General features: G+C 43.3%; 1 protein-coding gene across 4 annotated transcripts; it reads right to left on the bottom strand.

Moving 5' to 3' along the window:
* Window positions 1-15,003: 15,003 nt before the first annotated feature.
* On the bottom strand, window positions 15,004-103,988 carry AGPAT3 (1-acylglycerol-3-phosphate O-acyltransferase 3). 4 transcript variants are annotated; one of them, XR_011679669.1, is made up of 11 exons: window positions 103,242-103,626; window positions 64,939-65,059; window positions 32,729-32,955; window positions 26,707-26,876; window positions 25,732-25,893; window positions 24,125-24,278; window positions 23,623-23,725; window positions 21,172-21,247; window positions 18,800-18,998; window positions 17,237-18,139; window positions 15,004-17,183 (listed from the first exon to the last, which is right to left on the bottom strand). XR_011679669.1 is itself a non-coding variant. In XM_071430240.1 (10 exons), the coding sequence occupies exons 3-10, from the start codon at window positions 32,904-32,906 to the stop codon at window positions 18,051-18,053; spliced, it is 1,131 nt and encodes a 376-aa protein (XP_071286341.1). In that variant the 5' UTR covers window positions 32,907-32,955; window positions 64,939-65,059; window positions 103,859-103,988; the 3' UTR covers window positions 15,004-18,050. The 4 variants fall into 4 exon arrangements, 3 of the variants coding, with proteins under 3 accessions (XP_071286341.1, XP_071286340.1, XP_071286343.1); XM_071430240.1 differs by lacking the exon at window positions 103,242-103,626 and adding an exon at window positions 103,859-103,988 and having other exon boundaries at window positions 15,004-18,139; XM_071430239.1 differs by having other exon boundaries at window positions 15,004-18,139.
* Between the last annotated feature and the right edge of the window lie 1,327 nt (window positions 103,989-105,315).

Below are 105,315 nucleotides of genomic sequence, written 5' to 3'. Positions count from 1 at the left end.
ACTTTTCATTGTGTCTCAGGTGTGTAATTGCCAAAAATACTTGAAAGTCAGTTTGACAGGGAATGAAATAGACTGGTCTCTGATGGGAAAAGTAGATCTTTTATAGCAAACTACACAGAGGAAAAAAATCAAGCATTTGGAAATTGGGACTTCAACAATTTTCTGGTTCTACCTAGCATTTTGAAATGAATGGATGGAATTTTCCTTCTGGGGAAAAGAGGAAAAGGGACCACTTGAAGGGTAACTAGAATTTTGCTTTTCCTTTTACCTTTACACCAGCTAAAATACTCTCTGTCCCTACTAGAAATCATTACATGTCCTAAGTGAATATTAGCCTTGTATCCACAAAACATAATCATTACAGACACCAGGCCACTGTGGTGCTACAGTTCACTCCAATTTTTCAACCTCTCATGTATGGCAAGATAAAATTTAATTCTTTCCTACCAATCAGTCTCTTCAGCCAAGCAAATTCCCTTTACCATTTCAGATTGCTGGGTATCAGGTGCCTAAAACTTTTCTGTTGCCACATTAGCAGGGCAGAATGATGCCTGCACTTTGAATGAGGAGTCAGGAAGAGAGGAGGAGCTGAATTGGAGGTAGTTGATGGCCAGGCAGAGCCTGTACAAGTGCTTTTACGTATCAGCATTACCATTTCTATTCCAGCCACAGGCTTAGTGCCCAAGTAGGTCACCTCTGGCATGATCTTGACTTTGAGGCACAGTATAAAGGAGCAGATTAATCTAAGAGGCATTTGTATGACTGGATGGAAGGACTTGCATGTATATTACTAAACCATGAAGGGTTTCCTGGTTTCCAAGTCCGTGCATCTCATTTTCCTGTGGATTTCAGGTTGGTGTGGAACAGAAGTGCACAACAGCCTTTCTGTTCATCCCTACTCCCCAGCCTGTGCTGATGGAGCAGGGCCATAGCACACACCATCAACACTCTGGGAACAGGGCTCTAGCAGGAAAAACAGCCTCAGAAAAATGAACTCTCTCCCAAAACAAGGCACATAAACTCCTTATATTTCCACAGCCAGGCTCTGTACATCACACTCACTGGTTTAAATGCACTTCATTAACTGTTTCATTAGCAGGAGCTGTGTCTCCTCTTCTAACTTTCACTTTGTCTGTGCACACTGACAAAGTGTGGTTGTGCAGCCTCAACACTTCTCCCTCAGTTCACAGCTTCTCTCTGCAATAGCATTTTTACAGAATTCAAGATTTTCTCCCATCAAAATTTTGCACAGTTGTTCTTCTGTGATGTTTCTTCTTATTGATGACCTAGAGATTTATACACCCAGTAGCCACTGCCACAGGCAGTCCCATCAGTACCTGGCTGGGTTTGGGTTAGGCTAGCTTCATGGGCAGTTTCTGTGGCTTTTGGGAACTCTCCCTCCTAGAGGAGGAATGAAGTCTGACTTGAAAGGTGGGAATTGTTTCAGAGGAAAAAACTGGTTTCAGAGGTGCTGTTTGTGTATATTGTGTGGTGGTTAATGTAAACCAAGAGTTAAATTTCTCATTGTCCTGTTCTATCATATTTCATATGCACAAACCCAGGGGCACAGGTGTCAGGCAAACAGAGGAAGTCACCTTTTCTGCTCCTGAATTTCCACTTCTTTCTTTTTTCCCTTGCTCCTCTTCTGTTACTGGTTTGTTTAAATGATGTGCTCTGCACAGCAGGACAAGGAATTGCACTGTAAAATATTTGGCACTTGATCAAAATGGAACATAGCTGTACCCTTAAGAACCATATCACAGAGATTAATGAGCTCAGTAACTGCAAGAGAAGCTGCAGTGGTTTTCAGAGGAACTGGATCTTGTGTCTCAGGTCTCCCAAAGAGCAAGAAGGTTAATTAAATCATGGCTCTTTGTTATAACATTAAATCCTAAAATATGATGTCAGTCTTCAGGTCTCTACTGGGAGAACTCTTGGTGAATTTCTTTCAAATATTTAAGCAGCAGGAAAATGAAAGCACTTTAAGTGTATCCCTAATTGCCTTATGTTTTGATGCAATGTCCATTACAGGGGAAAATCCACATTTGAAAATGCTCCTGCTGAGTTTAAAAATTATGACAACCATCCTATTTTGGAGAGGCAGAGAGAGAAAAGATAAACAGAAAGAATGGTGTTGATGAAAGGAAATTATTACCAGCAGGCAAAGGTTTGATAGGAGGAAAATAAAATTCTTATGCCAGGTTTCAGTCAGGATGAAGACAAAACCAGCAGTGTCTACAGGACAATTTGATTCCCCCTCTCCAGTGTTACCTGACTGTCTGTAAGATAACCAGGGCCCAGAGGTATCATGGTAGATCCTAGGATCCCAGGATTTGCTAGTAATAGCAGTCATGAGTTTCTTGTATCCTCTCATTCATATAAAATCCAAGTAAGATTTGCCATGAAAAATTTTATCTTTATTCTCCATGTCTGACCACACTCTAACATTTCTGCTGGATGTAGTGGGTTGAGCCTGGCCAGCAGCCACACAAACACTCACTGAAAAACAGGAATGGGAGAGCACATGGTTTGAGATAAAAACAGTTTATTAGGTGAAGGAAAGAGACAGCAATGAAGCAAAGGAAATAACTCACCACCTCCCACATGCAGAGCAGCCATTCTCCAAGCAGGAGCCACCTTGGAAGGCAGAAGTTTCCCTTTCTCTGTCCCAGTTTTACTGGTGACCATGACCTTGTGGCACTGTATTGGATGTAAGGAAAAGCCCTTTGGCCAGTTGGGGTCAGCTGGCCCAGCAAAGTCCCCTCACAATCTCTTGCCTATCCCAACTTACTTGCTGGAGGAGAAGAGTGTTCAAGTCTGCTTGTATTTACAATAATCTCATTTAACAGATTTTGTTGGTTTCCCTGCAATGATGTGGTGTAGGATTATGCCAGAGATATTAATGAAATACTATCCAGACTTTGACATATTGCCACCTCTTCTTAAAACTGAGCCTGTAGATGGACAGTCCTGGGTGGAATGGTAGCAAAGAACTTACACATGTGCTTTTTTACCAAAGTTGTAAGTTCTGTCTGACCTGAAAATGATTACAGATGAGAAACTTTATTATAGAATATTTGAATGTTCAACAGTAGCAAGGTTTGGAATGAAAAACTGAAGGAATTTCTAGGGAAAGCCTCTCTTTTCAGGTGGAGCATCAACTTCACCTCTGGGGAAACTTCAAACAAATTTTTTTCAGTGAGGTTAAAGGATAAATCTTTGCTTGTAGGGATTTCTTACATTTTCCTTTGATAGTTTTGGTAATTAATATTTAGGGGAAAATTGATATGGAAGTCCATGGGTTTCCACTGAGATGACCATCACTCTAAACAGTGTTTGGGATTAAAAATTAATCAACATAATTACTGTAACTAAGTTTTACAGAATTAGTGAAGGAAACTTTACCCCAAAGGAAGAATTATTCAAGGAGTCAGGAGAGAAGCACATGCATAGTTTCACGTTTTCACTTTGACTTGTGGCAGCAGTCAGAAAACTGTCACCAAAAAGCACAGAAAGTTTAACTGAGGGAATTCTGGTTTTAATTAACTCATTTCATGAAATCACAGCCACCTGCAGAAACAGAAAAAAAAAGAGTTTTTATATTTGGGAAAATAATTTTATAAGATTATAAATTCCTTTTTTAAAAATGAGTACTTTAAAAGCCACCTTTTTGAATTAGTATGTCAGTCACAAATCATTAGTAGTATATAACAATCAGAATTCTGGCTTTTTGTTTAATATTGTTGGGAATTAATCATTGACAGAAATGTATTTAATAGCAACAAAACTAGCATGGAGAACCTATTTCCATAGAAGCTCTATTCAAGAGTATTTTCATTCCATCCTTAGATTTCTGCACCAGAATCTGCTGTGTATTGTGAACTGTTGCCAATCACCAGAGTTAGGAAAATATGGGAATACAGAGAAGGTAACAGTAACTGTGGAAGAGCTGCTGTGTGTCCCTGTTCTGACACCTGTAAATGACCACAGACAAACCAGAGGGAAAAACCATTTCAAAATTGAAATGTGCAATCAAAGACCTTCAAGAAGAGTCAGGAAAAGTAGTGAACAGCCTTTAGAAGGGGAGAGAAAAAGAGAGAAATCATAGAAATGCTGAAAATATTTAAGAAAGGAGTCCACAGAAATACTGGCCAGCAAGCCAGGACAGAGCAGCTGCAGCAAGGAGGAGGAAGAGATGCTGGCCTGGAAGGGAGAATCAGTGCCTTGCTATTTCTCCAGCATAATCTTCACAATCTTCACAATCTTTTCAACACCAGTCTGTGCCTTCTGGGACTCCAAGAAACCTCCTTTCCTGGCAGTGCCTCTCTTCTAGCATCCCTTGAGACAGACTTTCCTCCTCCTCCAAACAGTTTGCTTTGAATAGTTCTCTAAAATCCTACTCATCCAGGGAGGATGCCACAAAGAGGCAGCACATCCGAGTTATCAGAGCAGCTCTACCTTGCAGACATGAGAAAGGCATTTGGACTCAGATCAAGTGCTGAGTGTGTTACAAGCACACCAACCCACCTCAGTAAAGAGAAACAAGTTCAAAGAGTGAAATTTTGAGTAGGAAAGTATAAACATCATTACCAGGATGTTAATGTTACATGTCTAATGGTGTCAGCAACTGCTCTTGCTCCCCCTGTACCACATGAATCACATAAAAGAAAGAAGAGGAAAAAGCAGATGTGACAGCTCTCACTCCAAGCTAATTCTGAAGACCAGAGGAATTCAATCTGCACCTGAGCTACCACTGCCCTTGCCTCCTTTTCTTCTCCCCCAACATGTCATTTAGATCCATTTCCCAAGCCACTCAAACGTGTTTAGTAACTAACTAGAAGTAGTGCAGTGATCTTGGAGCCTTTCACAGCTCCCTGAAATCCAAACAACTTTTTAACCAGTATGGGCAGAAACAGGGTCAGGTGCCAGCAGGCAGAGAAGGGCCTCAAGCCCCAGGAGTTCCTGCAGCTCTGGACTATTTTCAGGATAGACCTGAGCTGCAAAACAGAAACATTTCATCTGCCAGCAGGGAGGCACAGGGCTAATTAGCAGGCCTTGAACAGCAAGATTCAAACTGAGAGCATCCAGCACTGTCCCTGGTTTTTAGAGAAATGGATGGTATTTCTCTGTATCACCTGCCTCTGCTCCCTGAGCACCCACCTTTTCCTGCTATCCAGCCCTGCTGAGCACAGAGCTGTAGTAGCTGTCATGAGAACATCAGCTCAAACTGTGTGAAAATGGAAATAATTCTCCTCACTCATGAGAGAGGTTTGCATCAGGAGTTTCATTCTCATTTATGCCACGAGTATGAGTGGCAGAGAGCCCAAGGTAGAGTCCCAGGACAGTCACACACCAACATAATTCTGAACTTCCTCTTGAGTCTGGAGACCTTAGAAGAAAAGGGTTATTTGTCTGGAAAGTTACCCTACCCTGGGGGGAGTTAGAAGCACAGGAAGATAAACATTTGAACACTGGCTGTTCTTTGGAAAAGGGGGAGGTAAAGGAACACCCCCATGGGATGTTTCCATGCACAACTCACCTGCAGGGGCTTTGGTACCACCTCCAGCAAGGTGATTTCATCACCAGACACAGGAAACCTGTCATGGCCTGCCATGAGGGCCTGGAGAGAGCACGGGGTATTTAATCTGTGCACAGCCAGAGAGCTCCCTGCTCCCAGCTCACCAGGTAATTCACTGTTCTTTTATCAGCTGTACTCTGCAGTCTGCACCTGGACTCTCTCAGCTGGGGACTGACAACCCTTTCCTCCAGAATATATTCATTTCTATTCATTTTTACTTACTACACAATTAAAAACATAGATGTGTGGTCACTTTAAAAAAACACAGGAAACATTATTAAAATACACGATTACTAATAATATCTTTGTGCAAACCTATGATAGTAGTTCTGGGTTGTTACTTCATTTATCATCCTTCTTAGGAGTAGCTTCTGAAGAGTACTGAAGTTGGTGAGAATGAGACCATAAAATTTCTAATTCAATTTTCTAGACAATAAGGATCTATTCTAAGGACCATCTAAGGATGATTGTTTAATCTCTGCCCATCACACCCCTGAGGAAAGCTCACACATGTCCAAAGGATAATGTAAAACTGATGGGAATAAGGAAGGAGGGAATCTTAGAGTGAATTACACCATTATTTAAATACTCTTCTCTACATTCATCAAGGGAAAGCTCAATTCCAAATTAGAATGTAAAATTATTAGTTGTTAAATTAAAATGCATTATTAATTAGAAATTAGATTCCCTTGCAATCTTATCTTAGGCAGGTCCTCCCTGGGTGGCAAAATTGAAGTACTACAAGAATAATGAAGTCTGAATAAGAGGCCCAGAAAGCCATTCATAATAAGCATAGAAGTAAATATTCTGATGAGAATCCTCCCCTTCAGAATGCTTATTTTTATTTTTGTGTCCTGCCATGACAGCAGGACCCTCTCAGAGGGTTAAATTGACAGGGTATGTGTGATTTTATGGAGAAAGAGGAGAGTTAAACAACCAGAGACTCAGCAGTAAGTTTTGAGATCATGAAGACATCCAGGCCACAAAGGATATTTCCACTACAGGTTTCTATTCCAGGCTTTGATCCTATTAGACCCTTAGGAATAAAGCTACTGAGACAGCTGTAAAACAAAATATATCATTGATGGGAGCGAAAGGACAATGAAATCTGTCATCAATTCTTGCTCTGACCCCCCAAATAATAGAGCAGCAAATATTTCAAACAGATGATGCTGCTCAGATCCAGGTCCTGTAGCAGCACTGCAAACAAACCTTCACTACTTTTAACACCCTCTTAGTCCTTTTCAGCTGTGCCTGAAGACACAAAGGTACCAAGAGCCTCGCCCTGAGCACCAAGCTGAAGCTGAGTAAAACTAAACTTGAACCCTCCTCAGTGAGCTGTTGAGAAATGAGGTTTCCTCTTGCAAGTGGAACAACAAAATTCTGATATTTCATTTTTGTAAAGGTGCTATATAGTTATGATGTTTTGCTTTGTATCTTGAGTAGGAGTGAGTACTGTTTTGTCACAGATTGCACACCAAGTACAATGCCCTTTACCCTTCTGCTGGGTGGAATAGCAAATCTCCTTGTCTGGGGGACACAGAAGGGAAAATCTGGGTGTACTGATTGTTTGGGTGACACTTCTGAACCTGTGCTGAGATCTGTGGGAAGCCCAAGGGAATTAAACTCTGACTCCCATCAGACTGAAAAGGAAGTCATATGCCTAATCCTATTAGTGCCTGTAAAACTCCCAGACCTAACATTAGCTCCAGAGGTTACTCCACTGAGATCCCTTTGAGAGTAAGCAAACCCCCCCCAGATTGCTTCTGGGCAATTTGTTCTCCCTAACCATGTTATTGCTTTGGAGTTAACAGCAATAATTTATGTTCCATTATGTGCACTACTTAATTTAGATAGGCCAGCTGCCTTCCTGCATGGCTGCCAGCAAAAGAGTGCACATTCTCAGGAAATAACAAATTTGCAGGCTTCCCTTGCCTGCCTTTCTAATCTTACTGGAGTTCTGGGCCAGGGGTGCTGGGGGGTTTTTGTGGTTTCTTTGTTCCCATCTAGCAGGGAACTAACCCTGAGCAAGTGTGAGCAAGTTTCCCTCCCCAAAAATACAGAGTTCCAGTCTGCAGCACAAGGTTGTGTCTCACAGCTGAAGAATATTCAAAAGCCTTTTCATAAATGCATTTCTTAACAGTTTGAGGTCTTCTCCATCCTTAAATTAATCAGAAAAGAAATATGGGATTTGCCACGTAAACTCTTTTGTTGTGTTCTGTTAGAGTTTTGCTCTGAACCTACCTGCTGACAGAGATGAAGCAGTGCATCCTTCTGACAAATTATGCCACTGTAATGCTCTGTATTGAAAACATTCACATTTTTAAATAACGGAAAATAATTAAATTTCAGAAAAAATCAGAATTTTGCCATAAAACTTTGTACATGATGGGAATTACATTATTATGTGCTAGGTGGAACATGAGAAGAAAATAGCAAAACAGAAAAGAGTTTTGCCTGCCCATTCAGCATGTATTTTCCCTATACTTCAGTTTTGTGCAATTGCTTAAGTAAAGCCTTACACAGCTGGGAGAAAGAAGTGCCTAAAAGAAGTCATCCTTGTTTGGTCAAACATAACACTTGCAGCAGTTGTGTGAAGAGAGGATAACCTCAGAGAGAAGGATTTTCTCCCAGGGAGCTTCAGGGGATCAGCTCAGCTCTGTGGCAGGGTGGACCCTTCTTTTATCACCTACAAAGCAGCTTTGATGCAGAGACAAATGGCAGCAATCTCCTACCTTTGACAAGGAGCTTTGACCTGATGGGAAGCAAAGAAGAATTAGCATTTTCCTGAAAATACTTGTGGAATTCATATTTCATTGTGGCAAAGGTGGGAGGAGATTTGTATGGGTTCCTAAACTGATAAACTTAGTTTCTTTCTTCTACTGACCTTCCTTATAAATGGAGCAACCACTAGCACTTAACTACTTGTAACTTCATTGGAAAAGTGAACAAAAAGAGATGTCACAACTAGGCCAGTGCTGAATTTGGCTTTTGCACATGTTGCCCGACGTCAGCAAGATGAGAAACAAAGGCAGTTCATTTTCACACCACAAGCCACAGCAAAGTAAAAGAGCCTGTCCTCAGAGTGAGCTCTCTATCCCATCAGTCATGTGCCATGTCTGCACAGAGGCAGTGACCACAGGTGGCATGGGGACACCTGTTTTTTGGCACTCTGCTTTCTAGCAAATACCTTGGGAAGCATTTGCTTTGTCTTTCCAGTGGAGAGCAGAAATGCCTACTCCAGCCCCATCAGCTCAGATGTCACAACTCCAGCTCCAGCCCCAGCAGCCTCATCATAGCAGTGCTGTCCCTTTGGCACAAACCTTAATTACAGCAGGACATGGTGATGTTGGCAGTATAGAGGACTTCTATATGTGCACAGATCTTATATAATGTGTTGATATCATATATGTTATTTTTGTAACCCCTTGCAGGAGAGAAGGGTCAGTGGAGACCAGTGGGGGTGAGCGTGTTGGGGATGAATAATGGAATCATAGAATTTTAGGAGGTTGGAATGGACCTTAAAGATCATCTACTTCTGATGATGAACATTCCACTAGACCAGGTTGTTCAAGGCCTTATCCAAACTTGCTTGGAGCACTGCCGGGGATGGGGCATCCAGAACCTTCCTGGACAACTGGTGCCAGGGCCTCCCCACCCTCACAGTAAAGAATTTCTTTCTACTGCTAACCTAAATTTCTCCTCTTTCAGTTTTTACCTATCTCTTCTTGTCACTGCAGTGCACCTGTCACTGCAGTTCCTGACAAAAAGTTCTTCTCCAGCTTCCCTGCAGCCCCTTCAGACTCTGGAAGGTGCTCTGAGGTCTCCACACAACCTTCTCTTCTTCTGGCTGAACAGCCACAACTTTCCCAGCCTGTCTTCAAAGGCAGTTCCAGTCCTCTTATCAATGTTGTGCCTCTTCTGGACTTGCTCCAACAATTCCACATCCTCCTTTTGTTGGGGACACAAGAACTGGACACAGCACTGCAGGTGGGGTCTCACCAGAGCAGAGTAGAAGTGGAGAATCTCCTCCTTGGACCTGCTGCCCATGTTCCTTTTGATGGAAGCCAGGACAGGGTTGGTTTCTGGGCTGTGGGTGCTCACTGCCAGTTCATATTGAGTTTTTCCTCTGCTATCACCCCCAGGTCTTTCTCTGCAGGGCTGCTCTCAATCCCTTCCCCACCCAACCCACAGGTGTGTCTGGGATTGCCCCAGTGCAGGTGCAGGACTTTGTACTTCACTTTGTTGAACTTCATGAAGTTCCCACCAGCCCCACCTCTCAGGCCTGCCAAGGTCCATTGCTGTGGGGTGTGACACACCACAGCTGTGGCACTGCAAGCTGACTTCAGCTCTGCACAACAGGGACCAGGGGTGGCCTTTGGTTCACATCAACAGCTGCCAACAGCTGAGTGGATCAACTGGTGGTCTGAATACTTCCCCCAGTCACACACACAGAGGGGGAATTAAATATTATCCCCTCCACGTGTGGGATGGCTAAAAGAACCTGGGCAGAGAGCACTGGACTCTGATATACAATATAGATTGTGATGAAATCCAGGAGAGCATTTCATTAACCCACACCACAGCTATTAACATTTATCTACCTACAAAATCCTGTTACACAAAGTTTTGTGTCACAGAGGAACTCTGTCAAGCCTCTCAGGAATGGATTCCAGTTTTAGAAGTGTGTAGAAAGTGCATCAGCCTGTTCCTCACCCCAAAAGCCCTCAGCCCAACACAGCACTCAGGAGGGTGGCACATCTGAACTCTGAACTTGCTCCCAGTGCAGCAGCTGATTGTATCTGGTGTTGAGAACACAGCATTGCTTTTACGGAATTCCAGGCTGTTTTCCCAAATACATTAATGCAGTGTTGGAAGAAAAAGAATTAGAGATGAAAGTACATACAGAAAATGCCACCACCACAAGCAGCCTCCAACAGTGTTTGCAACTTAAAGAGAGGGTGTGTAAGAAGCTCCCAGGGCCTGAAGGTCACTGTGATGTGGACTGCTTAGCACTGAAAGAAACCACCTAACAACATTCCCTGTGCCTTCATCCACGGGGCAAACATTTTCTTCCATTTCCACAGCTCCCTTACACAGTGCTGGCTGTCAAACATTGCAGTGCCACACTGCCCCACTGACCTCCCCTTGCCCATAAACCCCACTGCTGAGTGCTTCTTACAGGTGTAGTTGTGGTGTCTGACACTGGTTGGTTCCAGATCATAATCATCATCCTCTAAAAATGAATTATGGATGCAAGGAGATCCAACAGAGGCACTGAGGTAAGAAAAGCTGTATTCATGAGAACTCAAAAGGAAGACAAAAAAGTTTCTGCTTGCATACTCTTAGAATGGAAGCCCATCCTCTCCACAAAAAATAGGTCCTCCCACACAGTGACACATGACACCACTCATCTGTCATTTTAAGGCAGCCCAGCCCAACCTAGACTGTTCAAAGGGGAACAGATCAGGGAAGAGAAAACCTACAGGAGAAACCAAGAACCCAGTGCTTGTAGGGTAGCCAAAAAGATGACCCATGAATGTAATATTGTGACACAAATATCCTTTGCTAAAGGATCACATAGGCTAAAGGAGAGCTGATGGTCCAGGGGGCAGAGCATGGTACAGTGTATGATGTTGGAGCACACAGGAGGAAGTGCTTTATCTTCTAGTGAAAAATAAAAACTTTAAAGATGTCAGATTTGAAAAATTGGTTTAATCTACAGCATCTCTGTGTACCTTGCTGCAGTCTCAACTTAGATTATACAGCTTTGGGGTTACTTTGGAGGATTCTTCAGGAAAGGAAGATACCTCCCTCCCTATTCTGATCTTTTGGAGGAGCCATGCAAAATGTTATACATTGCTGCTATAAATACCTCAGCAGTGAACCATCCCTCTGCAGTTCTCAAGGACTGGCTTTGTGCAGGGAATGCCCATAGGGTTAATCTTGTTCTTGCCTCCCATCCCAACAAAATGATCCATCCAGGTAATTACTGCAGACATGTGGCAGTCACATGGGTCAGTTTTCAGGACTGAGACCAAAAAGCATAGATGGAAATGAAACCAACCAAAGCAAAAAGAAAATAGCCCTTAGTACATGTTTAGTTACAAAAACCAGAGTGGTAAGTAGGAAAAGGATGCAGATCTCCCAGTTACATTATGGTCTGATCAATAAACACTTGAAAAAAAGCCAGATGCTGGGCAGTCACCATTTCATTCAAGCACAATTAAACCCCCTGTATTCCATCATAGTTTGTCCAAAATCACATACAGTTAAATAAACAACTGAAAGCGTGAATGAGATTAATATACAGTACTTTCACACAGCCAAAGCTATTTTATTTTACAAGACGAGGCTTTTGCGTTCATCTTTTTTCTGAAAGCCCAGTAAAAACAGCGTAAACTACTTAAGCAAAATTTAAGAGACAACTTACAAAGTAAAATTTGCATAGCACTGTAAATCTGCGTGTTTGTTTGGGCACAGTTCTCTGTAAAAACTACAGTAGGTGACAGGGTTGGGTTTTCTTAATAGCTTGTTTTTCACCAGATTCAGACAGACTTCTTCTGAACATCATAAAATCAAGTGTAGGAAACAACTGTAAAAATGTACAAAAATATATACACATGCACAGTAAATGCATACCCTGTATACAGTTTTATTACTCGTTAGATTTGGCTAATAATGATCATCTGGTGACTTACACTTCCCTCCAGGAATGACAGGTTTGCAACACATCAATCAGCTCCAGGAGGGTGATTTTCCTCGGAGAGAAGGTTTGGATTAAAGCTACAGTACTTGCTGGTGATCTGAGGAGTGAGCGAGGCACCAGCGGCAGCGGCCGCCGGGCGTTCAGGCGAGTTCAGCATTCAGATGTCACAAGGGACAGCTCGGACACAGCTGAAGCAAAGGGACACGAAGGGACACAGCTTGGCTCTCTGCACAGATGCACATGCACGGAATAAAGGAGGTACACAGAACCTGCTCATGCCTTGGGGTGTAAAACTTAATTCCTGATTAGGCTCTGCTACCCGCTCTTCCTTCCTTCGCAAATTGTATTTTAGTAATTTGTAACTCAGCGTGTTTTCCTTAAGAATGCACACTGGCCAAAATGAAAAAAGTTGTGTAAGACTGAAAATTGGTAGTGGTAGCCCCCCCATTAAGGAATACTTCTAATTTAAAATTTAAAAGTACTATTATATTCTGATTGCTGTTGAAGTGTCTAATTTTAAAATTCACTTTTCTCCTAAAAAGATAAAATGCTGCTTCTGCTAGTGGTTTATAGAAATAGACTATCTGCACTCAAGTTCTCTCAACAGTGAAAGTGCACAAATAATCTTTCTTTAGTTTCAAAAATTGAACAGTGGCTGGTAACTACAGGTATAACATTTTAAGAAACACAGGCAGCTTTCTAAAAGCCTAGAGAGGCCAAGGATCAGAGAAACACATTTGTCTTAGATGCCAATCCCATGTCTTCCCAATTCTGAGGTATGAAATATTTTCATGCCTTTTTCTGGTGGCTAACACACATGGCACTGACTTCCAGAATGTTCTCACTCCAAACCACAGCAGGTAAATAACACACAACCAACAGCCTGCAAGCATCTTCTGCAGAGACAGTCAGATAAACCAGCCTTAAACAGGGCAGAATGAGAGTCCCCATCTGAAACAAGCCCTCAGGAGGAATTCTGACCCAAATCACATGAACATGGCAAGGGTTATTCTGTAAGTTGTTACACGGAGGTCTCACATCCACATCAGTCAGAGCCTGCCTCCCACACAGTTGTCTCTGCTTTGCAAAGCTCCTGGTGATCACTCAGTTTTCTCAGAACAATAATTTGGCCGGACCTATCAGTGTTCCTTCTCCCTCACAGCTCCCAGCAGGGCTTTCACCTGCTTCAAATCCCAGCTTCACTCAGCACCAGCAGCCCTGGAGCTGCCTGTTATGATTAGAAGGCTCAGGAATACAGGAACAAGTGGCTGTGACACACTGGGTGGGAGTACAGATTCAGCATTCCCATCACAGGGACGAGTTTCTTTGTGCAGGCACACAGCAGAACTTGCAGCAATCATCTGCTGGGAATCAGAACCTTAACACCAGGGGACAGAAGCACATGGCATCCAGGAGATGCTGTGAGCTATCCTGCTGTATCCCATCTTCAAAGGAGATCAAGGAATGGATTCTTCACTTTGATCTGTGTTGGCCTCCAGCATCTGCATGAAACACTTGGGTGAAGTCTGCCCAAGTCTGGGTTTAGATTCTTAGCAAATACTTCTCCAAGATGCCAAAATACATCAGATTGTGTCTTCAATCTGAAACACTCTGTGTAGCATCAAGTCAGCATTATTCAAAGACTCCAACCCCACATTTTTTCAAAAGGTACATGATGCAAAACCAGGTTTTGGGGTAGTCCCAAGACAGAAACAGTACTTTCAGCAAATATCCCATGGACTCCCTTGCTTTCTCATTATTCCAACTCTTAGTAAAAACCATGTCCCAACTCCCTTTCACCAGAGGGACCTGTTGCCAGGTAGGGAGGGCCTGTGTGAGGGAGGCCTCTTCTCATCCCTGCTAAAAGTTTTGCTTTGAAGCAGCAAAGTTGCACTATCATATAACACAAACACCACCCTGTCACTTCAGCCCTAGAGCTGTCAACCAGTGCCAAAATTCAGGAAGAGAAAACCCCAGCCATGTGAGACAGCTGCTGTAAGACTGGTTGAACTGGAGAGCTCTGAGTTCCTGCTAAGAGGTTGTAACCAAACCATCAGCAGAAGATACAGGTGAGCAAATATACAGACATCAGTGATGGAGACAAGAGGTACCACGTGGAAGTGAGCAGTCACACCCACTTTTCCTGTGAATACCAGGCAATTAGGACACAGGCAGCAGTCAGATTCATTGGTCAGCAATTAAATGTAGAGCCCTTCAAGATAAGTTAAAGCAGAACAAAGGAACATTGCCCATGCTCTTTGTGCCAGGGACAGATATTTTGCTCAGTGGTGCAAAGTCAATTGCAAGAGCACATTCAGCCCACAATGAGCAAGAGAGAACTGTAATCCTACCAAGCCAAGGCCTCTGGATACCACATCCTTCTTCAGCATCAGCTCTTTGTGCCTTCCTAACTCAGAGATGCCACGTGGCCAGCAGTGCCCAAGCTCTCTCACCAGGTTCTCAGCTGTAGGTCAACCTGATGCTCCTTTGGAACTGTAAATCCCACTTAGAGAGCAGCACCATTGCTGTTGGTGACAATGACAAGTGCTGCCAAGGCCAAGAGCACACATCTATCATCTGTCCATGTTAGTCTGAGAACCATTCCTCTTCAGAGTCAGTGCTGAACTCCATGGCAGTCAGCTTGCAAGTCCATACTGGCAAACTCTATTTACTCCAAACAAATAAGCAATAAATGAAAATTCTGAAAGGTGGAGAAAAAAACCACTCCCATAGCTGTAAGTTTATTAAACCTAGCATGGTTGAAAAGCAAAAGACAAAAAACATGATATATTTTTGTTTATTATTGCTCTTAAAGGGCTTGGTAGTCAAATATACAAGCTATGCTCTATTAAACCAGAAGAAAATAAGATATAAAATCTATGCTCACTTTTCCAATCCAATCCACCTGCTAATCTTCATTAGTGACATTAACTTCAGCTAATTCCAGTCATTTTAATTGATACATACTCTGTGTATGTGTGCGCGCGCGAGTATAAAAACCCCTATTTGAGAGATAAAATTCAAAATGAAGAGATTCATGTTGGTTTTGTACTGTTTTGTGCACTGCTGTAGTTTCAGTTTTTCAAGTGTTACTGATATGTCTGTTTAGAAGAGCAAAATTTAAGTATCTGATGATGTATTTATTATATTTTCAAAAAGAAAGCATGACCAATAAGTTATGATAAGAAAATATGAAATGTTGATTATTCTCCCCTTGATGTACATGCACTAATCCCATGATCCTGAATAGGGAGTTACATGCACTAAGAGGAGAAAAGGATCCTGTAAAGAGAAAGGCTATTAATTCCTTTCTCCTCTAAGCAGCTCCCCTCTTCTCAGCATTAAGAAGGGATTTATTTTGTGAGATTCTCATCATGCCCATTAATATACTGCTCAAAATGTAAGTATAAAACATAGTCAATGGTCAGCCTGCTTAGCAAGCCTCTTCTGCTAAGCCAGTACAATTTATATATACTCAATATCATCTTCAGGAAGCAAGTATACAGCATTTGTAACATCTTTCTAGGAAGCAAGAACTATACCCATTACTGAATTACTTAAGGAAAAAAAAAAAAAAAAAAAAAGAAAAAAAAAAGAACCCCCCCACTGTTCTCAGTCCTCTGGTTAAAAACAGGGAAAAGCCAGAGTTAACTTTATCATCAGCATTTGGATGTCTGACAGTATTTGAAGACAAATTACAAAAACATCCAGCAAGGAAAACATAGTTATGGCTAGGCTCTGCTCTCCTCAGTTCCCAAAGCATATTTCAAATCCCACTAACATTTGCAACAGATTTGCAGCCCCTCTCTTAGGGAAGATTTATTGAGGGGACAATGACACACTAACACTGGGGGTCTGGGTACAAGGATTCAGCAAGGTGGAGTCTAACAGGAGACAGACAGAACTCAGGTCAGCCTTCAAATGCTCTTGTTGAAAAGACCACAAATAAAAATCAAGTGCATGACAGAACAAGTGATTAATGACCCCAAGTAAAATATTTTTCTAAGTTACAAAATTGCTCTTCCAGTGTTTGAAAACAGAAAAACCTGTGGGAGAAGAGGTTACATTCCAACAGTTAAGAGCAAATTCGGAAAGAAGGTAAATTATTACTTTCTTATCTTGGTTACTGGAGCAAAGATGAAAACAACAACCAGTGCTTTGATAAAATCTGCTCTTTACAAAAGTGAGATAAATATTCTAGTGGCAGCTGGGTTAAAGATACAGACCCTGAGGGTTAGCTTCTGCCCTCATTTGTAGGTCTGCAACTCATTTCACCTACTTCTGTGAGCAGCCAAATGCAGATTGTGACCTTCAGACTTGAACATACAAGTATAGTTACCACCTGTTTGCAAATAATTCCCCAGCTATGCATACAGCAGCAACCTATAGAAACCTCCAAATGTGCGTTTGTAAAAAAAGGAAAAGAAGGAAGGAAAAAGGGAGACAGGTACAGACATGATTCTGAGCTCTAATTTTCAGTGAAAAAGACCAACAGGTCAACAAGCAAAACTAAAGATAAGTAAAATCCCTGAAGAGACCTTATACTCTTTCTAATGCTTCAACAGCACAGCTCACCTTGCAAAAAACTTCACATGAACATCTAAAGCATGATCAAGTCAAAAGAGCAGCACACCGTATCCTGACACACATAAGGTAAAAGTCCTGGCCCCATCTCAATCCATGCTGAAACTCTCATTAGAAGTTCAAGAGATACCAGCATTCAAAATTGGACTGCTACAGACCTTTCCTTTTCACATTTTTTACAAAAGAAGACATTTTGAAAACTATTGTGCTGATTTCTAGTGCTGCCTCCCAGTTTACTGAGAGAAGTTGGCTGAACTGGACTTTGGTAATGAGAGATGCAAACAGAAATAAAAGGAGAATCGAAAAAATTTCCTTCTTTACACAACTCTAAATCCCATGGCCAACCACTAATTAAAAAAAAAAACCGAACCAAATGAGTCCAAACAGATTCAAAATTATGGAACATGTTTGATGTGGAACAGGGCAAACAGCACTCAAGACTGAAGTAATATTTAGAAATTAAAGAGCCTTGAGCAGTTAGCAGGAGATAGGATGGGAGTGTTCTCCTATTGGATCTGTTCTATGGGATGTGCTGATGGATAACACGCTGCTTCCAAACTCCACTATCCCTTCTCCTGCGTTACAGAGGTCTTAAGATGTTGCCTGAAAATAAAAAGTGTCAGTGTAACATACAAACAGGATTTCATCTGTAGCCATGACAACACAGCCAAAAAGACTCTAACCCAATGAACACCTATCAATTCATTTAAGGAGGGTGTTTTTTCCTGGCTCATTAGTAAGAGAAGTTGGAAATCAATAAATGTTACGTTGGCTTTAGCAAGAGGAAACATTCAATGGCTCCTGTTGTAAAAGTGAGTGTAGTGCTCTTGACAGAAACCAGTTTTCAGTCATCTGAAGATACACGTGGCCATGGCCAATGCCCTCTTTTCTCCCCCACCCCAAGTCCCCCAACAAAGCAAGAAAAATTAGTTTCTTCTTCCACCCCACCCCAGATTTTCTCCCACAGCTTGACTACAGTAATCCTTGAACAGGCAGAAGGTTGGTGCATTCTCTTCAGTCGATGCCTCCAACTTCTTCATTCTTGGCTCAAGTTTTATTCATTAATATTAGTCATCAGTTATTAAGAAAAAGATAGTTTCTAAGTGTTTGTTGTTGTTTTTTAACTGAAGTTAATCGGATACCATAGTCTGGTTATATGTGCTGATCTGCAGCCGTCAGTTATTCCTTTTTCTTGAATTCCTGGTTGCCATAGCTGGAGCCTTTTTCTATTTCAGTTACTCCTATCAGTCTACGAACTCCAAAGGAAGCTTTAAAATATAACAGAGAAATGAGAGGCACATTAAAACCAGTCCAAGCATCCAGGAAGTTACATGTAAGCACATGAGCAGAACCCAATCCCCAGGTCAGCAGTGACCAACAGTGTGCTGTACGAGGCTGCACAGGGATCACAGGTCAAGTGACACTCAAAGAGAGGGACAATCCAGATTAAAAAATATAATTATTGCTTCTCTTGGTTAACAGGACACGTGGCATGAACACTGAAGCATATCCCCTCCCTCTACTTCCCTTCTTTTATTGTTAGGGTTTTTTTGTTGGGAATGGGGGGGAAAGGGAAGATTTGGTGGCATTTATGTATTTTTTGTTTGTGGTGGTGGTTTTGTTTGGTTTTTTTTTTAAATTCACAGACAAGTTGTCCAGTGAAATATTTTTTCCTTCAGGCACCATAATAATGGGCTACACGACTCATCTACTACCACTACAGTTTTTGCTTAAGATATGAAGGCAAATTTGGCCAGATTAAAGCTTTTGAAACAATAAAAATGCTGTACAACAGAAAGACTAATGAGTGAGCTCCAAATATTTTTCCTGCAAGTTCCATTCTCATTAATTAATACACGGAACTTATTGGAGGTAAAGGATCCTGTTATGTGTCACACTGGGCTTAGCATCTTCTCTGCTTTTATTACCTGCTCCTACAAGTCCCAGGAAGGCAAGGATAAGGAGAGGTGATCCACTTGCAAAAACTCCAAAGCCAAATGTGAAGAGAGGAGAGAGGAGAACTGTGGCCCAAAAAAGAAAGTTTAGGAGAGTCCATGGTCTCCTAGGAGGTTTAAACTGCTTCCCAGGAAATACACCTTCCTGATTATACATCTCTTGCAAAGCATCCTGGGGGAAAGAGAAAAGAAAATGAGTTCACAATGCTTGCATCAAGCAGCCCAAGATTAGTCAGCTCCAGGACAACATCCAGGACAGTGTCTGTGCTACAAACTCATCCAGAGTGCACAGCATCCAATTCCACCTGCTGTCACTCATTTGGGCATTTCTGTTGATCATCCAAGTGACCTTTAAGCCTTTTGAAGGCAATTTTGGCACCATCAAAAACTGAAACCTTATCATCCTCTGCACTATTAAATACCTTCATCTTGCCTGTCAATTGCTTAAGAATTTAGGGCAGCTTCAGGCCAGAGACCAGTTCAGACACTACCAACCCTCTTAGCTGGGTGCTTTTCCTTCCTGTTTTCACTCCCAGAAAGGTCAGCATGATTCAGCAAAGCAGAAAAATTCTGTATGGAGAGCCAGGAGGGGAGGGCAAGGAATGAGCTGAGAGCAGAGACAGCACCACACCAGCCCCAGTCCCAGCCCTGCAACAGAGCCACTGCAGCCCAAGCTGAGCCTGCAGAGGTGCAGTCCTGGAACACATCACTCAAAGGAACAAGGTGCCCACCACCTTCCCTCACTCTGTAAGATTGCTCTTTAAGGTTTCCAAGCCATTACCAAGGATGGCTCAAGTCCAGCTATTTCTTGTTTTTATTTCTTTTTTTTTTTTTTTTAATTTCCCTTACAAAGGACTGAGAAGTGCAAGGCATTCCTTGCCAAAACCAGCCTTTGGGAGGACACATCCTCTGTGCAGGAAGAGGATTCCAGTTACAAAGTCATTGCAATAAATGGAATGAGAGGATTCCAGTTACAAAGTATTGCTAACACTAAGATCAATATGTGCAATACCCATGTCCATAAGCAATACCTCCCTGTCAACACCTCACAACAAAGGTGAACAGAGGCACAGCCAACATCAGGAAGGATGAGAGGAAATGGTGCCACATTGCACCAGGGGAGGGTTACATTGGACATTAGGAAAAAAAAAAACTTTCATGGAAAGGGTTGTAAAGCAGTAAGACTGTCCAGGGAACTGGTGGAGTCATCATCCCTGGAAGTGTTCAAAAACACCCTATGGATTTTATGGATTTGTCCCTTGATGACATGGTTTAGTGGTGAACATGGTGTTGGGTTGACAGTGGACTCTGTTCTTAGAAGCCTTTCTCAACTTCAAAGACTCTTTGGTTCTGTAGACCTGCTAAGGGGAGGTGGGTGGGGGAAAAGATGATGAGCTACTGCTCTTTGTAAGATAACCTCTCTCCTTAACTGAATGAGAGTTCAGATATTCAAACAAATTAGGTTGAAATAAATATAATGAAATTCAGAACAATTTGCTGCCTACCTAGAGACTGAGCATAGGCCTGGCAATGCTGCAGCACAGGTCATCATAGCTGGGGAAAGCCCAGGATACTTAAACTTTCTGTCCTCTGCTGTCTTCCCACAAAGATCGGCAATACAGAAATCAAGATGCACTTTTCAAGTTCAATAATCCACCACTTAGGGCTGGACAACAATTACAGCTCTCCCCTACTCCCCACAGAAGTGTTAAATCTGGTCGAGAAGTGTTAAAGTGGTTGACAAAAATGGATTTTTCTAACCATCTAAGGTTAGAAAAAGAAATGACGCAAGGAAAAGCTCTGAGCCATCTGAAGGCATGCTGGGCATGTTTTATCAGTCCCTGGCAGGAGCTCCCAGGGATTGTCTGTCCCATGTCACACACCACTGCAGAAGTATTAGCAAGAGGCAGAAGGAAAGTGACAGAGGAGGAAAAATGAAAGCAAAGAACAATTGCAGCTGAAAGCTGGGACCTGCTGTCCCTGACCGACAGTTATCCCTCTTCTCAAGTGCCTAAAAACACCCACAGGGAAAATGGAGCCTTTAGAAATGCATGACAGAGATCCAAGTGCTGAAAAATGAAAAAGACACTGGATTGCTGTTAGTCTTCCACAGCTCAGGCATATCTCTGAATTCTATTGTGCTTCCTGGCAATTTGAGACCTCACTACCCAGCCCTCTGCTGCCAAGGGCCTCCTTGGTCCTGCTCCTTCCAGCACTTTGAGGGATGGCTGCCTAGTTATGCATAATATCCTCTCCATCCAGTGCAGGAGTGTGTATTACTCACTGCCTTAATACACTCCCCTGTGCAAGTCCCAAAAGGCAGAAAAGAATGTAAAGCTATTTACCTTTTCCTGGTAAAGCTTATGAAGCCAGTTTGCAGCTTCCTTTTCATCTTGAGGGATCTCTTCCAGAGGAAATCTCCTAGTTTAGTAGAAAGATTAAAAAATGGAAAGAAGGAAAAAAAAAAAAAGAATTAAGGGAACAATTAAGGGAAAATCCAGATATTTGGTTTTATGCCTCTCCTAGGGAAGATCTTCCATTCACTAAAGGGCAGAAATCTTTGCCAATAGTGTCACTGATGGCAGAGGTCTTAAACACAGAGAACTGGGACTTAAAATCTGAGGTTTTAAGTTGGGAATTGGGTGCTATTTTAGACAAAAGAAACTGTACAAGCTCCTGTCAGTGTCAGCACATCAGTGAAATCATAATTTCCCATTCAAACACTGTTCCTCCTTCACCAGATCCACCCCTGGCTGATTTCCAGTGAGCTCAGACTGAGGCACTCAGAGCTGGGAAAAGAAAAGCAAGTGGAAAACCCAAGGGTAATTGCTGGTTACATTTTGGTAGTGAAAACCAAATTTTGGAAGCAATGGGAGGGCAACTAAACATTCACTTTATGCCATCTCTGAGGCAAACATCTGCAGTGACTGCACTTGTCCCTCTTTGCCTCTGCAGCCCCACAGACTGAGGCACACAGTTCTGGGGGTGTGTGACAATTGTGCCCAGTGCCAGCCCTGACCTGACCTCACTGAGAACAGGTGCCTTGCCAGAGCCCCTCTGCAGTGCTGAAGAGCCAACCATTCCCCTGCATTCTTCTGTGTTCTAGACCCCTCCAAGCCAAGCCCCTCTATGATTCTGTGAATTTGTTCCAAGACATTTCTAATGATTTCTGCACCTCATAAGCCAAATGAACACCAGATCTGGCAGATTTACTTACATGAGCCCTAACAAGAGAAACTGCTCAATTCATATCAAAATGCTCAATAAAAGCTCAGTGAAAAGTCATTTGCTGAAAGCTTTCTGGTGAAGTTGCTGTGGTGTTGCTGTCACCACTAGAGGGGACTCACAGCAATCACATTTGGTGATTTCCTGATTATTTCCTCTGGAGGCAGTCGGGATAAAGACTGGATCCAGTGCAGAGCTAAGCTGCTTACCTGTGCTCAGGTAACTACGTCTGCACATACCAAGAACAGGAGCTTATGTGCTTCCCTTCTCTGAGCTACACTAAGTCTGTTGGCACAACAAGGATATGCTCCATTTTCAGCAAAACATCTGTAAAATCAGTCTCCTTACTCTCACAGCTTCTTCCCCAAAACAGAGAAAAAGTGTAGAAAAGCAGCTTGAGAATATTCATTCCATCCACAAACATATTTTTAATCGAATTATCTAACACAGCCATTTGTAGGGTACAATTAGTGATTTTACCTGGCAACAGACTTTTACAAACCCAAACCTCTTCTAACTCTATTGAAAACTATATTTCTCTTCTTTCTTCCCATTACCCCTCCAAGAAATGAAAGAAAATTGCACCTCCATTAGCAAAAAAGGACATTTAAGTGAAGGCTGCCACTATTCAGTGTACAATTGATAATTATACAGATGTACATCCATGCATGGGCACCTCAGATCCTGCTAGATATCCTACATGCACTTGCCATCAGTGTGGAATTACACGTGGAGCTGCCTGACCAGCTGTTTTGCTGGCTGGCAAATTGTCTGCTCACTTTCCTCATCAGGAATATGTTTGGCAAGTGTAAATAGTGAAAATGAAACCCCTTGCAAATGAGCAACTCCACCTCTCCATGGACAGCTTCACAGTCATCTTTTCAGCTGAGAGACTAAAATGTTGTGGATGTTGCAGCAACACACAGACCCAAGGCAAGAGGGGAAAGGTGTGGGGGGAAGGGAAAATGGCTCTTTTTTTTTTTTTTAACTTTTAAAAACCAAGCATCAGCCTCATCACCAGAATACAGCAATATCTTCCAAAAGGTGGATGAATCCTACAGAGAAGCAGAAGCAAACTGACTAAAGAACTGTGGAAAGAATAACCAGGTCATGTCTCAGGTACAAACACAAAAGGGAAAATAAGAAATTCAACAGGATTGGTCGTTTTTATGATCACAAGGAAGCCCTTGAAGCAGAAGGCAGCAAGGAGAAAGCAAGAAAGAGAAGAGGTGTGTGTGCATGCAAATGTGTATGTGCTGCATGGGGTTAGGTGTTAACAGCTACTCTTTGAGGCAAAGGAACAGTGAGGAATGTGACCAATGTCCCACCTCATTCACAGGATGTCTGAATTTCAGCATTTTGAAATTTTTAATCTGCAGATCAAACCATGTGAGTGAGGGAGAGAAACTGGCATGTAAAGGAGCTTTAGACTATTTACTACGAGGGACCACTGAAGCTGAAGGACAAGGAGAAGTGGACTACAGGAAAGGAAATTACCCTGTAAAATCTGAATACACTTCAACATGCTAAACTATGCATCTTAGGGCTCACCTCCATCAGTAAATGCTCACCTTACACACATATCTGCTTCATATTTCTTTCCATAAAGAATTCCTAATAAAGACGGGTTCTTGTTTCCTCTGAAATTTAGTGTTACATCATACACTGCTGAAACTGTTAGAAAAAAAAATAAAACAGGGCTGTTACAGCAGCAATTCTAGCAAGCTCCTTTTGGCATCCTTGCTTGAGACAGCAAGAGAGCCTTGTGCAAGCCTTGCATTAATGATGTGTCAGAGTCCTCCACTATTCTGTGTTTACACCCCACATTTATCTGCACCAGCCCCCTGACACTCCCAGCACTGTAAAACACCAGATGACTTGATGAACTAAGCAACATAAAAAGGTTTTCAGTATTTCTTAAGACTGGTGTCTGCCAGTTCTGTGGCAATTTACAAGTTACCAGCTGACATGCTGGATCCTCATGACTGCCAGCTCGCTAACTGTAATGAACAACCCAGCAGAATATGCTGGTGCTAAACAACACATTACAAGTGCTGCAAAGCTTGGCAGTACCTGTTCCCCTGAGACACTGGACAGCAGTGGTGAAACCTTTGGTTCTGGGCAACAGGTGGTATTTCAGTTTAGGCAACCCCTTAGATTCAGCTACTTCCATGCTGATGCGGTGCTTGGTCTCTGTGAAACGAGTTCCTTCACAGTACAGCAGAAACTGTGCAAGACAAAAGCAAAAGAAACCCAGGGATATCTTGAGATTTCAAAAGAAATCCAGCAGTATACTGAAAATTTGTCCAAGATAAACAGACATGTGCACACCCTTCAGTTGTGTCAGCTCTTCACCAAGTATGAGGCATAAACACCAACTCTCAGCTCATTTACCATTACCTTTACATTTAACAACACTTGTACCAAATTTAAGGTGACAAAAAGACAGCCCTAGTTGTGGCATTTAGAATGCACAGAAATTAGGAAATTGATCCACTCAAGTCAATTTTAATCATGATTTCAATTACCAAGCAGGAAGTCTTGATTTAAATAATCAATGCTAACTACATTTTGCACTTATATTTTCTAGTTGTTTTCCCTAGAGACTCGTCCTTGGTTCTCAGTTGTAGAATCATTAAATTGTATAGATTTGAAGCTCAAGTTCAGTCTTGAGATTTTCTAATTGGTAGGGTTTATTCTGTATTTTCTTTTCTATCCCTTACTTATCAGAAAGATATAGTCAATATAATTCATATCTATATATTCAAGCAATTAAGTAGCTTAAAATACATTCTCCAGATTCTTACTTTTTTCTGTCTTTGTAATGGTAGAAAATTACAATGCATTCACAATGTTCTAGTTAGGGCTTAATGTTTCACTATTAATTTTAACAAGCTGTACTAGATAATACTGAAAACTCACTTAAAATGCATAAAAAGCCTCTTAATGTTTTATAAGCCAAATAATTGTACATTACATGTGCTGCTATAAAAGCAAAATTGAGAATTTATCAAAACCTTTGCATTCAAAGCTCTAAGAAGGTTAATGGGTTGATTACACCACTGTGATGCTGCAGTGAAGTTTAACAGCATTGCACACAATGAAACAGAGATGTTTTACCCTTGATTTTAAATAATGTCAAAATAAAAAGGAAAAAGTGTAACTGCAGAAGCAGATATAAGCTTGCCATATGTTCTCACAGAGACTTTTTGGGAAACCTGCAATTTCACAGATCAATGAACACACTAACAGGAACTTTCCATCAAAATCCATGGCCTGTGCAGTCAAATTCACTCACTTCTCCAAACAAGATTTTTTTTGTTGATGTGTCTTTTCAGCCTACCTGAGAAAATGTTATGCAGATGTAGCAATCAAATGTAAGGGGTTTTTTTAATAGGCACAAAATAAGTTTGGACAAAATCATTAGTATCACACAAGCCTGATTTATAAATGATTCTCAAGCTTCTGAACTGTTTCCCAAATGGTTTCCCTTACCAACAGACAAAAAAGCACTACCAGCATATCCCAAAAGACCTCCTGAAACAGAGCATGACAGCTTTTCCATGACAGCTCTTGGGAGTGAGCACACCTTTTCCCGACACACAAAGCCACAGGCACCAGTGAATCTGTCACTGATTCACTTCCAGCAGCCAACACCAGATGAGAGACTCAACACTTACCCACATATATTCAGGATAATCAGACAAACGTTTCAATCCCTCAATGACTGTATCTCTGTCCTCTTCCCATTTCCTTTTGCAGAAAACAATCTCAAGGAAGTACCACGTCCAGCCGATTAGGGGCACATAGAGCAGCTCTCTCTTAGCAAGAACTTTGGAACTCTTGGAGAGAAAACAAAAGTGACAATCCAAAAATGTCATTTGCTCATTTGTGCAACGAGGTCAAACACATTAAAGCTAAGATGATGGAGTTGGATCTGGGAACTTAAATGCAAAGAAACTGTTTATAGGTGGGTTTTAAGCAGTGTCGGGATCATTAGCTGGTCAGAGTGACCCTGAGAAAAGTTCCAAAGTCTCTTTTCCCAGCCTGGCACTTGAAGGAGGAGTCAGAGCTCTTAATTTCTTGGTCTCAAGGTTGTTTATTGTATCTTATCTATAAAAAATTTTCTCCTGTCCTGCTGAGATCCATCCAGCAGGACAGTTCCAGGCACTCTGCCTGCCCCCAGGGCAGTGTTATGTCTCTATACTAAAAACATGTACAATGTTTACAATTGCTTTCCAATGCCTATCACCTATGTTAGACAGTGAGCTTCTACTCTAAACCAATCTAAAAGTGCCAGCATCACAGCAGGAGATGGAGACCAAGAAGAAGAAGGAGAAAGGCTGGACACGCCCAGATCCCTCCATCTTGCCCCCTGAACCCCCATACCAGAAACCCCAAAATCTACTTTTCCACCCCGTGATAACTTCACTATTATTCTACCTAAACTGTCATGGCTTGCAGATCTTCATCTAAGGTTGGTAATTTGCTCCACGGGTCATAATCAAACCCACAGGTGTTTTGGGCTCTGTGCCAGGGTCCCTGAGCCCCCTGGCAGGGTCTTGGCTGCTCAGGACAGCCAGAGGGATGTTCTGGGTCCTGACAAAGCAGACCTGCCACCCTGCAGAGGAAGGGGAAGCTCATGGCGCACATACCCCCAGCACTCCAAAGCGCTCTGTCATCGTCCAGCCGCACAGGAAGTCGATCTCAAAGTTGTGGTTCAGGATGATGATGACGTGTTCCTTCCCAAAGGTTTTCACCGTGGCCTCGTCTGAGAACAGGGTGCACTCTGTGCCTGACCACCATTCCAGCAGCATTACCAACTCTAGCAAACACGATGGAGGTGGAGAGAGGAGTTAGGGGTACCCCTTACAGAAAGCATTTAGAGTTTCCTCCTCAGCCCCATTCACTGCCCAGCCTCTCCTGCCTCCCAACACCATCACTTCACCAAACTCATCCAGCAGAGCTGAAACAGAAGCTTGGAAGGGTACAGACCACACCATATTACCATCCCTAAGCAGTATTTAAGGCACCAGACATATGCATTATGGATAATTCAGCAAGTTTTTAACAGTGACAAGTTTGGGCATTGCATTTCAAATGCAAAATTTGATGACCACTGAAAAAAAAAGCCCCAAGACTTTTATGCCTGAAAACAGACAGTGGAGCCGTTGATTGCTCCACTAAATGAGCACAGTTCCTCCCAGGTGGAATAGAAATTATGCATAGATGCAGCCTAATGTTTTTACTCCACATGAAACAAGCCTTATGGAGGTAAACAGACCAATAAAGGTCTTTTAAAGGGATGCAGTGACATAGATCTTCTGTGATAGATTTTAATATTAAAACACAGGGCTCTAATTGTTCTGCATTATGATCATCAACACAGAGTTAAAAACAGAAAATTGAGCTAATTTATCAAAATACCTGGGCAAATACAAGAATGGTAAATTTTGTCTTTCTTTTAGTGCAAAAGAATGAGCCCTTTTCCCTCCATTTACTCCAATTTTAAAGTATCACAGCAACTCTTATTCCACCCTGAACATTTGTTACCCTTTTTTATTTTCCACCTCCCCTTTTTCATCATAAAACCCCCTTCCACTTAAATTCAGCATGCACTGACTGTAGTTGCTATGGTTAGCTTATTTCCCTCATTTCAGTACATGGAGGCAGATGGAAGGCATTGCTTGCATCATGGGACAACTATAAAAAGTATGAGAATAGTTCATCCTCCCAGTAGGAAGATTTGCTTCCCTGCAAACTGTAGTCATTGGGGTTTTTTTCATTTCAATGAGATGTGGTTGAAATAAAAATGTGATTGCACAAATATAGCAGTTAAAAAGAGTTCAACTCCTCCCACATGACTACACCTGCAGGTTCCCCCTCTGTTCCCTCTATCAGGCTCTGCCAGGAGGGTTTTCAGCTTCCCATTGGGAGTTTCTGGTTTTGCCAAACAGGGCAGCACCTACCCAAACAAGGGTTTCTGATCAGTGGGATCAGACAAGGTCACCTATCCATACTGCTAAACAGGAGTTTGGGATCCATCTTGCACCACTCCAGAGAGAAGGCAAACACAGGATTTGGGTGAATAATGAGGAAAACCAGTCCTGGTCTGCTCAGGGTCCAGAGCTCACCTAGCACTGTATTTTTTCACTCATGACCACTCACTCACCCACCAGGTTATTCCCCTGTATCACTTCCAGCACTTGCTCATTTGGAGGGATGACAAAGTTATGCACCTTGCTGGCCAAGAGAGCTTAACCCCAGTCAACTGGAAATATGGCAGAGGAAAGACAGAATTGTCTTGTTCCTTCACACCAGGTACAGGTTTCTATCACTGCTTCCCAGCTTTGCATGCTTTCTGTTCACTCACCTTCCTTTCTCTGGTTATTCTGGCTCAGTAAAAGGGGAAAGAGGACAGCAAGAGTGTCCTCAGGTCACCTTCCAAGCAGGTGGCCAGGAGAATGGAGCAGTGGTACCAAACACATCGTGGTACTCTGAGCAATTTTCCCTTCCCATTGCTGACTGTGTACCAAGGAGGAACACCTCCAGTACCTGCTACATTTTCCTATAAAATTATAATCACCTGGGTGTGTTTCTTCTTCAAAATCAGGGGAAAAAATCTGCAGAGGCCAGTGTGGATGTGACTTTCTGCAGAACCTTTTTCCCTAAAACAGTGAAGGATTTGCCAGAGTTCATACTGAGAGAGAAGGGCTGATGAGCCAAAGGATTAACACGAGGAAACAGATTGTCCTTTACAAGTGTGCTGACAAATGATGTAATTATAACCAGGAGTGGGCTCATTTCCTTTTTTCAGTGTGTGGGTTACAGCTCCTTTGCGTGGCACTGATCCTATCAATGCTACACAAGAAATCCTTCTGAATGAAGGAATGGCAACACTTGCACTGCCCAGGACAGTTCCTGTAGGGAATAAGCAACACCTGGCATCAACCACCCCAGCAGCTGGGGGTCCCACAAACCAAAGCATTTACAGCCTCACAAGCCCCCTAAAAATAAAGCAAAGAAGGGGCACAGCATATCCCTCAGCTGGAAGGACCAACATTTGAGAGGTTATTTTTGCAACAGGACGAACCCAAACACGCTGCACTCTCCAAGGGTGTGATTCATCTGCAAGGAGCTGACGTGGGAGAGCTGCAAGTACAGACTACCTGTCATGAATTTATGGGTTTATGTTGGGGCCAGAGCCTGAGAGGCTTCCTTCCCCAAATGTCTGTCAGGAACATTGGATAGAGTCTCTCTCCCTCCCCTTTGGAAGCTGGCCTTTATGTATTTGAGAGGAGAGGCAGTAAGAACAGAGCCTGGTTTTCAGTACAGAGCCTGTGTTCCACCTGTGTATCCCTCCCTGCACTGATCCTCTGCCAGCTGGGCAGAGCAGCTTCTCTGACAGACCCTCAGCCTAAAACCACAAACAGCTTGGAGAAAGTGAGCAAAATGTAGCATCCAGAGCAGAACACCAACCTACAGGTTCCTTCCCAAAAGGCTTCTCCATACTGAAATATATTTCATTATGGATGGCAACACTGGGGTTACTGCATTTACACAGCTTACCTAAATTGCTATAAATCACAATTGAAGAGCATATTCTGGCAGCTCTTCCTTTACAGGCCATCAGCTCTCTGCAATCCCACATAACATTTACATTGATTTTCAAAGTTTAATTTCCCAAGATGTTAATTTATAACAGGCTACACACTAGGGGTTATCCTATGTACAAGCAATTATCTGCTCAGCTTCTCCAAGCCTCTTTGAACAATGGTGTGGGTTATTTCCAGTGTTTAGAGGTTGTAAGACAGCAGCATTTAAAGTGTGGGTTGTTTTATGCACAGTGCTAACTAAAGGACCAAGCATCTCATATCCTCAGAAAAGCTTAACTATTAATGCAGCAATCGTTTTCAGCATGAGATCAGATTCTAGATTATTAAAAGCACAAAGAAATTCTTACAAGCAAATTAAAACTAAAATTTCCTATATGTCCCCACTCTCATCCAACCAAAGTAATTTGGAAGTTTCTACTAAGCTCTTCTACTACAATACCTTTTTTCCTGACAATTTGCCTGCTAGTCTATTTAATTTCCTTTCTCCTGTGCTTCTCAGTAGGCAGGACAAAAAGCGCAGTAAAGGCAAGGACAAGCTTAAAAAGAGACTGAACCAGACACCTCAGAGAGTTTTTGTTGGTGATACTTCACATGGATGATTTACAAAATGTGGGTGCCTGTCAGTGGACTGCTGAACTGTAATTTCAGTGTTCATTCTGATGACTCATTTACCCAAAGTGGGAGTTGGATGCTGAGCTGAGCACTAAGGTAAGTGGCCATGCATAAAGGGAAGGGATGGAGAATGGAAACCAATTAGATGATTCACTGCTGAAACAGGAGGTGACATTTGGGCTAAGGAGCCTTCTAAACACTCTAAACATTTTCAGAAATCCAGCTCTGTGAGAAGAAGGCATCCACAGGGAGGAAGTTTTGCAAAGGTCTGACAGAGGAGAACAAAGAAGCTGCACTCAGTGCAGAGCTGACCCATGGGCAGAAGAAGAACCACTGAAAAAATGCTCACAAGAGGAGACCCTGGCCTCAGAGATGGGCACTGAAGGGTGCAAGTGGATTCTGAAGTTTGTCACACAGTTCAGCTCCAGACACATCTACATGAGGTATTTTAGGATAGACCTCTCCCTCTGCAGCCCCCACAATAAACCTGGGCTCTTACATGATCAATACTGCCCACATGCACCTGAGCCAGCTCACAATGGTCCCTTAGCACAGGTGCTGATACTGGATGAAGATGGCATTGGGACACAAGTAACAGCTCCTATCAGTCCAGCTTGGAGGTGCAGAGGAGCTTTACTTCCCACTTTTCTGAATGACAGAGTGACAACACACTTTAGACCCTTGACTTCTGTGTGAATTCCCAGTATTCCAGAAAAAAAAAATAATTGCTGTGTCAAAAAAATTTGGACCTGCTCTGAAAGAATCTACATCTAACTTACCATTTCTCTCATCTCTATGTGCAAACAGATACATGTGCATGTGTGGCTGTAGCTCTCTTCACAGAGAGCAGAATTCACAACTTCCCCAGGATTTTTTCTGGGGAAGGCAGTGAGAAAGCTCAGAGAAGAAGAAAAACAATTCTTATTTCTACTTGCTGCATCTGTTGTTTGGCACACATGGAATGTGTTATGGAGATTGTTTACCCAAAAGGGATTTGTCAGTTGGACACTGGTGATGGCTGTTTTGGATTGATTGACCAATTAGGTCAAAGCTGTGTTGTGACTGCCTGTAAAGGGTCACGGGTTTTTCTTTAGTATAGTTTTAGTATAGCATAATATAATATAATAAATACAGCATATTATTATATTATATTATATTATATTATATTATATTATATTATATTATATTAATTATATTATATTATTATATCATATCATGTCATGTCATATCATATCATATCATATTATATCATATCATATATCGCTAAATAAAGCATTTGTTCAGCCTTCTGAATCATGGAGTCATTGCACATTTGTGGTGTTTGTGAGGGTCCCCAGGATGAGATAAGAGATGAGAATTTGACTCCTTGTTCTCAGAAGGCTGATTTATTATTTTATGATATTATTTTATATTAAAAGAATGCTATACTAAAACTATTCTAAAGAAAGAGAAAGGATACATCAGAAGGCTTAACAAGAATGAATAATAAAAACTCGTGACTGACTCCTCAGAGTCTGACACAGCTGATGGTGATTGGTCACTAAGTAAAAACAATTCACATGTTTGGATAAACAATCTCCAGACCACATTCCAGAGCAGCAAAACATGGAGAAGCTGAAGCTTCCCAGGAGAAGAAAACCTGGGGAAGGGATTTTTCTGAAAATATCATGGTGACGGCGCGTTATTCCCCAGCTGGGTGTCATCCTGTATTGATATGCATATATGTATTTCCTTTGCTTAATGTCCTAGGGTGGTGTTATGATGCTTGTATCCCCATTTGTGTGTTTGTTTATGCTGGATATTATGTTCTGTGCCTTCCAGACTGGCTCTGAAGAGTGAAAGTTTTGTTTTGGTTTTGCTATCAGCCGCTCCCCCACGGCTGGTGGGACACGGAGATGGGGCAGTACATGGTGCTGCTTTTGCTTTTTGCTTGGCTTTTCACTTTGCTCCTGCTTTGCTCTTGCTTTTTGCTTCTGCTCATTAGTTAGTAGCTCAGCAGTTCAAATTTTTCCTGGACTGTTTCTCCTTTCCCTTTTTTGGACCTACTTGAACCTGCTCTGGACTGGGACCTGGGAACACCGAGAGTTTGCACCCTGTGGCTGCAGCAGCACCGGAGGGACTGATAACAGAGCAACCACCCCCAAGAGAGACTTTCTGAATTTGTCATCTTTTTCAGAGCAGTGAAAGAGTGGTGTCATCCTGTATTGTTCATTTTGTGTGCTGGGGGTGCTGTGCCTGTTAAATAAACAGGTTCTTTCCACTTCTCTCCAAGGAATCCTTCCCAAACCGGTCGGGGGCAGGAGCCATGTGGGTTTGCTTTCTGGAGGGGCCCCTTTTGGAGGTTTTCTCCCAAATTTGCCCTAAACCAGGCCAGTTAACAAAAGCAAAACCAAGCAAAGCCCCTCCCCAGCCCCACCCATCCCATCCCAGCCCATCCCAGCACACTCACGGCTCCACAGGGAATAGGCAAGGCGACAGTTTACTCGGCGGTAGAGCTGCTTGTTGATGGGCCAGAGGAGCAGCGTGCATAGTTGGATGAAGTTAATGATCAGTCCACTGACAACAAAGACAAACCCAATGAGGAGGTGAACTATGAACTGGGTCTTCAGGAAGGCAATGAAGCCCATGATAACCACTCAGAAGCGTGTGCAAGGGCCGTCACTCAGAATAACTGTCCTGAAACAGGAAAAAAACAAAACAACAAGAGTCAAATGGAGTGGATTTGCAAGCTCTGACAAAGCAAAAGCCCTGAAACAGTCCAGGCTCATTCTTCAAGAGGAACCCAACCCAATAAACACTGTGCTCTCCAAGCCTGCCTCATGCAGGTCTTCACACAATAAACAGGTGATGGTGCAAATCCCTGCCCAAAATAGGAAGGAATCATTATTTACAATTTACAGCCCACCAGGAAGATTATTGGTTGCTGAAGAGACTAATCTCACACCTCTATTCAAACAAATACCATATAATTAGGAGTTAATGCTGGGAGGAACACAGAGCCCTGCACTCACAGTGTGCAAACAGGGGCTTTATCTTTAGGGATGCTGTCCTGAACTGTAAGAGGAGCCTCACCCTGCAAAGAGCAGGGCTGGTCACACACACCATCATTCTGGCCAACACTAAGGCATGGAAATGGAAATCAGGTATTTCCACATTCAAAACCCATGCTGGAGAAGGTTTAATAACTTCTCACCTTGTCAAGCCACAGTTCTGTGATCAAATATACCAGTTAGTGTGGGGGGAAAGTGTAAAATGATAAAAAATCCTTAGGCTATGTAGCAGTACAAACTTGATCTGGAATGGGCATTGGTGTAGAATCTTGATTCCACCAAATTAGCCCTTAACTCTGAGCCTGTGCCATATTTATACCAGGTGCAGAAAGACTGGCAAGGGCTGAGCCAGCAGAATGCCACAGGAGCTCAGACAAACCTGATCCACTACAAATCCTGCCAGCACAAAGTTAACCCAGCAAACTGTATTTACCAAGCCACCAAACTGAGCTTATTGCAAACCCCGCATTATCCAGCACTGGCCTGTTTGACCTGTTGGGTACAGGAAGCCCTGCAAGGCCAGCCAGGCTGTCAAACCACAGCCTCAAGGTCTCACCCAAAAAAAAAAAGCTTGGCCCTGATTTTCTGCCACAGCTTGCTGATGGTTTTCATGCTCAGCTTTTGCAAGTGTGGCAAATGACCAGATCAAGCAGTAGATGGTAACAAATACTTTTGACAAACCAGGCATCCCAAGGTGATGTGGACCCGCTGTCTGAAAATAAAGTCCCTGCCAGCTGTGAGAAATCAAATAATTTTCACTCACCACCTGCTTACGGTGTGCTGCTATTTATAAAACTCCACAGCAATTTAATTGTGAAAGCTTGTTTTCTATCCTCTCTCCTGCCAATCAGGTACAGCCTTTCAAGGCACAGAGTGTCTAGTTTTTGAACAATTAACATCCATTTGCATCATTAGTAACCTACCCACTTCAGAGGCACATAAGAGAGGCAAAAAAAAAGCCTGGTTGAACACAGCCAGTATTGTGCCTACCACAGAAAGCAAAGCAAAGCAAGATGAATAGTATTGGAGCTCATGATAAATAATCTAAATTCTCCCAGTGTTTTCCTGTAAGGATGAAAGAAACATTTCTTCCACTAATAAATTACTTTAAGAACAGCTGTTGGGAAGCAGACACTTCTGTTTGAAAAGGAACAAGAGGAGCCCTCCTTCCTCTTCCCTCCCCAAAAGGCTGCAGTTGTCTCACACAGCCAAAACACCACAGCAGTGTTCACACATTGCCATGTGGGAGGCAGCTGTGGCATCCAGTGACTCCCTAGCACTGGGCTTGTTTGTCTTTTCCACTGGCACGCTCTAACAAACACTGCCAAACATTAAACACCAAGTTCTTCACTTCCAAGAGTCATTCTCTTCATCTGGTGTATCTCAAAAGCCAGTTCAAGCAAGCAAGAAAAGAACAATTCCCTCCACCCCTGCAAGCTGTTTCTTGAGTTCTTGCTTGCCCTTTGCAGAGCCATGTGCAAGCAGCTTTGCTGATGACTGTGTCCAGTGTCAAACCATTCAAAGGCTGGACTTGAGCATCCTGGAAGCTCTTCCAATATGATTTTATCTGGGACAGTCATTAGAGCAGCACTTACAGCCTTTTTCCACACAGCCTGGCCTCTCTCAGACAGGGGCACAAAGCAGACACAAATGGCACAAGGAGAAACAGGAATGTCAGGTATTATCTATCCTCAAATCAAATGGTTTGGCTCCACTTCCACAGCCTCTTGGCTTTGAGCAGAGTCTGTGGCTGTGTTTGTCTCTAGCATTAAGGACATTGCTGTTTTACAGACCCTAAAGGACACATCCCTCCTTACATTGCACCAGGATGATTTCTCCAGCTTTGTTGGACATGAAAAACAGGATTTATCACTCTTGCACCAGCATCCTGCCCCACATGCTGGCCACCATAGAATCATTAAGGTTGGAAAAGCCCTCCAAGATCATTGAGTCCCATCTTTGACCAACCATTACCTCATCAACTAAACCATAGCCCTAAATCTCACATCCAGTCACTTCTTGAGCACCTCCAGGAATGGCAACTCCACCATTCCCCCAGGCAGGTTCAATGCTTAACAACACCTTCCATGAAGAAATTCCTCCTGATGTCCAATCTGAGCCTTCCTGGCACAGCCTGAGATCACCTCCTCTGGTCCTGCTGTTGTTGGCTGATCCTTCCAGTTTCGCTGCTGGATACAGAAACCTGCCAGGCTCTGTTTTGACAATCCCTCACTTAACTATATTTGACTTTTAAGATCATTAGAAGTTAACCTTAATCTAGGAATTATTTTGTTTTCTGCATCCCTGCCCATGTAGGACAGCCAGGCAATTTAGGGACAAGACAACAGGCTAAAAAGCAGCTGTTTTGTTGTATCCCAGGGTCAGGGGAGGATGGGGAAATCAGAATTTGCTGAAACAAGGAAAAGCAGCACTTCTGCATTTGACATATGTATTAAGATCAGCTTAGTGAAGTATCTAGGAAGTAAACAGCTGCCTCAGCCTAAGACAGCAAAGTCTCAGCACTATATAATTTTTTTTAACCTATCCATATCATCTGCATTTTTGAAGACCGGCTTTTAAAATCTTATTTTTGTCCTTGTTTTCCTTAAACACTGTCACTTCCAGCATTGACCTTTCACCACAAAAACTTCATTTCCTCCTGTACAGCCACACTGAGAACTGTGGGGAACTTTAGTACTCTCCCTGCTTTCATAGGATCAGAAAATGGTTTGGGTGGAAGAAGCATTAAATATCACCAAATTCCAACCCCCACACCATGGGCAGGGACACCTCCCACTAGACCAGGTTGCCCAGAGCCCAATCCAGCCTGGCTTTGATCTATCTGCTCTGATGAAAAAGTTCTTAAATGCTTTGCAACCTTCAGGGCTGTCTCCCTTATTTCTGTGCCTCTCAAGAAAAGGGCAAGGAGAAAAATGTCTTGGTGTGGTGAGCTGACCCTGGCTGGAGGACTGGTGCCCACCAAGGCCGCTCTATCACTGCCCTCCTCACCTGGACAGGGAAAACACAACCAAAGGCTTGTGGGTGAAGGTAAGGACAGGGAGAGATCACTCACCAACCATTGTCATGGGCAGAACAGACTCACTGTGGGGAAATCAGCTCAATTTATTACCAATCAAAGCACAGTGTGGCAATGAGGAATAAAACCAGATCTTAAAACACTTTCTCCGAACCCCTCCCTTTTTTGTTGAGCTCAGCTTCCTGATTTTCTGTATTTCCTCTCAGCCAGCAGTGCATGGGGACAGGGAATGGGGCTGTGGACAGTCCATTACTCCTCTCTACTCCTTCTTCCTCAGAGAGAGAACTTCTCACACGCCTCCCCTGTTCCAGAGGGGAGTCCCTCCCACAGGACACAGTCCTCCATGGACTTCTCCAAGATGAGCTCTTCACCAGCTGCTCCAGCCTGGTTCCTTTCCATGGGGTGAAATCCTTCAGGAACAGGCTGCTCCAGAGTGGGTCCCTTGCAGGCCCACAAGTCCTGCCAGCAAACCTGCTCCAGCCTGGGCTTCCCACAGGGTCACAGCCTTCTTCAGGCTCCCATGTGGGCTCCTCCAGGGGCTGCAGCTGGATCTCTGCATTCCCATGGATCTCCACGGGCTGCAGGGGCACGGCTGCCTCGACAGGGTCTGCAGGGGAATCTCCACCCCAGTGCCAGGAGCACCTCCTGCTCCTCCTCCTGCACTGACCTTGGAACCTCCTGGGCTTCTCCCACATATTCACACTCCTCTCTCTGGCCACAGTTTCTGCTGTGGAGTTCTTTCCCACCTTCCTTCCTCAGTGCACTACCCCTGAGGTGGTACCACCATCTCTGGTGGGCTCAGCCTTGGCCACTGGCTCTGTCCTGGACTCGAGGACAGAGTTGTCCTTGAAGCCCCACGTTCACATGGATTCTCTGGTTTCCAAAAGATACAACATGCCTCTCAATACAAGTCAGAATATTATTCTTCTCCTTTACCCAGCTTTCTACATTCATGGAAGTCCTAATGATTAAACTCCCTGGAGACTTCCACCTCAGCCAAATGTCACTGGAATTTGCCAAGTTCAAAGCCATTAGAAGGGAGAATGGCAGAGAAGTGTGACTGCATTCATTAAGAGATCAGTCAAATGCACAACATGCACATTACAGCATTTCATGACACATAGCTATTTATGAACTCAAAATTAAAAATTAAGCCACTAATCATTCTGTAAGACAATATATTCAGTTTGAACTCCAGATTTTAATTAATTTCTTGCTGTTATGCATGTGCAATCCCTCTGAAGTTCATGATGTTTGCATGAAATTAGAAACTGGTCCACTGATCCTAATATTCCAACGCAGTGAGAATTAATGTGCTTGTCAACAACAAAAACTGTGGCAGGCAGTATTTACACCTCCAGACCTTTGCCTGCAGTTTTTCTGAAGATGCTTTTGCCATCTCTGTTGTGCCATATTTACCTCCACCCATGAAACCAATTACAGATATCTTTTGCCCTGAATACCTTGCCCCCACCCTGAAATCTGGTATTTTACCTACTTTTGCTATTTGAGAAATGAGCGAAACTTTTAGATCACTGAATTTCACCTTTTACCACCACATTTTAAAATCCTGTACTTTTCAGATGAAGCTTGCTAAGCCTCCTTGATGTCTGTATAAACTTGGCAAACCCTGCCTGTGAGGAAGGGTTAATGATGTTGCAAGTCAGAAGCAGTACAAAAAAAGGCATTTTGTTGCCCATCAAGAGTTTCCTGATAATTTTTCAGAATTCTACAAACACCGCTCATCAAAAACACACAAAGAAAATAAAATCTGTTTTTTATTCAAAGTGAGATCTACCTGTTGCATGAGATGCTTCCTGAGTATGGGGACAGATAAAAGCAGCAGAAACAAGGAGAAAATGGCTTTTTCTGAGTGTACTTTCTACCCTTCCAACCTTTCTGGTGACCCAACTGAGGCTACTTCTCTTTCAAAAACATGAAAATTACCAGTCTAAGTCTGTTCCCTCACCCCTCCTGAGATCAGAAAACCCAAGAGTTGGGGCAGAGATATGAGGGACAGCTTCCAATGGCCCTGCCTATACTTCCTTGTCAGATAAATAAAAGTACAGGTCCCAATCTGGTTGTTTTAGAATCCTTCAGAAATACCACATTACCACATTGGGGTAGTAGGTTATTTCCCTGGACATTTCTGGGACTTTCCACACAAAAATATGTTGATCATCTTATGATCCATGCTTTGAAGTAATCAGTTACCACAAAGGAATAATTTTTCCTTGCAGAATACACAATACCCTTCTGGCTGAGAGACAGAAGTGCAGTGGCTATCCAGCTTTTAAAAGCTAAATGAAATATTCATAGCAAATAGGAAAATATTCAGGAAGACAAGAGGTCCTTGATGGGCTCCCACTTCCTGCACTGGACCACATCTCCTTTTGGGATGAGCAATTTGGGAGCCTGACCCCCGTGATGCAGAAGCCACACAAAACCCAGGAGAGAGTATTTACCCAGGACCTTGCCCCAGACTTTAGAAAAGCATCCCAGGACTCCTGCCCACTTTGCCATGGCACCACTAAAAGCAATCTCCACTCAGGCCTCGTTTATTTTAGAACCAGCACTGGCAACCACAGGTGTCTAAGTAGGCTGGAAAACAGAGCTTAGATCAACAGCAGTGAGTCAGAGAGAATAAGCAAATACAGTTTTGGTACCCATTTGAACAGTCTGTACCAGGGATTCTCCAGATAAGCTGTAAAAATAGACAGCTACTCAATTGCATCCCACACAGCATTACAAACTGTCTACTACAGACCCAGCCTTTTAAACCTAAGCATGACAGAATGATTACCTTAGTTTCTCACACAATACAGGTCTAATTTCCCTGAACGTGCCTCAGTGAGGTGCAAGGCTGATTCAGAGTTCATTAAAAATCCTGCTTGTCATGAATTTTTAAAATTGAAGGGTATGGAAAAGAAGCTTAAGATAAACTGAGGTCACAGAGGTGTAAGTTTGGTTTTGAGTTGTAAGAACTAGGAATAAGATCTCAAATAGAAAAAATGGTACCATCATGAAATCAGATGAAAACTCATTCCTTGAAATGTTGTCCATCTTGGCCTTAGCACCACAGCCAATTTCCAGGAAAGGTCAAGAGTGGAAGATTATCACCACTATCTGTCTGAAATATATTCCTTACTTTGGGCTTGATCTGAAGGCATTCAAGCCATAGAAACTTCCACTCAATAGGTCAATAGGTTTGGCTCAGTATCTGTGCAGATTTTTGATAATACCATTTCCATCAAATGCCAATACTCTGGGGAGGGAAGGAAGGAAGAGAGAGGGGGGGAGAGAGAGAGAAAGAGAGAGAGAGAAAGAGAGAGAGAAAGAGAGAGAGAAAGAGAGAGAGAAGAGAGAGAAAGAGAGAGAGAGAAAGAGAGAGAAAGAGAGAGAGAGAGAGAGAAAGAGAGAGAGAAAGAGAGAGAGAAAGAGAGAGAGAAAGAGAGAGAGAAAGAGAGAGAGAAAGAGAGAGAGAAAGAGAGAGAGAAAGAGAGAGAGAAAGAGAGAGAGAAAGAGAGAGAGAAAGAGAGAGAGAAAGAGAGAGAGAGAAGAGAGAGAGAGAAAGAGAGAGAGAAAGAGAGAGAGAAAGAGAGAGAGAAAGAGAGAGAGAAAGAGAGAGAGAAAGAGAGAGAGAAAGAGAGAAAGAGAGAGAGAGAAAGAGAGAGAAAGCAAGCAAGCAAGCAGGAAAGCTGTGGTTATGGCTCTGACATTCATGATCATTTCACAGATATATAGAATTTCACTTAATGAGAAGTTTTTACATTTCATTCTTATCTTCAAGATTCAGGTTGCTCTAAGAAAAAAATACCAAGATAACCAGTTGTTTAACTTGCATTTTGCAGTGAGAAGACCACAGAATATAATAACAAAGTATTCAAACAACTCAGAAAAATGCCAGCTCTCAATACTACACTGCACCTGGGGGCAGATTTCCCTCTTCCCTGCCCTAAATGCAATGTTACTGACATGACTGAGCCTCCTCAAGAGCTGCAAAAAGCACTGTGCTTATGCCACCCCTAGGGATGAAATTATATTTTCTCTAACTTCTGCTGCAATATTACAGCTGAAAACACCAGCAATATTAAAATGGCTGTTTTCAAAATTTAATTTCAACCATTTCCTTGTATCACACTTGGCACAAAAAAGAGAGAGCAAGTGTGCACAAATTCAATTTCTTCTCAGCATACACCCTTCAGTTAACATTGTCTCTATTTGAACAAATGGAATGGATAACCAAAATGAACCCTGATTTGCTTAGAAATCTGCTGGCTGCATGACAACCCCCACAAGGAAGCAAAACTCCTTACAGGATATCTCTCACTGCAAGCACCTCTTCATTGACAAAGAAAATAATGGTATTTTCATAGGGATTTTCTGTTCCCAACAGGAAAACCAGAGAGATTCTGTCACAAGTTCCCTGGGTAAAACCAGCTCAGACAACTTTGATGCCATGGCTGAGTCTCACCAGAGCAGGCTGACATCACTTTTCCCACAAAACAGCCTCCCATACTCACAAGGCATCTGCATGGAGCTTTCCAGGGAAGGCACCCCACAACTTGTTTTTACTCCAGGAAGACAATCACTGCCTTATATTTTAATAAACTTACAATAGTTTCTATTAGAGTATGTCACTTACAACTGCTGGTAGGTGTTTGTGTGCTGCTTCTCCCCTGGATACACACATTTGTCATCCCTCAGTGTGCAGTCTCACACTTTTGTTTCAGTATGAGCAACGCAAAATGAATTTTTTTCTTAGAACTATAATTATAAAACCTTAATTGCTATTAAATTTAGATTAGATAATAATTGTGAATTTGGCAAGTTTGCCTCATTTCTCACAGGTTCAGATGGGTTTTGTGGGTATATGCATATTTACAGATACTTGTGAGAGCTTTTGCAGAACTCAGCCTTAACAAACCTTGTCCCAAATATTACTGATCACCAAGGTTTACCCATCTGAGCTCAAGTTTTTTTTAACCTGCTTGCTATCAGGAGGAAAAATAAACACCCTGTAACTTACACTGTTCTACAAACCATACAACCACATAATTAGCCTGATTTTGAACACCAAAATCAGGTAGACACGGATTATCCCTGGTTTCATTTTTAGTGGAAGGCACAGAGACATGAGGCAAGGCAAGGGGGATCCATGATCCCACCAGCACAGCAAGACACAGCAGGATGGAGCAGCAGAAGATAAACAAGACTGCAATTTCTAAGAAAAAAGGATTAAAACCAGGAGAAAATACCAGCCCACTGCAAGACATTTACACTGAAATGCACGAGCTAGAACACTGTCATATTCTGTATATTTTAAGAAATAAATAGGAACAATTATTCAGCTTTGCAAATTCCTCCTGGCTCCAGACAGACAGCTTAGCATGACTCACTCAGGAATGGCCATCAAACACCTTCTGCCAGCCTTGTTCCTCCTCTTGGGAACTTTTAAACTTCTCCCTGGCCTTGTCTGCTGGGTGGCAGCAACTCTCCCCCCTTTGCCACTCTGGATAGAACTCCCCCAAGGGAGAAGCAGGAGGATCCTTGCTGGCTCCCTAATCCCCTATTCCCTCCCTTGTGTCATATTCTTCTCTTTCACACACACCTACAGCTTCCCAGCCTGGGCAGGAGCCCTGCTTTGTGCCACAGTGGCCTTGAGCCCATCCCATCACTGCACAGAGCTGCAGGCACTGCCTGCCCACCTGGTGCTCAGGTTGTGTGTCAAGCCCAAATTCTGAAAAACTGTCCCGTTTCCAGCTTGCTTGGAGAGCAAAAGCAGGCTGGGAGAAGCTCTTGGAGAACTGAGCACACTCCAGCAGGTCCACTGCACTTCTTTAAAGGACAGACAAACACTTTGAGTCCTGTTAAACTGCTTCCTGCAATCTCACCCCAAGTGCAATGGCAGGGTGTCCTGCCTGAGGTCAAACTGGGCAGATTATGGCAGCACTGGGGTGCTCCTGCTGTTGAACACTCCCTTTCTTTCCCCAGACAGGTTCACTCACCAGAGATAAATGAGACAGGACATCACAGAATCACAGGATGGTTTGGGTTGGAGGGTAGTTTGAAACTCATCTCATTCCACCCTCAGCCATGGGCAGGGACACCTTCCACTACCCCAGGCTGCTTCAAGCCCTGTCCAACCTGGCCTTGGACATCCCCTAGGATGGGGCAGCCACAGCTTCTCTGGGAAACCTGTGCCAGGCCTCAGCACCCTCACAAGGAAGAATTTCTTCCCAACATCGAATCTAACCCTACTCTCTTCCAGTTTGAAGTCATTCCCCATGTTCTGTCACTCCAGTTCCTCTCTGGCTTCATGTAAGCCTCTTCAGATCCTGAAAGCTGTTCTGAAGTGTCCACACAACCTTCTCCTTCTTCTCCTTCTTCTTCTCCTCTCCTATCCTCTCCTCACCCTCTCCTCACCCTCTCCTCACCCTCTCCTCTCCTCTCCTCTCCTCCCCAAATTTCTCATCCTGCCTCCACAGGGGAGGTGCTCCAGTCCTCCTATGAACTTTGTGGCCTCCTCTGGACTCGCCCAACAGTTCCATTTCCTCCTTGTGCTGGGGGCACAAGAACTGCACACAGCATTCCAGCTGAAAATCCTGGCTGAGGAGGCAAACACAGGGCACCCCTTTAACCCTGTACACCAAGGGAGGGATACCTGGGAGAGCCAGGAGCCAGCTGGAGCTCCCTGCACAGCCCACACATCATTTCATGCTGCACTTGCAGTGAACAAAATCACCACCAGCACCACAAGACATTTAAGCAGTTTTGAATGCTCATTGTGAAAAATAAGCCAACAAATCTCCAATAACCACAGAGTTTTGCATGCTTCCTACTCCCAAAGTTGTACCCAAGGCATGGGAAATCCTTTCCTTAGTGACAGCACACAGCTTTAGGATGTTGCAGATGTAAAACATCCCCAGAGGGCCCTGTTGATTGTCCACCTGTGCTCATGTTGCTCCCTGCAGCCAAGCCAAGACTGGCCAGTTTGTGCTCAGCACCACACTGCTGTGGCTTGGAGGTTTCTGGGGCTGAGGGTGAGGGAGCAGGAAGCAATGTTTATCCCTGGAAGGAGCAGGATGGAGGGGATGACCCTTTCAGACATGTGTGGTGCTCACAGTGTGGGCACTCTGGGGATCTCATAGATCCAGTAGGCAGCACTGTGCTGACACACCAAGCCATGCCAAAGGCAGGTCCCACTAACAGGGCAGAAACCCCTGAATCTGAAAACCACTTTGCTCATAAATCAATATACACACAGATACAAAAACAGGCTGAGGTCCAGCCATTTCCAGCCTAGGAATTGTAGGCCTGAAAGAACACAATTTTAACCCAGTAGTTATGCTGGTATTTGGTAAGAAATTACCTTCAGAAAATCAGCATTGTAATCAGAGAAAGGGTGGGAAGTGGAAACCAGGAGAGCATGGATCTCATGATTGAGAAGTAATGCCACAATTATGGCTGGCCATAATCAATGCTCTTCTCAGATCAGCTCATCATTTATTCCATCCTGCTGCACTCTGAACACCTTTGTAAGTGCTACACTGCATCAGCAATCCCACAAATCTGTGATAAAATTTGCATTTGGACAGAAGCATTAATGTTTCTTTCTTACAGGCAATGTGGCAAGAGCATCAAATCCCTTCCCTTCCCACAAAACTGATTGCTGCCAGTTGAATTTTTCCTGTTAATGCATAGATCAACCAGTGCAGAGTAGTAAGAAAGTTAAGATGAACATTTTAGACATACTCCTGCAAAAAGGACGGACAAAAGGAAGCAATTCTTCCCAGTTCTCAACTGGAACAGAGACTCCTACCCTGAGCTTAACTTCTCAAATGCTGAAAATGTGACACATATTTGGTTTCTCCACCTTTGTTCCCCATGCAGGTCACTGTTATTGCTGCACAAACACCTTGAACATTGTGAAACCCTGACCAGGCTGGGTGCTGACACAATTCCCATGGCTGTGACATGCCAGGAGGAGCCACAACCCCCCCTCCACCTGACATGAAGGTGGGCAAAACCAGCAATAAAGTACATTGTGAGTCAAAAATACAACCCAGGATTTCGGTTTGATTAAAAAAACAAAACAACACAACACACCAGACACTAAAAAAAGGCAAAACAAACTCTACCTGCTTAAAATGATAAAAAAGGGCTGAGACCAAAACTTACAAACATGTTATTTCACAGAAGTAGCTGGAGCTGTAAGTTACCTCTGCAAGTTCTTCTCAAATAGATGAAAAATGGGTACTTTTTCTATTTTGAAGAACTCAGGACTTTTGCACCTCCTGACTGGAAATCATGTCAAGATTTAACCACCAGGAAATCACATTCTGCATCCAGCAGCTCTATTATTTTCAGCCTTTCCCATGGAGCAAATGCTGATACTGACATTTTCCCCCTCAAATGTAAGCATTTTCCATTTCTCTTGCAAACCAAGACTTTTTGCCTTAATTACTTCTGGTTTTGATAGAGCTAGCAGGTGTAGTGAGTATTTTCTTCATTTCAACTAGTTCATTCAAAGTTGAAAACCCAACTGGGAGTTGGAAAAAAAAAAGTCTCTTGCAATCTCTGAATAAAAAGCAGGTGGGAGAAAATGAGGTCTCTGAATTTTAAAGCAGCCAGACTTTCCTTGGCACTTAGGTCTTGTTTCCTCCCTTACATTCTGGCTGTGGCTGCTCTTTAGTGAGAAGAATAGTACCCAGAGTGGATTTTCACAGTAATTCAATATCTTTCCAAAGCCCTTCATTCTTTCTCAAGTTATTAAGACTGATAGTTTGACTGCATGGGTGAAAATGCATTTTTATGAATACAAAAACCTGAAGCTACCAACAATTACAACTGGCACCATAAAACAGGATTTAGTCAGATTTATGTCTAGACTCTGATAATGACACTTTTAAAGCATTAATTAAACAGTGTGGGGAAAATACTAAGAAATAGTTCAAGAGTAACATGCTTAGATAATATGCCATCCCCTTGACTCCTAATTTCTAATTTGTGATTAACATCTGCCTTGTATCTGGTAATTAAACCTCCCATTAGGTCCCAAATTCTGAAGTCCAATCAGGTAAAAAAATGTTTTCTTTGTTAAAAAAGATAAACTCAAACCAAACCAAACAAACCAGACTGAAATACAACTATTTCAGAGAAAAACTTTAGTATTTCTAACTTCAGCATTTCTGTATTTCTATGCAGGGATTTTCAATTTGACATTAGATTTGCTGAAGTGCCCTTTCCTGAGTCACTTGCTCTGCTTTGCACAACTCCCAGGTTGCAAAAAAATTCCAGTTTCTCCACCCTTGTTGAAGACAGAGTTTCACTGACAGCAAGTGGCCAGAGCAGAGCCATGGAGAAACCAGATGAACTGGAACATAAAAAATTAATTAGACACAGTAAATTATACTGGATTTTTTTTTTTCCAGCTTGCCCCAATAAACTTTGTAACACCACAAAGCCAATATTACGGCTTTAAAGAAGTTAAATATAATATGGAAAGGCATCTTTTAGAAAATGCTGCCTGTTTCCAGATGGATGTATGGTTTCCCCCAAAGACCAGCGTGCACAGCTCCAGGTGTCACCCTGGATGGAGGAACAATTTCCAGAGGGAGCCTCACAACTGCTGAACAGCAAACCTGACCTGTGGGGCTGCCACTACCAATATCAGCATTAAATTAAACCCAGGGAGTGCACAGGGACAGCCAAACCTCCTGCAGAACAGCAGCTTCCCCACACCCCTGTGGAGCAAGGGGCCCAAACCTGATTCACAATTGCTCAGGTGAAGAGAAAGGGGAAGATAAATGAACATGGCTTAAGAGAAACTGAGGAGGAGTACAGACCAAGCTCCCCCTGAATCCACAACTGGGAAGATGAACAAGTCTTCCATCTCTCACTCTCCACCTCCATGCCAGAATATTCAGCATGCTATTTCCCTCCCCTACTACATGCAACTACAGGAGTTATTTATACCTCAGAAGAAACTCTCCTGACTTTATTTTTTTCCCCTACTTGCTGATTCCAGAGAGTAAAATGACAATCTGGTGTCCTGACACCATCAATCTGATGCTAACTACTATCATGGCACAGAGACAGGGTATTATATTAATAACCATGACCACTATAACACTTGGATTTAGTCAGACAAAAGGAGCTGACTAACTGCCAGAAAAACCCCTCTGAACTGGCCTGTTTGTCTCCCAATCCACTGAGCACAGAAGGAAGCTGCATCCATCCCCACACACATCCCCCTGGTGCAGCTCTGCCCTGTTCATCAGCTTCCTTCCACCAGAGCCACTGGACAAGCAGAGCAATCACCAGCTAATCCAAAAACTTCCCAGACATATCAAGAGGGTAGTAAAGCTAAAATATCCTTGCTTCATCTCCTTCTCCACGTAAACATCTATTTTCAGAACTGTCGCTTCTATTATTGATCTCTGGAGAACAAACAATTTGGTTTTAATTCTCCCCTCACCATGGCAATATGTGCACCAAGTAGAAAGATGGTTTATTTAGTAAAGAGCATTTGATGCTATTTCTGAACTCAAGATACAAAACAGTATCTTCATGGTTTGCAAGTTTAATTTCTACAGTAATTTCACAACAACTCAAGTACCCATTAATTTTTCTGATATTACAGGCCACTTCCCCTGTCATGTTTTCTGTTTTCTTTTCAAAAGAAGTGTTCAACAAGGCTATCATATTTTAATTTATAATTTAATTTATATTTTAATTTATATTTATATTTTTTCCTGACATTTCATACCATCATTTCTAGTTGGTTTTCTCTGCAAACTTTCCTCCTCTCCTCTGTGTTCATGTATTCATTTTTGTCATCCTACCTGCTCCCATGTACACAGTTGGTCTCCTCAATCTTTCCCTGGATGACAGCTCCTATGAGCACTTTATGATCTTTGCTACACACATCAAAGTTTTGCTTTCACCTTCTGGTTTTATAAATGTATTGGACTGTGTAAAAGCAAAAAGAACACATGCACGACAGGAATCTGAGGGAAAGCATCTTCAAACAATTACAGGTGAATATATATTTCAAACTATAGGACAAACAGGAGAAGGGGAGTGACTCCAGCTGCTGATAGCATCTGTTTCCCTGGCACAGTCCTTCTGCAGGATGAGAAATCAGCATTTCACACAGACAAGGCCAAACCATGGATACCTGCATGGGTTTGAATCTCTCCAGGCAAAGAAGCGCCACCAAAAAAAGAAAACCCACAGGCTTCTCCCAGGTTTACTTCAGTTTCAAAGTCTACCAAACTTCAGAAGTTTGCATTTTCAAATGGCCTGTCTGTCCCAAGCAGCCACCTCTGGAAAAAGTGACTCATCATTTCCTTTTGGACATAGACTAATAAGATTCTGTTTAAAAGGTGACACCAATTTAATGTTACTGCCAGCTGTGTTAACAACACTGAACAGTGGCTTCAGCACTGCAACAAGTGAGTGCAAGGAGGCTGAGGAAATGCCATCCTTGGGCATTTTCAAAACCCAACTGGACAAAGCCCTGAGCAAACCAACCTATATCAGAAATAAGCTTGGCTGAAAGCTGCCTCATACTCAAATCACAGCCATCCAACTATCTTCTATGACTGGATTTTTATTTTAATGACAAGCCCACAATGACAATCTCCATTAAAAAAAAAGATGCTGAGATCTCTCATTTGACCATGTGAAGCCATCCTGAGACCTCTCCTTGAAATGTCCTCAGTGGGCTCTGCAGGAAGGCAGGCATTGCACATGGAGCAATAATAATTAATCCCAAACTGCCTGAGTTTTCACTCCACTTCTTCCCAGGTGTTTTTTGCAGCCTGCAATGAGCTCTACGTTGTCATGGCTACTATTACAAGCATTTCACCCCTCTAAAACTAATCACATCCCAGCTGCAGTACAGACACACCCTACCAGGTAACTCAGATTCGTTTTTAACTCTACCAGCTAAATCTAAGATATGATTTGAAACACATTCATTGTTGTTTGACAGACCTAAGTTTAAGTATTACTTACATTTATTTTGCTCCTCTTAGTCCCTTTGTTAGCATTGAAAGGGTGGGTGTCTCTCGTGGTGTCTTCCAGATTTCACAGCACTAAATCCCATCTCTCTCACATCACAGTCTGACATCATTTGTTTTCAAAGGGCAAGCAAATCAGCCATGGGGGACCAAATGCCTGGGGACCTGTGCTGCTGCACATCCTCAGTGGAAAAGGAACTGCTGCCTCTCTGGACCACAGCAACCACTGCATGGAGCAGGATCAGCCAAGTCCCTGAGGTCAACCTGTTGGTGTTCAAAAGGAAAATGCAGCCTGTGCAGTGTCAACAGCTGCTCCTCCAGCCTCTCCTCCAGCACTTAATATCTCATGTTTTATCTAACCTCCAACTCAGACCCATATATAGGAATCTCTGTTTAGTTCCTGGATAACAATTGCTCTGCTTGCAGAGAAGAGCTTAAGTAGCTTAGAGAGCTGCCTGCCAGAGAATGGAATTTAGCATGTCATTCCAAAAGCCTGGCTCCTCATGAACTTGGATTTCAGTGTTGACAGTGCTCACATCCATGTAGAGACATGGGTAGCAAAGAACATCCAACTTTGTCATAACAGGCTCTTAGCAGCCCCTTTCTCCTCTCCCAGGCTGCCTCCATGAAACTTGTAGTATTCCAGTTATTTTGGACACTCTCATAGACACTTGCCAGCCAGCCAAGTGTGTCTGGAAATTCCTCCATGAGTTCAAAACATATCACTGGAGAGAGAGATAAATGTATTTGAACGGGACAACACTAAGTTTTATTTCCACAGCAAAGCAGGCTGAAAAGTCTGCCAAGCTCAGCCTCTTCAGCTCATCACATTTAAAGACCCAGCAATGCTATGTTAGCCCAGATAACTTCACGCTTTAGGCACGTGGGCATGGCCACAGAATTCTTTGGGTAACAAGCTTTTAGATGGTTGAGGTTTCCATATTTTCAACAAGCAGCAGCCACAGCACAGAAACAACCCCCCTGAAATCCACATTGAGAACGCTACTCAGAGCTCCAACTTCTCTGCAGACTCCTGATTTAGAGGAATACTCCACACCCCTCAAAGTGCGTGGTTTGGTGCTACGGGCGTGCTGGGAAGGCACAGGCTGCTTTAATCTCCAGGCATTTATCTCACAGACAACTACTCAGTCAATGTAGGACACCTATCAGCTCAGTGCTCTGCTCTAAGCTGCCTAAATAAAGCAGCAGAGCACACAGTGGCTTTTACACAAACACGGTTATATTTCAAGCACGAGCTGCTAGATTATGGGCACATTATCCACAGATGACAGATATCACAAACCCAGCCCTAATGTGACAGGAATGGGGCTCAGTGCTCACATTTCACCAGTTTAGTGTTTACACTGCACTTCCCAGAGCTCCAAACCATTCCCATGGCCAGGGGCTTCCCATGGAAACAACCTGGCCCCATTGTCTGTGCATCAGCTCATAGAAATTAGGAACCTCCAGGTTATTGTGGCTGAAATAACAGATAATGCATTCAGTCCAAAATCACCATTATGGGAATTGCTAATATAATCCAAGTGAAGATAGACATCATGTGCTAAACTACTGCTTCAAACACTAGAAAGAGAGAGCAAAGCACCACTTCAGTCAATAAGAAAAAAAAAAAAAAAACAAAAAAAACCACCACCACCACCACCAAAAAAACCCACCAAACAAACAAACAAAAAAACCCCACAAAAAAAAAAAAAAAAAAACCCAAATTAAAAAACCATGGGGTAGTGAAATGATGTAGTTCATTAAAACTAGAAGTCTAGCACAGGTGTCCCTTCTCCAAAAACATCAATCTATTGCAGCACAAAATACAACAGTAGCCAAAATGTAGTGATCTGAATTATTTTGCTCTTAAGGTGCATTAATAAAATCAAAGCATTCATGGCAAGTTCAGGCATTTGGGCACCTCACTCAAGCAACAAGGTGGCTCTAGGAATGAGGAAAAGTCACTGTGTCAAATTATCTTCACTTCTAATACGAAGTACACCAATTAATCACACTAAATACTTGTTAATATTCCAGGTTCCTCTGGTGGCCAGAAGCTGAAACAGAAGGCAGATTTGGCAGCAGGGGAAAAAGAAAGGAAAAGCATTTGCTTCAAATATTTTGTAGCTTGGAAATGGTCAATTAAAACATACCAAAAAAAAGTACAAATTATTCTTATGAGTTTATCCTATATATTAAGTGATGACAAGCCTACACAGAATGATAAATCCATTATTTATGGGCTAAGAGATTTCTTGATTGGTGAAAAAGGACAATTCTTTTAGGGGCTCATGTTGTGGAGAGGATTTAACCAAACAAACTCTCTGAAGCAGCAATGACTGAGCAAAGAGGAAAATGTGATGTCTAATGCTGTTATCATTTCTGTCTGCTTTGGTCCTGCACTACTGGATTGCTGAGTGTATCCTGTGAGATTCCACACCTGCTATCAGAAGGAGCCTGCATGTGGCTGGGTAATGGGGAATCCTCTGGATTATTCTCTATATAGCTGCCTGTAACTTTGAGACTCTGGTGGTCCCTCACCCTTTCACCACTGCCTGAGCACCAGCCTCCACATATCCAAGAATTGCATATTTATCTTCCTCTTTCTGTTTTTGGGTTTTTTATTTTCCTGGGGGGAAGTAGGAGAGACATGCTGATTTCCAAGGCTTGGGGTGGTATTACATGAGAAATGCAGCAAGGGAGCCTCAGCCTTGAGGGTGCCACAAGTTCCAGTAGAACAAAGAATATTCACTTCCTTAGATGAATTCCTTAGAGAGGACAAATTAAATTTAGTCCAGAAAGTGACCAAAATGCATCTGGTTCAGCAAGTTAATAAGGGTGCTCCAACCCAGGAGAAGCAAAAGATCAGATGGAATCACAGAAAAAAAACCTGACCCCGAGTTAATCTCTCAATATTCAAGGTTGATTCCCTGCTGAACTGGTGATCTCTGATCTTAATCACCCCAGCTCCATCTGAGGATATTCTAAGGGAATTGCAGCAGCCAAACTAACATATTTAAGAAGCAAAAGGAAATAATTAGTCTTTCTAGCTACTTCCTACAGGGCAGACTTACATTAAAAATTAATGAACTAAAATATTTATCAAAGTCAGCTTTCTTCAAGCAACAACAAACTAAAGAGTTAAAAATACCCAAACCAACAAAGGCAAAAAAATGCTGTAAGGTACTTGCATTAAGTCTCATCTACATCTAATCAAGAGGTTTGAATGAGCTCTCTTCTCACAAACAAGCAGGTGATGTAATTAATTTTCTCCTGAACCTTGAGGTTGTTGAAGAAGAGGATCTGACCTAATACCAGCTAATTCCTGCTGTGTGCAGAATTGTAATCTCTCCTGCAAACCAGATTTGACCTGGATTCAAGTCAAGAATTTTAAGAGGGAACAAAATAAAGGGAAAGAATGAATTCTAAGAGATGTGTGCATGTTATTCTGTATGCATAATGCACACAAGTTTATATTTGCATCAGTACAAAAACTAACTGCTGTCAGATGCACACATCACACCCCAATATTAAGACATGAAGAATTAATTAAAAACTACACTGGGTTCATGTATGTACTTACCACATGAACTTTCTTTTGTTAAAAATAACATTTAGCAGGACAGCTATAGATGTCCTTAAGCTCTAGATTTCCTGATTTTAACATTAAAACTGTAAAGTCACTTACACATGTCTGTTTTCTTTCACATTTTGAGAACTACAGGCACTAGTAATCACACACATTTTAATTTGAGCTGCCACACTGTATAGCTGAGAGTTTACATATCTGCAGAGAATCACTGGAAAGCTTAAATGTAAATAAAGTCATTATTATTACAATTTTGTGCATACACACACAAAGAGGATTGTAGGCTTGTAAGCGATACAGGCAAAACTGCCTGGAGGAAAAATTTGGCAAAGTAAAACCAAGATGATCCTACATAGATTTTAATTTCTTTTGGTTTTTTAAACACTTTATTAAACAAACAAACAAACTCATGTGTCATGCTGGAAACTTGTTCCCAGCAATGTCACACTCCTTGGAAAGTTCACCAGGCACAGCCATATTAATTCCAATTCCAGCAAGCTTTTCCTTTTACAGTTGATGTGTATTTTTTCACTAAAGCCAGTCAACAGATTGCATTTCTAAAAGTCACTGTTTGCTCCAGACAAGGTTCTAAAAAGTTTCAAGACTTCTTTTGGCTGAACATCTTGTGCATATGTGGAGACACAGAGAAACAAGGCCAGCCCAGAAATGTAGGGCAGCCCTGCCCTGCTCCTACCCTTCCCAAACCCAGTCAAAACACCCAGGCACGTGTGGGCTCCTGGCTCTACTGCTCCCAGCCACCACCCTCCAAGGGCCAGAATCTTCATTTTCACCTGCCTGAAGCACTCCTTTTCAATGCTGAAGACATATGTGTCCCTAATGCAAACACCCTAATACATGGTGAGCCTGTCAGCCTAATTTCCGTGTTACGTGCTGAGAGACAGCTGTGAGAACACTGAGAGCACAAAATAAGAGTAAAGGAGCTCTATAAAGGCTTGCAGAAAGAAATGGAAACACACAGTCACCACCTTGCCCAAGTGGCTTCCTTAGCCACTATGCTCTCAGCTGAATGAAAACACAGAAACCCAGAAGGCAACAAAACCGAGTCCCATAACAAGGGCACCAGAGCAAATCAGGGAAGGTATCTACCCCAGCCACACATTGGTAAGTACAGACCAGCCTTCTAGAGCACTTCAAAAATTACCATCACTCTCCAGCTCACCCCAAGGAAGCATTTTTAAGGACAAGCCACCATCAGCACAGCTGCAGTACAAAAATCCAACTTACCAATACAAGTAATAGGCTAAAGCCAGGACAATCAGGGTAGCGCAGACTCCAGCTAATAAGCATATACTTGACTGGTTTACCAACATCTTCCCAATTTGTTACTGATTAATAAACAGACAAACAAACACAAAAAAAACCCCAAAAAAAAACAAAGAGGAGAAGAAATGGAACGGCAAAAACGCACGATGTGAGTCTTGGCTAGGAGAGCGAATCAGTCTTGACATGGAGGAGGGATTATGGTGACAAAAGCACATTGAGGTAAATCTGGAAGTGCTTCAGCTACTAAAACTGCCTGCTCAGCAGCCTGAAAAATCAGCTGGGTGTCCTCTCTACTACATGGCTTTGTAAGCCACTGAACTAAAAAAGCCCCTCTTACCTCAAGAATGAAGGCATGAATGGGGCAGAAGTGGACTAATATTTAAAACAGGTAATACTGCTCAAGAAATATTACAGTCAGGTGGTGTTGCTGGCAAACCAAGCCTTTGCTCTAATCCAGTAAGCTCCTTACAGGAAATTACCAGGCTACAATCGACCGGATTCGCTCGCGTGGTCGCGCGTGTGCTCAGCACGGCCACTCAACACTTTCTGTGTCTGCAGGACCTGACAAAAGATTTTTAACAAAATCTAGATTTCAGCACAAAGGAACCTCCCATCACAGAACCCAACAGATGATCATGGCGTTTCCTCTCTCTTCTCCCTGCTCCAAAATCAGGGCTTTTGGAAGGCTTGAGCAGGCACAGTCCAGGAGTTTGGTTAACAGACAGGAGATATTGGAGCCTGGAGAGGGGAGAAATGAGGTGGCAGCAGCTACACCCTGTGCAAGAACACAGTGCTGATGGGGTGGTAAAGCCCAGGGCCCTGATGCCTCAGGTTTAGCTTTTATATTCTTCAGATTCTGTTCTGCTTTAGTGTGTAAGTCTGGGCTTCATATGAGGGGATGGTGAGCTCTGTGCACAGAGCAGGGAGACAAAACAATTCCTGCTCCAGCTGGGAACCAAGGACAAATGATCCAAATCTCAGGCCCAAGAGCATAGACAACATGGACCAAAGAGGGAAAACAAGAAAGATGGGACTTCATAACCTAAAGCTGTAATTAGACAATTAGCTCCAACATGCAAATGGAGCAGAACTTATAAAATTGAGAGACTTCATGACTGGTCATCCATTTTGTGGCCATTTTGGGTTGTGCTGCCCAAGGTGGACCTATTGAGGCCTCTTAATAAACCCCACCTTTATTCTTTAACTCTGTCCAGTCTCTGTTCTAGGTCAGCCTGCACAAGGCATCAGCCCCATCCAGATGCTCTGCAGCATAATGTGGACAGTCCAGGTAAAGACAGACTTGAGGGCACATCTGTACCAGGACACAACAGCTGGACTGAAGAGTGATTCCCATTTATCAACACAGCCCTCTATGAACATGCAGCATAACTCACCTGGTCAGAGTTAAGCCTCTAAAGAAACAAAATCCAAACAAATTCTAGCTTAGATACCAAAAATGAAAGTTAAGTGGTAGTCACAGGCCCCTGACACTCCTGTTTTTTGACTAAACTTTAGCAACAGCACTGAAGAGAGCAAAGTCATGGTGTAAGACCCTCTTAAAACCCTGGCTGCCCTGGAGGTAGAGTCACACTGGAAGAAGATTTCAATAAAGTTGAAATAGGCAGCATAAAACCACTTAAGATGAAACAAATAAGAACATTTTTACACTCAAAGAACAGACAATGTTTGGAATTATTTGGCCAAAAAGGAAAAAAAAAAACAAAAAACAAAAAGGAGGCTGTGAATGTTTAAGTCACAGGCAAATAGGAACTTTTATGTGATTTAGCAGAGCTGGGTAGAATAAGAACATAAAAGCTGCCTCTGAGTTTAAAGCACACACAAATTAAATACAACATACTCCAGAAAGTGTGGTGAGTAAGAGTCCAGTGGAAAACCAGGATAGAAGCACCACAGCATTCAGAAAATAAAGGAAAATTTCAGGTGCCCTCCATGCACCAAGTCAATAGGTCCTCCTCTCCTCTTATATCCTGCACAAAGTCCAGGTCTGTTGAAAGACCTTTTGCAACCTCACCTGCAGCTCAACCCCATTTCTCAAGCAATTCCAAGGTAAAAGTCTTACTACTATCTACATCTTTGTCAATGAAGGAGATAGCTTGCAACTAAATTCCTTGCTTAGGAATAATCAGTTTCTGTGGGCTCCAAGGGAATTTTTACTGATTGTGTTCCCCAATCCCATTTTGAGACTGGACTCACTGCTCCTGTTCTCAATTGCAGAAATCAGGATCTATCAGAAAACATCAAAATAAACTCCAAAGCCCAAGAGACAAACACCCACAGAGTTCAAAGATGACAGGAGGGGTTCAGACATGCAGAGTCACTAAACTGGCACTTGCAGTGTTTTCATAGGTGAAGCTCAGTCACCAGTTTCCAGGACTGCTGATCAATACTTTTCCAATGCACAACATTCATTAGAGAAAATGCACATAATGAATTATGACTGGGCACAGGACAGTGTCGTGATTTTATAATGAAAACAGAACCCAAAGTAGCAATTATCAAGAAGCCCCATTTGGAAAAAAAAATAATTACGATATTGGAATAATTGCCTATATTTGGAACAAGGCTTACTTGGTATTTCTATGATAAAAGCTATTCTAAAATTATAGTGCTGGTATTCAAACAGCAATTCTATAATACCAGCCCTTACATAACAAACAGAAAAGGAGTTATCTAACAGAACCCCTATTAGTACAAAATTATTTGAGTAATAGGCCTCTTGCAATGTATAAAAGGGATCAATGTTATGTAATTACAAAATGCTGCCAATCTTAGTCTCTGATTATTAAGAAAAAACCTCAGTAATGTCTGCTCATCTCTAAGACTACATAAAATGCTCCTCTTCACTCCAAGTAGTTGAATTTTCAAGACAAATGGGAATTCATCCTTTGTATTCAGATAAAAATAAACTACAAAAGAAACTTCAGGAGTGTTAAATGCATTTACACACCAAGCTGTGAAACCTAGGGAGCCACCTGCTAGACAGACTGGGTGAATCTGGAAAATGTTTTGTGGCACAGGCCCATCACTTGTTAAAACAGGGATGCAAAATAAAGGATAAACAAAAGAGTCTCACCTGTGAGATGTCACAGGGAAAATGAAATACTTTGCTTTCTGGATGAAAAACTATGCAGGAAAAAAAAATTAAGCCTCAAACACATGACAGAGAGAGAGCCAGCCAGGAGACATCTGTCTGCATGCAAATGTGCTGTGGCTGAGCAAGGAGAAGCTCAGACTGCTGCTGCACAGAGTCTCAGCAAGCACAATATTCATGCCTGCAAGCCCCTGCCCAGGTTCAAAGCCCCCCTTTGAAGTACTGAGCACTAATTGGGAAGAAATGGAAACTCTGTCTTCCCAGAAGTGCTGAGCTGCTTTAAATTTCAGGTATTAAACACTGCCTGATGCAGAAGAGGAGCAGTGTGATTTGCTCTCTGATCCACAGTAATGCAGGATCCCTCATGCAAGTGAATGGGCAGGGGGGGCAGGAAAGCTCCTGGGGCTGTCTGGTGGCAAAGCCACCACCTCCTCAACCAGTGTGTCCAGAGGAAAAGGACCTCCTCCTGAATCAGTGAGTCCAGAGAAAAAACCACCACCTCCTGAATCAGTGAGTCCAGAGAAAAAGCCAGCACCTCCTGACCCAGCGTGTCCAAAGGAAAAGCCACCACCTCCTGAATCATTGAGTCCAGAGAAAAAGCCACCTCCTCCTGAATCAGTGTGTCCAGAGGAAAAGCCACCTCCTCCTGAGTCCGTGTGTCCAAAAGAAAAGCCACCACCTCCTGACCCAGTGTTTCCAAAGGAAAAGCCACCACCTCCTGACCCAGTGTGTCCAGAGGAAAACCCACCACCTCCTGAATCCATGTGTCCAAAGGAAAAGCCACCACCTCCTGAATCAGTGTGTCCAGAGGAAAAGCCACCTCCTCCTGAGTCCGTGTGTCCAAAAGAAAAGCCACCACCTCCTGACCCAGTGAATCCAGAGAAAAAGCCACCACCTCCTGAATCCCTGTGTCCAAAGGAAAAGCCACCACCTCCTGACCCAGTGTTTCCAAAGGAAAAGCCACCACCTCCTGAATCCATGTGTCCAAAGGAAAAGCCACCACCTCCTGAACCAGTGTGCTCAGGCAAAAAGCCACCACCTCTGAATCTATGTGTCCAGAGGAAAACCCACCACCTCCTGAACCAGTGAATCCAGAGACAAAGCCACCAGCTCCTGAACAAGGGTGTCCAGAGACAAAGCCACCAGCTCCTGAATCCATGTGTCCAGAGACAAAGCCACCAGCTCCTGAGAGCCAGCTTGGAGACAGAGCAGGGCTCAGCACATCCCCTTTGTTCATTTATGCCTCTGCTCCAGAGTTTGTACCACAAGCTGTACTGCCAGGATGGAAAAGATTAAATAGGATTATTTATTATTTTTATGATTAATAAGTAAGTAAGAGGAACAGGGTAAAGCAAAGGCCTCAGGTGACACCTGAGCTGTGTCACAGCTGCAAGACCAAAGAGGGACAGAAGGAAAGTTTTCCCCTGCCAGTGCCCTGCTATACCAAACCTAAAAAATCCCCAGAGGAGCATTTGCATGATCTCACCTACAAATATACCTCCAAACCAGGAACTGCTCTCAGCTTACCAGCAAGGAAGAAAGGCAGCTCTAGAACTGAGAAGCAGAATATATGCTATGCAATTTTGACTTCACAGTCCTCAGTCTTCCTGATGGATCTGTGACAAGTGATAAAGACCAACCAGCCTCCTGTCACCAGGCTGACATTTGTCACATGGACAAAGACACCTTGTCTATACATTTTTATATACATAAAATGTCCACACATTTTCTTTTTTTTTCACCATGAAATTTTCCATGGTTTAAGCCTGGAAGGAGACAGAGGCCATGTGATGAGTGAGAGAAGACAAAAGTCACCATTCTTCCAAATCCAGATGTTTCAGATCTTCATCCCAGGGGAGACAAGCAAAAATACCAACACCAAAAGTAGAGTTCTGCTGAGTGACTGTCACCAAGGCAGCTTCAGATAAAACCCACTGTTCTGCAGTCAAGAACAAATAATAGGTGAAAAATATGACCTGAAAATGCAGCAGGTACACGAGCAAACAGTTTCTCAGAGAGTTCAGTGAGCTGAACTGGCAGCCTGAGTTACAGTGGGTGAGAGCTGGATCCTGCTCAGTGCATTCACACTGCACCTGCTACTACAGCCCAAGGAGGGAAAAGCAAAAAAGGAAGGGCTGTACAGAGGGCAGGGACCCACATCATCCCCTTCCTCCTTCTCTGGGATCCAACTTCTCCTCTCTTGGGTGTCACCCTGACTGCCAACAGCAGTGTGTTCATTCCTGAATGAGGCATTTGTTCTTCTTTTGGATTATTTCACTGACAAATATTGCACAAGGCTGTTATCAGCCTGAATCCATAATTACTCCTGTAGTCAGATGTGGTTTTGCATATACACAAAAGTAGGTATCTTCCTAAAAAGATAGACCAGACTTATCAAGCAGACTGATAGCAAAAACAAATATATGCTGAACAAAGTTTTATTGTTCTGTGTTTTCTGCCAAGATCACACCAGCCTGTTCTGGTCTCTGTACCAACACTGGCAGCAGCCACTCACCACACAACCTTTACCCTGACCTCTTCACCCAACAATAAAAAACCCTCAAACCCCCAAACAAGCCACAATAAAAGAAAAAAACCCCTTTCTTCTATGTGAATTTGAAGATCATGTTTGAACACAATGCTGAACTGCATGTGCATAAATGTGCACTTTTGCTCGTGGTGAAATCTTTATAAATTACAGCCAGAATTCTCTACAAATGCAGTAGCCCACAATTCAAAAAAATTAACTTGTAAGTGGGAAGGCTGCACATTGTGTAAATTCTGGCTTTTGTTGGCCATTCAGCTGGGAAAGTGAACAGCAGCCACTCTGTAAACATCCCATCTGTCTTTAGAATCCACATCAGACAAAAACCTGAAAAGAAACATCTACAGCTCTCACTTTTTCTTAATATCTCCCATCTCCTGGGTGGCTTTGGCATTCTATTGCTAAATAGACCTCTAGCAGCAAATATAGTTAATTTAGGCCATCTGGATTCTGCAGGGCAGGGGACCCTTCTGTGGTAACACACAGAGTCTTTGAAATATGCTGCCAACAAAGATCACAAATCCAGGACTGGTCAGCCCTGTCACGATTCAGTGTCCCTTGTTCGGCTTCTTCTGAACAAGGGACTTTTAATGCAATGTTTGAGAGAGACATGACCTAAATACCCTTTTACTGAGGGCTGCAGGAATCCCAGCAATGATTGGCCCACTAGAAATCCACACTTGCCTTCCACCAGCAACGTTCAGACAGCAACACGGCTTATAGCAAATCTTTGGGAGCTTTCACAGATGCTCTCTTTATCATGGCCTCATATTTAACTGGCTCTGACAGACCCAGACAAAAGGATATTCAAATATTCTGCCACTGTGAGTACTTTTTCAGTCCTACAGGTGCCACAAATACTGACACTAATGTGACCACAGGAGATCTCTCAGTGATCACAACCCCAGCCAGGTGGGCAGCTGCCTGAGTGGAAATTTCTGCATCTCCATACATTCCTCTGTATTCCTTCCACTTCTGTCAGAGACACAAAAAAAACACCAAAGCAGGGATTGTTTCCTGCTGGAACAGTTAAAAAGTCCCGGAAGAAATGTGAAATTACTGGTATACAAGTGAGCATCCACTTCTCTTGGAGCTTGCAGCATTTCTGAACAGTTTGACTGCCAAGTCAAAAACTGCTCCCCATCACTTGAAAAATTAGAAGCTAATTAGTAAAGAGAGGAGTTCACTGTACCAAAGCTTCATATTCAAAAGACCCTATGTGCCAAACTGGAATTATGGATGTCACCACTGCTAGCTTGGCACTGCTCTTCAAAAGCTCCTCAGTCAGGCTGAGTAGCAGTTTGAGAAGCAGCATTTATGCTCTTATGATTCATTTTTATCTGCCAGAATAACCCTCAGCTCATCTGCAATTATATGCCCAGAAAAATCAGATATTCAAGGGTATTACAAACTGCCTGCAGTTCAATGCAATGTGTTAATATAGGACACATTTATAGACAATGAGTCTAGCAAACCAGACTAGCTTCATTTAAAATAAACAAACAAGCAGCCTGATCTATTTACCAGAACTAATCTAAAAGAATCAATATTTCCCCAATCAAGACATAGAAAAAAAACTTCATGCTATTTACTCAGCAATGTATAATTACTTCTTGAATCTGTAGATTTTGTTCACTTTTAAGCCCATTAAACACAAACTACTTTTTATTAGTTCTATTTAAATTCTTTTTACCTTAACTGTAATAAACCAGATTTCTAAATAACTGGAATAATTGAAACTTCACTGCCTTAATCAGAAATATTTTACTGTCAGGAATTTCATTACTTCCAGGCAACTGGGAGTTTTTTTCTATGCCTGGTTTGACTGAGTGCTCATAAGCCTCTCCTCCCAGGCACTACTACAGGCTCACTCTAAACTCAAGCTTAAGGTCAGCACATCCTCAAGGTTTGCTTGTATAACTGCTTTTACAGTTATTACTCATCCCACATCTCTACCAACAAGATATATCTTTAGCTAAACTGTTGGGTTTCAGGTTTTTTGTTTAGATTTGGGTTGGACTTTGAGGTGTTTTGTATTTTATAAAGCAGATAATTTCAGCAGACATTAGGGAACAGTTAACCCAGGACACACAGGACAGTAATAAGAGGCATGATTATATCTTCAGCACAGGAAAAGGAACCGCACAAGGTGATGCTTAGGCATTTTGTTCCCATCTTGCAACATGGATCCAAAGTATTCCAGATGACTTTGAACTAAACAAGTTGAAAGCTCACAAAGCCATGACAAAGAGCATCAAAAGTGACCTGCAAAATGCCCCAGCACAGCCAGGTCCTGCAGTGCCTCAAGGGCCCAGCAGCCCCATCACCAGCTCACACTGCCCTGAGCCTCTTCCCTCTGCCCTTTTCATACATCCCACAGGAGGGGGCTTGTTCAGCCTTTGGAGGGTGCCCCTTATCAGCCCTCTGCAATCACAATTTGGCTGTGCAATCTTTAACTCCTCAGTCTCAGGCTGACTGACTCTTGTGCATCACTTATCCCATTAAACTTTGTGGAAGAGGTTTTACAGCGACTTCTGTGAGCCAGAGAAGTTTGATAAGAGGATCCATGTTTACCCCTGAAAGAATTTTCTACCAAGGGCATTGACATAGAAACCAAGAAGGATAAATAAGAGAAACCTGCAACTGCCTATTCCAATAAGCACTTTGTTTGTCTCTCGTGACCAATGAGTAAAGTGTAAACTTAGGAGTTTTGTAAGAATGTATAAAAAGCATGCATGCTATAATAAAAAAAGGTTTGAAGCCTTCTGAAAATGGAGTGTGTTGCTTTGTAATGTCTCCATCTCAACTACAACAAAACTTGAACACCACAACCAAGGAGAAAAGGGGGGCTCTTTCCAGAGGGAGACACAGGTGCGGAGATTGGGCAAATGAAGCCTTGAATCAGAAGTGGCCTTGCTGCAAAGGCACAGAAATATTGTCCTGAAGCACTTCCTGTGACAGTATTTGTATTTAAAACTGTGCTTTCTGCTGCTTTGGAAAGTACTGCCAAAGGTCCTGAATGTGAGGCCTTCACAACTTCCATTGTGCATTTTTGACATTTTCAAAACAATTATGAAAGAGTAAATGCCATTATGGCTTCTAAGAAAGCACTTTCAGTTTGGATTACTTTTTTCTTCTCAAAATAAACATCCCCAGGAGATGAAGTTCAGTCCTGGAGCTCCACCAGCAGATATCCCCAGCTGGAAGTGGATCCTGTGCTGGCCCAGAGCAGTGACCACCCTGGCAGGGCTGAACAGTGCCGGGTTCCAGCCATAAAAATATCCAGAATTGTTCAGCAAGGCTGGTTTTCCTTAGGAAAGAGGCTCAAACTTAATGGGGTGCAGTTTTTGAAGAGTAAAAGTGAGTGTTACAGAAAAAAAAAAAAAAACCACTCTCATGCTCCCTTCCTCCAAGTAAAAGGTGCAACAACTCAGTGCCTATTTATTAGAAACAGATAGGAGAGAACATTCCTTCTGCAAGTTGTGCAGACTGCCTAAAAACCAGAGCACACCAGACTAACAGCAGGGATCACACCTCTGGGAGCAGCTTTTCAGAGCATCACTCTGCCAGTGGAGAGACCTGTCTTACAGGCTTGGAAACCTCACCACAGCCTCCACACTGGTTAATTAAATATGAAAACAGGGACTGTAACTGGTCTTCCAATACACTTTACATTTCACCTTGCTTGAACTGTAGAAATTCTTGAAACTGTGACTGTCATGACTGCTTTTGTGAGCTGCTCTCAGGTCGAGCCTGATGAATCCAAAGATTATTTTGTTTTTCCTCTTTGTGGTCTCAACTAGGCTTTTATAAAAATTGACTTTTCCAGAAATTTCTACAAATTATAAACTTGACAAGCCAGAGAGACAAATCCCCCCCAGTAAGACCCACAATAAGGACAGCAGCAGCAGGTGACAGATCACAGAATCACAGGAGGGTTTGGGCTGGAAGTGACCTTAAAGATCATCCAGTTCCAACCCCCCTGCCATGGGCAGGGACTCCTGCCTCTATCCCAGAGGAGCCCCATTGCTCAGAGCCCCATCCAACCTGGCCTTGAACACTTTCAGGGATGGGACTTTCACAACTTCTCTGGGCAGCCTGTGCCAGGGCCTCACCACCCTCACAGGGAAGAATTTCTTCCCAATATCTGCTCTAACCCTGCTGCCTCTCAGTTTGAAGCCATTCCCTCTTGTCCTGTCACTCTAGGCTCCTTGTAAATAGTTTCTCTCCATCTTTCTTTCTCTTTCCAGCTCTCTTTAGGCACTGGAAGGCCACAATAAGGTCACCTTCTCTTTTCCAGACTGAGCAATCCCAATTCTCTCAACCTTTCCTCACAGTGGAGGTGTTCCAGCCCTCTCATCATCTGGGTGACAATCAAGAAAGAGAAGGCTGAAGGGATTATTCAGGGGCTTATTCAATCCATGCAGCTTCCAGCATGGCCATTCACTTCACCCAGAACATTTGATTTCCAGATTATTCCTTGTTTTGGGTTCTAGTGACCCAAAACAAGACACCCAAACAGGACCACACAAGGGCACAGGTTACAGACCTGGCATCCTGCAGGGCTGGCTATGAGAAACTCAGATTTTCTCTTCTCTGAACAGAAGCACAGCTTGAGAATTCTAGAGCTGTCACTACCCAAAATCTTGCTCCCCCACCCCACCCCAGCATATTTTAGCTTCTCAGTAACTCATCAATGGCCTTTTCAAGCCTTACACACAAAGAAGAAAAGCAAAGATTGCAGCCATGTAAGTTGAAAAGTATCCTACAAAATCCAGCAACCAGATAAAAAAAAGAGCTTTCTTGTGTTTCTGGGGCATTGCTCCTACACCAGTGTCGACAAGAACAGGCAAAAACATTTTACACAGCCAGTTTTGAAAGCAGCTGGTCACCATGACACTGGGACAAGGCTACTTTAATAAATCAACTGCTGGGTGTCCCTCCACACACCAAAGCTGCAGGCAGTCAGCCAGGTTCAGCTGCAGTAGCTAATTTTTGGGGGTAAAATTTTTGACCCAAGGATATTTTGGGCTTGCAGGAAGTGTCTATTTGCCCACCTAATGAGCTGGGATCAATGCTTTCACTTCCTCTACAGCAGGAAAATGAACATCTTAAAGGGATGTAACTTTGCACAGGGTCAGTAAATGCCCTGAACACAGATTGTGGCTGTTCCAGAATGTGCTGCTTTATGAAACACAGCTTTGAGAAATATCTCACAGAAATTACCATTTTTAGGGAGACTACTCGTCCTACAATAGACCTCTAAAGGTGATAGAACACCAAAGCAGTAATTCAAATCTTTCCAAATCACCAAGATTAAGTTATTTTCTTACCAAAAAAATCCACTAATAGCCCCTGAAGAGGCAGGGTATCAGAGATCACCATTAAAATGTCAACATCTGACAGTAACCATAGGTTTTAAGATTTTGTCCTGAAAAAAAACTGCTCTGCTGCTGTGTCAGCAGGGTCTCAGCAGCTTTCCACTTTCCCTCTGACTGTAGGACAGACTACAAAAAAAGACAAAAAGTAGGAAGCTTGCAGGGATACTTAACATTTTCATAGCCAGTTATTGGATAAAATTTCAAGATGTTCAGACTAAAGACAGCCTAGGATGAACCCAGCCAGCATTGATGAGATCTCTGTGAACCCCATCAAGGAGGTCCTTCAAGCACTGTAAGGACACAGTTCCCCTTTTTCTACATTTAAGGAAGGAGGAGACAGATAAGTATTTCTAGAGTCCCTGGGAGGTTTATTTGTGGTTAAATCTCTGCTGCAATGATCACCAGCTGTTACAGCACACATGAGACAGCAGCAGCCACAAGCTCAAGTGCTGATTTCATTCCTAAACTAAAATTCTCCAGAGTGGGAGACATCTGACACCCCTCCCAGCAGTTCATGCAGCTCTATGAGAAGAACAGGATTTGCACACCCATTTCCCCCCACCCCCAAAAATCATATTGCTACAGACAAAACACAAACACAGAAACGTGGGGGAAGATTTCTTTCTTACCACCACCACTGGGGACCACTTCTGGCACCTGGCAACTCTCAGAGCAACAGGAGAATCCCCATCTCCTCCCTCCAGGGAAGTACCACTGCTTATGTCTCAAGAGATTTGCTTTCTCATTTGCCTATAAGCAAAAAAGACATTCTCCAGTGAATGAAGGTAAAAAATATTTTGTTTAGAAGCAAAACGCAATGCAAACAAGCAGCTGACAACCCAGGTAATGAATAACCCAAACCCTTCTTAGTAAAATCATGAGTCTTTTTCCTTTCTCTGAAGGAAAAAAACCCTACTTGATCCTTCTTCACATCTACATTACTACACTCAGCTCCACAGGTACCAGCTGCTATTGCTTTCAGAGGGACTAACTGGCACATATCTATGAAATTAAAAGCAAGTGCTCTAAATTTGCCACTAATAGTGAAATTGCAGCTTCTTTGCAGACAGGAGCAAGGGCTTGCATACATAAGAACTAGCCTACTTTTCCTGGCTTTACTAATCAGCATAACAAAAGGTTATTTTATTTCTCTTACCTCCAAACCCTGTCTTGAGAGAAGTTACTGAAAATGAAGCAGAAGCAATTATCTGCTCTGAGAACACACAATTAATCCCTATATTTTATTAAGAGTGTTTTTTATGATCCTCAAGCAATTAAGCTAATCATTATTTAATTTTAGATTACTGAACTGGAGATTTACTTCAGACACAAGCTCACTTTCCACATAATTTAGTCTCAGTAATTAGAGATGTACTTTACCCAGAGGTGGCTTGTTTAAAGCATGTTATCTAATTTCACAAGCCTCACACCATGAAAGTTTCATGTAGAAATCTACAACCCAAACCTCAAAAATGAGAAAAGCCCTGAAGACACTCAGATTTTCCAGACTGCAAACCCGTTTTTCCTTTAAAAAAAAGGGAAAAACATCCTCTAAATGTGTGCCCAGCAAATGAATGTATCACAAAAGCCAACACAAAGCATTTCTATAACCCACCACTCCTCTAGCAAGGTGTTAGAACAAAGAGTGCTCCTCTCACTCGGATCACTTCATTTATAACTTACTTTAAGCAGGATGCAGAGTCTGCAAATATAAATGTTTGATTAGGACACCCAGCAGGTACCTGCCACAGGATGTAACCAGTGATGAAACACTCAGACACTTAAAGAATTCTGTGCCAGTGTTAGCAGAGGAACAGAAATAGGGACCAGGCAGGTGGGTTCATACTGCACATACTGACCCTGGCCATGATGCCACTGGAAAACTGCTCAATTCCAACCTACTTCAGATAAAACTGTGTTCTAGAAATCAAACTGTGCCAGGAAACACCAGCTACCCTGGACACTCCTACCCACCCAGCTCAGCTTTTGTTCTGCAGACAGTTGATGCCATCCATCCAGGCTGGGACATTGTCCAAGGCCAGTTTTATGTCAGAAAACATTTCCTGGCTTTTGGAAGGGCATCACCTCTCACCACTGCCACTAAAGAGAAGGAAAACATGACCAGGCAAATATTTGAAAAACACACAGTGCTTTTTGCAACTTTCTGCTTTCTAAATCCTTCAACAAAACCAGCACATGCAACTGCTCATTCAATTAAGAGTCAACTACACTTAAATCTCTAAAAATGCAGAAGATGCAGATTTATTCCAAGATTTTAGTGCCAGTACTTTCACAAACCAGTTTGACTTGCCACATGTAAGAAAGGCTACAGAACTCACCAACAGCACATGAGATTTCAGCAAAGACTGACAAAGAAGAATCAGAACGTGAAGCTACCAGGAGATCATAAGAAGACAGGTTGGTTTTTGGGAGTGTGTTTAAAATAAATACAAGTAAGTCTCAGCTATCTGGATATGCAACAAACATTTTTTTCCATGTGGTATCACACTAAAAGTGTAAACTTGGAGACAGAGGAATTGTGACAGCAGTAGATTCTGCCCAAAAGAGATGCTGCTTGACAGCACAGAAAGAAAAATCTTCTGTGAAAAGGCTTCTTGGAAGTAACTGATGAAAAGACAAACCCTGGAAATCAATCTTCTGGTTCATTTTTAACAGATTAATGGCTTGCATACAAAAAAAAAGAGTAATTTTGGCAGCTGGTGACAAAGCTGGGAGGCAATGTGAACATGAAGTGCATTGAGGTGTTAACACCACAGGCACCACAGCCATGAAGAACCACAGGAGCCATGGGACTGGGATGCAATTGCTCCTCATAAGATGGTAAAGGGAAATCAACCACTTGAGGCAAAAAAGGCTGCTGGAGCCAGCACAAACAGCTGGGCAAGGGTAAGTTCAGGCTTGAACCTTTGAGAACTGCAAATCTCTGGGAGAAGTTTTTGGGGACAATAAACCTACATGCTTAAGGAAGCCCTATTATGACATTACCAGCTTTCTTTAGCTCTAACTGGCTTTGTAGCTGTTCCATCTATATATTCATCAAAGGGTCTATGAAAGTATCACCAAAAGCAGGTGATTCAGCTGTCAGTGCTGGTGGGGAAGGTGATGCTGTGAATTACAGGGCTGGGGGAAAGCTAGATTATAGGCTAAAGCATAAAAAATTACCATAACATTCCTGCACAGCTATACAACAAATACTGTTACATTCAAAATAACAACATTAGCCATTTTGTTTTCATTAAAATCCACACATGCAACTAAGGCAATAAAAGTGTTCATTAAAAAAGTTCAGCAAGTCAGGAGCAGTATCTCATCCTGCCTCCCGTTATCCCACAACAAAGGGATCCCTAAAACCAACACAACACAAGTTGAGCTGCTCCTTGGAACAAGCACATTCTCTAGTCCTGGAGCAATTCTTGAGAACTTCCTCCATGGGCTATCAAAAGGATCTTTGCCATTTTCACTGGCTGTGTACAGCAGCTCTCATGCAGACATTTTAGTTGAACTGATAAAACCGAGGTCAAAGTTCCCAGAATTAAAGAGTGCAGCTGGTAAGAGAATAATTTCTGGTTCGAGACTGAAGCTGAGCAGTGTTATGCAAGAGAACAGGATCTGAAAGCAAGCTTTGATCTGGCACTGTTTATTGTACTGCTGCTGGCCAAGAGGTACCTGAGCCCCAAAGAATGAGAGAGAAGCTCTTCCCACTTGAGAAGAATCCTCACCTTTCTCACTTGGAAAAGAAAATGTATTGAGAGATACAAAAAACACCATGTACTGAGCACTGCAAGCTGTATCAAATTGCTTTTCTTATGTCTTCTAAAATGGAACAAACAGATTTAGGCAGTACATTGAGGATGAGAGTCACATTCAAGCATACACACACAAGTATTTTTCCATTTCAAAAGTACTGCAATTAAATATAAATGTGCATGCACTTAAACACACAGTTTCTTTCTTGCACAGTACCTTGTACTGAATTCAATATAACCTTCAAACCCATGTTTCCATTAGGTACTTTGTGATACCACAGCTTTGAAAATATTCTCAGTGCTCCAACAACCAAGGCATACAGGACTCTAAAGTGGCCATTCACAATTCTTATCTTCAGCATCATCTCACAAGGAGAACATTTCATTCCTTTCTATTTCCTCCACCCATTCTTCCCTTAATCTTAAATAATTTATTAAAACTACTGAAAGTATTTTCTGGTCAGCTTTCTTCCTCACTATAGGAAGCATCAATATCTTTAAATCCTTGGTTCCCCTGGTTCCCCAGCTTGGTTCCCTCTCTAAAGGTCATCTTCTATATAATAACCTGATATTGATGGACTAATGTCAGGGCGAAAAGGGGGAGAAATGATAATGTATTTCTAATCACAAGCTGAATTTCTCCCTAGATAGAAAAGCTGATTTCATGGCATGCCCCTCTTTCAATGTCTTATGGAATCATCCATCACTGACAGGATGACTTCAAGAAATTCCTTCCTGCTACCATCCTACAACTATGAGCATTAGCCTCTAAAAACAAAACACTGCCCTAAAGATAACTGGAAATTATTGACTTCAATAACTGGAAATTATTGAAGGTGCTTTCAGAAAAAAAAGTCTTCACTCACAGCAGGAAAACCAGAGAGGATGTCAGTAAGTTATGATGGGTGTACAACAAATAATCAGAAGTGGTTTCCCCCCTCATAATCCAAAACTGACCTTTGAACCTTCTTGCCACAGCTGTCAGAGGTGGTGTAAGTAGGGAGAAAAGAGAACTGGAATCCTGAATGACACAGAAGGGACAGAGCAAATACCAGCCACTGTGTTGACTGTAAATCCTTTGGTAGGGAAATCCATTATAAGCCAGACTACTGACCTAGATGGACCAACAACAGACAAATTCTCTCCTTTCCAAGATGGAAATTAGACTTCTTCAGCAAACAAAGCTATTCATTTCCCATTGTAACTTGCAACAAAAGCCTTCAGTTTTCAGCTTCTCTCAAAGGCAAGACAAGCAAGACTGAAATGGGTGAATGTATCTGTGACCTCATAATTCCACAAAGTTCTGTGTTCACTCATCAGGAGAACCTGAGCTCCAGCAGCCATCAGTTCCACCTAACTCTGTCCCTAACCATGTGGAGCCACTGCTCTGATGGAAAAACATCCTGGAGCAGGTTCAGCTGTGGCAGCCTAAAACATTACTGCCCTCTCTTGTCCATCCCAGCCTTCTGCCAGGGATCACTGCTCCACAGCACCGACCTCAGCTGCTCCAATCCACAGCACAGAGTGCCACTACAACCCCCTGATGAAGGAGGGTTCTTATCATCATTCATTTTTTATTTTCCAGCTGTGAACTGCAAGGGTGAGGCAGCTGCCCATGGTCCTTTCTGCAGTGGTTGGGAACACCTGGAGGAGGTGATGCCTGAGGTCACTGCAGCAGGTTTGATGCAACTCTGGTCCAACTTGGAGAGGCTGAATTATTCTTGGTGAGGGAGGCTGTAATTCTGCTGTTGCTAGAGCCCAGAATCAGGGTAAATAAGAGCACTACAGTTCTGGAAACTTTCATCTCACGCTGAGCTTCAAATGGGACAGAATTTCAAATACAGGACAGGAAACCAAGGCCATGTGCAAATGAAGCTGGGAATCACACAGCTGCCCTAAGCAACCAGGGCAGAACATCTTTGAACCAAGTGAAGTGTGCCCTGTCCTGGGAAATCTAATCCCAGTTTCAGTCCAGACAGCTTTAGTCCCAGGAGTGAATTCTTGCAGCCTGGTTACCTCTGAGGTTTTCCCATGACTTATCCCTGATTAAAGGCCTACATGACAAACAGCATAAGAGAGTAAGTGTAAGAGGGGAATTTGAGCAGGCTTAGCCAAGGTTTCTGCATTTCCTTGTGTTTGGGAATGCTTGGGGGTTTACATGGGTTTATTAATGAAATTTAAATAGTGAATAAATCTTGAATGTTGATGCAAACTCAGCCATAAGTGTTGCCTAAATTGACTTCTGGGAAGAAATAGGCTCTGAGAAAGTACCTAAATTATTTTCTTAAATGACCACTAATTGTACACTTTTTTTTTTCTTACTGCAATATATAATGTAAGTCTGTCACTTTCAGAGTAATCCTAAGATTTGCTTTTTTCTTTTAAACACTGGAATACTCTCTTGCCTAGAATAAGCCCATTATAGAAAATGTTTATGGCAACAGCAGAACACAGAGCTATGTAAAGCTATGCATAGAAACAAGGAGAGGTGCTGTAATCAGCATTGAAATACTACTGAGAGAGGCCTGAGTGTGGGACACAGACACAGGAGTGATCTGCAGAGTAAGGGACAAGCTTAACTTGCTCATTTCCCCTCCTCTTTCACTTTTCCTTAAATAACAAACAAACAAACAAAATATCTGTTGCAAACATCCTTCCTCTGACTTCCTTCCTCATCATTTCCTCTGGCTGAGCAGCACATCCCTTTCACTTTCCCCTGCTTCATTTTGTGCTCTCCCTCAAACCCTGGGGCTGAGGGTCCCTGGACTGCCCCCAGGTGCTGCATCAGCTTTTCTCCTAATGCTGTGATGTTTTCTTTGGTGTGCAATAGATTTATAGGCTGATTTTAGAGCTGTAGGTCTTTAGGTGGACTTCAGTCAGGAGGAAAAAAAAATCCTAAATACAATTCTTCATAATTACCCAGTAACAAGAAGCAATTGATCATTAACTTTCATGCTCTGATCTTCCACAAGCAGACTTTCCAGTTACTCCAAATTAATCATTTCCTTAGGAACTCCCAGGCAAAGGTAACAGGAAGGAGCTGTCTCATGGGATTTGAGAACTGCAGGGAATCTTTGGCAGAAATACCTTTCCTTTACCAGCTTTGAATCTGCAAGGTTCCAAAATGAAAATCTGTAGGTGACGCGTCAGCGACATCAGGATTAAAACTCCCAGCCACCTGTACGTGCCAGCATGCCAGACTCACTTCACCTTGAGCTCACCCACACCCTCTCCCAGGCTACTTTCAGCCCCCTTTAGCAAGAGGCTGTCACCAGGGTCACAAGTCAAGCTGGCTTGGCTAAAAATATCCCCCAGCACTGTCCCTGCTCTGCCTCACTGCATCCACCCCACCCTGGACATCATCCAGGAGACACTCACTGGGCACAAACCTGTGTGAATCTCAGGGATCCTCCTCCTCCTCCTCAGGAGTTACTTTACTCCCCCTGGTTGGAATGAACTAACTACCAATATTTGTTTATTCACTATTCCTAATTCAAGTTCGAGTGAAATTAAAAGGCTCTAGAATGGCAATCTAGTTAAGAACTTTAATGAAGTGCACTTTAGATATAAAATCTATTATAAAGCACTTAAACTAATGAAGTTCCTGTCCTTAGCATTCTACATTAAGAAGGTAAAAGTCTTTTAAAGAAACCTTTAAAATTCTGAACTGCTGCAGGTAAGATCTGGAGAGCCAACAGTGAAACAAGCTGCATTTGATTTCATATCTCATTCCAGGACAAAACATAGAAAAAACAGTTTAATACACCTCTATCCTGAGAAATATAATGTTATTCTTTGTTATGGGTGAAGTAATTTCATAGTGACTGAGATGATAATTTTCAATGCATCATCTCTTCAGGCTCTCAGAAATATTATACATCTGCATACTCATACTACAGATATTCATACTCATAGCAGGGAACAGTGTCTAACAATAAAGTAACAATAAAAAATTCAAAGTAACAATCTTCAATAGAGCTAACAGTGGAGGTGGAGAAGGCCTAGCTCATCTTCTGTACACAGGAGTTTTCAATCATCTTTTTTCCCCCTGTTTACACAAGGAAAGTTTTTTTAATACCATCTTAATAGCATTTTTAATTAACCAGAAATATACATAAATAAAAATAGATTTCCAGAAGCCTGATGAGGCTTGTAATCTAAAATAACAATGTAATTAATTCCTAGGAGGAAGCATTCTCTTTACACTGCCCTTCCTTGGTCAAACACAACGAGAGAGTAAATTTGGTTTAAAACAGGGAGAGGGGGGAAGAAACCAAGAAGAGCACGTGGCTGAGGAGACAAAAATCCTTGTGATCAAAGGGTGACAGGGCATGGGTGTTTTATTAACCTTGCAGGCCCTGCCAAGGGTCTGGCCACGCTCCTCCCCATGGCCACGCTGCTCCACCTGTGAGAGGCAGAGAAATCCTCACCAGACCCCTCTGCCTGGCCAGCCAGGGCTGGCACGGGCCCCAGCCCAGCCCAGCCCAGCCTGACTGAAGCAGGTGCTGGCTATTTTTATGTCTAAAGTGCAGTTTACATCTGCCCTGTTCTCAAGTTCAAAGGCAGAAGCAGGCACAGCAGCCCCCCTGTGCTGGCAGAGGGATGTGCCCCCAGCTCAGCCATGGAGGAAGGGTTTGGATGAGCACATTGTGGCCCTGGAATGGGCTGCAGGAATGGGCTGCTCCAACCCCCAGAAAGCAGCATCTGTCTGATGCTGCACAAGCTGTGAGATGCCCAAAAGGCCTGAGGCCTCATCCCCCCTGCACCACAGCACCCACCCCTGCCAGCACCAGGGTGTGGGGGTGAGCTTGGGCTGATCTCGGGGTTTGTGGATACTGAAATGTCTGCACACTTTGTAAATACAGGAGCCTGGCACTGAATTCATACATTTCAAAGGGCACTGAAGTAATAATCTAATCTTAAACTGATTTACAAGTGTGTTAACTGATTCACCAGCTCACTCTCACACTACAGATCAAAGTTCCCTATTTGGAACAGAATCAAGTGGCCAGGTATGTGCAAGGAATCATGTCCACAGCTCATCTGCAAATTGAGAATGACTTGAAAATCCACTTCAAGTCATCCTCCTGCTATGAAAATCTCAGCTTCTAGGACTAGAAACCTTGTGGAAGATTATTCATTCCCTCATCTCACAGTTAAAAGGATGCCAGAATTACTATATCCCAGACTGTAGCTGAAGCCATTCAGTGAAAGCAGCTTTCCTATCAAGGGACCATCTTTCCAGTGAGATCCATTACATATCTCAGGGTTTGACTGAAGTATTTAGTATCCTTTTTTTTTCCCCATAAACAGAAGAGCTGAGCAGTCTTCTGATCTTTGAGATCATAAATGCCCAGCATCTACACCTGCAGTAATTAAACCAACTTCTCATTCCATTACCCACATCAAGTCTCTTCCTCAGCATCTGCTCTATTCCCACACTGCACTCTTCAATCAAACCAAGATAAGCTATTTTCTAAGATCAGCTGACTTGTCTGTCCCTCAAGACATCACCAGAGCCAAAAGGATTCTGAGCAGATATGATGCATCTTGCTAAATATCCAAAAGGTCTCTTGTAAAGGAAAAAAAAATAAAAAGTAGACGTCAATGCAAGTGGTTATTTTTAGCATCTGAGTTGTTCTATATTTATTCCTTTATGTCTTTCTAAAAGAAGCACAATCTCTGATGAAGCACTGCCATAAAATACACCCTCCTGGGATGTCTGCTTTATGACTCCTGGCTACTGGGCACTGCAACAAGTACATCACAGCACCCATTCAACCACACAAGCTTAAGGGTGCACACAGAACACAGAACAATGCTTCCTCAGTTCCAAAGAAGTGCTTAAAACAACCCAAACCCAAAAACCAAACCAACCCATCCACAGAAAGCAAACTCCTCAGTATAATCTGTCATTCTCATTAGATGCTCTCTTCAGACTCAGGCTTTTAAAACTGCCACTTTTAAGTATTTCTAATTGTCTAACCCCCCCCAAAAAACCCCTCAAGACACCTTGTGAGTTACCTGTTAAAAACAGCACAAACCACAACCCCAAACTCCAGGACACAACATATTTCAACAAACTCTTAAGTTAGCAGGAACAGCAGCAGCTCAGCTCAAACAAACACTCAAACTACAAAAGACTAATTTCTTCCTTATCCTCTTCCCTTATAGCTTTTACCTTCTTGCCCTGAAGACTCTTGGCCCTCTACCTCCAATATATTTATCCCAATAACCTTGTGCCTCTGATCTTATGCAAATTAGCTGAAGATTTATTTTCAAGGACAAGATACCCTTAATCAAAGGTGTGGTGTGGCTTATTTGTGTGGGAAGTGATATGTCAAATGAACAGGAAAAGCAGAACTGTGTCAAGGAAGCTTCTGCTAGTTGCAGTAAACTTTCACAAAAAAGAAGAAAATAGTTTAAGACAGGGTCTTACATTAACAAAACTGAGAAGAAAACTTGCATTTTGAAGCTAACAGAATTTTAATTTGCTGCTCTAGAAAGATAGCTGTTATCCAGCCACAGCTATTTTAGAGTTTTCATTATGCTAGAGCTCTCAACACACCCGTTGAAACAGCAGGACTTGGGATGGGGTGGGTAAAGACAATACAAACCTCTGTGTGTTAACTTGAAACCTCTCACTCCTCTGACCTTGAAGAAATCTGTTTTCCTTCCAGGTACCCCCTACCTATGAGACAGACATGTCCCATCACTCAGCTGTGCCCTTCAAGTACTTTACCACAATGTGTGGGTAATGCTATTTTACAACTGGCATTACCTGCACATGGACAGCTCTCTGACCCCAGAGAAGGAAACCATGCTCAGCACACTCACTGATATCAGATAAATAGGTTTGGTCAGTGGCAGGTTATTGCTACCTTCATGCAGTGCAAATCACCCAAGTCACAGATTTTCCACAAGGTAAAATTATGGATCTTCAAAAAATAATACACTTTGGAAGTTAAAAACATACATGCCCTAATTACCTCAATCTCACACTGACCTTTGTATATTTGTCTACAAAGACCTTGCACTAAGTAACTGTTGCACTATGGAAGCCAGAATGACTCCAGGTTAATTTAAAAACAAGCTGTTCTGAAAGCTTTTAACTGAACAAACCCACCTAACCCTATCTTGTTGTGAAATATTTTCCCTACTGATTAAAATGTTTCCCGTGCAGCTGTGATTTCATTTTAGTCTTCTGCAGAAAACTGAAGACAGAAAATATCTAGTTTGAATTCAAGGATCCTCTTGTCATAGCAACATAAAATTCACCAAAAAAGGCAATTCTCTCACTGGTGCTCCTCCTCTACTAATAAAAAAAAAAAGTTTCTTTATCACTGTAAAGCACCCCAAAGTAAAAAATCAGAAGCATTCAGAAGCATGCAAAACTTTAGTGAGAAATCAGATGCTTTTTATCCTCTGATTATTAAACACAAATACTACACTACATACACAACAACTGATCATTAAAAACAAATACTACACAACATACACTAAGCAAAATTTAGTTTTGTTCAAAGAAAGTTCATCTGTGGCAGAAGGAGCACATCCAATTTATTCTTAGTTCCTAGATTAAAAGCTATTTAGTTCCCATGAAAATTCTGAGGCAGTTTGTCTATCTTTTGTGAATGAGATAATCCCTTTTTCAAAATGTATTAAATTCCAGAATAAGCACATCAAGGGAAGTTTGTTCAGAAACCTGCACTGTGAATGAAATGGAGTTTCCCTCTTGGCAATCTTCACTTTTCCTCTATTACTTAATGCCCAAACTTGGCTGTTCTATAGATTTTTTTAGTATTTGGGTGTCAAACTGACCACATACAACCTGTGCACTGAAAAGCCAACACACAGGCAGGTATAAGCCATTTGTAATTACAGTTCACACATCCTTCTCAGCTCCCTGATGTGCTCCTCTGAGCAGACACCCTCCACATCTGAGCTGGTTCCTCAACACAGGCCACAAACACAAAGCTCCCAAGGACACAAAAACCTGGTGGGGTCACTCCCTGGACCAGCCATGAGCACACAAGGGACGAAAATAACTTCTTTCACAGGAATTAAGACTGCAACATGACCTCTGGCACCTGCCCCTGCTATGAGAAGGTGGAAAAAGCAACAAGGGAAGTGCAGCAAGAACACATCCAATCCCAGACACAGCCAGCATCAAAGGCAGTAGCTAAACAGAGGGCTAAGCAGCTCCCTTTGCACTTTTATATTTGATGTTAACCACCATTTCTGCAGCTCTCAATCCTTTGTGATCCGCTTTGCCTTCTGCTGAGGCCCCTCCATCCAATCTCTTGTGCCACTGTTCTTTCCTCAATATTTGCCCGGCCTACTGTCATCTTCCTCATCATTGCTGAACACCACCACTATTTTCAGCTTTATTTGGTACCATTCTGCTTCAAAATGTCCTTTCCCAAGGCAAAGCTGAGCACAGAAGCATGGTCTATTGCTTTATACTGCCTTCCAAATAAGCCTGGCCTAAATCCCCCATAGGCACACTTGGGATATGGGACACCTGGGTGGATATGATATGATATGATATTATATTACATTATATTACATTACATTATATCCATTTTATATATATAATATAATATACATATCATATATATTATATGGAATATAGAATATAGAATATATATTGTCATATATATAATATATAATATATTTTATATATTATGGTTATCCTAGTCCTAAAAACTCTAGGCACCACTGCCTTCCCTCAGCAACTCCTTCTCTTGAGATGGCAACAGCTAGAGGAGGTTTTGCTAAATTTGCCTTCCCTTCCCCAGCCCAGCAAAGCAGAGACACCACTCCAAGTGTCTCAATGCCCTGAAGCCCACTGCCCTTGAGGGCTCCTCAAGGATGGGGACAGGAGGCACAAACCTGGAAATGAGGAAGATCCAAAGGGTTGGAGGAAAAATGCTGTATAGGATAATCAAAAGGGACAAAAGGTGAGTGTGCACACACATGTGCAGGCACAGGCATGAAAATATGGGGAGGGCAGGTTAAGTAGATTCAGGATCCATCTCTTGCTTTTTATTCATCAGTGCTCGAGCACTAATAAGTCATGGCACAAAGTTTTGTTCCCCTGTTCCACTATGTCCATTCCAAGACATTGATCACAATGGTTTTCCTTTGTGACAACTGTCTTAGATGAGACCCATGCTGGGGATTCCAGCTTTTTGGAGCAGGTGTGTGAGGCTGAAATTACCTCCTCAGTGTCCACAGCAGCCACCTGTGACTCCCAGGGCCCTGCAGATATTTGCATCCAGCCTTTTGTGCAGGCAGAACCAGGCAGAAGGTGCCACCTCCATCAGGCAGGACATGAGGTCCTGGCCTGGAAATACCTTTCCATGGCCTGGAAATACCTTTCCATGGCCTGGAAATACCATTTTTCCATGGGCTGCAGTCAGCAGGACTAGCAAAGGACTGTCCCCACTGTTTATGTGACAGTGGTCCTGGTCAAGGCCCCAGGCTGGAATCAGTACTGCTCACCCTGCCTGGGGGTCCACAGAAGGCAAAGGCCCAGGTTGCCTTGTTGAAAACTCCTCCTGCATGGTGGTAAAAGGTCTGGAAGACATCCATGGAAACCTTGACCATAACTACACCTACCCCACATCAGCTTTCACAGCTTCCAGGGACTGAGGTTCATGAGACTTTACAGGTGGCAGTTGCTCTCTTGAGCAAGGCCTGAGCTGCTAAAATTCCATTCAAGGACACCACAGGGTGGAGCAAGGCTTTGACTGTGCCTCTTCTCACAGCAAAACTGTGCCTGCTCCTGATTATTTCACACATTGAGAGGAACAGCATCCAGCTGGATCAAGCTTCTTCACCAGGCAAGAAAAAAAGCAGCTGCAAAACTTGAGAGAAAGCTCCTTTTCTGCCTTCCCCAAACAACAGGATGTGCAGAAAGGTGAGACCCTGGTCTAGTGGTGAGCTTCTGGAGTGCTGATGGTGAAAACCACCCAGCCCCTGACACCACCCTAACCTCAATAATCAAGTGAGAATTAGGGCAGCAGGTTCCATAGGTCACTCAAGGGAGCAGGAAGAGAAATAAAGTTTGTTCCCACAGGAGGCTTACACAGACAACACTGCCAGGGAAATAACTGTAGCTTCATCCCTGTGAAACAGGGAAGAGGATAATCTGACATTTCCTGGAGCAGCAGTCCAAGGAGCAGAGATCCAAGCACAGGTTTCCTCCAGAGAGCTCTGCAGCACATGCACAGGAAGGACAGTCAGTCCAGGGGCTAGGACACCTCAAATGTAAAGAACATGAAGAAGATAAAGCAAGGAAAACTGGAATCTGCTCTCCTGGCCTGCTCATACTGCACACTGCACATGGGATCAAAGCAGATCCAACCACTCAGCTCCACTGGCAAAGGGATCCTCTCCTGTGTGGAGAAAAAGCCACAGAGAACAGCTCCAAAATCCCAGCCAAAGCCCAGCATTTGCACTGAGGGGAGGAGAGGACCTCTGCTAAAAAGCATTATGAGAATTACATGCCATACTGCAGAACAGTTCTGTTGCTTGGGGGTTTGTATGTCTTTATAAACTTTTGCTTCAGATGAACAGGTAAATTTTCAATTTTTTTTTCAATCTTCCTTACAATATGTACCTTTCTCACTGTGGTTATAATCCCCACAGCTACTAGAAAAAACAGGGATTAGCATGTCTATTTGAACTACTGATAAAGACAGAAAAGCACACCACACAGCCCTTTGATTTCCAGTTTGAGCAATATCCTGAGTCTGAACATTTCACATGGGTGTATTTTCCCCCCTTCCTCCTCCAAGCACGACATTCAAGCACCCAGAGGTTATCACACACAGAGCTAGTATTAACCAGCCTCCAGCACATGAATCCCATGGGCTCAGGGCACTTTGCTGCAGAACCCTGTTTCTTCTTCAGTGGACCTGAGCTGATTCCCAAGGCACAAGAGGAGCTCAAGGCAAGGGCAGGACCCCACTCTGGCACACACCCTGCCAGGCAGTGCAGCCACTGCTTCCCAAAGTTCTACTCTTAAGCTTTACCAGTGATGCTACAAGAAAGGCCAGAAGGCCAAATTTGGTCAAAAACAAGTCAGGGGTAACCTAATAGGGTCTAAGCAGAGTAGATGACAAAGAGCCAGTCCTTAAAATCATTTTTTTGATTTTTTTTTTTTTTTTACAGAGTTGTCTTCTTGTGTCCCAGAGCAGCCAGAGCACTGCAGTAACCCCACCAAGTGCTTCATTGAACCATTGCTTCACAAAGATCTCCCTTCCACAGCTTGCCATGAAGCATCACCAACTCCCACTGCTTCAGACATGCTCTGAAGATGTCTCCTACCCTGACACCCCCTGTCTCCACTATTCTGGAGTAGTACCCAGAACCTACCCAGAAAGGAGATATCAAAGGAGAGAGGGAAGGTTTCCTTACATCCTGACATGAGCAATGTGAGGAGCAATATTTTATCTCAGGTGTGTGTGGGAAATCCCAAATGTTTATGAGCATATTAGAGACTGAAAGAATTTTTCAGTAATCTGTTGTGCTGTTTCTTTGCTTTCTCTGCTCCTGTTCTATATTGAATAGATGCTGGCCTATTCTCCAGCCAGAAGCACTGAGCCACTGAAATCTGAGAGAAAGCAGATCTCTCATGCACTCACATTATCAGCACCTCAATGTAAATCCTCAGTGTTGGCTCCCCAATTAGGGAAGAACCAGCTGCAGAACAAAAGGAATATATCTCTTTATCAGGCAGTTCACTTCTCTTACAGGGGTTGGACCACAGAGAACAGCCAAACTGGGGGGACAGGGATGAAAAGAATAAAAAAGGTCAGGGTAGGGAACAGACTAAGCAGATTTGCAGCTGCCTGCAAAAGGGGACAGAAACAGCTCTACTTCCAAATGGGATAACAGAACCCTCAGAACCCACAGGATAAATCCTTACCAGAGCTGTACACTCATACCTAGTGCCATCCATTCCTGTTCATGTCTGGACAATACTCTGAAGCCTGGGGAAAGGACTAATTTGAGCAGAGCTCTTCACTGGGCTGATGAATCAGCTCTCCAGTGTGCATTCTCCTTAGGGAGAAAAGGGAGAATTGGCAGAGGACAGCACTGCAGAAGACAGCAATACAAGGAAACAGCTGCTGAATTGGATGCAGAAGCAGCCCATCATGTGGGGAACATTTTGGTGCAGTGTTCTTGGCTAAAATCCTCATCCCCAGCCGAGCACATCCTCCAGCATGAAAGGAACGAGCACATTCCCCATGGAAATTCACAATCATTCCAACTCCAAAGTGCTGGCACAGCAAAACCTAAGGCTCTTGGTACTGCACATGCAAGTAATAACAAGACAGAAAATATTCTGTAACACATGGCAAAAATCAAGGGAAACACACATCCATGATTCCAGCCTTGAAAGGACTGCAGTTGTGTGCACCAAAAGTGATGAGCTTGTCACATGCCCACATCTGTATTTCTTGAGACCTGCACAAGTTTGAGGATGATTTTTACAGCACCTTGAGGTCCACTGGCCTTAAATCTGTACTGTTAACTTCACTCATTAATCTTTCATAAGGCTAAATGCAACATGAAATTCAAGTCTTTTCTATAAAATTATTTTATAAAACCCTTAAAAATCCTCAGAACAAAACAAGAGTATGAAGCACCAGGTAGGGCCTCTAGACCCTATACATGCTCGCTTCCATAGGCAAAAACATCTCCAGGAGAGGCTCCTACAGGTGAGGGATACAGAATCAGCAGTTCAATTTCCTCCTCTCCACGTGAAGGCAAAAACCATCCCTGGAAGTGTTCAAGGCCAGGTTGGATGGGGCCCTGAGCAACCTGGTCTAGTGGAAGGTGTCCTTGCTCATGGCAGGGGTGTAGGAATGAGATGACCTTCAAGGTTCCCTTCCAATCCCTCCCATTCCATGATGCTATTGATGATGCTATGAAGCACAAAGCAGAAAATTACAACTGCAAGTGTACATGTGCTCCAAGGGATCTTCACACAACTCAATCTGTTCCACCAAGCAATTTTTATACTTTGAGGAACAGAAGTGGGTTTATATTCCTGTGCCAGACTGACTGGTCCTCTCCTTTTTCTTGGAAGTAAAAAAAACCACCTTCTCTCAATTCTGTCAGCACAGAGATAAGGATCTAACTTCAGAGAACTGCAAGTAACTCGACCTTTTAATTTTTCCTAATGCTTCACATGTGTCCCATCAGTAGCAGACTAATGTTTTCCTTATTTGTTCTTTTCCTGCACAGAAGAAAAGAGCTTTCAGTCTGTGTGAAAGACGATGCCTTGGGCACTCCCCATGGGCCTCTTATTGTTCACTGTGACTTATTTCTTCTGCTGGAAACTGGAGACTCATTCACCAGATTTCTCTGGTGACAGGTATAATAAGAGACAAGCAGATAACTTCTGTTGCATCTCTGGACACCTGCTCTGAGAGGGTTTTCTGTTCCTGCACACTGTTATTTGAACACATATTTGACCTTTCCAAGGCAAGCTCCAGTTTTCCACAGAAAAGCCTTGATCTGACTGTCAAACTGAAGGGTGGTAAAAAACCACTTGTTCTCCTCAAATACCTTCCAGCATTACCTTCATGAATTGAGAAGCCAACAGCCTCAAGGACTTATTTCCAATCCTGCAAAACACAGGGCTTAAAGCAAACAGGGCCTTACTGTTGTAATACAAATACAACTGTGGCACTGCCTATCAGGACTGTAAAAATACACAGCCCAGTGAAGGAGTCCTGCTGGTTTTTTCATGAGTTTTTTTCCATTTTCCCCCAAAAAAGCCTTGACAGGAACCTGGAAAAGCAAAGCAGCAGATTTTTTTTTTAAATTCTAAATGCTGAGCCACTGAAAACTCAGGGAGGGCTCTGCATACACAGCAAATTCCTGAGCCTGGTGAGACTCAGGACTTGAGATCATTGCTTCCTCTAAAGTCAGCCTGAAGGGTAGAACCATACTAACAGGCTTCTAGTATTCACTCAATGACTTTCAAACCAGTCAGTAACTCTACCCAAAAGGCATAAAAATTAGGTCCTGAAGAAATGGTGAAGAGGAAAACATGCACATGAGGTTTTGGGGCAGCTCTGGAGCAAGGGAAGGAAGAGCAGATAAAGAAAACTCCATCAAAGAGGCAGGAGAAGCAATGGGAGTGACAAAGATGCTGGATGAAACTACAAAACAAAGAGGTCACAAGCCACATACTTCAGCAAAGACCAGCATCCCCTGGAACAGCTTCCCAAGGGCCAAAAATTATAGGTTTTGTAACCAATAATTCTTTTAATCAAGTTTGGAAGCTTTCCTTGGAGAGAAATTGCAGTTTGCACACAGATTTAGAGACATGGGTTCATACCTGGGATAATTCCTACACCCTCTAATTTTGGCTTGTGACTTGAGAAGCCAAGGGGTGGCTCTGCAAAGGGATCAGGGAATGAAAAAGGGAAAGGAAAAGAAAGTAAGAGAAAGTACAGAAAAAGATACAGAAGGAAACAAAGAAACCATCCTGATAATGAGGAAGAATGAGTGAAAGCGGCCTAAAAAGATATAAGTATGTCTGCAGTAAGTGGATTTCTTTTAGTAGAAGATGAGTGGGAGAAAATAAATGGAATAAGAGAAAACAATTCTGTGCAGGAAACAGTTCTGGGGCTGGAGCAGGGCAAGCAGGGGCCATGAGGGAAAAAATGACAACTTTATTTGCTTTTTCTCTCAGATCACTGAGGATTTCAAGGATGACTTTTCCAAGCACAAAATTTCCTGTACCAGAGACAGGGAGCCTGGGTGCAGCTGGCCATGCAACACACTGAGCAGTGCTGAGCTGAGCAGTCAGTACATAATCCCAAATGACAACAAGCCAGAAAAATGCTACATATTCACCCTGACTCTTCTGGGTGACAAATCCCCTGTCCCAAGCAAAAAGTGGGAGCAGATGCTCTTTTAAACTCCCTTTATTCCTCTCCCTGCTGCCCTGATCAATACAGCTGTTGTTCATTTACTTTTTTTAAGCTCCACGACGAGGGAAAGCAGCGAAACTTTACCTGGCCACCAGCTCTGGGGGGGATCAGATGTGTGCAGGCATTGTGATCTATGCAGAGGGAAAGGGGACACCAGGAGCAGGGACACAAAGGCAGGGGACTGCCCAGCCAGGCTCTTTCTGCTGCCTTCTTTAAGCAACAGCCACAGGATCCAGTAACAACAACCAAATCAAAAGGGTTTGCCACATAGTGGTGTAAGTTCAGGTCCTTACAGCCAACAGCAGCTCAGGTGGGAAACTGTACAGGACAGATCAAAACATCCTGGCTGATTCCTTAGGCACAGAGGCTTCAAAGCAGGCTGGTTTACAGCTCTATCAATGAAACCAATCAGCCTCTCAGGACACAGCAAGAAAGTTTATTTAGGGCAGCACAGCAGGCTCCTCTCACCTCTGCCAGGCATGGGATGGCAGCTTCCATGGACACAGGATCAATTCCCCCACCAGATCCAAGTCTACTCCTACCTTTGCTCTAAAAATCACATCCAGCAAAGCACACAACCAGAAACTTCCAAGTGGATAAACACTGCATAAAAGGTTACAGCAGCTGGCTATAAACTAATTGATGATAAATACTGTGATACCTTTTGAGCCCCTCCTTCTTGTTCTCTAACTCACCTCTGCAAGACACTATTCATGTGAAGGGCAATCTGAATATGGTAGGTTTCAGATACAGTTTGCTTTCTTTAGTTCCTGAATAAATTAAGATTCATCCATACTATGTATGTATACCATTTCTTGTTTTCAGGTAAGAAAGTGATATTTAATATTAATATACAATATTAATATACCCTGTCTTAGGCAGAAAATGCACACAGCATCATATGCAGACAAAAAGCCATAGGCTAACTAACTCAGGGAAAATAAGTCTGCTGAAAGTCTTAGGGAAGTAAAAACAGGCAGCTTTACTACATCCTCTTTTGCTTCCACCTATATGTTTCATCCACTGAGGAAAACAAAACAAAACAAAAAACCCAAAAAACCCCACCAAAAAAAACAAACAAAAAACAAACAAAAAAAAAAAAAAAAAACAAACCCCCCTGCAATAAGCAGAGATATAAAACAAAACCATGTTTTGCCTCCCATCAATCCTACAGAGTCTCTTTGCAACTGGTGCAATACTGCCCTGGACCAGCTCAGAGAGCCTCACCCTGCACAGAGTGGTGCCAAGCAGTGCTCACTCTGGAGGTATCAGAAAAAGCAGAAAAAGCTCTGCTCGTGTACAGATAGACTTGAATTACTCCAGAATGACTCAAGGAGAAGGGAATAATTATTCCTGAGCACTAGAGACAGCTGGCAATTTACTCACACCACATGCAGAAAGACTTCTGAGCATTCAGCAGCACAGTCAAAGAGATTTATTCCTTCTTCCATGTGCCTCTCTCCCTGTGCCTCCAGTCTCTCTGCTCCTGGGAGCTCCATTATCTGTGTTAAAGTGTACTCCTTTTTAATCTACCTACTGCTTTCCAGATTCAATTCACAGCATGGATTTTAAAGTTTTAAAATCAAAGGGAAATAAAAAAGAAATCACAACATTTGACCATAGGAAAGTAACCCTACCCAAAGAAGCAAGTTGGGTTTTTTTTTTTTCTCTTTCTCTGTATAAAATTTCTAAACACAAAGAAAGGCAATGGATAAAAAAAGACAAATGAACAGTCAAATCCAAAAAAAATCAGATTTCTCCTTGTCATTCAAATTTGACAGATCTGGGTCCTGCAGTAAGACTGATCGCCTTCAAGCTCCACCAAAAAGACTCAACTGCATCCACATATCAGTAGCCTCTTTTCACACCTCCTTGTCAGCCTGAGTACAGGGTTAAGTTTTCCCTGATTCTCATTTTTCAGGTGCCACAAGACTCTAAAATGGAACACTAGAGCCACTTCCTACACAAAGAAATTAAAAAGAAGTGAGGTGCCTCTCTACATCCATCACATTCATTTATTTGGATACAGGAAGCAAAAGATGTCTCCTTATTATCCTCAGAGGGAACAGAAATACATGAATAAAGACAATTTTTCCTTAGTGGATGGGAAATTTAAAAAGCAATTGCTGTTTCAGGAATATGGAATCCATAAAACAGTACTAGCAACTAAAGGTTAAAATATTTACTGGCACATGGAAAGCAGAATTCCATGCTGAGAGAACATCCCAAGTACAGCACATTCAGTGGTAAATAGATTAAGACCCCATATTCACTCCAGAGGTGACATGCAGGGGAATTGTAGTGACAGGACAAGGAGTAACCAGTACAAACTGAAAGAGGAGAAATTTAGGTTAGATATGAGGCAGAGATTCATTACTGTGAGGGTGGTCAGACACTGGAACAGGTTGCTCAGGAAGGTTGTGGATGCCCTGGAAGTGTTCAAAGCCAGGTTGGATTGGGCTTGGAGCAACCTGGCTCCAGGCTCCTGCCCATGGCAGAAGGGTTTGGACCAAGGCCATCTTCAAGATCCCTCCCAAGCCCTGGACATTCTATGGTTCTGTGATTGCAGCTTTTCTTTAAGGAGTTCCCAAATTCACTTTGCCCTCCAGCCCAATCATCACCCTTGAAATATCAAATCCCAAACCACTTCCAGCAAGCTGAGAAACGAGTTTGCCCCATTCTTCCCACCCAAGAGCTGCTGTGGCAGAGACCCACAGGAAGCAGCCCTGGCTTACCTAATGGAGGGATGCTGCTCCAGGAAGGAGGAACCACAGGAGGAATTCAGGCACAGCCAGAGGAGCAGCTTCCCTGGCCTCAGCAACACCTTCTGAGCTCAGCTCAGGTTCAGTGCCCCAGAGGGATGGCCAGCTCCACCTTCATGCCCTCTCCTACACCCAGGGATCTTTCCCCAAGGGAGTGCCCCAGAGTATCCCCAGCACAAGGTATGGCTGCCTGCACACCCTGCTACCTCCAGATGTGTCCAGCTGCAGGTCAGAGGATGAGGGAGGCACTGCTGGGATGGCTCAGGGAGGAACAGCCAGTGAGTTCTGAGCACATGTAAACCACCCCTCACGTCCTTCACGGGCCCAGCTGCAATCTCATGTTAAAATATAAATACCCCTTGGAAAAGGCACACAACCAGGCCAAAGGGCACAGGTAAAGCAAACACACAGCTGCCCTCTGGACCTCTGACAGGTTTTTTTTTTATGGTCACTAGGCAGGGTTATGGTTCCTCACCAGTGCATTTTGCCAAGAGCCAGAATTGGCTTTTCAACCCCGTGTCCTGCCCCACTGCCCAGCCCTGCCCACAGCACTGCAGGCTCAGCTGTCACCTCCTTCCCAAGCTAAATCCCCTCCCTGCAAGCTTTACCAACCCTGCTGCCAGTGATCTGTCACAGCACAGAGCAGCATTTCATTACAACCCTCAAACACCATTTGAAATATTCAGAAAGCACGAACTACAGTATTACTTACCCATTACAATTCTATAACACACTGCTCTGAGACTCTTTTTCAATGTAGATACTGGCAAATAGAATATATTTTGAGCCATATTCAAAGTAGTGGCTGAATTTTAGACAAAGAAAATTAGGTAAAAATGAGCAGAATGCCTTCTGAAATCAGGCACATTTCCCACTGCTGCAATGAGCATTTGATGCACTTCAAAGGAAAGAATGTTTATTTCCAGCAGTGCAATAACCTGGATTTTAACTTGTGCCCATCTTTCTATTGACCATCATTTTAAATGCTGGTCACTAGAGAGATGGGCATGATTTACTGATCTGCAGGGAACATTTCTAATTACTAATTTCTAGGTTTAAAGCTCTGCTTAGCAATTGATTCTTAAAACCAGCCAACTCTGCTCCTGTCTTTCTCTTGGACATGGAAAAAAAACTAAGAGAAAAGGAATATATATGTAAACTGCCCACCCTGCAACTTCTCCCCTTCCATCCTATGCCTTGCCTCCCAGAAGGGTTTTCAAAAATAGGAAATTCTCAAAATACAGAACAACTGAATCTATACAGACCTATATAAGAGGAGTCATAACAAAACCAGAGTCTTAGTGACCAAGTAACCTGCAGTACCTTAATATCTGAGAGGTGTTCAGACAAAAAGAACAGCAACATTCAGAGACTCCTTGAACCTTACCCCAACTTCTCCTGCTATCTACACTCATCTTTCTTTCCACAGCTCAGGATGGTTGTCATATTTTTTGTTTTAAGGCAGTTTGCAACAGTTTGCCCCTTTTGTAAGTCCAAATCACTCTTCAGGAATGGTGATAAAATTTAGAGTAAAAAACCAACTTCATTCAGGACATACAGGAATCTTAAAATCAAAAGGACTTAAACATTTATCAAGTGTTATCCTCTGGACAACAGAGGATTGGAAAGCACAGAGGTGCAAGCAATTTTTGTTAAGGAATGACTTCTCTCTTCACAGGACAAATGTTTTCCTGAAGCTGCTAATCACTGGAGTTGTTTTATTTTGTTTCTTCAGACCATCAGAGCTACCACCACAAAGCTATCACACAGTGTTTAGTTTGGAAGTACTGTGTTAAAAGACAATGGGAAAGTAGGGGGAGGAAATAAAAATCTCACCATACCAATCACTACCCTATTCCTCTGCCTTGATCATAGCAGAGGAATTATATTTCACTGAAATGGGGATAACACTGGGGGCCAGAAACAGGGGAGACAGCAAGCAAGCACTTTATAGGCATTGCTCAGCTGCCTATAAACTGTTTAATACATAATAAAAAACTTGATCACAACAATAATGAAAATACTAAGGCTTCCAGCACTTGCAGTTCCATAAGTATCTTTCAAGGCACAGCACTCCTACTGCTATGCACCTGCATTTGTGCAATGTTCCTTTATTATAGATTACTCAGAGACCTTAATTTCAGAGTGGTTTTAGAGTCTTACAGCCATGAAATCACAACTTCAAGACAGTCAAATAATCTCAGACTGAATTCATGCACTGACCTATGGGTGTATTTGCATATTGGAACTTAAAGCATTTGGCTTTGAACACACACAGGGAGGCAGGGAGATGAAAAGATGGCTGAGGTTGGAGGAAAAGGATTCCAGGTTAAAGGGCAGAGAAAAGTTGCTCCTTGAACTTCTAACCAATATTTATGGAAGAGATCTGGGTTTCTAAACATAGCACCAAGAGATGTTTTTAGATGTTTCCAACACACACCCACAACATCCACACAGGACTGGCAGATGCCACACGAGACCATTGGGAAACCAGTGCCCTTTGAGAGAGGTGGCTCCAGGCCAGGAGAAATACCCCAAACTACCTAAAGGGAGATGCTCAGCCACACAAGCTGTGCCACAAGTCTCTACAACATTTAATTAAAGCAGAGATAACAGTTTAAACCAGCCTGGTCCCTCCATCCTGGTCCTTTCCAGACAGTTCATTTGGTGGATGGACACATGATTTCAGTGTGCAGAAATAAAGCTGCTGTCTTAGTGTAAATATTTTTTAATATTTTGCTTGGTATCAGTCTGTCTGAATAAATAGTGACCATGAGAGAAAGAGCACATAATAAAAATCTGATCTGCACAGGAGGAAAATAGAAGGTAGCAACAGGAAAGGTCTAGGCTTTCACAACATCAAGGGATTTATAACACTATTTCCCTCTATTACTTTGTGAGAGATCATGGCAGTTTCTCTCTCTCTTAAAAAAAAAAAACCAATCAAGGTCCAGTATGAAAAAGCATACATTATGAACTCAAATCCCCTCCAGGTTTTAGATATCAGACATTAGAGATATTAACTACCTGATATGCACACTTCATGCTTTTGGAAAGTGTTTTCTAACCTCACAGAGCCATCCTGCCCTCCAAGGCCACAGTGATTGCTAATGGGAACCACCATGACATGGTGAACAAAGGTGACATCTTGTAGACTCCAAATACTCTGCCTTTATCTACTTGAATGCTTTTTAAGTTTACTCTGCTCAGTGGCAAGAATTTTAAATTTCAAGTTCATGCTAGCAATGAAACGGGTCAAAACAAAATATGTCCATGTCTGATCTACAGAAAAAACACTATGCCAAGGGGAAATGGTTTTGTTTCCCTTTGGGCTTTATTACTTTCCCCAACACATTTCTGTTAGTCAAAAGTACATTTAATACAAAACAGAAATTAGTGTTCTGAAGTCTGAAATGAAACCATGTCTGGAAAGCCAATCACTGCCAATGGGAAAAACCAAGTAAAAATTAGTTTGAACACTCCAGTTCTTCTGACTTCTATGAGCAGTGCCCAGCAACCAAAACATGCCCATACAAAATGAATCAGCCCTGACTGAAATTTGATTTTTGACCCGATTACATTCTTCCTCCCAAAATAACCTCCCATTAAAGAACTAAAAAAGCAGCAGCCAAGAACTGGCCAACATAACCAAAATCTTTAGTGGTTAGCACAGCCCCCTCCACATGCAGAAACTCTCACTTCCATCACAGGAACTGCAAAGCTGCCTGTGCTAAGTTAACAACTGAACAAGTTTCAAGATAGGATTTCTACATAAATTAGGACTGCGTCCAGACCCGAGGCAGAAAACTAGGACTCCCAAAAAAAGGAAGAGATAATGCATCCTAAAAAATGGGCAGCAGCTCTTAAATGGCTGTAAGAGCCTCTTGGCCTCTGACAAAGCAGCACCAACTGCCTTGGTGGGATACAGGGGGAAAGAAGCAGCAGAAAGAACTCCATGAGTTCCTAGTGGAGAAAATAAAGAATTTGACAAACAGCACGTTCAAGATGTGACAGATCCCAAGGAAGCAAGGCCAGGAGAGATGTGCCACAGGAATTTAGGACAAGACAGGCAACAGGAGTCCCAGAAAGCAACAGGTTGAAGAGATGATGCTGCACAGGCCCCACAGCATCTCCCTGGCACATTCCTCTCCTCCAACCCAGATCACCCCCTAGACCTGCTGGCTTAGTTCAGAGCTGAAAAAACAGCAGTGGCTGCCCACATGTGACCTGCTACATTCAGGCTGCCTACAGATGGACTTGGCAGAAAACAGCAGTCCCCACCCCATGGCAACATAAATGTTAAAGCCAAGAAAAACCAGGAATAAAGGCCATTTTCACCCCCTTCATGCTCCTGATCATTGCCCCACACACAGCTTGTACCAAAAAATGGTCAGAGGTACAGGAAAGAAAATCTGATCTGAGTATACTGGAAGGACAAAAATGAAGCCCACAAAGATGAAGCATTGCAAGGACAATTACTGCATCTGTCATGCTGTGCAGCATTAAACTTACCTGCTTGTTACTGTAATTTGGCAACTGACTCTAAATGCCTAAAAAAGGGCCCTGACAAAACCCACAATAAGTGGGATGAAGCAAGGAAGAGAAGGAGGAGGAGGTGAACAAGAGAAAATTATACCAAGATAAGCTGGAGATGCACAATTTCACCTGTCTGAGAAGATCCACCCCTCTCTAGAAGACATGCAAGTTAAAATTTCAAGCAAAAAAGCTCAGTGCAGGGAAAAAAACCCCAACTTTGTAATCAGGTTGTATCTTCTTGATGCTGTTGGAACTTGTTAAATACTATTGTTGTCAGCCAGACACACCTGCAGAGAGGACCTGTACCAGTGCAGTGGGGACTTTAATTTGTGTAACAACTATTTGGAGGTTTAGAAGCACACAGCTAATGAGGAGTCACTGGCTATCCAGAGCAAATATGTACTGTGGAGTGCAGGTAACTGGCTTCCTGCTGCTCATACCCTCTCTCATATGTGTAATTCCACCAGATTTGTGAACTCCAAACACTACATTATCTGCAAAGGACAGTCTTCCAAGGTGGAGGGTCCAATTACCTCACAATAACATCCAAAATGCTTCCAGTGGACAGAACAACCATCTTAACGTTGACCTGGAATTAGGGTAGAAACACAGCAGGGCTCCCCTCTCAGAAGAGCATCTGGTATTTTGAAAACCAGCAAATTACAGATTCCCCCAACAGCTACTGAGTTATTAAATGGAGGCTCAGTTTATCCTAGTTCTGCCTGCTCTCAGTAGGCACAGGCCCTATAGCCAGCAACAGGAAAACTGAATTTCCTTGTGCTCAGGAGCCAAGTTGTGCTTAATTTACATTAGAAATACATTCATTTTTGAAGCTTTATTAATACACAGCTGATGAGGGCTCAGCACTGCCAAGGAGACATGCTGGTCATTGCTGGGAAGAGAACTCCAAGGACAAGATGCTCCACTTGCACTTCCTTGCATGGAGCCTCCCAGATCGCCTGTGTTTTACCAACACACAGAGACCATATGTCCTGCCAAATAATTTTAGGCTCACCACACACCAAAGAAATCAATTCAGGAAGCTGGATGGTATTTCTTTTCTGCTCACACAGAGTGACAGACCATCACAGTCCATAAATTTGCTGGTACTTCATCTCAGATGCTTGCTAGCGAAGCGTTCGCTGGTGCAGGGAGCCAGGAACTTGACTCAGATTTTAATTCAGTGCTTATGGCTCTGCAAAACTCCTCCAGCACCCACCAGCTTTGTGCAATGGCTGCAATACCAAAAAGGCAAGCAGGACTGTGCTGTAGAGAGAACCAGCACCTGCATTTAAATTCTGCAGGCACTTCCCCAGCCTTTCAGCTTTTGTTCAGTGCCCTCCATGCATTCCTGGTAGTTACAACTCTCCTTTGGCTGGTCATCAGGAATTAACTGAGCCACAGAAACTCACTGAGAGCCCAAAGGCTGAAATAAACAGCAAGCACACGGCACCATGGTCTTCCTGGTGCACCTGTTTTGAAGCTGATCTCTAAGGTCACCACCTTCAAGGCTTTGCTCCACCTTCTCCATGGAGCACACATGGATTGCAAGTGAATTGCTTCACCTTCTCAGAGAGGAAGATAGGGGCTGCTTCTTATCTGAAAGGAGCACTTGAAAGCAAATTAAAAATACCAATATCCTTCCCAGGGTCATTGGATCTGACAGTCAGATCAGTGTTGCCCTGTGCTGGAATTCACAGCACGTGAGGCTCCAAGAGTGGAGCAGGGTTGGAACATGAGTCTCTCCCAATATAAAATTTCAGAGTGTGCAGCTAAAGGAGGTTTCCATAAGTCACCTAACCCAGCTGTCCCCAACCTTTGCCAGCAAAGCTCCTCCATCACCTTTTCCTTCTCTTCATCACGACTGCTAATTTCTTGCCCCCCACCCCCTCCTAGCTTTATTTTCTTTTTTTGCACAGCAACATAAGGGATGAGCAGGGAAAGCCAGAGCTCACATTCTTTGGATCTCCCCTGCCTCTTGCCACATCTCATAAGGGCTCATTTCCCACCAGAGACAAGGCACCCAGAAACACCAAACCCCAACTCTTCTCCAGCATCTGCCAGGATCTTTTCGAGTCGCTTATGGCAACATCAGTTGTACAACTCCTGCCTGGCAACAGAAACTTCTTCCAAAGTTCTGCAGCTCTCCATTCTGCATCTTAAATCCCTAAGCTGTCCTCTCTACATCAGGCACAGACAGCACTTCACTTCCTTCTGCTCCTGCAGCAGGCTTTCAGGTGTTCTCTATGCAGAACCATCTGGATTCTTTAAACCTTCCCTTTATCAATGTTTTCTAGACATCTCTGTGATTTTTTTTTTCCTCACTCAGTTTTTCTTACAGCTTGGTCCACAGGAAAAGGTGCCTTCAGCTGCATGCCACAGTCCAGCTTATGCCAAGGAGAACCATTTTGCAAGTGTGTGTGTGCACCCTCATATGGGGTGCTTGGTTTTTTTCTTTTGGAGTCAGAGAGGAAGGAAGGGTTTGGGGCTCTTGGGCATCTTGACCCACATTCAAGTTTCAAACTGCTAAGTGGAAGCGCTATGTTTTTGGTTATTATCAAAACAGGTATTTGGTAGGAATACAAGACAGTCTAGAGCTTTTTTCCCCTTTAGAATTTTGCCAACCTTGCTGTGTTAATAAACAGAGTTTAAAAAAAGCCTCCAGAGTAAATACAGAGGCACAAATGAATGCAGGCAATGGTATCACCAAAAATTGAGGCTGTTGTGATTAATTTTATTCAAAGAGAGGGTTCAAGAGTACCAGCAGAGTCCTACATTCCAGACTAAGTGGCAATCCCACTAAAAATGATGGTGCCAACCTTTTTATTCCAGTGTTGGTATTCCTACTGCACTGGGGAAGAGCAAGGAGCCAACCAGAGACAGGAGGGAGCCAGTTTTATCTGCTCAGTGACAAAATCCTCCTGCCCAGGAGAGCTCCACCACCCCACACACTGCATCAGGCAGAAACCTCAAAAGAGAGGAACATGGCTCTGTCTCCTCTTTAGGGATCCAGGACTGTTAATGCTGGCCAACAAGAAAGGACAGGCCTGTGAGAGGAATGGGAGGAATGGGAAAAAAAAGGAGAAAAACTGTAAGTTGGTTATTTTAGGTCACCCAGTAAAACCAAGGCATCTGTGCAATGCTGCAAGGTTCACATTTAGAACTAAATTCAGGAGGTTCAGAAGGCAGCTTACAAACACCACAATATGCCTCAGACCATTCTAAATGCTTTTTGGCCTGAACCCATCTCATTAAAAGCCAGCAATTTATTTTTTTTTTTTTACCAAGCCCACCCCTCCCACATACCTCCCTGCCATAGGGCAGCAATACCACAGACATTTCTCTCCAAATTAAATCCACTTCTTCTTGAGTGAAGAGGGTCAGGAGGATGAGGGCACTACACTTTAAAAAAGGGCATTAAAAAATAATTATGCTAAACCATGTATCAGCACAAATTAAAGAGAGACAGTAAAATGCCTGCTTTCAGCTTGCTTAAACATTCAATTAAAAAAGCCATCTAGGCAAAATTTTATTAAAATAAATCAACAGAGGAAACGCCTGTTAAACCAATGTGAAACCACATTCTTTTGGATGTTCTTTCACTGAGAAGTAAGTCTCCACTGCCATTATGAACCCAATCATGTTCTCAAAGGATGTGCCTTCCTTCACAGCAGCAATGGTGTGAAGAGCAACCAGTGCTAGTTTCACATGCAATGCCAAGTAATGCAGTAAAGCTTCTGCTGGCTTCCCTTGTAGAAAACCACATCCTCCTCCTCTCTCAGGCCCAGCAAGCCAAGTTACCCACAGATAACCCTTCCCAGCAGTTCATAGCTTCCTCTGGGAGACATAAGGACAGGTTTAGAATTGGAAGAGTTAGTATAGATGGATGTAATGTACAGCCTTTGCACCCTTCACTGCCCTGAAGGAAAAGCAAAAGTTCAACCTCCAGACCAGATCTACCAAAAAACATTGAGGTCACTGCAAAAACAGAAAACGTTTAATGTTTAGGAGATTAAAAAATTGTGAAATACAAACAGTGCAAGATGTAAGAAAGGATTATACCACTTGCTTTTGCTGTAGAGAAAGGAAAATGCTCATTACCTGAATGAAGTAAGGCTCATAATGGGTTGCAACCAGCAGTCCTGTTATCTCAAAGATGAACAGTATCTACCTGGTTTTTACTGTGAAGTATAACTGAGGTGATGCTGTGAGTGCCCCTGGACTCATCACCACCACTTGGGTCAGCTCTTGCTCTCCAGCATGATAATGCTTCTGAAAAGCCAACACACCACTCCAGCAGTGCACTGGAACACACCAGAAAAAAACTATAGCACACAGACAGAAATGAAACTTCTCCCTATTGGAAAGTTGTTGGCAAAAGCTTCAATATTCAAAAAAACAACCAGAAGCACCATTAAGAGGGTTTTGGTATAGGCAGAGCTGGACCCAGGAGAGCCTGCCAGCAGCAGCACACATCTAACAGCATAAACATACATTTTTAATGGACATGTCTTCATTCTTAGACTCTATGCTCCAAAAACCTTCACCATAAGTTATGGTCCTCAATTCACAGCCCCAGCTGCAGCAGACAAGCTGAAGCAATGCCATTTTTAACCAATTTTTAAAGGTGAGGCTGAATGCCTTTTCTGGGGCTGGGCAGGACCCAGGCAGCAAGCAAGCACATCTGTAGCAGGTCAGAGCCAAGGTCCACCCCACCTCATGACCCATCCCTGGCAGCAGACAGCCCCTGATGGCCAGGGAAGAGCAGAGGACCAGGGCAAGCACACTGTGACCCTGCTGCCCAGCATCCAGTGACTGCAGCCAAGGCACTTCCCTGCTGCTGCCCTCTAAGCTCAGCTTAAGGCACCACTGCTGTTAGGCAGTGAGTGCAAACTCAGCCTTTGCAGAGCAGGCAGAGGGCTCACTGAGTGCTTTCTAATGAATATTTGGGCAGGAAAGCTTGAAAGGAATCAGCAGTGTTTGGCAGCAATAGGTCTTGTACAGAAGACGCTGGGGAAAAATGCAGCTGGAGTGTTAGGCCAGCCAGTTCAGCTTCTGCTGACAGAAACAACTCAACTTGAGACAATAAAAACCCAACTGAGTGTTAAAGTACATCCTATTTCAGATTAAGCCATCTCAATTCCTGAAAGATTCTAGAAACAACATCCTTGCTACAGTGCTAGCTAAATATGATATACATCTGTTTGCAAGTAGTTGTCCTCTCCACAAGCAAGAGCAATACCACAGGCAAATTCAGCGTGAAAACCATTTACAAGTTTCAGAAGAGTTCATTGTGAGCAGAGACTGCAAAAAGGCAGGACCCTGTCCCCTTGCCATGGGGTGGCCAAGATAAAAACCTCAAAACACAAAAGCCAACTCAACCCCATGATCCCAGTGATGATATCTCACTGAAAACTGAGATCAATAACGATCTGTAATCTGGCCCAAAATCCCATTGCTACTTATACATTTAGGCAAATGTACTTTACAAAGAAAGCAAGTTAAAAAAAGCCAAACAAACTCAAATAGAGAGGAGACTCCTGTTCTCCCTAGAAAGAGAGGGGCTCCAACCCTCTGTACTATGAGTAAGCACAGGAAGCTGTCTGAGGAACCAGAGGCACCACCTCTGCTGTGACCACCAGAAGGAAAAAACATTGCTCAGGGGGTGATTTGGGTCACAGCCTCCTCACTGACCTCAGGAAATGAAAACCTTTCTTTCCCTTTCGCTTCAGGCCTCTTATAATTCAAACCTGACTAGCTACATAGTTAATAACCCAAGGGCCATCAGCATCAGAGGGATGCAAGAGGAGAAAATTCAGCTCAGACACACTGGTAAGGAGATCAAGGCTTCAGAAAGATATTTGGAGCAAGGAGCCCCTAGAAAAGAAGACACTGCAGCATAACCTTGGGCCAATCAATCACAGCTGGGAGATGAGCCCTTGCATTAAAAAGCATTAAAAAGGTGTCAAACCTGGAGCTGTACATCCCTGCTCAGATGGGAGAACAACACCCACACTGAAACCTGCTGGAGGGTTACCTGCCTACCAAATAAACTGATTATGGTTGTGTTATTTAGCAGTAAATCAGCTGTTATCAAGACTTGGGTCCATAAGCAGTCTGGCCCATACTACCAGGACCATGAGAGCTGACCTAGCAAGAGAAGACTGAAAACTGCCAACACTAAGGCATGATATGAATTATGCCAAGAGGAAAGACAGGCTTCTTTTGAACCAGCACTGTAAATCACACATTTCCTCCATCGTGTTCCCCTGAAAAGACCAAATCTGCATCTGAAGTACCGACAACTTTGAATCTCCAGGGGGGAAAAAAAGCCTTCTTTGTGCAGAGTCAAGCTTCAGGGAATCTTGCAGCAGTAATTACAGACACTGCCTCCCCAAGCCATCTGGTGTGGCATTTATAACTCCTGGAAGGGCAGCAGGCAGAGCTGGTGGAGGAGAAGAGGAGACACAAGTATCTCAGCAGCCACAGCCAGGCTGCACAGCAAAGCTGTGACACTGGGCTGACCCAACAGGGACTGATGTCCTGGTGTGAAAAACGCCAGTCACTTGTTTTTAAAGTTTTAAAAGTTTAATGGTAATAAAATGGTTATAAAAATAGCAATCTAATTAGAGTAATAATAATTTGGACAATTTGAGACAACAGAAACAAAGAGTTACGGACGTCTGGGTACCTTTTTCTGGGCAAAATAAACCCGAAAAAGGACACACGTTAACAGAGGATTAACCCTTAAAAGCAACGGCCTGTTGCATATTCATGATGCATAAATTCCATTCAAATACAGGATTCTGTCTGGTCACTGTCAACTTTTTCCTCTGAATCCTAATCCATGAAGCCATGGCATCATCATGGCTGAGCGAGGCAGGAAGAAGTTCATTTCTTCTGATAATGGGGCAAAAAGTTCTTTTTCTCTGAGAGATTCAGGTGTCCTGTGGCTGCTATCTTGGTGCGAGCCCTTTCTTTAAAAAAAAAATTATCTTACATAGCATCTTTTCTATTTTAACCTTATGTTATAACCTAAAACTATATTTAACACACTACTTAAGAAAATTAATACAGCATAACTTTCTAACACAACACACATAATATTCATTTTCATATTTGCGAAAAGCCAATAATAAAATAGGCATTTTCCACACTGGTTATCCAGACCTCCTTCAGCTGGCAGACACAGCTGGTGTTCAGGCAGCAGAGGAACAGTGGGATCTGCACCCTTTTCAGATCAAAGGAAATCAGGAGACCACCCTCAAGTCACACTAAGCAAGCCCAGCCTGGCAAGGCCCCAGTGGGAAGTTCTGGCCAGAATCTCATCCCACAAATGAGGGAACTTGTGCTCTGGAGCCAGTCTGAGCAGCCCAGCTCTCACATCCAGATGGACACTCCAGATCACAGCACAGCCAACAGCTCCACACACCTTTCCTCCAAGAAGTGATGCCAGTGACGTGGTCAGAATGATTCAGAATGAGCTAAATCCATCCTTTATCAGGACAGGCACGCTCCACCCTGACCAACACACCTTCATGCTGATGACCACAGCATCTGCAGAGTGTTTCCATCAGCACAGACACAGATACAGACACAGACAGAAGAAGAGGCAGCAGGACAGGCTCACCCACCCTCTGCTCCCACAATCAGGAGTTCCAGCAGCAGGGCAAGCCCCGGGCACGCTGCAAATTCCACTTTCTCAGTACAGCTGGAGACAATGCCCATTAATTGTTTTGCCATCCATACAGAATTACTACAATACTCACTTCATAGGGTTGTCACAAGGATTATTTAACATCTCTGAAGAGCTTTGAAGAAGAAATAGTGGCTATTGTTCTCAGTACCATGGAATTGGGAACTATCTCACATGAATTTTGCATGACTCTGCATGTGTGACAGTTGCAGCACCAACAGATTATTTTTCTTCACCAAAAAAAAAAAGCTCCTCACAGTAGCTCATTTACTCTGGGCAACATTTTAGTCAGAAATGTATTTTGTTTTGCTTGTTAATATATCCTAAATAGAGATCAACTTTGACTATTTAATTAATAGATTCAGGTGCTGTTTCTAGTCTCTGTTAATTAAGGGAAACACCGTGTTTTTTACAAAGAACTCCGTTTAGGCTGTCAGGGTTTCTAGGGAGCACACTATAATTACCTAAGCAATGCTAACACACAAGAACAACAAGAGGAGAAGAAAAGGAACTAAAAATGTCACTGAAATCTCATTTCATTTACAGCAAATGAGAAAGTCTGCAGGGAGAAGAGCTGCTACACACAGAGTCCAATGTCATACTGCTTACCCCTGACCATTAAGCAGCTCTTAGCATTGATACAGAACATTGTAGCAGTTTAAATTTTTTTTTTCCCCCCTGAATACACAGGAGCTGTTGGATTCTAAACGTTCTGCAATACACTTGGATGCACCTCATTGGTATGGAAAACTTTTACCATTTCAGTCCAAACGTATAAGGAATCTATACGCCTTTTCTTTCTCATAAAACACAGGGAAATCAACATCTACTTCAAGGATAAGCTTTTTTTTTTTCTTCCTGAGCAGTCTGAAACTCCAGCAGTTATCACACAATTAGGCAACAAGGTTGCAACCCAGGGCACAGCCCATTTTGGCAGAGAAAACTACAGATTTCCACTACACCAAGCTTCAAATGATCTTTCAACTCTTTGGGGCACAAACCACATCTTTTGGTTTGGAAAGCAAACACCTAATTATTGATACTACTGCAAGGGAAATGACAGTATTAAGACTAGTCAGCACACCAGCTTTCATTCCCCATCCAAGAGGGAAGAGAAAGCTTGTTCTCTTTATTTCATGCTGGCTCTCTACAGAGGAACTGACACCTATGGGTGCATAGAAAATGCAGCATTGCAGAAGAAAGCCTCACAGAGCCTAGGTCCCAAGTTCCCCAATTCCCAAGGGAGGAACAAGCCCAAAATTATGCATGCTTGCTCTCCCTAAAGTTACATACCTCAGAATAGCCACAAGGGCTGGGGGGAAAGCAAAAAAAATTAAAAAAAAAAAAAAAAGACAGAAAAAAGCAACAGGAGCAACTGGGCTGTTTTACCAACAGCAAGGAGATGTACTACCAATTCCTGCTTTCCCTGGGATTGTCTCATAAAGATCAACAACTTTGGAAAGTTCAACGTGCAAGACAACACTGATCCCTTCACAAAACAAGCACAAAACAGAAAACAGAAAGGTCACTCTGATTGTCCCCTCTGCCCATCAGTATCCTCAGGTACCCTGAGCTGTGAATTATTTCAATACCTTCCAGGGAAAAGGCCAGGAAAGCTTCATCATAACTGCCACCCAGCACTTCTTTGGTCAATGCACTGAATTCCTAAAACTATTTGGATTTTACTGGAGTTTACCTACCAAAAAGAGCCTATAGGCTCTCAGTTCTTTCTTATAACACTGAATACTCATTTGGACAAGAACAAAAACCAAGACTCCTCCTTCCCAAGACAAATGTCCCATCCAGCACAGTTATGCTGGTCAGACAGCTGCAAATACAATGCACAGCAGAAGGCAGAGCTGCTGCAAAGGACTGGATCCAAAGGCAGCACTTGTAGATTGGTCTTTACAAAAAAGACAAATATTTCTTTCATCTTTGCTATGACTTGTGTGTCACACATCTAAGTGTTCATCTTCTCATCCCTGTCATGTCTTGCATACTCCTATATGTGTCCAGACTCACAGGCACAAGGAAATGTTACAGATAAATCATAAATATAAACTGACTTTGGAGGCATTGAAAAAAAAATATATATATAAGCAAGGATTCACTTCCTTTTTAACCATTTGAAATTTGGACATCTGCAATTAATAAACCAAGGTTGGTACACCAGCAAATTAAACACTTCCTAGATTATCTTGACTTTTCCCACAGGTGCCTGTCCTAGTGATAATCAGTCCCTAACTTAGGTGCTGACTCACGCCTGGAGTCCTACCAGGATCCTGCATCAGATGGCAAACTGATTTTCATGCAACACATTTAAGAGTACCTTCATCAAGCATGCAGCACAGGCCTGGGGATTAGTGCTCCTTTTTCTTATTTTATCTTGGTTAATATCATGGGTAGAGAAGAAACTTGGATAACGCCTTGAAATATCTCTCTGTTCCCTTCCTTTTCATTTTGGTAATAAAAAAATGTTATCAATTACTTGTTAACAGCTACCCACAAGCAAAAGCTCCCTGGCCCTAATGTGGAATGCAAGTCTAGACAGAGAGTAGTTATTCCTGATGTCTCTGCACCAGAAGGTAGAACAGTCTGAGAAACAATCAAGCCCCAGGTTCTCTTTGGGTTTTGTCATTTCTTTTGTTCTTTACCTCCCAGCACTCTGGGTACCAATTGCCAAGAAACCTGGTCTTTGTTCAGGCACCAACTATAACCAGGCTACACATGCACTAACCAACCATGAACACTGAAAAACCCAGTGAAAGAACAGGACATTTTTAACCACTGCAGATGATAATTAAGTTTCTTCATCAGTACCCTGGCCATTCTTATTAAGAATTATGTTCTCATAAGCCAAAGCAGCAAGACTAAATGCCACCTTTTTTTTTTTTTTAATTTGCAGTGTAGAAGCAGAGTCCCAAAATTTATGGCTATCATAAATTTAGAACAGGTGAACTCATTACAGTTAACAGCAATACTTTATTCACACTGGTTCCCCACAAAATGTAAGCCTGAAATCCAATTATTCTGCAACAGTTTTGTAAGTAAACAAAACACCATTTAGGATTTGAAAACAATGCATCTTTCTGCTAACAGAGGCAGAAAGGAAAAAAAAAAGGAAGCCAGCACAAGACTATGCAATAATTTCAGTTTGTAAGAAGATTAACACAAAGCAGAAAACTCTAGCTCTGGCTGGGAAAAGAACATATACTTTGTGCTAGCAGAGTTGCCTGTAATTGTAAGTGGAATTTTGTCTGGTTTGTTAATGCACCTCTTCAGAGATAAAAGAAACCACAAGGGGAAGAGGAAATATTCTTTTTTTCTGTCTAACATTACCTCAACTAAAGCCCATTCTGATTTCAGACCTTGTCAGGCACAACTTGAGCACTCTCAGCAGAGCATTGTTAAACTGCACTACAAAGTTTTGGTAAGTGGTCCTGCCATTTTTATCATGCTCAGCGGGGACAATCTGGTCAGGTGTTTTTCCTGCGCTTGTTGAATTCCAGCTATATTTGGAGACCAACTGTTCTCTGTCCTGCTTTCTCCAATTAACTGTGTGTATAAGGGTGGAGAGGTGAAGGTGGGAATCAGGCAAGAAAGAGATAATGAGACTTAAGAATACATAAAGCTGCTCTTAGAAAAGGCTGAAAACCACACTGAAAGTAATGAGCAAAATCTTGGTCATGAAGGCTCAGTAACGGTAGATGTGAAAAGGAAAGAAGGCTGGAGTACACAGAAGGGAACCAAAAGCCAAGGGCTCCTGTGAAAGTTACAGGAAATAGTAGAGCATTTACGTTTAAAATCCAAGGGTCAGAACTGTTTGCAGCACAAGGAGTCCTGTAACAGCCCAGTGCTCAACTACAACTCCATTTAACTTCTTCATCTCCTACACAGCTGCAGTCTTGCAAGAAAATTAATGGAAACGTACATGTTCTGCTGCTTGTAGAATCAAACTTGAAAAAAAAACCCCCATATATCTCAGATTATGCTGAACTTCACCTAAATGACCTGTGGGTCGAGCAGAGTCTCAAGTGAAGAGCGTCATCACGAGAGAAACAGTGCCAAGTCAAGAGGAGAGCTTTACCACTCTGCTCCCAAACACGCTTGGCACATCAGCAATTCACTGACAGCAAACATGCCATCTTGGACTCCAGCCTGTTTCCCTCAGAGCAGGACAGGGGGAAAGGCCATGAAGTTTATTTTGGCCTTGAAATTAATGAGTAAGATACCACGATGAGCTAATGAGATTATATTATGCTGCTTTGAATAAGCAGCAAGATTCTTGGAAACTCTGACACTTTCCTTTCTCATACCACACAGGCTCTCTGCCTAATCAATGAGGAAATATGAAGACTAAAAGAGGAAAAAATATTGGAGGGGAAGAACATACAAGTGTGGCATTAAACAGGTAACCATCTCAACACAATACAATGTTGAAAGTGCTAAGTATACAGTGTATAAAAGCACTAAGTATACAGTGTATAAAAGCTCTAAGGGGATAATCAGCGTGCTTATTTATTTAGATGCCTACACCTTAGGCTAACACCTTAATTTATCCATCAGCATCCTCTGAACAGAATCCAGGCTCAACAGCATCCCATTTGGTTGCCTCTCTCAGATCAATAGGGTTTGCTCTTCTCCATTTTGCACTCGCAAGCCGTGCATCCAGGCACAGCCCGGCTCTTCCGAAACGGGCTTTCCTTCTTTCTTTCTTTTTGTTTTAAACCGCTCCCCCACTTTTTGCTCGCTCCATCCATCCATCCATCCATCCATCCATCCATCCATCCATCCATCCATCCATCCATCCATCCCTCGCACTCGGCGGGGACCCCAGCCGCCCTGCTCCCGGCATCGAGCGGCCAGCCTGCGCCTCCCGGGACGGCGTCCATCTCACCCGGGATGGGCAGGATGCGTTCCAGCCGGGACCATTGTGCCCTTCCCCGCACCGCCCCGGGTACCGCCCGCCGGCGCACAAAGCGCTGCCCCCGCCGGCGGCACCGGCACCGCCGGACCGAGCCGGGCTGGGCCCGCCGCGGCTCCTCCCGAGCCGCCGCAGCGGGGGCGGCGCGCCGGGGCCTTTCCGAAGGGGCTCCCGGCCGAGCCCCCGGCGTGCGGCAGCGCCGGGCGGGGATGCTGCCCCAGGCTCCGCCGCTCGCCTCCCCCCGCATCCCGGTACCCGCGCCTCGCCGGCGGAGCGGCACCAACCTGCAGTCCCCGCCGCCGCCGCCTCCTCCTCCTCCTCCTCTTCCTCGGGAAGAGCCGGAGCTGCCTCTGCCCGCTTCAGCCTCCAACCCCCGGCGGCGGCGGGCTGGCTCGGCGCCGCTGCCCTCGGGAGGCGGGGAAGGGGCGAGCGGGGCGGGCGGCTGCGGGAGCGTCGCTCATTGAGTGCGGCAGCCCCGGCTGTCGCTGCTGCCGCCGCCGCTCCCCGCAGCCGCTACTTCCTGTGCGGCGATGGTTCAGTTCCTCCCGGGCCGCTGGGGGCAGGAGAGCCGGGGGGCGGAGGAGGAGGAGGAGGAGGAGGAGAGGGGGAAGGTCGGGTCAGATAGCGGGGGCGGCAGCGGCCGCCGCCGCCGCCGCTCCTCCCGCCCAGCGCGGCTCCGCCCCGCAGCGCCCGGCCGGGGCTCCGCGCTGCCCGCGCCGCTGCGGGACGCGATGCGGCGGAGCCGCCCCCGCTGCGCCCGCACCGCGCCCATCGCCCCCTGCGCCGCGGGGAAACCACCCCGCGCTCCGCTCTGCCGGGGGTGGCCGTGGGGAGATCGCCCAGCGCCGGGGACGGGAGAGCGGCTCCCCCGCAGCCCCACCGCCCGCCCCGTGCCGCTCACCGGAGACATGGCTCTGGCTCCCGCCGCTGCCCCCGTGCGCGCCCGCCCGCCCGGCAGCGCATCCCGCGGCACGCACGGAGGGAGGGAGGGAGGGAGGGATGCGGACAGGGAGGGAGGTGCCCGAGGGCCCGGCCCCGCCGCAGCCGCCCCGCGGGGCTGGGAGGGAGCGGGCGGCACCGGCTGCGGTGGGCGAAGCTCCGGGCGCGGGGTGTGTGTGTGGGGAAAGGCGGGCATGGAGCCGTGGGGGATCGATGGCGGAAAGTGTCAGTGAGGCAGGGAACGGGCACGTAGCGGTGTTGATAAATGGCACAGTCCCGGGGCGGATGGAGGGATGGGGGCTCGGCTGCAGATGCTCCACGCGGTGTAAATCCGTGCCCTGCGTGGCGGAATCGCTCCATGGAAGGAGCAGGATCTCACCTGGGCTATTCGACTGGTGCAAATGTGACACCAACAGACTGACGGTGTCTCTTTGTTCCTCCACATAAACATAAAGGAGCAGGTCGGAACACATCAAAGGCTGTGCAAGTTCGTTCTGTTTTGCAGAGTAAGTGTTAAAAGATGATGGTTTTGTTTGGACTCATACTCGTTCTCCTCAGGGTGTGACGGGATTACGTGTCGGGTCTGTCCTGGCCAGAGAAATTCAGCATGAAGAGGTTTTTATGGGCAATAATGAGTTGAGATAGGGAGGTCTTCCTCTGCTTTCTTGGATGCAGCATGGCAAGTGTCAAAGCTTGGAAGCCAAAACCTTTCCTTAAAAACAAAGGGGGGAAAAAGAAGAAAAGAAAAAAAAAGGAAGAAAAGAAAAAAAAAAGTTGAATTGGAGCAACATTTTAAAATACCGGTTCCTAGTGCTACCCTTCAAACACCTTACTGATTCCACTAAATAATTAGGTATAATCTCCAAGATGGTGAGTGCTTGCAGCTCTTAACACTTTTTCTTCAACATCACATGTGTTCATTACCTCTGAAAGATACTTCCAGAATACAAATTTCGAGGAGATTAACATTAGGCAGTAACATGGCAAGAGAGAGTCATAGTGTTGTCTGAATCTTCACAATAAAGCAAATGTTACCCTCAGCAGCTATGGCAGGCCTATATAAAGAAAAAAAAAAAAGTGGATCTAACTGTGGTTTAGGTTCCAAATGTTCTCCCTCTTTTGCCTGTGATATACGACATTCAGAACATCATAACTCGACCTACTTTAGAAAAGTACACACAAGGAATACCTAAATATTTATGTTCTGTGTTTACTTGAAGTGCCATTAAATCCCTTTATTGCTGTGCCCTTACTGCCATCCCAGAAACTCTCAGCTGGTTTCCAGCGGTAGTAGGGGGCAGAGGTTTCTGCCCTTAGGTCAGGAGGGTGTGTTGCTTTTCCTTCCCTCTCTGTCCTGCAGCACAGCCTCATGTGAGGCTGCTCAGCCCACGCTGCCTTGGCCAACCACAGCCCCTTTGG

This window comes from Agelaius tricolor, unplaced genomic scaffold, assembly GCF_023055355.1.
Source record: "Agelaius tricolor isolate 1412-34295 unplaced genomic scaffold, bAgeTri1.0.p SCAF_7, whole genome shotgun sequence".
In the NCBI taxonomy this organism is placed as follows: Eukaryota; Metazoa; Chordata; class Aves; order Passeriformes; family Icteridae; genus Agelaius; species Agelaius tricolor.
Note: the sequence above shows the minus strand (reverse complement) of the source record. Positions and strands in the feature narration are given on the sequence as shown.

Coding starts and splice junctions, on each gene's coding strand:
- AGPAT3 (XM_071430240.1), bottom strand. CDS start 32,906: ATGGGCTTCATTGCCTTCCTGAAGACCCAGTTCATAGTTCACCTCCTC. Junction 26,877..32,728: donor TGCCTATTCCCTGTGGAGCC/GTGAGTGTGCTG, acceptor CGTGTTTGCTAG/AGTTGGTAATGCTGCTGGAA. Junction 18,140..18,799: donor CCTGGGACTTGTAGGAGCAG/GTAATAAAAGCA, acceptor TATATTTTAAAG/CTTCCTTTGGAGTTCGTAGA.